Source organism: Dendrobates tinctorius, unplaced genomic scaffold (genome assembly GCF_039654945.1).
Source record: "Dendrobates tinctorius isolate UK_male_01 unplaced genomic scaffold, ASM3965494v1 ptg000344l, whole genome shotgun sequence".
Classification (NCBI taxonomy): domain Eukaryota; kingdom Metazoa; phylum Chordata; class Amphibia; order Anura; family Dendrobatidae; genus Dendrobates; species Dendrobates tinctorius.
The window spans coordinates 10,143-154,321 of record NW_027362010.1 but is presented as its reverse complement, the minus strand read 5'-3'; the positions used below and the strand labels follow the sequence as shown (position 1 = coordinate 154,321).

Genomic DNA, 144,179 nt, shown 5'->3' with positions numbered 1-144,179 from the left:
AGAAAAGGATGTCGTCGATGTACCTCATCCAGTTAGGCCTCTTTCACACTTCAGTTTTTTGCATCAGTTCAAATCCGCCAAAAAGGCAGACAAGCAGATCCGTTGTGAACTGATGTGAACGGATGGCACAGGATCTGTTTTCAGACGGATCCTGAAAATGAGGAGATGCTGGCCGGGAAGGAGAGAGAGAGAGAGAGAGAGAGAGAGAGAATTTTGGGTTAAATGAGTGTCTGGAGGATCCGCCAGAGAAAAAAATATTACAAGCTCCGTTTTGAAATCTTTGAGGATGGTGACGGACAGCAACTTTTGGCGGATCCTCACAAAAAATGGATGCAACGGACAGCAATCCGTCACAATCTGCCATTAATGCAAGTCAATGGGGGAAAAAACGGATCCTCCAAAAAAAATTGAGCATCCGTTTTTTTCAAAACTTGGCGGATTGTGACTGATTGTAAAAAACTGAAGTGTGAAAGAGGCCTTATGGACATGGTCCATTTCCTGGATGAGGTCATCATGGAATATACTCCTCTCCCAGGCCCCCAGAAACAGGTTAGCGTATGAGGGGGCACAAGAGGCCCCCATCGCAGTACCCTGTAACTGGAGGAATATTTTATTATTGAAAATGAAAACATTATGAGTTAAAAGGTATTCCAAAAGAGTCAAAATCAACTCAACTAGGGAACCATCTAAAGTGCTAGAACTCAAAAAGAGTCGAACTGCCTTCAAACCGTCCTGATGGTAAATAGAAGTATATAGAGACTCCACGTCAGCAGTCACAATAAGTGTATGTTCATCAAAATGCAACTGATCTAATCTCTGAAGTGCTGACGTGGTGTCCCTAATATACGAGGGTAAATCTTTAACCAAAGGTTTTAGGAAGTAATCTACTATGTCTCCTATGAGTTCACAAGGACCATCGTTACCTGAAACAATTGGACGACCCGGTGGATCCAGTGAATTTTTGTGAATCTTTCAAATCAGGTAAAACGTAGGGAGCTTCGGATGATGATTTTTAATCTGATCTAATAATTTTTTTGAAATCAATCCTTGTAAGAAAGCCTTATCCAAAATATCCACTAAAAGAGTTTGAAAAGATGTTAGTGGATTAAATTGTAATTTGCGATAACATTTATCATCATTCAACAATTTATTCGCTTGTCTTTCATATTGATGAATAGGCCAAATTACGAGATTCCCCCTTTATCCGCCGGTTTGAAAACGACGTCATTCCACGATTTCAATTCCTCAAGGGCTATTGAAGTTGAAGCCCCTTTGTCTCTCACTGCATGGAGTTTTTTAAGAATCAGTTTCCTTGATAATAGGTGAACATCTTTTACCGATGTGAACGTGTCTAAATTATTAGAAGGAGAGAAGGTCAAACCACGTTGTAAAATTGTTTGTTGAGCCGGCGTCAAAGCATGATCCGAAAGATTAATTACCTGATATTGGCCTCTCGAATGAGGGCCTCTCTGTGCTTTTTGGAACATCTCAGGGAATTTCCTCCTTTTCTTATCATTATTCCTAAAAGAGGAATCATGGGAATTGTCCACATCACTTGTGGAAGCACTACTTTCCAATTCTGATGCATACGATACGTCCGATTGTGTTCTATGCCGATTTTTATTCTTCTGTCCATTTAATTGCCAACGATAGATTTTATCAGACTCATAATCCTCAACATCCCTTTGATATTTTTTACGTTTTTCTTGACTTTATCCTCTAATTTTGCAATATCTGTTTCCAGATCCTTCAACCATTTCGAGAATTGATCACTGGATATATTTTTATTTAAGGCATTCGATAAGCTTTCCAGTCCTTTATCAATAGAGGATAAGGACGTAGTATTATCGTCTATCAGAATTTGTATAAATTCAAACGAGCATTTAAATGCTGCTGACATCCGTTTTTAACCAAATCTTGCTCTCCCAATTCATATGTCGGATAGAGTTGTACTCTCAAGCCTCTTGGAATTATTTTTTTATCTAAATAATTGTCAAGTGAGGACCTGTTCCACCATAATCTTGTTTTTTTCTGCATTGCATTTCTATATTTATGCATTAAATCTTTAATTTCAAGAGAGGTATCCTGCGAAACAATAGGGGTATTGCTTGAAAAAATGTCTGTGGCCTTCGAACGCCAGGCGCTTTCCCTGGCTCTTAAATCCATAACACGGACAATCTGTTATAAAACAGCAAAAGATAAAGTATTTCAACAATGTGTCCAAAATATACAGAATGGCACCTCAAAACAAGGCAGAAAACACACCATGATGGCCACAAAGTGAGCTCACCATAAAGAAGCGAACCATTAGATTAAAAATTATTTTATTAGAAAAATTATATACATTAAAAGGGCCACACACCCATAATTACAAAAATACCCCAAAAAGGGGACTGCAGCACCATCTTATTAACATATTGCACAGGTAAGAAAATTAATATCCTACAAGTATGTCCCCTATCAATCTATAGCGTAACAACATACATCCATATGTAAGGTGAAAATCTCACTAGTGCATAATTAGCGTCTATTAGAAATAATGTTAATTAGCTTAGACAGCGGACTCTCTCTAAGGAATCACCGTACATCATGCCACATATGATCTCTAATGACTCCTTCCTCAAGGCTTCATAACACAAGGTACATGACGTCATATATTGAATCGGCATTAATCCCATAAGCCTCTCCCAACACCGAACAACCTGTTTATACCTTATAAAACAGTATAGAATATAACTACTATATCTGATTATTAAATAGTACCCACAATGGGGAATTTAAAAAAGATTTAATCAGTGCTAGGTGAAGCATATAGCATCAGCCCCTGCACTCCACTATGCAATATACGAGTGGAGCGACCAGTGTATTCATAACATCCCCAATAACGGCCTTCAAGTAGATAGAGACATATTATTAATACCTTATTATGTGCTTATGCAGTTCAGCCGCTGTCCCCTGCGCCCTGACGCGCGTTTCGCCCTGTTGCTTCTTCCGGGGGCGTGGCTTACTGGCGTCAGTAAAGGGTTTAAATGTATATTGAAATCCAATTAAAAAGCCCCTTCCCTATCATGTGACTCGGAGGGGAGTGTCTTACATCGCATTACCGGCAGACACTGTAGGAGGAGAAATACTTGGATTTCTGGACCTCCAGGGAGGATGCAGCTCTGGAATATAACAGTGTAGGTTCCAAGCTACTTGCCATGTTTCTACACCCAGTTCCAATGTTTTCCTGCACAGTTGAGCCTCTTCCTCATGTTTCCTTGTAGCAGGTTTTGGGTTTTTGGCCTCAATTCTTCCATGATGACGATTTCTGACCAGACGTCTCCACAGCAGATGGTGCAGCTGGTCCCACTGGTCGCTGCCAGTCCTGAGCTGATGGCACTGCTGGCTGCTGGACATCTGCTGATTTCAGAGGGCAGTGGCATGCTGTGTTTTTCATCAGTTTCCTTGGTCGACTGCTGCGTCTCCGGTACTCCTCACTGCCATCTCTTGGTGCTTCTTCCTCTTCATGAGCAGCATCAGGACTCCATGGTACCGGTGAAATCTTTACCTGGGCCACACCTTGCTGATGCAGTATAACTACCTGGTGTATTGTTGCTGTGCTCAGTCTCGCCATGGTGTGTGACCTGTGACAAGAAACTGTCTTCCACATCCTCACCTTTGTAGCAGAGTTTGGCTGCTCCTCTCCCAGTTTCCTACACGGCTGTTTCTGTGTCAGTTTAATGATTGAGTTTTCACCTCCATATGAAGATGCTCATGAAATCCTGTCTGGTATAAATGGCTCCTCATATACACGACAGTGATCCTGCTCCACCCCCGACTGTGCAAGTGATGAGAAGAAATAACGGAGGCGATGGGCGCCCAGCATCTATTGACGATGGATGTGACGGGCGGTCACCAGATACTGACGATGGAGGCGACGGGTGCTCAGCATATACTGACGATGGAGGCGATGGGGGCATAACAGATACTGACGAAGGAGGTGACGGGCGGTCACCAGATACTGACGATGGAGGCGATGGGTGGTCACCAGATACTGATGATGGAGGGGACGAGTGGTTACCAGATACTGATGATGGAGGCTACGGGCGGTCACCAGATACTGACGATGGAGGTGACGGGCGGTCACCAGATACTGATGATGGAGGGGACAGGCTGTCACCAGATACTGATGATGGAGATGACGGCCAGTCATCAGATACTAATGATGGAGGGGACGGGCGGTCACCAGATACTGATGATGGAGGTGACAGGCAGTCACCAGATACTGATGATGGAGGGGACGGGCTGTCACCAGATACTGACGATGGAGGGGATGGGCAGTCACCAGATACTGATGATGGAGGAGACGGGCGGTCACCATATACTGAGCTAACCTAAATGAATTCAAGTCTCCAGGTCCAGATGAATTACACCCTAGAGTACTGAAGGAGATAGCAGAAGAAATTTTTGAACCCCTCTCCATAATCTTTGAAAATTCTTGGAGAACAGGAGAAGTGCCAGAAGACTGGAGAAGAGCAAATGTTCCTATCTCCCCCTTTTTGAAGAAGGTGGACCCGGGCATCAAATAGGCCGGTGAGTCTGACTTCTATACCAGGAAAGATCTTTGAACAAATTATTAAACAACATGTATGCCAGTACCTGGATAAGAATGAAGTGATCAAACAGAGTCAGCATGGGTTTGTAACTAATAAGTCATGTCAGACTAACTTAATTTCCTTCTATGGCGGAATCACTGATTGGGTGGATCAAGGAAATGCTGTAGATATCGTATATCTTGACTTCAGCAAAGCATTTGACAAAGTATCTCACACAATCCTTATTGAAAAAATGGCTAAGTATGGAATGGACAAGGCAACTGTTAGGTGGATTCATAACTGGATTAGTGATCGGACCCAAAGAGTGGTCGTAAATGGCTGCACATCCAGTTGGGAGAATGTCTCAAGTGGGGTACCACAGGGCTCTGTCCTGGGCCCTGTATTGTTCAACATCTTTATCAACGATTTAGAGGAAGGAATTGAGGGTAAACTGATTAAATTTGCTGATGACACAAAGCTAGGAGGGATAGCTAATACTAGAGAAGAGAGAGAGAGGATTCAAAAAGATATAAATAAACTGGAGAAGTGGGCAGCAACTAACAGAATGGTTTTTAACAGGGAAAAATGCAAAGTACTACATCTGGGCAATAAAAGTGAAAAAAGCATATATAGAATGGGAGGAATAGGGCTAAGTGACAGCACATGTGAAAAAGACTTGGGTATACTAATAGATCACAGACTGAATGTGAGTCAACAGTGTGATGCAGCAGCAAAAAAGGCAAATGCAATTCTAGGATGTATTAACAGAAGCATACAGTCTAGATCACGTGAAGTCATTATTTCCCTCTACTCCTCTTTGGTCAGACCTCATCTGGAATACTGTGTCCAGTTTTGGGCGCCATGTTTTAAAAAAGACATCAACAAACTGGAGCAAGTTCAGAAAAGAGCGACCAGAATGGTGACCGGTCTGCAAACCCTGTCTTATGAGGAAAGGTTGCAGGATTTGGGAATGTTTAGCTTGCAGAAGAGAAGACTGAGAGGAGACTTAATAGCTGTCTACAAATATCTCAAGGGCTGTCACATTGTAGAAGGATCAACTTTATTCTCATTTGCACAAGGAAAGACTAGAAGCAATGGGATGAAACTGAATGGGAGGAGACACAGATTAGATATTAGAAAAAACTTTTTGACAGTTAGTGATCAATGAGTGGAACAGGCTGCCACGAGAGGTAGTGAGTTCTCCTTCAATGGAAGTCTTCAAACAGAGGCTGGACAGACATCTGACTGGAATGATTTAGCGAATCCTGCTTTGAGCAGGGGGTTGGACCAGATGGCCCAGGAGGTCCCTTCCAACTCTACGATTCTATGATGATGGAGGTGATGAGTGGTCACCAGATACTGATGATGGAGGTGATGGGCAGTCACCAGATACTGATGATGGAGGGGATGGGCGGTCACCAGATACTGATGACGGAGGAGACAGGTGGTCACCAGATACTGATGATGGAGGGGACGGGCGGTCACCAGATACTGATGATGGAGGGGACGGGTGGTCACCAGATACTGATGATGGAGGGGATGGGCGGTCACCAGATACTGATGATGGAGGGGATGGGCGGTCGCCAGATACTGATGATGGAGGGGACGGGCGGTCACCAGATACTGATGATGGAGGTGACAGGTGGTCACCAGATACTGATAATGGATGAGACAGGCGGTCACCAGATACTGATGATGGAGGGGACGGGCGGTCACCAGATACTGATGATGGAGGGGATGGACGGTCACCAGATACTCAGAAAGGCAGATTTTAAGGGATTCAGAAAGAGAATTGGAGGGATCCAATGGCTGGATATCCTTAAAGACAAAAATGTCCAGGAAGGATGGGAAATCTTGAAAAATGAAATTCTCAAAGCACAGTTGTTAACAATTCCGAAAAGAGGGAAGAATAGGAAGCATTTAAGGAAACCAGGATGGATGAACACAGAACTTAAGCACATGCTAAAAATGAAGGAAAAAATGTTTATAAAATGGAAAGAGGGAGGCATATCTAAAGAAGAATATAATGCTGTCTGCAGAACCTGCAGGGCACAAATCAGATTAACTAAAGCTGAAAATGAATTGAGGCTTGCAAGAGATGTCAAAAGCAATAATAAAGGATTTTGGGGATATGTCAAAAGTAAAAGAAAAGTCAAAGATGCTATAGGATTTTTACAGGATGAAAATGATGAAATGGTAAGACAGGGTGTTGAGAAGGCTGAACTTTTAAATTCCTATTTTGCATCTGTTTTCTCTCAGAAAGGAAATGTAACATCCACTGTTCTTCACTGTCCTATTAAGGGAATCGAAGAATCCAGGATATCTATAAACAGAAAGATAGTGAGGAAACACTTAGCTAACCTAAATGAATTCAAGTCTCCAGGACCAGATGAATTACACCCCAGAGTACTGAAGGAGATAGCAGAAGAAATTTTTGAACCCCTCTCCATAATCTTTGAAAATTCTTGGAGTACAGGAGCAGAAGAACAGAAGACTGGAGAAGAGCAAATGTTGTTCCTATCTTCAAAAAGGGGAAGAAGGTGGACCCAGGCAACTATAGGCCGGTGAGTCTGACTTCTATACCAGGAAAGATCTTTGAACAAATTATTAAACAACATGTATGTCAATACCTGGATAAGAATGAAGTGATTAAACAGAGTCAGCATGGGTTTGTAACTAATAAGTCATGTCAGACTAATTTGATTTCCTTCTATGACGGAATCACTGATTGGGTGGATCAAGGAAATGCTGTAGATATAGTATATCTTGACTTCAGCAAAGCATTTGACAAAGTCTCTCATACAATCCTTATTGAAAAAATGACTAAGTATGGAATGGACAAGGCAACTGTTAGGTGGATTCATAACTGGCTTAGTGATCGGACCCAAAGAGTGGTCGTAAATGGCTACACATCCAGTTGGAAGAATGTCTCAAGTGGGGTACCACAGGGCTCTGTCCTGGACCCTGTATTGTTCAACATCTTTATCAACGATTTAGATGAAGGAATTGACGGTAAACTGATTAAATTTGCTGATGACACAAAGCTAGGAGGGATAGCTAATACTAGAGAAGAGAGAGAGAGGATTCAAAAAGATATAAATAAACTGGAGCAGTGGGCAGCAACTAACAGAATGGTTTTTAACAGGGAGAAATGCAAAGTACTACATCTGGGCAATAAAAATGAAAAAAGCATATACAGAATGGGAGGAATAGGCCTAAGCAACAGCACATGTGAAAAAGACTTGGGTATACTAACAGATCACAGACTGAATATGAGTCAACAGTGTGATGCAGCAGCAAAAAAGGCAAATGCAATTCTAGGATGTATTAACAGAAGCATACAGTCTAGATCACGTGAAGTCATTATCTCCCTCTACTCCTCTTTGGTCAGACCTCATCTGGAATATTGTGTCCAGTTTTGGGCGCCACATTATAAAAAAGACATCAACAAACTGGAGCAAGTTCAGAAAAGAGCGACCAGAATGGTGACCGGTCTGCAAACCCTGTCTTATGAGGAAAGGTTGCAGGATTTGGGAATGTTTAGTTTGCAAAAGAGAAGACTGAGAGGAGACTTAATAGCTGTCTACAAATATCTAAAGGGCTGTCACATTGTAGAAGGATCATCTTTATTCTCATTTGCACAAGTAAAGACTAGAAGCAATGGGATGAAACTGAATGGGAGGAGACACAGATTAGATATTAGAAAAAACTTTTTGACAGTTAGAGTGATCAATGAGTGGAACAGGCTGCCACGAGAAGTGGTGAGTTCTTCTTCAATGGAAGTCTTCAAACAGAGGCCCAGGAGGTCCCTTCCAACTCTATGATTCTATGATGATGGAGGTGACGGGCGGTCACCAGATACTGATGATGGAGGGGACGGGCGGTCACCAGATACTGATGATGGAGGAGACAGGTGGTCACCAGACACTGATGATAGAGGAGACAGGCTGTCAACAGATACTGATGATGGAGGAGACAGGTGGTCGCCAGATACTGATGATGGACGAGACAGGTGGTCACCAGATACTGATGATGGAGATGACGGGCAGTCACCAGATACTGATGATGGAGGGGATGGGCGGTCACCAGATACTGATGATGGAGGGGACAGGTGGTCACCAGATACTGATGATGGAGGAGACAGGCGGTCACCAGATACTGATGATGGAGGGGACGGGCGATCACCAGATACTGATGATGGAGGGGACGGGCAATCATCATCTACTGATGATGGAGGGGACGGGCGGTCACCAGATACTGATGATGGAGGAGACGGGCGATCACCAGATACAGATGATGGAGGGGATGGGCAGTCATCAGATACTGATGATGGAGGCGACGGGTGGTCACCAGATACTGATGATGGAGGTGACGGGCGGTCACCAAATACTGATGATGGAGGGGACGGGCGATCACCAGATACTGATGATGGAGGGGACGGGCGATCACCAGATACTGATGATGGAGGTGACGGGCGGTCACCAGATACTGATGATGGAGGGGACGGGCGGTCACCAGATACTGATGATGGAGGAGACAGGTGGTCACCAGACACTGATGATGGAGGAGACAGGCTGTCAACAGATACTGATGATGGAGGGGACGGGCGGTCACCAGATACTGATGATGGAGGAGACAGGTGGTCACCAGACACTGATGATGGAGGGGACGGGCGGTCACCAGATACTGATGATGGAGGAGACAGGTGGTCGCCAGATACTGATGATGGAGGAGACAGGTGGTCACCAGATACTGATGATGGAGGGGACGGGCGACCAGATACTGATGAGATTTCCAGTTGTCTTCACTTTGTAGCTTGGTGATCGATACAGATGATCTGTTAACCCTTCCATGTGTGGATGTTTTGTTCCGCTGCCTCGGGCTTTTGCTGCTGTGTTTCCGCCTCGTCCTCATCATTTTCTTCATTCTCCTTTTCTTGTAGTCGGAGGAATTTTCACCGTCCTCCAGACGAAGGCGAAGATCACAGCGGACGAGTGGGGAGACAACTACTTCTTGATGGGTCCGTACTACGAACAGAATGTCAGGACGCAGGTGGAGATCTGCGACCCTCCGCTGCCGGCGATCAGGAGGGCGGTGGACGCGCTGCAGGCTCAGGGCTGTCAGGTAATCCGCAGCGATTACACCCGACACTGCGACCTTTATATTACAGGAGATCAATTAGCGGCTGCAGATCCCATTACTGATGAGGCGTCCAATTACCCCCAAAGCCGAGACGTGCGCTCCGCGGGGGGCAACGCCGTGTCACCCACGTTCAGGGCGACGCCGGGTCTTCACATTCATGGTGACACCGTGTCACCCATGTTCAAGGTCAAGTTTTCAGATCTCTGCTTGGTTTTAATGAACAGAAACCTTCTCATGGACACATTCATAGTCACACAGCTGCGTGTCCGTCACAATGTGTCAGACGTCAGTTACCCCATCACCCAGCAGGAGACAGACGTCAGTTACCCCATCACCCAGCGGGGGGCAGACGTCAGTTACCCCATCACCCAGCGGGGGGCAGACGTCAGTTACCCCATCACCCTGCGGGGGCAGACGTCAGTTACCCCATCACCCTGCGGGGGGCAGACGTCAGTTACCCCATCACCCTGCGGGGGGCAGACGTCAGTTACCCCATCACCCTGCGGGGGGCAGACGTCAGTTACTCCATCATCCTGCGGGGGGCAGACGTCAGTTACCCCATCACCCAGCGGGGGACAGACGTCAGTTACCCCATCACCCTGCGGGGGGCAGACGTCAGTTACCCCATCACCCAGCAGGAGACAGACGTCAGTTACCCCATCACCCAGCGGGGGCAGACGTCAGTTACCCCATCACCCAGCGGGGGGCAGACGTCAGTTACCCCATCACCCAGCAGGAGACAGACGTCAGTTACTCCATCATCCTGCGGGGGGCAGACGTCAGTTACCCCATCACCCAGCGGGGGACAGACGTCAGTTACCCCATCACCCAGCGGGGGACAGACGTCAGTTACCCCATCACCCTGCGGGGGGCAGACGTCAGTTACCCCATCACCCAGCAGGAGACAGACGTCAGTTACTCCATCATCCTGCGGGGGGCAGACGTCAGTTACCCCATCACCCAGCGGGGGACAGACGTCAGTTACCCCATCACCCTGCGGGGGGCAGACGTCAGTTACCCCATCACCCAGCAGGAGACTGACGTCAGTTACCCCATCACCCAGCAGGAGACAGACGTCAGTTACCCCATCACCCAGCGGGGGCAGACGTCAGTTACCCCATCACCCAGCGGGGATCAGACGTCAGTTACCCCATCACCCAGCGGGGGACAGACGTCAGTTACCCCATCACCCAGCGGGGGACAGACGTCAGTTACCCCATCACTCAGCGGGGGGCAGACGTCAGTTACCCCATCACCCCGCGGGGGTCAGACCTCAGTTACCCCATCACCCAGCGGAGGACAGACGTCAGTTACCCCATCACCCAGCGGGGGCAGACGTCAGTTACCCCATCACCCAGCGGGGATCAGACGTCAGTTACCCCATCACCCAGCAGGGGACAGACGTCAGTTACTCCATCACCCTGCGGGGGGCAGACGTCAGTTACCCCATCACTCAGCGGGGGGCAGACGTCAGTTACCCCATCACCCCGTGGGGGTCAGACCTCAGTTACCCCATCACCCAGAGGGGGGGCTGACGTCAGTTACCCCGTCACCCAGCGGGGGTCAGACGTCAGTTACCCCATCACCCAGCGGGGGTCAGACGGCAGTTACCCCATCACCCAGCAGGAGACAGACGGCAGTTACCCCATCACCCTGCGGGGGCAGACGTCAGTTACCCCATCACCCAGCAGGGGGGCAGACGTCAGTTACCCCATCACCTGCAGGGGCAGTCATAGTTATCCCATCACCCTGCGGTGGCAGCCATAGTTACCCCATCACCCTGCGGGGGGCAGACGTCAGTTACCCCATCACCCAGCGGGGGGGCAGACGTCAGTTACCCCATCACCTGCAGGGGCAGTCATAGTTATCCCATCACCCTGCGGTGGCAGCCATAGTTACCCCATCACCCTGCGGGGGGGCAGACGTCAGTTACCCCATCACCCAGTGGGGGGCAGACGTCAGTTACCCCATCACCCAGCGGGGGACAGACGTCAGTTACCCCATCACCCTGCGGGGGGGTCAGACGTCAGTTACCCCATCACCCAGCGGGGGTCAGACGTCAGTTACCCCATCACCCAGCGGGGGGATGAATTCAGTTACCCCATCACCCAGCGGGGGGCAGCCATAGTTACCCCATCACCTAGCGGGAGGCAGACGTCAGTTACCCCATCACCCAGCGGGGGGCAGACGTCAGTTACCCCATCACCCCGCGGGGGCAGCCATAGTTACCCCATCACCTAGCGGGAGGCAGACGTCAGTTACCCCATCACCCAGCGGGGGGCAGACATCAGTTACCCCATCACCCCGCGGGGGCAGCCATAGTTACCCCATCACCTAGCGGGAGGCAGACGTCAGTTACCCCATCACCCCGCGGGGGCAGCCATAGTTACCCCATCACCCAGCAGGAGGCAGACGTCAGTTACACCATCACCCAGCGGGGGCAGATGTCAGTTACCCCATCACCCTGCGGGGGCAGCCATAGTTACCCCATCACCCAGCAGGAGGCAGACGTCAGTTACACCATCACCCAGCGGGGGGCAGATGTCAGTTACCCCATCACCCAGCGGGGGAAGACGTCAGTTACCCAATCATCCAGCGGGGCAGACGTCAGTTACCCCATCACCCAGCGGGGCAGACGTCAGTTACCCCATCATCCAGCGGGGGCAGACGTCAGTTACCCAATCATCCAGCGGGGGCAGACGTCAGTTACCCCATCATCCAGCGGGGGCAGACGTCAGTTACCCCGTCACCCCGCGGGGGCAGAGCTCCGCAGCCACGCCCCAGCACTGAGAAAGTGACAGGCGCTGTGATTGGCTCTGCAGCTGTACTTCGGCCGCTGGCTCATCGAGGGCAGTCCGTACGTCCTGCTGTTTGACATCGGCTCCGCGGCCTGGAACCTGGACAGATGGAAGGGAGAATTCTGGGAGGCCTGCAACGTGGGGATCCCCTACCACGACCGGGAGGCCAACGATGCGCTGCTGCTCGGGTCACTGTCAGCATGGTTCCTGAAAGAGGTGAGTACTGACGTCAGCTGCAGTACCACCACCCCCAACATCCCAGTACCACCACCCCCAACATTCCAGTACCACACCCGCCATCCTAGTACCACCACCCCAACATCCCAGAGCCACCACCCCCAACATCCCAGTACCACCACCCCCAACATTCAAGTACCACACCCGCCATCCTAGTACCACCACTCCAACATCCCAGAGCCACCACCCCCAACATTCCAGAGCCACTAACACCGACATCCCAGTACCATCCCCAACATCCCAGTACCACCACCCCCAACATCCCAGTACCACCACCCCCAACATCCCAGTACCACACTCGCCATCCTAGTACCACCACCCCAACATCCCAGTACCACCACTCCCAACATCCCAGTACCACCACCCCCAACATCCCAGTACCACCACCCCCAACATCCCAGTACCACCACCCCCAACATCCCAGTACCACACTCACCATCCCAGTGCCACTACCACTGACATCCCAGTACCACCACCCCCAACATCCCAGTACCACCACCCCCAACATTCCAGTACCACACCCGCCTTCCTAGTACCACCACCCCAACATCCCAGAGCCACCACCCCCAACATCCCAGTGTCACCACCCCCAACATCCCAGTGCCACTAACACCGACATCCCAGTACCACCACTCCCAACATCCCAGTACCACCACCCCCAACATCCCAGTACCACACTCACCATCCCAGTGCCACTACCACTGACATCCCAGTACCACCACCCCCACCATCCCAATGCAACCACCCCCACCATCCTAGTACCACCACCTTTCCAGAGCCACCACCCCCACCATCCCAGTACCACCACCATTCCAGAGCCACCACCCCCACCATCCCAGTACCACCACCATTCCAGAGCCACCACCCCCACCATCCCAATACCACCACCATCCCAGAGCCACCACCCCCACCATCCTAGTACCACCACCAACCCAGAGCCACCACCCCCACCATCCTAGTACCATCACCTCCAATATCCCAGTACCACCATCCCCACCATCCCAGTATCACCATCCCAGTACCCCCACCATCAAAGTACCCCCACCATCCCAGTACCACCACCATCCCAATGCCACCACCCCCACCATCCTAGTACCCCCACCATCCCAGTAGCCCCACCATCCCAGTAGCCCCACCATTCCAGTAGCCCCACCATTCCAGTATCACCACCATCCCAGTACCACCACCCCGGGGTCACGTCTATGCTGTTTCTTTCAGCTGACCGCGCAGCTCCAGGACCGACTGAATGTCATCGCTCACTTCCATGAGTGGCAGGCCGGCACCGGGCTCATCCTATGCCGATTTCACAAACTGCCTGTGGCTACAATCTTCACCACCCATGCCACCCTGCTGGGGCGATACCTGTGCGCCGCCAACGTGGACTTCTACAACAGACTGGACCAGGTGAGGGGGCGATCCTGAGACACCGCTCCGGCTCCCACGATGCAACACAGCCTCGGTGCGCAGCCTGAGAGCTAACAGGGAAGCAGCAGAGTGTCAGGGCCTGTACGGAGCATGCTCAGACCGCCAGACACACGGCTAATGGGGTCCTCCCAGACCAAAGGCAAATGCAGCCACTCAGCTCAGACAGGGGTTACCACACGCCAGCTGTGCGCAGCGCTGCTATCATCTGCCATCATTATTATTGCCTGCCTTGTGGCCCCGTCATGGGGCGACGAGTGGTATCGGACGTGGGGGGAGGGCGACGAGCGGGAGCGGATGAAGGGGGTAATGAGCGGGATCAGAAGTGGGGGGCGATGAGCAGGATCGGACGAAGGGGCCGACGAGCGGGAACGGACGAGGGGGCCAACGAGCAGGATCGGAAGAGGGGGCCGATGAGTGAGATTGGACGCGGGGGGCGATGAGCGGGATCGGATGCGGGGGGAGGGCGATGAGCGGGATCGGACGCGGGGGGCAACGAGCGGGATTGGATGCGGGGAGTCGACGAGCAGGATTGGACGCGGGGGGCCGACGAGCGGGATCGGACGCGGGGGGAGGGCGACGAGAGGGATCGGATGCGGGGGGCAACAAGCGGGATCGGATGCGGGGGGAGGGCGACGAGAAGGATCGGACGGGGGGGGCGACGAGCGGGATCGGACGCGGGGGGCCGATGAGTGAGATTGGACACGGGGGGCGACGAGCGGGATCGGATGCAGGGGGAGGGTGATGAGCGGGATCAGATGCGGGGGGCAACGAGCGGGATCGGATGCGGGGGAGGGTGAAGGGAAGGATCGGACGAGGGGGCCGATGAGTGAGATTGGACGCGGGCGGACGACGAGCGGGATTGGATGCGAGGGGAGGGCGATGAGCGGGATCGGATGCGGGGGCCAACGAGCGGGATTGGACGCGGAGGGCCGACGAGCGGGATCAGACGCGGGGGGAGGGCGACGAGAGGGATCGGACGCGGGGGGGCAACGAGCGGGATCGGATGCGGGGGGAGGGCGACGAGAAGGATCAGACGGGGGGGTGACAAGCAGGATCGGGCGCGGGGGGCCGACGAGTGGGATTGGACGCGGGGGGCCGACGAGCGGGATCAGATGCGGGGGGAGGGCGACGAGAGGGATCGGACGCGGGGGGCGACGAGTGGGATCAGATGCAGGGGGGAGGGTGACGAGTGGGATCAGACGCGAGGGGCGACGAGTGGAATCGGACGCGTGGGGAGGGCGACGAGAAGGATCAGACGGGGGGGCGACGAGCGGGATCGGACGCAGGGGGCCGATGAGTGAGATTGGACACGGGGGGGGGTGACGAGCGGGATCGGATGCGGAGGAGGGCGATAAGCAGGATCGGACGCGGGGGGCAACGAGCGGGATCGGATGCGGGGGAGAGCGACGAGAAGGATTGGACGGGGGGGCGACGGGAAGGATCGGACACGGGGGCAACGAGCGGGATCGGACGAGGAGGCCGATGAGTGAGATTGGATGCGAGGGGAGGGCGATGAGCGGGATCAGACGCGGGGGGCAACGAGCGGAATTGGACGCGGGGGGCCGACGAGCTGGATTGGACGCAGGGGGGAGGGCGACTAGAGGGATCGGACGCGGGGGGCAACAAGCGGGATCGGATGCGGGGGGAGGGCGACGAGAGGGATCGGACGCGGGGGGGTGATGAGCGGGATCGGATGCGGGGGGAGGGCGACGAGCGGGATCGGATGCGGGGGAGGGCGACGAGCGGGATCGGATGCGGGGGAGGGCGACGAGTGGGATCGGATGCTGGGGGCGGGCGAGGAGAGGGATCGGACGCGAGGGGTGACGAGCGGGATCGGATGCGGGGGGAGGGCGACGAGTGGGATCGGATGCTGGGGGCGACAAGTGGGATCGGTTGCGGGGGGAGGGCGACGAGCGTGATCGGATGCTGGGGGCTGCCCTTTGTGAGATCTCAGCCTATAAAGGTTAGGTGCTCTGCAGTCGGTGTGGCGGAGCGCGGCTGTACGGCGATGACGCGTCTGACCTTCGCATGTGGCGGGGCAGCTCCGGCCGCAGCGCTCGCCCCCTCCATGGCCTTTGGGCCTCGCTGACCTTTCGTCGGCCGCGGACGTCTCTCGTTTGGAGTCGGATCACATACAAACATTACCGTCTGTCAGAAAGTTACCTGACAAATGACGGCAGAGCGGAGCGTCTGAGCACCGCACGACTCACCGCAGCGCAAATGTCAGCGGCGAGGAGAAATCCGAGAGCTGCGGCCCCGAGCGCCGGGTGATTGACAGGTCGGAGCCTCGCGCCTCGTTTTCTGTCTCTTAGTTTGATATCGATAAAGAAGCCGGAGAGCGACAGATCTATCACCGGTACTGCATGGAGCGCGCCGCCTCCCACTGCGCCCACGTCTTCACCACCGTGTCCCAGATCACCGGCATCGAGGCCGAGCACATGTTGAAGAGGAAAGCAGGTAATGGGCAGCGAGGGAGCGAGACGGCAAAGCCTCACCGACCGCCGGCAACAATGTCCGCCTGCTCTGCACCCACAGATGTCATCACCCCCAACGGCCTCAACATCAAGAAGTTCTCCGCCATGCACGAATTCCAGAACCTGCACTCCCTGTACAAGGCCCGGATCCAGGAGTTCATCCGCGGACACTTCTACGGGTACGGGGTCCGAAGCGACCACCGCAATAGTCACATGTGCTCCAGTCACCTCCAGAGCTGCACTCACTATTCTGCTGTTACATTGTGTCTTATCCTCCAACTCTTTTATTTTACAAAATTATCAAAATTACACTCAGAAACAAACCACAATACATAAACTAAAGAAAACCAACATAGACATAAAATGTGCAAAACATGCGCAAACAACTGAAAGTCCAAATCCTTTCCTTGTCCTCCACTGAGCTCGGCAGCTTAGGGTCCCCCAGCAGGAATCCACTGAAAAGAGAATACAAAGAAACATAAACCCCTCTCCCCACTCTCACTCCATTCACCCCCATTCACCCCCATTCACACCTCACCGATTTTACTAGTTTACTATTTACAATTTTACTATTTACAAAAACCAAACGAAAATAACCCTTTCCTGGCCCTCTGCCTTGAAAAAAAACAAGAACTCTGCCACTTTGGCCGACAAACCTTACCTCCTATTACACAGCAAAGATTTTTTTTCTTTTCCCTCTCCCACACATGGCAACAAGTTCGCAGCCTTTTTTCCCACCACCTTGCACCGCAGGTCCTACAAGTTTGTAGCCTTGTCACTGCAAAATCTGGTCCACGAAAGTTTATGGCCTTTTGATTCCACACGAAAACTCTTTCCAGGGTCCGCAGAGTCTACTTCTCCTGCCCTGCTCCTCTGCTCCTTCATGTTGCTCTTGGCATCCGGTCATCCATCCACCACCCCCCATGCACCCCCCTCCCAACCTGACTACACCCCATCCACACATTCTAACTAAAAAAACAAAAAAAACGTGTGTTATATGTTTTTCCTTTTACCAAAGCACAACCAAAAGACATTTTCCAAAACTCTCAATACCATCCCATCTACTTACGCATTAATATACAAACTAAACACAGCATTTACATACCCAAGGCCCAAGTTTGGCACCTGTAAGCCCAATATCCATTATATGTCCTGTTTTTAAAACAAAAAGCTAAGGTGGCATGCACCAGCCCACCACCAGGAAAAGGGGTTCTAGAGGCTCCATCCCTCACTAACACATTCATCCTATCCCTCAGGAACTAAGACTGTCCCTACTTCTGTCCCTAAAAAAAGAAACCTGTCCCTATCTGTCCCTACCTGCCCCTACTCTACCTAACTTATCATAACTAACTCTCTATCTGTCCCTCAGTGCCTGTCCCTCCCTCTCCCTATCTGCCCCTACTTCTGTCCCTAACACACCCAGTGAAACTTATGCTATCCCTACCCTCATTCACACGGAACTAGCTCTCCCTTGAGTGCGTTTTTAAAAGGAGAGGCCTCTCCAAAGCCAAGAGGCCTTCCTCACACCCAACCTTTCGAACTCCAAAGAACGGACCTTCACCAGGTCACCCAAGATGTTTCCTACCACCTCATCCCTTGGGAGGGTTTTTTTCCGCGTCGAAACTAGGCACCATGCATTCCAAGTGTGCAACCTAACCGCTGCACTGACTAGGAATAAAGTGCACGGGTCCCGGCCACCCAGGGATCTGAACGCTCCATAGGCCCATTCAGCGTAGGAGAGGGACGCCAGCCGCGGCCAACGTGTGGAAGCACCCACCCTGTTGTAAACCTCTGCATTAAAGGGACAATGAAGCAGGAAGTGCTCCATGCTTTCCAGCACGTCGCCACACTCCTCACGAGGGCAACCCCGGTCATCGGAGTTCCTGCACTTCAAGTTGTCCCTTACATACAGCCTCCCGTGGAAGCAACGCCAGGTCAAGTCCCAAAACTTCATGGGGATCCGCTTAGAATTTAAAAGCCCCAGCCCGACCTCCAGATCCCGGCCTGGGCAATCCTTAAGGGCCAGGGGCTTCTGGAAATGGGTCAACAGGACCCTCCTGTCAAGGCACTGCCTCGACATGGTCCTGATTTCCCACATTCCCAGACCCCACCGGCGGATCACCTTCAGAACCGGGGTAGCATAAGCCGGGAGATGCCCATGAGGTGTTCGTAGGTCCTTCACCCGCCCTCCTGTCTCCCATTCCTGGAAGAAAGGCCAAAGCCAACCCTTGCAGGAGACTACCCACGGAGGAGCCCTCTCTAACCAGAGGTTGGAGATGTTAGTCTTAAGAAAGGTGTTTACTAGAAACACCACCGGGTTGACCATACCCAACCCGCCTAGTCTCCTCGTACGGTATGTAACCTCCCTCTTGATTAGGTTAAGCCTATTCCCCCATAACAATTGGAAGAACAGGCTATAGACCCGTGTCCAGAGAGGTTCCGGCAAGATGCACACACTGCCCAGGTATATCAATAAAGGTAGCAGATAGCCTTTAGCCAGGGCAACCCTTTCCCTCAGGGTTAAAGACCAACCCTTCCATTGGTCCACCTTTTGGGCGGCGATCTTAAGTCTGCCCTCCCAATTTTGCTGGGGGTAGTCCCCGGGGCCAAATTCGATGCCTAGAATTTTGGCGGTGGCCTGGGGCCCTGGAAGGGTGTCCGGGAGATCAAAACTAGGATCTCCCCCTCCCAGCCAGAGACTTTCACACTTATCCCGGTTGATCATGGACCCGGATGCCTCCGAGTAGCGCACTACCTCCGACATGACCCAGTCCGCCTCCCCTCTCGAGGATACGAACAGGGAAACATCATCGGCGTACGCCACCACCCTCAGAGAGGAGCCAGAGCCCGCCTGGTCCATCCCGACTCCCACCAACGGTCCACGATCTACCCTCCTTAAGAAGGGATCGATCGCGAACACGTATAAAAGCGGGCTCAGCGGACAGCCCTGACGGACCCCAGAACCCACCTCAAAAGGACGACCTGACCAACCGTTAACCAGCGGAAAAGTCTCAGCCCCTTGGTACAAGATCTCTAACCATTTTACAAACCTCCCAGGCAGACCATACCTCAAAAGGACGGACCAGAGGTACTCGTGGTTGACCCGGTCAAAGGCTTTCGCTTGATCTAATGACAGCAAGTACCCCTTCCAGTGACCTGCCCTACCCTGCTCCACTGCCTCTCGGACACCGAGCACAGCACTAAAAGTACTGCGGCCTGGAACAGAGCAATGCTGGGCCCCTGAAAGGAGCCGGGGTGCAAACTTCACCAGCCGATTAAACAGCACCTTGGCCAGAACCTTCCAGTCCGTATCGAGAAGCGCTATGGGACGCCAATTCTCGATACGGGACGGATCCTTACCCTTTGACAGAATAATGAGGGCTGACTTCCTCATTGAGCCGGGAAGAGTGCCCGAGGAGAGACACTCATTAAATACCCCTGTCAAGAGGGGGACCAAGGAGTCCCTAAAAGTCTTATAGAACTCGGATGTTAAGCCATCCGGACCTGGCGATTTCTTGAGCCGAAGCCCATCAATGGCCAGTCTCACTTCCTCTTCCCTGATTTCTTCTGCCAAAACACCAAGAGAGGGGTCACCCCCTGGCTCAGGGACGGCTTCAGCCAGGAAAGCCGACATCCTATCCCGATCCAGATCCTTCTTTTCCAAGAGGTGTGAGTAGAAGGATCTGACTACCTCCAGGATCCCTGATTTGGATCTGTTCAGGGACCCCGTACTGTCGATCAGTCCTGTCACCATCTTACAATTCACTGACATCTTACAGTTTCTGTAAGGGTCGGGCGAGCGGTACTTCCCGAAGTCCCTCTCAAAAACCAAAGATGCGTGCCTATCATACTGACAACTCTTGAGCAAAGATTTCACTCTGGAGATTTCCTCTCGGTCACCTCCAGTCGAGACAAGCTGCTCGAGTTTCCTCCCCAGAGCCTGGTACAAGCGGTGCCTGTTCAGACTCCTGAGGCTCGAGAGCTGACGGAAGAACCCCGCCACCCGCTTTTTGAAGATCTCCCACCACTCTGACTTACTACTACAGAGATCCAACAGCGGTACCTGGCTCTGAAGAAAATCCTCGAAGGATTGTCTCACCTCCGCTTCTTCCAGCAGGGACGAATTGAGCTTCCACAGCCCTCTTCCCATCCGAGGAGTCTCTGCAACATTCAGAGAAAAGAAAATTAGACAGTGATCGGAGAACTCCACCTCAACGGCGGACACAGCAGAAAAGATGGCGTCCTCCTTCAAAAAAAACCTGTCTATTCTAGACCTACTGCTACCCCTATGGTAGGTGAAACCCCCGTGACCTGGGGTGTGCCGGATGTGGACATCCACCAGGCGAGCTTCACTGGCTATGCTATTCAACGCGACGCTATCATAAGCCAGGCGATCTCCGGGACCCCCCCGGTCACGGGACCTCGTAATGGTGTTGAAGTCCCCACCGAAGACCACCTGTCGGCTCGTAAAAAGAAAGGGCTTGATCCTCAGGAAGAGACATTTGCGGTCCCACTTGGACTGTGGGCCGTAGATGTTGATGAGCCGGAGCTCTTGTCCCCTCATGAAGACATCTAGGATCAGGCACCTCCCCATTTCCAACTCAGTAACCCGTCGGCATTCAACTGCTGCAGTCTTAAAAAGGACTGCCACCCCGCTATACGGCTCAGCCGCAAGAGACCAGTATGAGGGCCCACACCTCCACTCCCTCCGTGCTTTATAGATGGCCCCCATGTCTTTTAGTCTGGTCTCTTGCAAGAATAAAATTTCTGCCTCAATCCGGGAGAAAAAATCAAAGGCCGTGAAGCGAGCCGCATCTGACTTAATGCTGGCGACATTAATAGACGCCAGCGTCAACGGGGCGAGTTCAGCCATCCTGGGTGATCGAGTTGGATGGCCAATTTCTTCCCTACCCCGCTATCACCTCCACCTGGGGAGGGGTCAGACACCTTCCTTTTCAGGGAAGCTCCCGACGTGTCCATCCCACCCCCCCCCCCCCGGTGTCCTCACCCCCGGGTTCCAGGTCTGTCCCCCCTCAGGAGGAACAATGCCCCCTGAGGGACGGACTCCGCCATCCCCTGAAGGACCCTCCGGTGTTGCCCCCGGCCCAGTACCCTCGTCTTGCGGTTCATCATCTGAACCTCCAAGGGCGCTGAACCGGTTGGAGAGTCTGTTCAGAGGGGGGTCAGCGGGCCCTTCCGTATGCACCCTTGTGGTCAGGGGTGGGGGGGACTTTGAAGGCTTGTCAGCCTTCCTCCCCACCGCTTTGCGCTGGGCACGCCTGGTTTTGCCACCTGGTGCTGTAGGCTGGTTCTTGGACATCCTCACTTTCATACTGAGAGGAATTGTCCAAGTCAGCCGCTTTCTCCTCTCTCTCCATCCTCCTGATCTCCTCACTCACCGCACTCTCCCCCAGGGCCTCAGAGGCTTTGGCCACGGGCCTAGAGGGAGGAGCAGGCATCACCCCGGTTGCCTGAGGCTCCACCTGTCCCTTACCTCCCTGGCGCTTTTCCTGCCTCCGCTGGTACGCGGGGCCCCTTGCAGCATTGCCCTTCCTCACTGGCCCCTCAGCCATTCCCCCTCCGCCACCACCTGCCACAGCAGAAGAAGCGCCACAGGGGGTTGCCCCCCCGCGGTCTCCCCCCACTGGGCCTGTGGTGGCATTAGAGAAAGAGCGAGGGCAGCGGCTGAGAGGGTGACCCAGGTCACCACACAGGTGGCACCGAATGTCTTTGCACAAGGCAGCCAGGTGACCTACCCTGTTATGATTGAGTCACCGTAGGAGGCCAAAATAGAAATGCTACTAAGTCCAGAAAACCAGAGAAGTTGGCAGCTATCGGATTGCAGACCCCTGAACCTATCAACACAACTAGCAGTAACCGTGGGGGGCTCCTACGATGCCCTAGGCCCCTCGATCACAGCCAGAGGACTACATAGCCTAAAGACAGAAAGGGAAATCTAAACTGCCCCAGAGCAGACCCCAAAGCAAAAGGCAGCCCCCCACATATAATGACGGTGAAGCAAGAAGAAAGAACAAAGCACAGACAGAAAGATAGACTGAGCAAAGATGGGGCCCAAGCTAGCTTAGATAGGAAAGGACAGGAAGGCTGCTGTCTGCAATCCGTGAAAAAACCCTATGAAAATAAGAGCCAACAAACTGACAGTAAAAAAGACTCTGAAGACGCTAGGCTTCAAAAAAGGCTATGTCAGCACTCAGGAATATTCTGAAGACAGAGCAACAGGCAAAAGGAGATTCAGCTCACCCCAGCAGGGAATGGCAGAATCCAGAAAAGCAGGGAAAACAAAACACTAATGCAAAAAGGCAAAGCAGAAATCTTAGCTTTAGATGAGCAGGAATCAGACTGGTTTCCTAGAAGTCCACAGAGAAATCACTCGCAGGCCAGAAGGGCGTCGGCAGCCTTATATCCAGTCATTAACTCCACTCAGCCAGTCATCCTCATCAGACCCAGGTGTTTGACAATCAGGCTCACTACCTTTCTTTACCAGAAGAGGGAGTTCCTCGGGCCTCAGTAGTGAAGGGGAAAATGAACTCACAACACTACCCCACCACACAACGCGCACTTCTGCACCTTGCAGTTGGCGCTGAAGTGGGTGGGGTCGCCGCACTTGTGGCAGACCTTCGGTTGCCCCTGGTAGAAGACCCTGGTCCCTTCCCAGGAACGCCGAGGAAGGGATGTGCGTGACCGTGCCACCGGAAACCTTCAATTTGACCATGAAGGTCCAGCCCCCCGACCAGATGCCAAACCTGTCCCTGTTCTTTTTTGGGACCTCGGTGACCTCCCCGTAACGGGAAAGCCACGTCATGATGTCCACGCCTGCGAGTGACTCGTTACATGTAACCACGGTCACTCGCTTGACGGAATTTTGGCGAGACACCGCTTGAGCCACGAAGTCTCGACATCCGGGCTCTTCTCGCACCAGCTCGTAGTTCGACCAGAAGAGCTCAAGCCCCTCTGGCCGCACGAAGCTGACGTCAAAGAAGCGGGACGCCGAAGGATGTATCAGGGCAAAGATGTCATTCGCCCCGAAGCCCATCTTAAGGAGGAGCTCCACCACCTTGCTCCTAGGTGAGTCGCTTCACTGCCCCCCCACCTAAGACGGACCACATTCCTTCTTGGCGGCCCTTGCCCGGCTGTGGGGAGAGACCAAACAGTCCCTCCCTCCCTTTGATTTTCCAAGGCTGCTAGGCCATGTCTCTCTATCCAGAAAGACAAGTCCACTGTCCTCCCCTCTACCATGATCGATCTTTCTCCCCTTTGGAGGGCCTCCAGAAAACGGCGGTGCAAACCGCCGTCCCCGGAGCCCGGAGGCGAGGAGACCCCCCCGGAACCACCCCGACCCCCAGCCGCGGCCCCCGCATAATTACGTTGGGGCCTCGCGGCTGGGGGGGCAGACGGGCCAGCCCTCCCTCCACCACCACCACTCGTGCCAGCACCCTCATTCACTCTCCCGTTCACTCTTTTATTATTTCCACTCGCTCCGGCACTCACTCCAGCATTTACTGCCACATTCACACTCGCACTCACTCCCTCATCCATATCGCTCACATCACCATTTATGTCCTCAAACAGCTCTTCAAAAATATCTCCTATCTCACTCCCACTCTCACTTCCAGATAGACCACTATTTACATTAGCAGACTTGGTGTTGCAGTACCCCTGCCTGCCTGCTGGGGGCCCTGACTGGCCAGTGCTCTGCTCCTTGGAGCTGCTGGCACTGCTCCACCTCTTGTCCAGGAGTGCCGCTGCCCCTTTAAATACCTCCGAGCAGAGCGCACTCAGTACGCCCTGCCCGAGCCTGGGAGCAGCAGCAGCTCCTGGGTTCTCTGGCTCCACATTTTTTTCTTTTTGCGGTGTCTTTGCACTGAGGGCAGGGACGGCCACTGCCACCGCACCCTGCCCTCTGCTGTTCGCCCCCGCCGGCTTCCCAAGGAGCGCCAGAGCCCCCGCACCACCAGATGGAGGTAAGCGGGCTGGGGACCCCGACAACTCCCTACCGACTTTTGGGGGCACTATGCTGCTTGAGGGGGTAGGCGGGACAGGAGGCAGTGGGCCCGCCAAGGCCACGCCCCCCCGCCGGCCGCAGCCACCCTGGGCAGAGCAGTGACCCCTTGCGAGGCCACGCCCCCCAGGTGACGCGGGCACAGCGGGCGGGACAGCGGCCGAGGAGGACATGCCCCCCCGCATGCCGCAGCCTTTGCAGGCTGGGCAACACTCGGGGAGGCCACGCCCCCCTCACGGACCGTCACTGCGCCCCTGAACCCACCACTTGATGCTGGAAGGCCTGGCCACTCCCCCTCGTCGCCCAGCGGCGGCGGTGCCCCCAGCACGGACCCCTTTTTGGGTCTACGCGCCGGGGACCCCGCTGTTGCCACGGGCGCCGTCAGAGGAGCTACCAGCCCCTTGCATTTTTTTAGCTGCTGCTTCACAGCAGCCTCCACGCCCTTTCTAGGTCTCTGGACCCCCATAAGTGGACCAGACTTAACGGACCCGTGCGTGGGGGATCCAGAGACCCCAGCAATCACCGCCGGAGGTGCGGTCCTGGCTGTACCCGTGCTTGGCGCCAGGCCAGCCCCCCCTGCCACCGGGGACTGAGCCCGGACACCACTACTGCCAATACCGCCAGCGGCTGTTACACCACTGGCACCAGCACCGACCTCCATGTCGCTGCCTGAACCCTCACCACCAGATGTGACGGTAAGGTCCAGGCACACATCACTCTGCCCGCGCCCCCGCTGCGGACCCACCACAGGGCCCGAGCCGGGGTGGGCAGCGGGTTCCATACAGCGGGACAGAGGGGCCCCGGAAAGAGGGACAAACATAAGTTTGTCAGCCACGGTGTTTTTTGGCTTGCGCTTGTTTTTTTTCTTTTTCCTCTTTCCGGTTGCCCCGTCCTCAGGGCAGACCTCATCCCCAAAGAGCAGTGTGCCAAACCGCTCTGGGGACTCGATCTGCCTCACCTGTTGTAGGACGAGGCAGCCCCCCTCACTACTACTGTCCCCACTCCCACCAGCCTCCCCCTCGCCCCCACTTTCCTCCGAGTAACTGGAGTCCGGTGGGAGAGCCACTTGCTCAGGGGCAACCCCGCTGCATGTTACCTGGGTGTTGTTGCTCACCAGGCCTTCAGGTGGGGCAGGCGTAGATGTTCCGCCATCCTCCTCCTCCTCTTGGCCCTCCACCTGGCAGGGGCCTCCCGACCCCCCAGGAGACCCTCCGGTCATGGCTCTAAACCGGTCATCGTTTTTCAGTTTCTCTGCAAAGGGGCCGCTCCCACTCAGGATAGCCGCCCGTATCTCCTCCAAGGCCCTGATAGCCCCCTTCAGCCTCTCCACCGTGGCGGAGACCTCAGCTCGTCTCGAGGCGGGGAGCCGGTTCTTAGCCACCGCTCGTGCTCCCCTTAACTCCTCCCGGAGTTTTCTCAGCTGTTTGGCGGCCTCCTCATATTCGCAGAGGTGCGCATGGATACGGGAGGCGTAGATGGTGGATGGCTCTCCCTCAGCTCTGGAGCCCCAGATGTTGGGGGGCTCTGCCACTGCACCTCTGCTCTGGGCCGCCACTCCTCCGGGAGGAGGAGCCGCCACGGTACCAGCTTCGGGGGGCCCGGTGTCCCGGGCTCCTGGGTCCTGCGACCCCCTCTCTCCTGGCTCCGTCTCTTCCCCATCTCCCTGGGACTGGCTGGCTGCACCCTGGCCTCTGGATGGTGCTGAGGCCCCCCGCCCCCAGCTGGCTTGCCGGGGGATGGGAGCCAGGGGCACAGCCCCGGCGCTCAGTCCCAGGGAAAGTCCTCTTTCCTGGGAAGGGGGCAGATGGAAAGTCCTTGCAGGAAAAAACCTCCCTTCCCAGGAGCTTAGCAAGACCCTAGCAGGACCCTAGCCTACAGATGCTCCTCCTCTTCCTGGGCGTGCTCTATCCTCCAGTCACCTCCAGAGCTGCACTCACTATTCTGCCTTTACATCATATCTTAGCCTCCAGTCACCTCCAGAGCTGCACTCACTATTCTGCGGTTACATCATGTCTTATCCTCCAAGGCTGCACTCACTATTCTGCGGTTACATCATGTCTTATCCTCCAGTCACCTCCAGAGCTGCACTCACTATTCTGCTGTTACATCAGGTCTTATCCTCCAGTCACCTCCAGAGCTGCACTCACTATTCTGCTGTTACATCAGGTCTTATCCTCCAACTCTTTTATTTTACAAAATTATCAAAATTACACTCAGAAACAAACCACAATACATAAACTAAAGAAAACCAACATAGACAGACATAAAATGTGCAAAACATGCGCAAACAACTGAAAGTCCAAATCCTTTCCTTGTCCTCCACTAAGCTTGGCAGCTTAGGGTCCCCCAGCAGGAATCCACTTAAAAGAAAATACAAAGAAACATAAACCCCTCTCCCCACTCTCACTCCATTCACCCCCATTCACCCCCATTCACACCTCACCGATTTTACTAGTTTACTATTTACAATTTTACTATTTACAAAAACCAAACGAAAATAACCCTTTCCTGGCCCTCCGCCTTGAAAAAAACAAGAACTCTGCCACTTTGGCCGACAAACCTTACCTCCTATTACACAGCAAAGATTTTTTTTTTTTTTTTTTTTTTTTTTTTTTTTTTTTTTTTTTTTTTTTTTTTTTTTTTTCCTCTCCCACACATGGCAACAAGTTCGCAGCCTTTTTTCCCACCACCTTGCACCGCAGGTCCTACAAGTTTGTAGCCTTGTCACTGCAAAATCTGGTCCACGAAAGTTTATGGCCTTTTGATTCCACACGAAAACTCTTTCCAGGGTCCGCAGAGTCTACTTCTCCTGCCCTGCTCCTCTGCTCCTTCATGTTGCTCTTGGCATCCGGTCATCCATCCACCACCCCCCATGCACCCCCCTCCCAACCTGACTACACCCCATCCACACATTCTAACTAAAAAAACAAAAAAAACGTGTGTTATATGTTTTTCCTTTTACCAAAGCACAACCAAAAGACATTTTCCAAAACTCTCAATACCATCCCATCTACTTACGCATTAATATACAAACTAAACACAGCATTTACATACCCAAGGCCCAAGTTTGGCACCTGTAAGCCCAATATCCATTATATGTCCTGTTTTTAAAACAAAAAGCTAAGGTGGCATGCACCAGCCCACCACCAGGAAAACGGGGTTCTAGAGGCTCCATCCCTCACTAACACATTCATCCTATCCCTCAAGAACTAAGACTGTCCCTACTTCTGTCCCTATAGAAACTGTCCCTGTCTGTCCCTTCCTGGCCCTACTCTACCTAACTTATCATAACTAACTCTCTATCTGTCCCTCAGTGCCTGTCCCTCCCTGTCCCTATCTGCCCCTACTTCTGTCCCTAACACACCCAGTGAAACTTATGCTATCCCTACCCTCATTCACACGGAGCTAGCTCTCCCTTGAGTGCGTTTTTAAAAGGAGAGGCCTCTCCAAAGCCAAGAGGCCTTCCTCACACCCAACCTTTCGAACTCCAAAGAACGGACCTTCACCAGGTCACCCAAGATGTTTCCTACCACCTCATCCCTTGGGAGGGTTTTTTTCCGCGTCGTAACTAGGCACCGTGCATTCCAAGCGTGGAACCTAACCGCTGCACTGACTAGGAATAAAGTGCACGGGTCCCGGCCACCCAGGGATCTGAACGCTCCATAGGCCCATTCAGTGTAGGAGAGGGACGCCAGCCGCGGCCAACGTATGGAGGCACCCACCCTGTTGTAAACCTCTGCATTAAAGGGACAATGAAGCAGGAAGTGCTCCATGCTTTCCAGCACGTCGCCACACTCCTCACGAGGGCAACCCCGGTCATCGGAGTTCCTGCACTTCAAGTTGTCCCTTACATACAGCCTCCCGTGGAAGCAACGCCAGGTCAAGTCCCAAAACTTCATGGGGATCCGCTTAGAATTTAAAAGCCCCAGCCCGACCTCCAGATCCCGGCCTGGGCAATCCTTAAGGGCCAGGGGCTTCTGGAAATGGGTCAACAGGACCCTCCTGTCAAGGCACTGCCTCGACATGGTCCTGATTTCCCACATTCCCAGACCCCACCGGCGGATCACCTTCAGAACCGGGGTAGCGTAAGCCGGAAGATGCCCATGAGGTGTGCGTAGGTCCTTCACCCGCCCTCCTGTCTCCCATTCCTGGAAGAAAGGCCAAAGCCAACCCTTGCAGGAGACTACCCACGGAGGAGCCCTCTCTAGCCAGAGGTTAGAGATGTTAGTCTTAAGAAAGGTGTTTACTAGAAACACCACCGGGTTGACCATACCCAACCCGCCTAGTCTCCTCGTACGGTATGTAACCTCCCTCTTGATTAGGTTAAGCCTATTCCCCCATAACAATTGGAAGAACAGGCTATAGACCCGCGTCCAGAGAGGTTCCGGCAAGATGCACACACTGCCCAGGTATATCAATAAAGGTAGCAGATAGCCTTTAGCCAGGGCAACCCTTTCCCTCAGGGTTAAAGACCAACCCTTCCATTGGTCCACCTTTTGGGCGGCGATCTTAAGTCTGCCCTCCCAATTTTGCTGGGGGTAGTCCCCGGGGCCAAATTCGATGCCTAGAATTTTGGCGGTGGCCTGGGGCCCTGGAAGGGTGTCCGGGAGATCAAAACTAGGATCTCCCCCTCCCAGCCAGAGACTTTCACACTTATCCCGGTTGATCATGGACCCGGATGCCTCCGAGTAGCGCACTACCTCCGACATGACCCAGTCCGCCTCCCCTCTCGAGGATACGAACAGGGAAACATCATCGGCGTACGCCACCACCCTCAGAGAGGAGCCAGAGCCCGCCCGGTCCATCCCGACTCCCGCCAACGGTCCACGATCTACCCTCCTTAAGAAGGGATCGATCGCGAACACGTATAAAAGCGGGCTCAGCGGACAGCCCTGACGGACCCCAGAACCCACCTCAAAAGGACGACCTGACCAACCATTCACCAGCGGAAAAGTCTCAGCCCCTTGGTACAAGATCTCTAACCATTTTACAAACCTCCCAGGCAGACCATACCTCAAAAGGACGGACCAGAGGTACTCGTGGTTGACCCGGTCAAAGGCTTTCGCTTGATCTAATGACAGCAAGTACCCCTTCCAGTGACCTGCCCTACCCTGCTCCACTGCCTCTCGGACACCGAGCACAGCACTAAAAGTACTGCGGCCTGGAACAGAGCAATGCTGGGCCCCTGAAAGGAGCCGGGGTGCAAACTTCACCAGCCGATTAAACAGCACCTTGGCCAGAACCTTCCGGTCCGTATCGAGAAGCGCTATGGGACGCCAGTTCTCGATTCGGGACGGATCCTTACCCTTTGACAGAATAATGAGGGCTGACTTCCTCATTGAGCCGGGAAGAGTGCCCGAGGAGAGACACTCATTAAAGACCCCTGTCAAGAGGGGGACCAAGGAGTCCCTAAAAGTCTTATAGAACTCAGATGTTAAGCCATCCGGACCTGGCGATTTCTTGAGCCGAAGCCCATCAATGGCCAGTCTCACTTCCTCTTCCCTGATTTCTTCTGCCAAAACACCAAGAGAGGGGTCACCCCCTGGCTCAGGGATGGCTTCAGCCAGGAAAGCCGACATCCTGTCCCGATCCAGATCCTTCTTTTCCAAGAGGTGTGAGTAGAAGGATCTGACCACCTCCAGGATCCCTGATTTGGATCTGTTCAGGGACCCCGTACTGTCGATCAGTCCTGTCACCATCTTACAATTCACTGACATCTTACAGTTTCTGTAAGGGTCGGGCGAGCGGTACTTCCCGAAGTCCCTCTCAAAAACCAAGGATGTGTGCCTATCATACTGACACCTCTTGAGCAAAGATTTCACTCTGGAGATTTCCTCTCGGTCACCTCCAGTCGAGACAAGCTGCTCGAGTTTCCTCCCCAGAGCCTGGTACAAGCGGTGCCTGTTCAGACTCCTGAGGCTCGAGAGCTGACGGAAGAACCCCGCCACCCGCTTTTTGAAGATCTCCCACCACTCTGACTTACTACTACAGAGATCCAACAGCGGTACCTGGCTCTGAAGAAAATCCTCGAAGGATTGTCTCACCTCCGCTTCTTCCAGCAGGGACGAATTGAGCTTCCACAGCCCTCTTCCCATCCGAGGAGTCTCTGCAACATTCAGAGAAAAGAAAATTAGACAGTGATCGGAGAACTCCACCTCAACGGCGGACACAGCAGAAAAGATGGCGTCCTCCTTCAAAAAAAACCTGTCTATTCTAGACCTACAGCTACCCCTATGGTAGGTGAAACCTCCGTGACCTGGAGTGTGCCGGATGTGGGCATCCACCAGGCGAGCTTCACTGGCTATGCTATTCAACGCGACGCTATCATAAGCCAGGCGATCTCCGGGACCCCCCCGGTCACGGGACCTCGTAATGGTGTTGAAGTCCCCACCGAAGACCACCTGTCGGCTCGTAAAAAGAAAGGGCTTGATCCTCAGGAAGAGACATTTGCGGTCCCACTTGGACTGCGGGCCGTAGATGTTGATGAGCCGGAGCTCTTGTCCCCTCATGAAGACATCTAGGATCAGGCACCTCCCCATTTCCAACTCAGTAACCCGTCGGCATTCAACTGCTGCAGTCTTAAAAAGGACTGCCACCCCGCTATACGGCTCGGCCGCAAGAGACCAGTATGAGGGCCCGCACCTCCACTCCCTCCGTGCTTTATAGATGGCCCCCATGTCTGTTAGTCTGGTCTCTTGCAAGAATAAAATTTCTGCCTCAATCCGGGAGAAAAAATCAAAGGCCGTGAAGCGAGCCGCATCTGACTTAATGCTGGCGACATTAATAGACGCCAGCGTCAACGGGGCGAGTTCAGCCATCATGGGTGATCGAGTTGGATGGCCAATTTCTTCCCTACCCCGCTATTACCTCCTCCTGGGGAGGGGTCAGACACCTTCCTTTTCAGGGAAGCTCCCGACGTGTCCATCCCACCCCCCCCGGTGTCCTCGCCCCCGGGTTCCAGGTCTGTCCCCCCCTCAGGAGGAGCAATGCCCCCTGAGGGACGGACTCCGCCATCCCCTGAAGGACCCTCCGGTGTTGCCCCCGGCCCAGTACCCTCGTCTTGCGGTTCATCATCTGAACCCCCGAGGGCGCTGAACCGGTTGGAGAGTCTGATCAGAGGGGGGTCAGCGGGCCCTTCCGTATGCACCCTTGTGGTCGGGGGTGGGGGGGACTTTGAAGGCTTGTCAGCCTTCCTCCCCACCGCTTTGCGCTTGGCACGCCTGGTTTTGCCACCTGGTGCTGTAGGCTGCTCTTGGACATCCTCATCAACACTTTCATACTGAGAGGAATTGTCCGAGTCAGCCGCTTTCTCCTCTCTCTCCATCCTCCTGATCTCCTCACTCACCGCACTCTCCCCCAGGGCCTCAGAGGCTTTGGCCACGGGCCTGGAGGGAGGAGCAGGCATCACCCCGGTTGCCCGAGGCTCCACCTGTCCCTTACCTCCCTGGCGTTTTTCCTGCCTCCGCTGGTACGCGGGGCCCCTTGCAGCATTGCCCTTCCTCACTGGCCCCTCAGCCCTTCCCCCTTCGCCACCACCTGCCACAGCAGAAGCAGCGCCACCGGGGGTTGCCCCCCCGCGGTCTCCCCCCACCGGGCCTGTGGCGGCATTAGAGAAAGAGCGAGGGCAGCGGCTGAGAGGGTGACCCAGGTCACCACACAGGTGGCACCGAATGTCTTTGCACAAGGCAGCCAGGTGACCTACCCCACCACACAACGCGCACTTCTGCACCTTGCAGTTGGCGCTGAAGTGAGTGGGGTCGCCGCACTTGTGGCAGACCTTCGGTTGCCCCTGGTAGAAGACCAGGATCCTGTCCCTTCCCAGGAACGCCGAGGAAGGGATGTGGGTGACCGTGCCGCCGGAAACCTTCAATTTGACCATGAAGGTCCAGCCCCCCGACCAGATGCCAAACTCGTCCCTGTTCTTTTTTGGGACCTCGGTGACCTCCCCGTAACGGGAAAGCCACGTCATGATGTCCACGCCTGCGAGTGACTCGTTACATGTAACCACGGTCACTCGCTTGACGGAATTTTGGCGAGACACCGCTTGAGCCACGAAGTCTCGCCATCCGGGCTCTTCTCGCACCAGCTCGTAGTTTGACCAGAAGAGCTCAAGCCCCTCTGGCCGCACGAAGCTGACGTCGAAGAAGCGGGACGCCGAAGGGTGTATCAGGGCAAAGATGTCATTCGCCCCGAAGCCCATCTTAAGGAGGAGCTCCACCACCTTGCTCCTAGGTGGACAAGCTTCACTGCCCCCCCACCTAAGACGGACCACATTCCTTCTTGGCGGCCCCTGCCCGGCTGTGGGGAGAGACCAAACAGTCCCTCCCTCCCTTTGATTTTGGAAGGCTGCTAGGCCATGTCTCTCTATCCAGAAAGACAGGTCCACTGTCCTCCCCTCTACCATGATCGATCTTTCTCCCCTTTGGAGGGCCTCCAGGAAACGGCGGTGCAAACCGCCGTCCCCGGAGCCCGGAGGCGAGGAGACCCCCCCGGAACCACCCCGACCCCCAGCCGCGACCCCCGCATAATTACGTTGGGGCCTCGCGGATGGGGGGGCAGACGGGCCAGCCCTCCCACCACTACCACCACTTGTGCCAGCACCCTCATTCATTCTCCCGTTCACTCTTTTATTATTTCCACTCGCTCCGGCACTCACTCCAGCATTTACTGCCACATTCACACTCGCACTCACTCCCTCATCCATATCGCTCACATCACCATTTATGTCCTCAAACAGCTCTTCAAAAATATCTCCTATCTCACTCCCACTCTCACTTCCAGATAGACCACTATTTACATTAGCAGACTTGGTGTTGCAGTACCCCTGCCTGCCTGCTGGGGGCCCTGACTGGCCAGTGCTCTGCTCCTTGGAGCTGCTGGCACTGCTCCAACTCTTGTCCAAGAGTGCCGCTGCCCCTTTAAATACCTCCGAGCAGAGCGCACTCAGTACGCCCTGCCCGAGCCTGGGAGCAGCAGCAGCTCCTGGGTTCTCTGGCTCCACTTTTTTTTCTTTTTGCGGTGTCTTTGCACTGAGGACAGGGACGGCCACTGCCACCGCACCCTGCCCTCTGCTGTTCGCCCCCGCCGGCTTCCCAAGGAGCGCCAGAGCCCCCGCACCACCAGATGGAGGTAAGCGGGCTGGGGACCCCGACAACTCCCTACCGACTTTTGGGGGCACTATGCTGCTTGAGGGGGTAGGCGGGACAGGAGGCAGTGGGCCCGCCAAGGCCACGCCCCCCCCGCCGGCCGCAGCCACCCCGGGCAGAGCAGTGACCCCTTGCGAGGCCACGCCCTCCCCAGGTGACGCGGGCACAGCGGGCGGGACAGCGGCCGAGGAGGACACGCCCCCCCCGCATGCCGCAGCCTTTGCAGGCTGGGCAACACTCGGGGAGGCCACGCCCCCCTCACGGACCGTCACTGCGCCCCTGAACCCACCACTTGATGTTGGCAGGGCTGGCCACTCCCCCTCGTCGCCCAGCGGCGGCGGTGCCCCCAGCACGGACCCCTTTTTGGGTCTACGCGCCGGGGACCCCGCTCTTGCCACGGGCGCCGTCAGAGGAGCTACCAGCCCCTTGCATTTTTTTAGCTGCTGCTTCACAGCAGCCTCCACGCCCTTTCTAGGTCTCTGGACCCCCATAAGTGGACCAGACTTAACGGACCCGTGCGTGGGGGATCCAGAGACCCCAGCACTCACCGCCGGAGGTGCGGTCCTGGCTGTACCCGTGCTGAGCGCCAGGCCAGCCCCCCCTGCCACCGGGGACTGAGCCCGGACACCACTACTGCCAATACCGCCAGCGGCTGTTACACCACTGGCACCAGCACCGACCTCCATGTCGCTGCCTGAACCCTCACCGCCACCACCAGATGTGACGGTAAGGTCCAGGCACACATCACTCTCCCCGCGCCCCCGCTGCGGACCCACCACAGGGCCCGAGCCGGGGTGGGCAGCGGGTTCCATACAGCGGGACAGAGGGGCCCCGGAAAGAGGGACAAACATAAGTTTGTCAGCCACGGTGTTCTTTGGCTTGCGCTTGTTTTTTTTCTTTTTCCTCTTTCCGGTTGCCTCGTCCTCAGGGCAGACCTCATCCCCAAAGAGCAGTGTGCCAAACCGCTCTGGGGACTCGATCTGCCTCACCTGTTGTAGGACGAGGCAGCCCCCCTCACTACTACTGTCCCCACTCCCACCAGCCTCCCCCTCGCCCCCACTTTCCTCCGAGTAACTGGAGTCCGGTGGGAGAGCCACTTGCTCAGGGGCCACCCCGCTGCATGTTACCTGGGTGTTGTTGCTCACCAGGCCTTCAGGTGGGGCAGGCGTAGATGTTCCGCCATCCTCCTCTTCGTGCTCCACCTGGCAGGGGCCTCCCGACCCCCCAGGAGACCCTCCGGTCATGGCTCTAAACCGGTCATCATTTTTCAGTTTCTCTGCAAAGGGGCCGCTCCCACTCAGGATAGCCGCCCGTATCTCCTCCAAGGCCCTGATAGCCCCCTTCAGCCTCTCCACCGTGGCGGAGACCTCAGCTCGTCTCGAGGCGGGGAGCCGGTTCTTAGCCACCGCTCGTGCTCCCCTTAACTCCTCCCGGAGTTTTCCCAGCTGTTTGGCGGCCTCCTCATATTCGCAGAGGTGCGCATGGATGCGGGAGGCGTAGATGGTGGATGGCTCTCCCTCAGCTCTGGAGCCCCAGATGTTGGGGGGCTCTGCCACTGCACCTCTGCTCTGGGCCGCCACTCCTCCGGGAGGAGGAGCCGCCACGGTACCAGCTTCGGGGGGCCCGGTGTCCCGGGGCTCCTGGGTCCTGCGACCCCCTCTCTCTTGGCTCCGTCTCTTCCCCATCTCCCTGGGACTGGCTGGCTGCACCCTGGCCTCTGGATGGTGCTGAGGCCCCCCACCCCCAGCTGGCTTGCCGGAGGGTGGGAGCCAGGGGCACAGCCCCGGCGCTCAGTCCCAGGGAAAGTCCTCTTTCCTGGGAAGGGGGCAGATGGAAAGTCCTTGCAGGAAAAAACCTCCCTTCCCAGGAGCTTAGCAAGGCCCTAGCCTGCAGATGCTCAGCACAGATGCTCCTCCTCTTCCTGGGCGTGCTCTATCCTCCAGTCACCTCCAGAGCTGCACTCACTATTCTGCTGTTACATCAGGTCTTATCCTCCAGTCACCTCCAGAGCTGCACTCACTATTCTGCTGTTACATCATGTCTTATCCTCCAGTCACCTCCAGAGCTGCGGTCACTCTTACTGTAATGATATCTGCTTGCTGTCAGTTAGATCTGCAGAGTGAGTTCTTGCTGGCACTTGTCACAGCTGAGGTTTTGGCACATTAGCTTCCAGTGTAGATGATGATGAGGGTTTGTGAGCAGTCGGCAGATCTCTCTTGGTGAATCTTTCTTGACAAATCTCTCATGGTAGATCTCTCCTGGTGGATCCTGACAGATCTCTCCCGGTGGATAGGTCCTGGCAGATCTCTCCCAGTGGCTCTCTCTCGGTGGATCTTTCCTGACAGATCTCTCATGGTAGATCTCTCATGGTGGATCTTTCCCAGTGGATCTCTCATGGTAGATCTCTCCTGGTGGATCTATCCTGGCTGATGTCTCCTGGTGGATCTATCCTGGCTGATCTTTCCCGGTGGATCTCTCCCGTGTGATCTATGGGGGGGTGGATTTTTCTCCCCGTTAACCCTTCGTGTCTCCCTGCAGACACCTGGACTTCACTCTGGAGAAGACGCTGTTTTTCTTCATTGCCGGACGGTACGAATATTCCAATAAAGGAGCCGACATTTTCCTGGAGTCTCTGTCCAGACTGAACTTCCTGCTCCGGGTACGAGGCGTCTTATAATGGTCACTGCATCGTTATAACATCCAGGGGCGGGGCTGACAACCTATCACCCCTTGTACAGGCGGGTTGTCGGCAGTAGTCCTGTGGTATGGGCATCTCCGGTGAGTACGTCCCTGCGTGGGTTATTACCACCTGTCCTTTGTCACCCTCTTCTCGGATCAGGTGCACCGCAGTGACGTCACGGTCGTGGTCTTCTTCATTATGCCGACTAAGACGAATAACTTCAATGTGGAGACACTGAAGGGTCAGGCGGTGAGGAAGCAGCTGTGGTGAGTCCGTCTCTGCACGGGGGTCTGGGTGAGTGGGTGGCGGTACGTTATTTCGCAGTATAAGCCGTGTGTTGGTTTCAGGGACACCGCTCACACCATAAAGGAGAAGTTTGGAAAGAAACTGTATGAGGCGCTGCTGAGGTACGAGCCGCCAACTATGGCAGATGAGTGCCCCTCGGGGTGTAACCTACTGACTTATACTACCTCTCTGATCAGGGGAGAAATACCCGACATGAGCAAGATCCTGGACCGCGACGATCTGACCATCATGAAGAGGGCGATATTCTCCACACAGGTATATGGCGGCAGTGTATAATGCTGAACACGTGATTATAGCACAGCTGATTACACACATGACTATTACACAGGTGTGATAGATCCAGATGCTGATTACACACATGATTATTACCCAGGTGTGATAGATCCAGATGCTGATTACACACATGACTATTACCCAGGTGTGATAGATCCAGATGCCGATTACACACATGACTATTATACAGGTGTGATAGATCCAGATGCTGATTGCACACATGATTATTACACAGGTGTGATAGAGCCAGATACTGATGACACACATGACTATTACACAGGTGTGATAGATCCAGATGCTGATTACACACATGATTATTACCCAGGTGTGATAGATCCAGATGCTGATTACACACATGATTATTACACAGGTGTGATAGATCCAGATACTGATGACACACATGACTATTACACAGGTGTGATAGATCCAGATGCTGATTACACACATGATTATTATACAGGTGTGATAGATCCAGATGCTGATTGCACACATGATTATTACCCAGGTGTGATAGATCCAGATGCTGATTACACACATGATTATTGCACAGGTGTGATAGAGCCAGATGCTGATTACACACATGATTATTATACAGGTGTGATAGATCCAGATGCTGATTGCACACATGACTATTACACAGGTGTGATAGATCCAGATGCTGATTACACACATGACTATTACACAGGTGTGATAGATCCAGATACTGATTACACACATGATTATTGAACAGGTGGGACAGATACAGATACTGATTACACACATGACTATTACACAGGTGTGACAGATCCAGATGCTGATTACACACATGACTATTACACAGGTGTGACAGATCCAGATGCTGATTACACACATGACTATTACACAGGTGTGACAGATCCAGATGCTGATTACACACATGACTATTACACAGGTGTGATAGATCCAGATACTGATTACACACATGATTATTGAACAGGTGGGACAGATACAGATACTGATTACACACATGACTATTACACAGGTGTGACAGATCCAGATGCTGATTACACACATGACTATTACACAGGTGTGATAGATCCAGATACTGATTACACACATGATTATTGAACAGGTGGGACAGATACAGATACTGATTACACACATGACTATTACACAGGCGTGATAGATCCAGATGTTGATTACACACATGACTATTACACAGGTGTGATAGATCCAGATGCTGATTACACACATGATTATTACCCAGGTGTGATAGATCCAGATGCTGATTACACACATGATTATTACACAGGTGTGACAGATCCAGATGCTGATTACACACATGATTATTACACAGGTGTGATAGATCCAGATGCTGATTACACACATGATTATTGAACAGGTGGGACAGATACAGATACTGATTACACACATGATTATTGCACAGGTGTGACAGATCCAGATACTGATTACACACATGATTATTGAACAGGTGGGACAGATACAGATACTGATTGCACACATGACTATTACACAGGTGTGACAGATCCAGATGCTGATTACACACATGACTATTACACAGGTGTGATAGATCCAGATACTGATTACACACATGATTATTGAACAGGTGGGACAGATACAGATACTGATTGCACACATGACTATTACACAGGTGTGACAGATATAGATACTGATTACACACATGACTATTACACAGGCGTGATAGATCCAGATGTTGATTACACACATGACTATTACACAGGTGTGATAGATCCAGATGCTGATTACACACATGATTATTACCCAGGTGTGATAGATCCAGATGCTGATTACACACATGATTATTACACAGGTGTGACAGATCCAGATGCTGATTACACACATGATTATTACACAGGTGTGATAGATCCAGATGCTGATTACACACATGATTATTGAACAGGTGTGACAGATCCAGATATTGATTACACACATGATTATTACACAGGTGAGTTAGATCCAGATGCTGATTACACACATGATTATTACACAGGTGTGATAGATCCAGATGATGATTACACACATGATTATTACACAGGCGTGATAGATCAAGATGATTAATACACACATGATTATTACACAGGTGTGGCAGATCCAGGTACTGATTACACACATGATTATTACACAGGTGTGATAGATCCAGATTATGATTACACACATGATTATTACACAGGTGTGATAGATCAAGATGATTAATACACACATGATTATTACACAGGTGTGGCAGATCCAGGTACTGATTACACACATGATTATTACACAGGTGTGATAAATCCAGATGCTGATTACACACATGATTATTACACAGGTGTGACAGATCCAGATGTTGATTACACACATGATTATTGAACAGGAGTGATAGATCCAGACACTGATTACACACATGATTATTAGACAGGTGTGACAGATCCAGATGCTGATTACACACATGATTATTACACAGGTGTGACAGATCCAGATGCTGATTACACACATGATTATTACACAGGTGTGATAGATCCAGATGCTGATTACACACATGATTATTGAACAGGTGGGACAGATACAGATACTGATTACACACATGATTATTGCACAGGTGTGACAGATACAGATATTGATTACACACATGATTATTACACAGGTGAGTTAGATCCAGATGCTGATTACACACATGATTATTACACAGGTGTGATAGATCCAGATGATGATTACACACATGATTATTACACAGGCGTGATAGATCAAGATGATTAATACACACATGATTATTACACAGGTGTGGCAGATCCAGGTACTGATTACACACATGATTATTTCACAGGTGTGATAAATCCTGAGACAGATTACACACATGATTATTACACAGGTGTGATAGATCCAGATGCTGATTACACACATGATTATTAGACAGGTGTGATAGATCCAGATGCTGATTACACACATGATTATTACACAGGTGTGATAGATCCAGATGCTGATTACACACATGATTATTAGACAGGTGTGATAGATCCAGATGCTGATTACACACATGATTATTACACAGGTGTGATAGATCCAGATGCTGATTACAAACATGATTATTACACAGGTGTGATAGATCCAGATGATGATTACACACATGATTATTACACAAGTGTGATAGATCCAGATGATTAATACACACATGATTATTACACAGGTGTGATAGATCCAGATGCTGATTACACACATGATTATTACACAGGTGTGATAGATCCAGATACTGATTACACACATGATTATTACACAGGTGTGATAGATCCAGATGCTGATTACACACATGATTATTACACAGGTGTGACAGATCCAGATACTGATTACACACATGATTATTACACAGGTGTGATAGATCCAGATGATGATTACACACATGATTATTACACAGGTGTGATAGATCCAGATGATGATTACACACATGATTATTACACAGGTGTGATAGATCCAGATGCTGATTACACACATGATTATTAGACAGGTGTGATAGATCCAGATGCCGATTGCACACATGATTATTACACAGGTGTGATAGATCCAGAGACTGATTACACACATGATTATTACACAGGTGTGACAGATCCAGATGATGATTACACACATGATTATTACACAGGTGTGATAGATCCAGATGCTGATTACACACATGATTATTACACAGGTGTGATAGATCCAGATGCCGATTGCACACATGATTATTACACAGGTGTGATAGATCCAGATGCTGATCAGACACATGATTATTACACAGGTGTGACAGATCCAGATGATGATTACACACATGATTATTACACAGGTGTGACAGATCCAGACACTGATTACACACATGATTATTACACAGGTGTGATAGATCCAGATACTGATTACACACATGATTATTACACAGGTGTGATAGATCCAGATACTGATTACACACATGATTATTACACAGGTGTGATAGATCCAGATGATGATTACACACATGATTATTACACAGGTGTGATAGATCCAGATGCCGATTGCACACATGATTATTACACAAGGTGTGATAGATCCAGATACTGATTACACACATGATTATTACACAGGTGTGATAGATCCAGATACTGATTACACACATGATTATTACACAGGTGTGATAGATCCAGATGATGATTACACACATGATTATTACACAGGTGTGATAGATCCAGATACTGATTACACACATGATTATTACACAGGTGTGATAGATCCAGATGCTGATCAGACACATGATTATTACACAGGTGTGATAGATCCAGATACTGATTACACACATGATTATTACACAGGTGTGATAGATCCAGATGTTGATTACACACATGATTATTACACAGGTGTGACAGATCCAGATACTGATTACACACATGATTATTACACAGGTGTGATAGATCCAGATGATGATTACACACATGATTATTACACAGGTGTGATAGATCCAGATGATGATTACACACATGATTATTACACAGGTGTGATAGATCCAGATGCTGATTACACACATGATTATTAGACAGGTGTGATAGATCCAGATGCCGATTGCACACATGATTATTACACAGGTGTGATAGATCCAGACACTGATTACACACATGATTATTACACAGGTGTGACAGATCCAGATGATGATTACACACATGATTATTACACAGGTGTGATAGATCCAGATGCTGATTACACACATGATTATTACACAGGTGTGATAGATCCAGATGCCGATTGCACACATGATTATTACACAGGTGTGATAGATCCAGATGCTGATCAGACACATGATTATTACACAGGTGTGACAGATCCAGATGATGATTACACACATGATTATTACACAGGTGTGACAGATCCAGACACTGATTACACACATGATTATTACACAGGTGTGATAGATCCAGATACTGATTACACACATGATTATTACACAGGTGTGATAGATCCAGATACTGATTACACACATGATTATTACACAGGTGTGATAGATCCAGATGATGATTACACACATGATTATTACACAGGTGTGATAGATCCAGATGCCGATTGCACACATGATTATTACACAAGGTGTGATAGATCCAGATACTGATTACACACATGATTATTACACAGGTGTGATAGATCCAGATACTGATTACACACATGATTATTACACAGGTGTGATAGATCCAGATGATGATTACACACATGATTATTACACAGGTGTGATAGATCCAGATACTGATTACACACATGATTATTACACAGGTGTGATAGATCCAGATGCTGATTACACACATGATTATTACACAGGTGTGATAGATCCAGATACTGATTACACACATGATTATTACACAGGTGTGATAGATCCAGATACTGATTACACACATGATTATTACACAGGTGTGATAGATCCAGATGCTGATTACGCACATGATTATTACACAGGTGTGATAGATCCAGATGCTGATTACGCACATATTACACAGGTGTGACAGATTGACAGATCCAGTTTCCATGATGCTGGTTGATCCCTGATGTTCTCACACAAACCTCTGAGGCCTTCACAGAACAGCTGTCCTTATACTGAGGAGAAATCACACCGTCGGGACGCAGTGTACTAATGATGTGACTTCTGGGGGCGATCGGTCACTCAGGATGTTATTTAGGGGCATCAGACTACAGGGGGCTGAATACTAATGCACAATGATCAGATTTATATTTGTATAATAGTTAGTATACCCCGTATCATTTCCTTTTCTTATCACAAATACTTGTTACTTTGTGTCACAGAAAATCCCAAAAACAAACATGGAAGTCTGTGGCTGTAACGCGAAAAAATGTGGAAAAGTTCACGGGGTGTGAAGAGTTTTTCAAGGCTCTGTATATAGTAGTGCTTTGCACAGCGTGGCCCCATCCTGCAGACCAGTGTAGCGCAGCCCTTGTTTGCGGCTTCTCTCGCTCCTTATTGCGGTATTATTGGCGCTCGTTCACACTTCTCCTTTTCTCCCCATTTAGCGCCAGTCTCTTCCTCCAGTCACCACACACAACATGCTGGACGACTCCGCGGATCCCATCCTCAGCACAGTCAGACGCATCGGCCTCTTCAACAGCCGGGCGGACAGAGTGAAAGTCGGTGACTTGTGTTAGCAGGACCCCACCATTGTCTCATCCTCTCCTCATATTGGGGTCCTAGAGCACTGATACTCCTGATAACGTGACCTATGTGTGATGATGGGGGTCCGTGGGGGTCCGCTGCAGTGATCTGTTGTGTCTCACAGGTGATTGTGCACCCAGAGTTCCTGTCCTCAACGAGCCCCCTCCTTCCACTCGACTATGAGGAGTTTGTACGAGGCTGTCACCTGGGGGTCTTCCCATCATACTATGAACCCTGGGGCTACACACCTGGTGAGTGATGGTCTGGGGTATATACTCTTCGATAGTGGCGGTCCGGGGTATATACTCCAATAGTGGCGCTCCAGGGTATATACTCTTTGATAGTGGCAGTCTGGGGTATATGCTCTTTGATAGTGTTGGTCCGGGGTATATACTTGAAACGGGGACTTCTGTGCTGTAATACCTCTTACATTACCACCCCGTGTTTCAGGAGGTCCATTCTGCTGTTCCTCACTTCTGGATGAAGGACGCTGGCTTGAAAGGCTTTGTAACATGGGAACATATAAAAGATCACTGTTTTCTCCACGTATTTCCAGTGTGACAACATTTTACTCACCGGTCTCAGAATATATACTGTATACATTCAGAGGGCAGGACAATCAATGTGTGTCATGCCAGTAGATAACAGGCTCCAATTAAGACGCTAGACGTACATTACAATAGCCGCAGGTGGCCGGCGACCCCCCGATCATTTACCGTGGGATTTACAAAGGTGGGGGGAGGTCAGAAGTGGGATATCTCGTTTACCTCTGCCCAGGGGTCGCAGCCGGTCGGTTGCTGCATTAGGGGTATGCTTCTCACATTACACCTATCATACATGCATCTCCTATTTGGGGTGCTGGGGGGTTCTGTAACACGGCTCCCCCTTTTCAGCGATGCGATCGGCATACACAGTCTGATCCTTAACGGATCGGCTTTGGGGATGACCGAAGTCTATGGGGTTGGTACAAGTTCCGTTTGTCGACTTAGTCCATCGGCGTTACCATTTTGTTTGCCGGGTCTTTAGTGGATGGTGAAGTCTAGAGGTCTAGGGCTAAACTCCACCGCAGTAATCTGGCGTTGTCTCCCGATTAAGCCAGACTAGGGGATTATGGTCCGTTAGGAGGGAAAACTGTCGTCCATACGATGGCCGCATAGCTTACTTCGCGGGGCAGTAGTTTCCGACTCAGGTAAGCTACCGGGTGGTCTTGACCATCCGGCCCGACTTGGCTCAGCACTGCCCCCAGTCCAAACATAGAAGCGTCTGTGTGAACCAGGAAATGTTTAGTTGGATCGGGTGCGGCCAATACAGGGGTATTGGTGAGGGCGTCCTTTAGTTGGCGGAAGGCTTCCTCACACTCTGAGGTCCAGGTTACCTGGCGGGGTTGGTTCTTACGGGTCAGATCAGTGAGGGGCTTGGCTACGCTGCTGTAATTGGGAACGAATTTCCTGTAATATCCCGCTGTCCCTAGAAACGCCATGACCTGGGTTTTAGTGCGTGGGGTGGGCCATTTGGCTATGGCCTCAATCTTGGCTGGTTCTGGTCGCTGTTTCCCACTTCCCACCCAATGCCCTAAATGCTGAACCTCTGCTTTGCCCAAGTGACACTTGTTTGGGTTCAGGGTGATTCCGGCCTGGTGGATCCTGTCCAATACTCTCTCTAGGTGATTTAGATGCTCTTCCCATGTCGCACTGTAGATGGGATGTCGACAAGGTAGGCACAAGCATAGTCCTGGAGACCATCCAGAAGCCGGTCAGCCAGCCTTTGGAATGTCGCCGGGGCATTCTTCATCCCGAATGGCATAACTCGAAACTGGAATAAGCCGAATGGGGTGACAAATGCCGACTTGGAAATAGCGTCAGGACTAAGGGGAATCTGCCAGTAGCCTTTGCATAGATCGATGGTGGTCAAATACTTTGCCCCCGCCAGCCGGTCTAACAACTCATCCACACGCGGCATGGGGTATGCATCCGTCACTGTTTTCTCATTGAGCCTAGTCTACACAAAACCGTGTAGTCCCATCCTTCTTGGGCACTAACACTACGGGGGATGCCCAGGGACTATCTGACTCTTCAATGACCCCTAAACGCAGCATCTCTTGTGCCTCTTGTCGCATCCCCTCTCGACAGACTCAGGGACACGGAAGGGGTTTTGTCGCAGGGGGGTCTGATCCTGGGTCTCAACCTTGTGTTGCGCCAGGCGAGTGTACCCCGGTCTCTCTGAAAACATCCTCTGTCGCAGCCTCAACAACGCCTCCGCCACCTGTCTCTCCCGGGGGCCTAGGTCTTCACCCAAGTGTACCTGGTCCCATGTTTTAGACTGAGTCCTCTCCCCTAAGACATCAGGCAAGGGGAGTCCGGCTAAATCCTCTGCTTCAGGTGCACAGATGGCCACTACCTCTTCAGGGCGCTCCCGGTAGGGCTTCAGCATATTCTCGTGGAACATGCGGATAACCCTGGGGTCGTCACAATCGGCTACATTATAGGTTGTGTCGGCTATTTTCCCCACTACCTGGTAGGGCCCCTGCCATGCAGCTTGGAACTTGTTCTGCCTAGTTGGTTCTAACACCAGGACCTTCTGTCCTATCTCAAAGGTGCGCTCTCTGGCCCTCCGATCGTACCATACGCGCTGGCGCCGCTGGGTCGCCTGCATGTTCTCACGTACAGCCTGGGTCAGCTCCTGTAGGCGGTCCCGGAATTCCAGCACATAGGGTACAATAGGTACCCCTTCTATGAGGCCCTCCCCTTCCCAGTGTTCCAGCACTAAGTCTAGGGGTCCCCTTACCCGTCTGCCGTATACCAGCTCGAACGGGGAGAACCCCGTGGATTCTTGGGGAACCTCCCGATAGGCAGACAGGAGGTGTGGCAAGAATTTCTCCCAGTCCCTGTAGGTCCTGGTAAAAGTCCTAATGAGCTGTTTCAATGTCCCGTTAAAGCGTTCACACAACCCATTGGTTTGCGGGTGGTACGGGGCGCTTCTAATGGACTTTACGCCGCACAGCTTCCACAGTTGGTTGGTCACCTCTGCTGTAAACTGGGTACCCTGGTCCGAGATAATCTCCCGGGGAAATCCAACCCGTGAGAACACCTGGAGCAGGGCGGCCGCCACCGTCTCTGCCAGTATGTTAGGTAACGCAACCGCCTCTGGATACCGTGTGGCATAATCTACCACTGTCAATATATACTTTTTCCCTGACGGACTGGGTTTGGCTAACGGCCCTATCAGATCGACCGCTACTCGGCTAACTGGTTCCTCCACAATGGGGAGGGGGCGTAATTTGGCCTTGCATCGATCCCCCCTCTTGCCAATGCGGACAACTGTCACAGGTCTGGCAGTACTGACGAACATCATAGGTTACCCCCGGCCAAAAGAAGTTTTGTGTCAGACGATGCCTGGTGCGACTGACGCCGAAGTGCCCGGCCAAGGGTAGATCATGAGAGATTCGCAGTAGCTCCTGCCTATACTACTTGGGAACTATCAGCTGTCGTTTTATAGTGGGGCTCGTCCCTGTGTGGTGCTGCTCTGTGATCCGGTAGAGGAGTCCCTGCTTCCATACAAACTGTTCCCCTTCCAGTACTCCTCTCCCCTCCTGTGCCTTCCCACGATATCCCTCTAATGAAGGATCCTCAAGTAACTCCCTCTTAAATTCATCTGGGGTGGCCCAAGAAATGTGTCTGGCTATGGGAATACGTGCAGGGCTGGGATGTCTTACCTGGGCCTCATCTGAGTGTGATTCCGCCTCCGCAGCTCGAGCTTGTCTCCGGGTGGTAACAGGATAGGTCTCAGCCAGAGGGGCCACCTCTGGGAGAAATGCAAAGTACTACATCTGGGCAATAAAAATGAAAAAAGCATATATAGAATGGGAGGAATAGGGCTAAGTGACAGCACATGTGAAAAAGACTTGGGTATACTAATAGATCACAGACTGAATATGAGTCAACAGTGTGATGCAGCAGCAAAAAAGGCAATTGCAATTCTAGGATGTATTAACAGAAGCATACAGTCTAGATCACGTGAAGTCATTATTTCCCTCTACTCCTCTTTGGTCAGACCTCATCTGGAATATTGTGTCCAGTTTTGGGCACCACATTTTAAAAAAGACATCAACAAACTGGAGCAAGTTCAGAAAAGAGCGACCAGAATGGTGACCGGTCTGCAAACCCTGTCTTATGAGGAAAGGTTGCAGGATTTGGGAATGTTTAGTTTGCAAAAGAGAAGACTGAGAGGAGACTTAATAGCTGTCTACAAATATCTAAAGGGCTGTCACATTGTAGAAGGATCAACTTTATTCTCATTTGCACAAGGAAAGACTAGAAGCAATGGGATGAAACTGAATGGGAAGAGACACAGATTAGATATTAGAAAAAACTTTTTGACAGTTAGAGTGATCAATGAGTGGAACAGGCTGCCACGAGAAGTGGTGAGTTCTCCTTCAATGGAAGTCTTCAAACAGAGGCTGGACAGACATCTGACTGGGATGATTTAGCGAATCCTGCTTTGAGCAGGGGGTTGGACCAGATGGCCCAGGAGGTCCCTTCCAACTCTACGATTCTATGATTCTATGATTCTAATGCAGACAACATGGGCCCCAAGTCATTTCCCAGCAAGACGTCTGCAGGCAAATCCTCCATCAAGCCGACCTCAACAAGGCCATCCCCGACTCCCCAGTTCAGGTGAATCCTGGCAGTGGGTAGTCGATGTATAGCTCCCCCTGCTACACGGACTGCCACTGTCCGGTCCGTTTTCTCTTGGTCCCGGACGAGATGAGGCTTCACAAGGGTCAAAGTTGCTCCGGAATCTCTTAGTCCCTGCATACATTTCCCATTAACCCACACGACCTGTCGATGCTGTTGTCGATTATCTGCCCGGGCTGCCTGCACGGGGTCTACTTCATGCAGCACGTCCTCCCATCTCTTCCACCCCTTGGTTAGTCGTAGCCCCCAATGCCGGGTCAGCTTCGCCCTGGTAGTAGTGTACAGCGGCCCGGTTGACGGTAGCCGTTCCCGCCTTTGGCCACTGGGTACGCTGAGTCCGGTTGGGACATTGTCTTTGCAGGTGGCCCAGCTGACGGCAGGTGTGGCATCGCGCCCCAGGGGGACGCTGGTAAGCCGGGGTTTTAGCTGGTCCCCTGACAATCTTCTGTGGTTTAGGGGCCTCCAGACCCATGGGAGGGCCCCTAGTGACAGTCTTTGATCCTGGCAACTGAGACCTCCAGGCATCATGATGTTCATCGGCCAGACGAGCGGCTTCCTCAAGAGTCGTTGGCCTCCTGTCCCGAAGCCATTCCTGTGTCTCGGGGGTTAGTCCATTAAAGAATTGTTCTAACAGGAAGAGCTGGAGGACGTCCTCCTTAGTGGTTGCTTGGCTCCCTTGTACCCACTGTAGCAGTGACCGCCGTAATTTACAGGCCCATTCAGCGTGGGTATCGGTTACGCGTTTTATAAGTCCACGGAACTTTTGGCGGTAGGCCTCTGGTGTCAGCGCATACCGGGCCAAGATCACTTCTTTGACCTGCTCATAGTCCATACAGTCCTCATCAGGTACCGTGCGATAGGCGTCCGCTGCCCGGCCTGTCAACTTGCTGGCCAGAATCTGAACCCGTTCCTCCGGCTTCACTTGATGAAGGGCACGCTGCCGCTCAAAGTCCTGCAGAAAGCCATCAATGTCTTCCTCTGCCTCCCCCAACTGTCGGAAGGCATTGTACTGGATCTTTTTGTGGCTTACTGTTGAAGGTACCTGGTCGAAGGCCAGAGCTCCCTCTGCTCGCTGGCTCTCCTCTCTCCGCTCTGCCATCTCCATGTTGGCTAGCTCTATCCTGGTCCGCTCGGCCATCTTTTCCTTCAGATCAGTACGCACATCAGCCATCACCTCTCGTACGATCTCTACTGCAGGGTTTGGGCCATAGAACGCCAGTCTGTTCTTTATCTCCCTCTGGAATTCGGTCTCCTCCACGTTCACATTGGGGGGCGCTGCACTGTCGTGTTCCATGATGGCTGCTATCAAATCCGCTATTGTTTTGTTTCTGGCGATTAACCCTCGAGCTTCCACCAGATCTTTTAATGTAGTCCTCTTTAACTTCTGGTAGTTATTTTCCATTCATTCCTTTACTCCTATAGAAGGGGTATCAAATCTCGCTGTCTGCCACCAGTGTAACGGGGTCTTCTGTGCTGTAATACCTCTTACATTACCACCCCGTTTCTCAGGCGGTCCACTCTGCTTTTCCTCACTTCTGAATGAAGAGCGCTGTCTCGAAAGGCTTTGTAACATGGGAACATATAAAAGATCACTGCTTCTCCATGTATTTCCAGTATGACAACATTTTACTCATCGGTCTCAGAATATATATACATACAGAGGGCAGGGCAATCAATGTGTGTCGGGCCAGTAGATAACGGGCTCCAATTAAGACGCCAGATGTACATTACAATAGCCGTGGGATTTACAAAGGTGGGGGGAGGTCAGAAGTAGGATATCTCGTTTACCTCTGCCCAGGGGGTCGCAGCTGGTCGGTTGCTGCATTAAGGGCATACATCTCACATTGCACCTATCATACATGCATCTCCGGGGTGCTAGGGGGGTTCTGTAACACTGAGGTCACCAGATACTGATGATGGAGGTGACGGGCGGTCACCAGATACTGATGAAGGAGGTGACAGGCGGTCACCAGATACTGATGATGGAGGGGACGGGCGGTCACCAGATACTGATGATGGAGGGGACGGGCGGTCACCAGATACTGATGGAGGGGACGGGCGGTCACCAGATACTGATAATGGAGGGGACGGGCGGTCACCAGATACTGATGATGGAGGTGACGGGCGGTCACCAGATACTGATGATGAAGGGGATGTGAATCACCAGATACTGATGATGGTGGGGACGGGTGCTTACTAGATACTGATTCTCAGGGAAACCCAACTTTTGTTTCCACTTTCAGTTCTTGTTAGGACTTTGCAGCTCTCTGGCACCCCCTTTACCCTCAGGTCAGTCGGGGAACTGCACCTAGGATAAGTAGTCGCTGGAAAGGCTGCCTTGTCACGCACTGGTTATCGGGCACTCTTCAGTGAGGGCGGTAGGTATATCATCAGTCCCAGGCCAGGAATATATATATATAAACCTCCGATCCGTCACTGTCAGGGTTCCCCAATAACACCAGGATGCTAAGCTGCCACCAGTTCCTTCTTTGATACCAAAGCCTTTATCGGGTCAGGAACCAACCCATGGTAGCAGGAATTTGCGTGGAGAAACATGTTGGTTCAATCATAGAGTAAAAAGAACAAAACTAGTAAATTTATAAGTTTAGTCCAGAAAATATCGGCAGTGTTTACAAAATATGAATCTTACTCTCAGTCACAGGTATGACGTGTTGATAAAGGGGAGGAGAGGAGTCCCAAAGCAGTGGATCAGCAGCACAGTCTGTTGTCTAGCTGGCCCTCCGGCGTCTGACGCCTTCCACAATGGTCCTTTCAGAAACTCCTCCCTTGTTGACCTCAATGGTCGGCTGTGTTCAAGGCGGTACACCTCTTTTTGGGAGAATATCAAAGCATTTCTCTTTTCATATCTTTGGCTGGAAAGCTCACAGGGTGATGATAGGCGCATTATATTTTCCCCTGTGAATTTATCTTTCTTTTGAGACCAAAGATGACATGACTGCGTGTTACTGGGGGGTAGAAACTAATTTCCCAGGTTTCTGATGGCCCTAAAGGCCGCAAAACATTGCCACGCGTAGCCCCAATTCCCCTCACCCTGGAAATCTATTTTTCCTGTCTCTAGGATTATTGTGTTATGGAACTCGACCTGGAATATCATGCCTGATAGACAAAGGAACTATTTTGGGAGGGAAAAAACCCACACTTAACTCAGCCAGAGCAATAAAATGACCATTTGCTGAAGGGAGGGGGGATTGGATAGAATTTCACTGAGGGGGTCGCAGCCGCGCGGCTGCGTGTGAAGATCAGTGTTACAATGCACAAACCAAATGGGGGGCAGCAGGAGCTCTGTATGGGTACCTAGGACAATAGGAAATAATTCATATTTTCCTGACACTGATGATGGAGGAGACAGGCGGTCACAGATACTGATGATGGAGGTGACGGGCACTCACTAGATACTGATGATGGAGGAGACGGACGGTCACAGATACTGATGATGGAGGTGACTGGCACTCACTAGATACTGATGATGGAGGTGACGGGCACTCACTAGATACTGATGATGGAGGAGACAGGCGGTCACAGATACTGATGATGGAGGAGACGGGCGGTCACAGATATTGATGATGGAGGTGACAGGCAGTCACCAGATACTGATGATGGAGGGGACGGGTGGTCACCAGATACTGATGATGGAGGTGACTGGCACTCACAAGATACTGATGATGGAGGTGACGGGCACTCACTAGATACTGATGATGGAGGTGACGGGCGCTCACTATATACTGATGATGGACGAGACAGGCGGTCACAGATACTGATGATGGAGGAGACGGGCGGTCACAGATATTGATGATGGAGGTGACTGGCACTCACTATATACTGATGATGGAGGTGACGGGCACTCACTAGATACTGATGATGGAGGTGACGGGTGGTCACAGATACTGATGATGGAGGTGATGGGTGGTCACAGATACTGATGATGGAGGAGACAGGCGGTCTTCTTTCCTCACTCGCACGGTGCTATATACAGTACTATACATCGTCCCTCTCCGGCCGCTCTCATTAGTCACGTATAGCAGTGAAGGTTTGATAGGTGCCGGGTGAAGGACTGACGACAGGCGGCTAATCTCTGGATGCGCTGTTACTTATTACGGGGCCTGCTAATGGCTTGCATTGATTCCTTCCAGCTGAGTGCACAGTGATGGGCATCCCCAGCGTCAGCACCAACCTCTCCGGATTTGGCTGCTTCATGCAGGAACATGTGGCCGATCCGGCTGCTTATGGTAAATGACCGAGGCATAAATCCTCTGTGCTGCTGTGAATGGCTGAGACGTGTTCTGGGTTTATGGAATTGATCTTCTTTTGTAGGGATTTACATATTGGATCGTAGGTTCCGCTCTCCGGACGAGTCCTGTAACCAACTGACGCAGTTCCTGTACTCGTTCTGCCAGCAGTCACGGCGCCAAAGGATCATCCAGCGGAACCGAACCGAACGGCTGTCAGACCTGCTGGACTGGAGATACCTGGGCCGCGTAAGACAGCGCACAATGCCACTCCTCTTGTATATACTGCACCGTGCCGCTCCTCCTGTATATACTGCACCGTGCCGCTCCTCCTGTATATACCGCACAGTGCCGCTCCTCCTGTATATACCGCACAGTGCCCTCCTCCTGTATATACCGCACAGTGCCCTCCTCCTGTATATACCGCACCGTGCCACTCCTCCTGTATATACCGCACCGTGCCGCTCCTCCTGTATATACCGCACCGTGCCGCTCCTCCTGTATATACCGCACAGTGCCGCTCCTCCTGTATATACCGCACAGTGCCCTCCTCCTGTATATACCGCACAGTGCCCTCCTCCTGTATATACCGCACAGTGCCCTCCTCCTGTATATACCGCACAGTGCCCTCCTCCTGTATATACCGCACAGTGCCCTCCTCCTGTATATACCGCACAGTGCCGCTCCTCCTGTATATACCGCACAGTGCCGCTCCTCCTGTATATACCGCACAGTGCCCTCCTCCTGTATATACCGCACAATGCCCTCCTCCTGTATATACCGCACAGTGCCCTCCTCCTGTATATACCGCACAGTGCCCTCCTCCTGTATATACCGCACAGTGTCCTCCTCCTGTATATACCGCACAGTGCCCTCCTCCTGTATATACCGCACAGTGCCCTCCTCCTGTATATACCGCACAGTGCCCTCCTCCTGTATATACCGCACAGTGCCCTCCTCCTGTATATACCGCACAGTGCCCTCCTCCTGTATATACCGCACAGTGCCCTCCTCCTGTATATACCGCACAGTGCCGCTCCTCCTGTATATACCGCACAGTGCCGCTCCTCCTGTATATACCGCACAGTGCCGCTCCTCCTGTATATACCGCACAGTGCCGCTCCTCCTGTATATACCGCACAGTGCCGCTCCTCCTGTATATACCGCACAGTGCCCTCCTCCTGTATATACCGCACAGTGCCGCTCCTCCTGTATATACCGCACAGTGCCGCTCCTCCTGTATATACCGCACAGTGCCCTCCTCCTGTATATACCGCACAGTGCCCTCCTCCTGTATATACCGCACAGTGTCCTCCTCCTGTATATACCGCACAGTGCCCTCCTCCTGTATATACCGCACAGTGCCCTCCTCCTGTATATACCGCACAGTGCCCTCCTCCTGTATATACCGCACAGTGCCGCTCCTCCTGTATATACCGCACAGTGCCCTCCTCCTGTATATACCGCACAGTGCCCTCCTCCTGTATATACCGCACAGTGCCGCTCCTCCTGTATATACCGCAGTGCCGCTCCTACTGTATATACCGCACAGTGCCGCTCCTCCTGTATATACCGCAGTGCCGCTCCTCCTGTATATACCGCACAGTTCCCCCTCCCCTTCCCTGTGTATATACAGCTCTGGCAAAAATTAAGAGCGCACTGCACAGTTGTATAAGAATCCGCTTCTCTCCATGTCTGACAGCCATTCCATTCCAGTGTCAGCTGAATTCCATCCAGAGTCCACCTCATCCTACTTAATGTGCTTCTGATTAGTGATCACCTGAACCAAATCTTATCTAATGAACGAAAGTATAGAACCCTGCTGTGGTGTTCACAATCCTCCTGCAATAGGACAAGCTGGACGGCAAAACAAGTGCTAGTAATATCCCAAAAGTAATAGGAATGAAAAAATAACTGTTAACCGTGCCAAAGGAGCTGAAAAGAAAAGTCTTGAGTGAAAAAAAGAAGGGCTCAGTTCTGACTTTACTAGCAGAGGGATACAGTGAGCGCCATGTTGCCTCCATCCTTAAAATTTCTAAGACAGCAGTCCATTACAACAAGGTCAAGCAGCAGACATTGGGGACAACAAAGCTACAGACCATCAGAGGTCAAAAATGACTCTCTACTGACCGGGATGACCGTCATCTTATTCGACTGTCACTCAGCAACTGCAGGATGACATCAGGTGATCTACAAAAGGAATGGCAAATGGCAGCTGGAGTGAAGTGCACGGCAAGAACAGTTGGTAACAGGCTCCTAGAGGCAGGGCTCATGTCATGTAAAGCTAGAGAAAAGCCTTTCATCAATGAGAAGCAGAGGAGAGCCAGGCTGAAGTTCACCAGAGACCATAAGGATTGGACCATAGAGGACTGGAGTAAGGTAATCTTCTCTGATGAGTCTAATTTTCAGCTTTGCCCAACACCTGGTCGTCTAATGGTTAGACGGAGACCTGGAGAGGCGTACAAGCCGCAGTGTCTTGCACCCACTGTGAAATTTGTGGAGGATCGGTGATGATTCGGGGAGGCTTCAGCACGGCTGGAATTGGGCAGGTTAATCTTTGTGAAGGACGTATGAATCACCCGCATACAAGGTTATCCTGGAAAAACAGCAGATTCCTTCTGCTCAGGCAATGTTCCCCAACTCTGAGGACAATGCGCCATGCCACACAGCTAGGTCACTCAATGTGTGGATGAAGGACCACCACATCCAATCCCTGTCATGGCCGCCCAATCTCCAGAGCTGAACCCCACTGAGAACCATGCCGTTTCTAAGTGATTATGACCTTGCTTCCTTAGCATTATTTGAGGTCTACAAGCACTCCGCATTTTTTATTTTGATCATTTTTTATTTTCTGAAAACATAAAATCTATTGCTTGGAAATTCAGAGACAAGTTGTCAGAAGTTTATAGAATAAAAGAGAAACTTACATTTCACTCAGAAATATAAAGAGGAAAATCAGACAAACTGAACATTGTGCAGCGGGCTCTTCATTTTTCCCAGAGCTGTGTATATATTACACTGCACAGTTCCCCCTCCCCTGTATATATATATATATATATATATATATACACACTATTCCAGCGCTCAGTTCCCCCTCCCCTGTATATATACTCTTCCAGCACTCACGTCCCCCTCCCCTGTATATATATATACTCTTCCAGCGCTCACGTCCCCCTCCCCTGTATATATATATATATATATATATATATACTCTTCCAGCGCTCACTTCCCCCTCCCCTGTATATATATATATACTCTTCCAGCGCTCACTTCCCCCTCCCCTGTATATATATATATACTCTTCCAGCGCTCACTTCCCCCTTCCCTGTGTATATATATATATACTCTTCCAGCACTCACGTCCCCCTCCCCTGTATATATATACTCTTCCAGCGCTCACGTCCCCCTCCCCTGTATATATATATATATATATATACTCTTCCAGCGCTCACTTCCCCCTCCCCTGTATATATATATATATATATACTCTTCCAGCGCTCACGTCCCCCTCCCCTGTATATATATATATATATATATATATATATACTCTTCCAGCGCTCACTTCCCCCTCCCCTGTATATATATATATATATATATACTCTTCCAGCGCTCACTTCCCCCTCCCCTGTATATATATATATATACTCTTCCAGCGCTCACGTCCCCCTCCCCTGTATATATATATATATATATATATATATATACTCTTCCAGCGCTCACTTCCCACTCCCCTGTATATATATATATATTCTCTTCCAGCGCTCACGTCCCCCTCCCCTGTATATATACTCTTCCAGCGCTCACGTCCCCCTCCCCTGTATATATATATATATATATATATATATATATACTCTTCCAGCGCTCACTTCCCACTCCCCTGTATATATATATATATTCTCTTCCAGCGCTCACGTCCCCCTCCCCTGTATATATACTCTTCCAGCGCTCACGTCCCCCTCCCCTGTATATATACTCTTCCAGTGCTCACTTCCCCCTCCCCTGTATATATATATATACTCTTCCAGCGCTCACTTCCCCCTCCCCTGTATATATATATATATACTCTTCCAGCGCTCACGTCCCCCTCCCCTGTATATATATATATTCTCTTCCAGCGCTCACGTCCCCCTCCCCTGTGTATATACTCTTCCAGCGCTCACGTCCCCCTCCCCTGTATATATTCTCTTCCAGCGCTCACGTCCCCCTCCCCTGTATATATTCTCTTCCAGCGCTCACGTCCCCCTCCCCTGTGTATATATATATACTATTCCAGCGCTCACTTCCCCCTTCCCTGTGTATATATATATATATATTTACTATTCCAGTGCTCACTTCCCCCTTCCCTGTGTATATATATATTTACTATTCCAGCGCTCACTTCCCCCTTCCCTGTATATATATATATATATATACTCTTCCGGCGCTCACTTCCCCCTTCCCTGTGTGTGTATATATATATATATATATACTATTCCAGTGCTCACTTCCCCCTCCCCTGTATATATATATATATATATATATATATATACTCTTCCAGCGCTCAGTTACCCCTTCCCTGTGTATATATATATACATACTATTCCAGCGCTCACTTCCCCTTCCCTGTGTATATATATATATATTCTCTTCCAGCGCTCACGTCCCCCTCCCCTGTATATATACTCTTCCAGCGCTCACGTCCCCCTCCCCTGTATATATTCTCTTCCAGCGCTCACGTCCCCCTCCCCTGTGTATATATATATACTATTCCAGCGCTCACTTCCCCCTTCCCTGTGTATATATATATATATACTATTCCAGTGCTCACTTCCCCCTTCCCTGTGTATATATATATTTACTATTCCAGCGCTCACTTCCCCCTTCCCTGTATATATATATATATATATACTCTTCCGGCGCTCACTTCCCCCTTCCCTGTGTGTGTATATATATATATATATACTATTCCAGTGCTCACTTCCCCCTCCCCTGTATATATATATATATATATATATATATATATATATACTCTTCCAGCGCTCAGTTACCCCTTCCCTGTGTATATATATATACATACTATTCCAGCGCTCACTTCCCCTTCCCTGTGTATATGTATATATATATATATATATATATATATACTATTCCAGCGCTCACTTCCCCCTCCCCTGTATATATATATATACTCTTCCGGCGCTCACTTCCCCCTCCCCTGTATATATATATATATATATACAGTCATGGCCAAAAGTATTGACACCCCTGCAATTCTGTCAGATAATACTCAGTTTCTTCCTGAAGATGATTGCAAACACAAATTCTTTGGTATTATTATCTTCAATTAATTTGCCTTAAATGAAAAAACACAAAAAGAATTGTCCTAAAGCCAAATTGGATATAATTCCACAACAAACATAACAAAGAGGGTGGACAAAAGTATTGGCACCGTTGGAAAAATCCTGTGATGCTTCTCTAATTTGTGTAATTAACAGCACCTGTAACTTACCTGTGGCACCTAACAGGTGTTGGCAATAACTAAATCACACTTGCAGCCAGTTGACATGGAGTAAAGTTGACTCAACCTCTGTCCTGTGTCCTTGTGTGTACCACATTGAGCATGGAGAAAAGAAAGACCAAAGAACTGTCTGAGGACTTGAGAAACCAAATTGTGAGGAAGCATGAGCAATCTCAAGGCTACAAGTCCATCTCCAAAGACCTGAATGTTCCTGTGTCTACCGTGCGCAGTGTCATCAAGAAGTGTAAAGCCCATGGCACTGTGGCTAACCTCCCTAGATGTGGACGGAAAAGAAAAACTGACAAGAGATTTCAATACAAGATTGTGCGGATGTTGGATAAAGAACCTCGAGTAACATCCAAACAAGTTCAAGCTGCCCTGCAGTCCGAGGGTACAACAGTGTCAACCCGTACTATCCGTCGGCATCTGAATGAAAAGGGACTGTATGGTAGGAGACCCAGGAAGACTCCACTTCTTACCCCGAGACATAAAAAAGCCAGGCTGGAGTTTGCCAAAACTTACCTGAAAAAGCCTAAAACGTTTTGGAAGAATGTTCTCTGGTCAGATGAGACAAAAGTAGAGCTTTTTGGGCAAAGGCATCAACATAGAGTTTACAGGAGAAAAAAAGAGGCATTCAAAGAAAAGAACACGGTCCCTACAGTCAAACATGGCGGAGGTTCCCTGATGTTTTGGGGTTGCTTTGCTGCCTCTGGCACTGGACTGCTTGACCGTGTGCATGGCTTTATGAAGTCAGAAGACTACCAACAAATTTTGCAGCATAATGTAGGGCCCAGTGTGAGAAAGCTGGGTCTCCCTCAGAGGTCATGGGTCTTCCAGCAGGACAATGACCCAAAACACACTTCAAAAAGCACTAGAAAATGGTTTGAGAGAAAGCACTGGAGACTTCTAAGGTGGCCAGCAATGAGTCCAGACCTGAATCCCATAGAACACCTGTGGAGAGATCTAAAAATGGCAGTTTGGAGAAGGCACCCTTCTAATATCAGGGACCTGGAGCAGTTTGCCAAAGAAGAATGGTCTAAAATTCCAGCAGAGCATTGTAAGAAACTCATTGATGGTTACCGGAAGCGGTTGGTCGCAGTTATTTTGGCTAAAGGTTGTGCAACCAAGTATTAGGCTGAGGGTGCCAGTACTTTTGTCTGGCCCATTTTTGGTGTTTTGTGTGAAATGATCAATATTTTGCTTTTTGCTTCATTCTCTTTTGTGTTTTTTCATTTAAGACAAATTAAATGAAGATGATACCAAAGAATTTGTGTTTGCAATCATTTTCAGGAAGAAACTGAATATTATATGACAGAATTGCAGGGGTGTCAATACTTTTGGCCATGACTGTATATATATATATATAGATATATATTCTCTTCCAGCGCTCACTTCCCCCTTCCCTGTGTATATATATATATATACTCTTCCAGAGCTCACTTCCCCCTTCCCTGTATATATATATATATATATATATACACTCTTCCAGCGCTCACTTCCCCCTCCCCTGTATGTATATATATATATATATATATTCTCTTCCAGCGCTCACTTCCCCCTTCCCTGTATATATATATATATATATATATATATATATTTTCTCTTCCAGCGCTCACTTCCCCCTTCCCTGTATATATATATTCTCTTCCAGCGCTCACTTCCCCCTTCCCTGTATATATATATATATATTCTCTTCCAGCGCTCACTCCCCCCTTCCCTGTATGTGTATATATATATATATATATATATATATATTCTCTTCCAGCGCTCACTTCCCCCTTCCCTGTGTATATATATATTCTCTTCCAGCGCTCACTTCCCCCTTCCCTGTGTATATATATATATATATATATATATTCTCTTCCAGCGCTCACTTCCCCCTTCCCTGTATATATATATATATAAATATTCTCTTCCAGCGCTCACTTCCCCCTTCCCTGTGTATATATACTCTTCCAACGCTCACTTCCCCCTCCCCTGTGTATATATATATTCTCTTCCAGCGCTCACTTCCCCCTTCCCTGTATATATATATATATATATATACTCTTCCAGCGCTCACTTCCCCCTCCCCTGTATATATATATATTCTCTTCCAGCGCTCACTTCCCCCTTCCCTGTGTATATATATATATATATATATATATATACTCTTCCAGCGCTCACGTCCCCCTCCCCTGTATATATATATATTCTCTTCCAGCGCTCACTTCCCCCTTTCCTGTATATATATATATATATATTCTCTTCCAGCGCTCACTTCCCCCTTCCCTGTATATATATATATATATATATATACTCTTCCATTGCTCACTTCCCCCTTCCCTGTGTGTATATATATATATATACTCTTCCAGCGCTCAGTTCCCCCTCCCCTGTATATATATATACTCTTCCAGCGCTCACTTCCCCCTCCCCTGTATGTATATATATATATATATATATATTCTCTTCCAGCGCTCACTTCCCCCTTCCCTGTATATATATATATTCTCTTCCAGCGCTCACTTCCCCCTTCCCTGTATATATATATATATTCTCTTCCAGCGCTCACTTCCCCCTTCCCTGTATATATATATATATACTCTTCCGGCGCTCACTTCCCCCTTCCCTGTGTATATATATATATATATATATACTCTTCCAGCGCTCACTTCCCCCTCCCCTGTATATATATATATATTCTCTTCCAGCGCTCACTTCCCCCTTCCCTGTGTATATATATATATATATATATATATATATTCTCTTCCAGCGCTCACTTCCCCCTTCCCTGTGTATATATATATATATACTCTTCCAGCGCTCACTTCCCCCTCCCCTGTATATATATATATTCTCTTCCAGCGCTCACTTCCCCCTCCCCTGTATATATATATATTCTCTTCCAGCGCTCACTTCCCCCTTCCCTGTATATATATATATATTCTCTTCCAGCGCTCACTTCCCCCTTCCCTGTATATATATATATACTCTTCCGGTGCTCACTTCCCCCTTCCCTGTGTATATATATATATACTATTCCAGCGCTCACTTCCCCTTCCCTGTATATATATATATATACTATTCCAGCGCTCAGTTCCCCCTTCCCTGTATATATATATATACTCTTCTGGCGCTCACTTCCCCCTTCCCTGTGTATATATATATATGCTATTCCAGCGCTCACTTCCCCTTCCCTGTATATATATATATATATATACTATTCCAGCGCTCACTTCCCCCTCCCCTGTATATATATATATATATACTCTTCCAGCGCTCAGTTCCCCCTTCCCTGTGTATATATATATATATATATACTCTTCCAGCGCTCACTTCCCCCTTCCCTGTGTATATATATATATATATATACACTCTTCCAGCGCTCAGTTCCCCCTCCCCTGTATATATATATATATACACTCTTCCAGCGCTCACTTCCCCTTCCCTGTGTATATATATATATATATATATATATATATATATATATATATATATATATATATACTCTTCCAGCGCTCACTTCCCCCTTCCCTGTGTATATATATATATACTCTTCCAGCGCTCAGTTCCCCCTTCCCTGTGTATATATATTTACTATTCCAGTGCTCAGTTCCCCTTCCCTGTGTATATATATATATATACTATTCCAGCGCTCACTTCCCCCTCCCCTGTATATATATATATATACACTCTTCCAGCGCTCACTTCCCCTTCCCTGTGTATATATATATATATATATATACTCTTCCAGCGCTCAGTTCCCCCTTCCCTGTGTATATATATATATTTACTATTCCAGTGCTCAGTTCCCCTTCCCTGTGTATATATATATATTTACTATTCCAGTGCTCAGTTCCCCTTCCCTGTGTATATATATATACTATTCCAGCGCTCACTTCCCCCTTCCCTGTGTATATATATATATTTACTATTCCAGTGCTCAGTTCCCCTTCCCTGTGTATATATATATATTTACTATTCCAGTGCTCAGTTCCCCTTCCCTGTGTATATATATATATACTATTCCAGCGCTCACTTCCCCCTTCCCTGTGTATATATATATATTTACTATTCCAGTGCTCACTTCCCCTTCCCTGTATATATATATATACTATTCCAGCGCTCACTTCCCCCTCCCCTGTATATATATATATACTATTCCAGCGCTCACTTCCCCCTTCCCTGTGTATATATATATATACTATTCCAGCGCTCACTTCCCCTTCCCTGTATATATATATATATATATATATATACTATTCCAGCGCTCACTTCCCCCTCCCCTGTATATATATATATATATACTCTTCCAGCGCTCAGTTCCCCCTCCCCTGTATATATATATATATATATACACTCTTCCAGCGCTCACTTCCCCTTCCCTGTGTATATATATATATATATACTCTTCCAGCGCTCACTTCCCCCTTCCCTGTGTATATATATATATACTCTTCCAGCGCTCAGTTCCCCCTTCCCTGTGTATATATATATATATACTATTCCAGCGCTCACTTCCCCTTCCCTGTATATATATATATATATATATACTATTCCAGCGCTCACTTCCCCCTCCCCTGTATATATATATATATATACTCTTCCAGCGCTCAGTTCCCCCTCCCCTGTATATATATATATATATACACTCTTCCAGCGCTCACTTCCCCTTCCCTGTATATATATATATATATATACTCTTCCAGCGCTCACTTCCCCCTTCCCTGTGTATATATATATATACTCTTCCAGCGCTCAGTTCCCCCTTCCCTGTGTATATATATATATTTACTATTCCAGTGCTCAGTTCCCCTTCCCTGTGTATATATATATATACTATTCCAGCGCTCACTTCCCCCTCCCCTGTATATATATATATATATACACTCTTCCAGCGCTCACTTCCCCTTCCCTGTGTATATATATATATATATACTCTTCCAGCGCTCACTTCCCCCTTCCCTGTGTATATATATATATTTACTATTCCAGTGCTCAGTTCCCCTTCCCTGTGTATATATATATATATATACTATTCCAGCGCTCACTTCCCCCTTCCCTGTGTATATATATATATTTACTATTCCAGTGCTCACTTCCCCTTCCCTGTATATATATATATACTATTCCAGCGCTCACTTCCCCCTCCCCTGTATATATATATATACTATTCCAGCGCTCACTTCCCCCTTCCCTGTGTATATATATATATACTATTCCAGCGCTCACTTCCCCCTCCCCTGTATATATATATATATATATATATACTCTTCCAGCGCTCAGTTCCCCCTCCCCTGTATATATATATATATATACACTCTTCCAGCGCTCACTTCCCCTTCCCTGTGTATATATATATATATATACTCTTCCAGCGCTCACTTCCCCCTTCCCTGTGTATATATATATATACTCTTCCAGCGCTCAGTTCCCCCTTCCCTGTGTATATATATATATACTATTCCAGCGCTCACTTCCCCTTCCCTGTATATATATATATATATATATATACTATTCCAGCGCTCACTTCCCCCTCCCCTGTATATATATATATATATACTCTTCCAGCGCTCAGTTCCCCCTCCCCTGTATATATATATATATATACACTCTTCCAGCGCTCACTTCCCCTTCCCTGTATATATATATATATATATATACACTTCCAGCGCTCACTTCCCCCTTCCCTGTGTATATATATATATACTATTCCAGCGCTCACGTCCCCCTTCCCTGTGTATATATATATATATATACTCTTCCAGCGCTCACTTCCCCCTTCCCTGTGTATATATATATATACTCTTCCAGCGCTCAGTTCCCCCTTCCCTGTGTATATATATATATTTACTATTCCAGTGCTCAGTTCCCCTTCCCTGTGTATATATATATATACTATTCCAGCGCTCACTTCCCCCTCCCCTGTATATATATATATATACACTCTTCCAGCGCTCACTTCCCCTTCCCTGTGTATATATATATATATATATATATATACTCTTCCAGCGCTCAGTTCCCCCTTCCCTGTGTATATATACATACACTCTTCCAGCGCTCACTTCCCCTTCCCTGTATATATATATATATATATATATATATATATACATACTCTTCCAGCGCTCACTTCCCCCTTCCCTGTGTATATATATATATATATACTATTCCAGCGCTCACTTCCCCCTTCCCTGTGTATATATATATATTTACTATTCCAGTGCTCACGTCCCCCTTCCCTGTATATATATATATATACTCTTCCAGCGCTCAGTTCCCCCTCCCCTGTATATATATATATATACACTCTTCCAGCGCTCACTTCCCCTTCCCTGTATATATATATATATATATATATATATATATATACTCTTCCAGCGCTCACTTCCCCCTTCCCTGTGTATATATATATATACTATTCCAGCGCTCACTTCCCCCTTCCCTGTGTATATATATATATTTACTATTCCAGTGCTCACGTCCCCCTTCCCTGTGTATATATATATACACTCTTCCAGCGCTCAGTTCCCCCTCCCCTGTATATATATATATATACACTCTTCCAGCGCTCACTTCCCCTTCCCTGTATATATATATATATATATATATATATACTCTTCCAGCGCTCACTTCCCCCTTCCCTGTGTATATATATATATACTCTTCCAGCGCTCACTTCCCCCTTCCCTGTGTATATATATATATATACTATTCCAGCGCTCACTTCCCCCTTCCCTGTGTATATATATATACACTCTTCCAGCGCTCACTTCCCCCTTCCCTGTGTATATATATATATACTATTCCAGCGCTCAGTTCCCCCTTCCCTGTGTATATATATATATTTACTATTCCAGTGCTCACGTCCCCCTTCCCTGTATATATATATATATACTCTTCCAGCGCTCACTTCCCCCTTCCCTGTGTATATATATTTAAAATTCCAGCGCTCAGTTCCCCTTCCCTGTGTATATATATATACTCTTCCAGCGCTCAGTTCCCCCTTCCCTGTGTATATACAGTGGGGAAAAAAGTATTTAGTCAGTCAGCAATAGTGCAAGTTCCACCACTTAAAAAGATGAGAGGCGTCTGTAATTTACATCATAGGTAGACCTCAACTATGGGAGACAAACTGAGAAAAAAAAATCCAGAAAATCACATTGTCTGTTTTTTTTTCATTTTATTTGCATATTATGGTGGAAAATAAGTATTTGGTCAGAAACAAGCAATCAAGATTTCTGGCTCTCACAGACCTGTAACTTCTTCTTTAAGAGTCTCCTCTTTCCTCCACTCATTACCTGTAGTAATGGCACCTGTTTAAACTTGTTATCAGTATAAAAAGACACCTGTGCACACCCTCCAACAGTCTGACTCCAAACTCCACTATGGTGAAGACCAAAGAGCTGTCAAAGGACACCAGAAACAAAATTGTAGCCCTGCACTAGGCTGGGAAGACTGAATCTGCAATAGCCAACCAGCTTGGAGTGAAGAAATCAACTGTGGGAGCAATAATTAGAAAATGGAAGACATACAAGACTACTGATAATCTCCCTCGATCTGGTGCTCCACGCAAAATCCCACCCCGTGGGGTCAGAATGATCACAAGAACAGTGAGCAAAAATCCCAGAACCACGCGGGGGGACCTAGTGAATGAACTGCAGAGAGCTGGGACCAATGTAACAAGACCTACCATAAGTAACACACTACGCCACCATGGACTCAGATCCTGCAGTGCCAGACGTGTCCCACTGCTTAAGCCTGTACATGTCCGGGCCCGTCTGAAGTTTGCTAGAGAGCATTTGGGTGATCCAGAGGAGTTTTGGGAGAATGTCCTATGGTCTGATGAAACCAAACTGGAACTGTTTGGTAGAAACACAACTTGTCGTGTTTGGAGGAAAAAGAATACTGAGTTGCATCCATCAAACACCATACCTACTGTAAAGCATGGTGGTGGAAACATCATGCTTTGGGGCTGTTTCTCTGCAAAGGGGCCAGGACGACTGATCCGGGTACATGAAAGAATGAATGGGGCCATGTATCGTGAGATTTTGAGTGCAAACCTCCTTCCATCAGCAAGGGCATTGAAGATGAAACGTGGCTGGGTCTTTCAACATGACAATGATCCAAAGCACACCGCCAGGGCAACGAAGGAGTGGCTTCGTAAGAAGCATTTCAAGGTCCTGAGTGGCCTAGCCAGTCTCCAGATCTCAACCCTATAGAAAACCTTTGGAGGGAGTTGAAAGTCCGTGTTGCCAAGCGAAAAGCCAAAAACATCACTGCTCTAGAGGAGATCTGCATGGAGGAATGGGCCAACATACCAACAACAGTGTGTGGCAACCTTGTGAAGACTTACAGAAAGCGTTTGACCTCTGTCATTGCCAACAAAGGATATATCACAAAGTATTGAGATGAAATTTTGTTTCTGACCAAATACTTATTTTCCACCATAATATGCAAATAAAATGAAAAAAAAACAGACAATGTGATTTTCTGGATTTTTTTTTCTCAGTTTGTCTCCCATAGTTGAGGTCTACCTATGATGTAAATTACAGACGCCTCTCATCTTTTTAAGTGGTGGAACTTGCACTATTGCTGACTGACTAAATACTTTTTTTCCCCACTGTATATTTACTATTCCAGCGCTCACTTCCCCCTCCCCTGTATATATATATATACTATTCCGGCGCTCACTTCCCCCTTCCCTGTATATATATATTCTCTTCCAGCGCTCACTTCCCCCTCCCCTGTATATATATATATATATATATATATACTCTTCCAGTGCTCACTTCCCCCTTCCCTGTGTATATATATATATATACTCTTCCAGTGCTCACATCCCCCTCCCCTGTATATATATATATATATACTCTTCCAGCGCTCACTTCCCCCTCCCCTGTATGTATATATATATATATATATATATATACTCTTCCAGTGCTCAGTTCCCCATTCCCTGTATATATATATATTTACTATTCCAGTGCTCACTTCCCCCTTCCCTGTGTGTATATATATATATATATATATATATATTCTCTTCCAGCGCGCACTTCCCCCTTCCCTGTATCTATATATACTCTTCTGGCGCTCACTTCCCCCTTCCCTGTGTGTATATATATATATATACTCTTCCAGCGCTCACTTCCCCCTTCCCTGTGTATATATATATTTACTATTCCAGCGCTCACTTCCCCCTTCCCTGTGTGTATATATATATATATATATATATATATATATATATACACTCTTCCAGCGCTCACTTCCCCCTTCCCTGTGTATATATATATTTACTATTCCAGTGCTCACGTCCCGCTTCCCTGTATATATATATATATACTCTTCCAGCGCTCACTTCCCCCTTCCCTGTGTATATATATATTTACTATTCCAGTGCTCACGTCCCCCTTCCCTGTATATAAATATATACTCTTCCAGCGCTCACTTCCCCCTTCCCTGTGTGTGTATATATATATATATATACTCTTCCAGCGCTCACTTCCCCCTTCCCTGTGTATATATATATTTACTATTCCAGCGCTCACTTCCCCCTTCCCTGTGTATATATATATTCTCTTCCAGCGCTCACTTCCCCCTTCCCTGTGTATATATATATATATATATACTCTTACAGCGCTCACTTCCCCCTTCCCTGTATATATATATATTCTCTTCCAGCGCTCACTTCCCCCTTCCCTGTGTGTATATATATATATATACTCTTCCAGCGCTCACGTCCCCCTCCCCTGTATATATATATATTCTCTTCCAGCGCTCACTTCCCCCTTCCCTGTGTATATATATATTTACTATTCCAGCGCTCACTTCCCCCTTCCCTGTGTATATATATATATATATATATACACTCTTCCAGCGCTCACTTCCCCCTTCCCTGTGTATATATATATTTACTATTCCAGCGCTCACTTCCCCCTTCCCTGTGTATATATATATATATATATATATACACTATTCCAGCGCTCACTTCCCCCTTCCCTGTGTATATATATATATACTCTTCCAGCGCTCACTTCCCCCTTCCCTGTGTATATATATATTTACTATTCCAGTGCTCACTTCCCCCTTCCCTGTGTATATATATATTTACTATTCCAGCGCTCACGTCCCCCTTCCATGTGTATATATATATATATATACTCTTCCAGCGCTCACTTCCCCCTTCCCTGTGTATATATATATATATACTCTTCCAGCGCTCACTTCCCCCTTCCCTGTGTATATATATATATTTACTATTCCAGTGCTCACTTCCCCCTCCCCTGTGTATATATATATATATACACACTTCCAGCGCTCACTTCCCCCTTCCCTGTGTATATATATATATATATATTTACTATTCCAGTGCTCAGTTCCCCCTCCCCTGTATATATATATATATACTCTTCCAGCGCTCACTTCCCCCTTCCCTGTGTATATATATATATTTACTATTCCAGTGCTCACTTCCCCCTCCCCTGTGTATATATATATATATACACACTTCCAGCGCTCACTTCCCCCTTCCCTGTGTAAATATATATATATATATTTACTATTCCAGTGCTCAGTTCCCCCTCCCCTGTATATATATATATATTTACTATTCCAGTGCTCACTTCCCCCTTCCCTGTGTATATATATATATATACTCTTCCAGCGCTCACTTCCCCCTTCCCTGTGTATATATATATATATATATTTACTATTCCAGTGCTCACTTCCCCCTCCCCTGTGTATATATATATATATATACACTCTTCCAGCGCTCACTTCCCCCTTCCCTGTATATATATATATTTACTATTCCAGTGCTCACTTCCCCCTCCCCTGTGTATATATATATATATACACTTCCAGCGCTCACTTCCCCCTTCCCTGTGTATATATATATATATATATTTACTATTCCAGTGCTCACTTCCCCCTCCCCTGTGTATATATATATATATATACACTCTTCCAGCGCTCACTTCCCCCTTCCCTGTATATATATATATTTACTATTCCAGCGCTCACTTCCCCCTCCCCTGTATATATATATATATATATACACTTCCAGCGCTCACTTCCCCCTTCCCTGTGTGTATATATATATATATATTTACTATTCCAGTGCTCAGTTCCCCCTTCCCTGTGTATATATATATTTACTATTCCAGCGCTCACGTCCCCCTTCCCTGTGTATATATATATATACTCTTCCAGCGCTCACTTCCCCCTTCCCTGTGTATATATATATATACTCTTCCAGCGCTCACTTCCCCCTTCCCTGTGTATATATATATATTTACTATTCCAGTGCTCACTTCCCCCTCCCCTGTGTATATATATATATATACACTTCCAGCGCTCACTTCCCCCTTCCCTGTGTATATATATATTTACTATTCCAGCGCTCACGTCCCCCTTCCCTGTGTATATATATATATACTCTTCCAGCGCTCAGTTCCCCCTTCCCTGTATATATATATATTTACTATTCCAGTGCTCAGTTCCCCTTCCCTGTGTATATATATATTTACTATTCCAGCGCTCACTTCCCCCTTCCCTGTGTATATATATATTTACTATTCCAGTGCTCACGTCCCCCTTCCCTGTATATATATATATATATACTCTTCCAGTGCTCAGTTCCCCCTTCCCTGTGTATATATATATTTACTATTCCGGCGCTCACTTCCCCCTTCCCTGTGTATATATATATATACTCTTCCAGTGCTCACTTCCCCCTTCCCTGTATATATATATATATATATATACTCTTCCAGCGCTCAGTTCCCCATTCCCTGTATATATATATATTTACTATTCCAGCGCTCACTTCCCCCTTCCCTGTGTGTATATATATATATATATATATATATATACTCTTCCAGCGCTCACTTCCCCCTTCCCTGTGTATATATATATTTACTATTCCAGTGCTCACGTCCCCCTTCCCTGTATATATATATATATATATATACTCTTCCAGCGCTCAGTTCCCCCTTCCCTGTGTATATATATATATTCTCTTCCAGCGCTCACTTCCCCCTTCCCTGTGTATATATATATTTACTATTCCAGCGCTCACTTCCCCCTTCCCTGTGTATATATATATATACTCTTCCAGCGCTCACTTCCTCCTTCCCTGTGTGTATATATATATATACTCTTCCAGCGCTCACTTCCCCCTTCCCTGTGTATATATATATTTACTATTCCAGTGCTCACTTCCCCCTTCCCTGTGTATATATATATTTACTATTCCAGCGCTCACGTCCCCCTTCCCTGTGTATATATATATATACTCTTCCAGCGCTCACTTCCCCCTTCCCTGTGTATATATATATATATATACTCTTCCAGCGCTCACTTCCCCCTTCCCTGTGTATATATATATATATACTATTCCAGCGCTCACTTCCCCCTTCCCTGTGTATATATATATATACTCTTCCAGCGCTCACTTCCCCCTTCCCTGTGTATATATATATATATTTACTATTCCAGTGCTCACTTCCCCCTTCCCTGTGTATATATACTGTATATTTACTATTCCAGCGCTCACGTCCCCCTTCCCTGTGTATATATATATATATACTCTTCCAGCGCTCACTTCCCCCTTCCCTGTGTATATATATATATTTACTATTCCAGCGCTCACTTCCCCCTCCCCTGTGTATATATATATATATATATACACTTCCAGCGCTCACTTCCCCCTTCCCTGTGTATATATATATATATATTTACTATTCCAGTGCTCAGTTCCCCCTTCCCTGTGTATATATATATACACTCTTCCAGTGCTCACGTCCCCCTTCCCTGTGTATATATATATTTACTATTCCAGTGCTCAGTCCCCCTCCCCTGTGTATATATATATTTACTATTCCAGCGCTCACTTCCCCCTTCCCTGTGTATATATATATTTACTATTCCAGTGCTCACTTCCCCCTTCCCTGTGTATATATATATTTACTATTCCAGTGCTCACGTCCCCCTTCCCTGTATATATATATATACTCTTCCAGCGCTCACTTCCCCCTCCCCTGTATATATATATATATATATACTCTTCCAGTGCTCAGTTCCCCCTTCCCTGTGTATATATATATTTACTATTCCGGCACTCACTTCCCCCTTCCCTGTGTATATATATATATTTACTCTTCCAGTGCTCACGTCCCCCTCCCCTGTATATATATATATATACTCTTCCAGCGCTCAGTTCCCCATTCCCTGTATATATATTTACTATTCCAGTGCTCACTTCCCCCTTCCCTGTGTGTATATATATATATACTCTTCCAGCGCGCACTTCCCCCTTCCCTGTATCTATATATACTCTTCTGGCGCTCACTTCCCCCTTCCCTGTGTGTATATATATATATATATACTCTTCCAGCGCTCACTTCCCCCTTCCCTGTGTATATATATATTTACTATTCCAGTGCTCACGTCCCCCTTCCCTGTATATATATATATATATACTCTTCCAGCGCTCACTTCCCCCTTCCCTGTGTGTATATATATATATATATTTACTATTCCAGTGCTCACGTCCCCCTTCCCTGTATATATATATATACTCTTCCAGCGCTCACTTCCCCCTTCCCTGTGTGTATATATATATATATATATATATATATATTTACTATTCCAGTGCTCACGTCCCCCTTCCCTGTATATATATATATATATATATACTCTTCCAGCGCTCACTTCCCCCTTCCCTGTGTGTATATATATATATATATATATATACTCTTCCAGCGCTCACTTCCCCCTTCCCTGTGTATATATATATTTACTATTCCAGTGCTCACGTCCCCCTTCCCTGTATATATATATATACTCTTCCAGCGCTCACTTCCCCCTTCCCTGTGTGTATATATATATATATATATATATTTACTATTCCAGTGCTCACGTCCCCCTTCCCTGTATATATATATATATATACTATTCCAGTGCTCACTTCCCCCTTCCCTGTGTATATATATATACTCTTCCAGCGCTCACTTCCCCCTTCCCTGTGTATATATATATTTACTATTCCAGTGCTCACGTCCCCCTTCCCTGTATATATATATATATATATATATATACTCTTCCAGCGCTCACTTCCCCCTTCCCTGTGTGTATATATATATATATACTATTCCAGTGCTCACTTCCCCCTTCCCTGTGTATATATATATTTACAATTCCAGTGCTCACGTCCCCCTTCCCTGTGTATATATATATATATACTCTTCCAGCGCTCACTTCCCCCTTCCCTGTGTGTATATATATATACTATTCCAGTGCTCACTTCCCCCTTCTCTGTGTATATATATATTTACTATTCCAGCGCTCACTTCCCCCTTCCCTGTGTATATATATATTTACTATTCCAGTGCTCACTTCCCCCTTCCCTGTGTATATATATATATACTATTCCAGCGCTCACTTCCCCCTTCCCTGTGTATATATATATATACTATTCCAGTGCTCACTTCCCCCTTCTCTGTGTATATATATATTTACTATTCCAGCGCTCACTTCCCCCTTCCCTGTGTATATATATATTTACTATTCCAGTGCTCACTTCCCCCTTCCCTGTGTATATATATATATACTATTCCAGCGCTCACTTCCCCCTTCCCTGTGTATATATATATATACTATTCCAGTGCTCACTTCCCCCTTCTCTGTGTATATATATATATACTATTCCAGCGCTCACTTCCCCCTTCCCTGTGTATATATATATATACTATTCCAGCGCTCACTTCCCCCTTCCCTGTGTATATATATATTTACTATTCCAGCGCTCACTTCCCCCTTCCCTGTGTATATATATATATACTATTCCAGTGCTCACTTCCCCCTTCTCTGTGTATATATATATTTACTATTCCAGCGCTCACTTCCCCCTTCCCTGTGTATATATATATTTACTATTCCAGTGCTCACGTCCCCCTTCCCTGTGTGTATATATATATATATATACTCTTCCAGCGCTCACTTCCCCCTTCCCTGTGTGTATATATGTATATATATATATATATATATATACACACTCTTCCAGCGCTCACTTCCCCCTTCCCTGTGTGTATATACACTCACTGGCCACTTTATTAGGTACACCATGCTAGTAAGGGGTTGGACCCCCTTTTGCCTTCAGAACTGCCTCAATTCTTCGTGGCAGAGATTCAACAAGGTGCTGGAAGCATTCCTCAGAGATTTTGGACCATATTGACATGATGGCATCACACAGTTGGCGCAGATTTGTCGGCTGCACATCCCTGATGCGAATCTCCCGTTCCACCACATCCCAAAGATGCTCTATTGGATTGAGATCTGGTGACTGAGGAGGCCATTTGAGTACAGTGAACTCATTGTCATGTTCAAGAAACCAATCTGAGATGACTCGAGCTTTATGACATGGCGCATTATCCTGCTGAAAGTAGCCATCAGATGTTGGGTACATTGTGGTCATAAAGGGATGGACATGGTCAGCAACAATACTCAGGTAGGCTGTGGCGTTGCAACGATGCTCAATTGGTACCAAGGGGCCCAAAGAGTGCCAAGAAAAAATTCCCCACACCATGACACCACCACCACCAGCCTGAACCGTTGATACAAGGCAGGATGGATCCATGCTTTCATGTTGTTTACGCCAAATTCTGACCCTACCATCCGAATGTCGCAGCAGAAATCGAGACTCATCAGACCAGGCAACGTTTTTCCAATCTTCTACTGTCCAATTTCGATGAGCTTGTGCAAATTGTAGCCTCAGTTTCCTGTTCTTAGCTGAGAGGAGTGGTACCCAGTGTGGTCTTCTGCTGCTGTAGCCCATCTGCCTCAAAGTTCGACGCACTGTGCGTTCAGAGATGCTCTTCTGCCTACCTTGGTTGTAACGGGTGGCAATTTGAGTCACTGTTGCCTTTCTATCAGCTCGAACCAGTCTGCCCATTCTCCTCTGACCTCTGGCATCAACAAGGCATTTCCGGCCACAGAACTGCCGCTCACTGGATTTTTTTTCTTTTTCGGACCATTCTCTGTAAACCCTAGAGATGGTTGTGCGTGAAAATCCCAGTAGATCAGCAGTTTCTGAAATACTCAGACCAGCCCTTCTGGCACCAACAATCATGCCACGTTCAAAGGCACTCAAATCACCTTTCTTCCCCATACTGATGCTCGGTTTGAACTGCAGGAGATTGTCTTGACCATGTCTACATGCCTAAATGCTCTGAGTTGCCGCCATGTGATTGGCTGATTGGAAATTAAGTCTTAACACACAGTTGGACAGGTGTACCTAATAAAGTGGCCAGTGAGTGTATATACACAGGGAAGGGGGACGTGAGCGCTGGAATAGTAAATATATATATACACAGGGAAGGGGGAAGTGAGCACTGGAATAGTAAATATATATATATACACAGGGAAGGGGGAAGTGAGCGCTGGAAGAGTATATATATATATATACACAGGGAAGGGGGAAGTGAGCGCTGGAATAGTATATATATATATATATATATATACACAGGGAAGGGGGAAGTGAGCGCTGGAATAGTAAATATATATATACACAGGGAAGGGGGAAGTGAGCGCTGGAAGAGTGTATATATATATATATATATACACAGGGAAGGGGGAAGTGAGCGCTGGAATAGTAAATATATATATACACAGGGAAGGGGGAAGTGAGCGCTGGAAGAGTATATATATATATATATATATATATATATATACAGGGAAGGGGAAGTGAGCGCTGGAAGAGTATATACAGTATATATATACTCTTCCAGCGCTCACTTCCCCCTTCCCTGTGTATATATATATATACTCTTCCAGCGCTCACTTCCCCCTCCCCTGTATATATATATATATATACACTTCCAGCGCTCACTTCCCCCTTCCCTGTATATATATATATATATATATATATATATATATATATATATATACACACTCTTCCAGCGCTCACTTCCCCCTCCCCTGTATATATATATATATATATATATTCTCTTCCAGCGCTCACTTCCCCCTTCCCTGTGTGTATATATATATATACTCTTCCAGCGCTCACTTCCCCCTTCCCTGTATATATATATATATATATATATATATATATATATATATATATACTATTCCAGTGCTCAGTTCCCCCTTCCCTGTATATATATATATATATATATATATATACTATTCCTGCGCTCACTTCCCCCTTCCCTGTATATATATATACTATTCCAGTGCTCAGTTCCCCCTTCCCTGTATATATATATATATATATATATATATATATATATACTATTCCAGTGCTCAGTTCCCCCTTCCCTGTATATATATATATATATATATATATATATATATACTATTCCTGCGCTCACTTCCCCCTTCCCTGTATATATATATACTATTCCAGTGCTCAGTTCCCCCTTCCCTGTATATATATATATATATATATATACACACTCTTCCGGCGCTCACGTGCCCCTTTCCTCCGCAGTTCTATAGGCACAGCAGACATTTGGCTTTGTGCAGAATGTTCCCGGAGAAGTTTGAGATGGAGCCGAGCGCGCCCCCGAAGGTGAGGTGTCTGCCCCCTGTTGGTGTAAACCTGTGGACAATGCTGAGCATCGTGCTAACAGGATGCAAGGTGGGAGCCAAGGAAGCCCCGAGCGGCCTGACCCTCCAGGGTGACCTGTGTCCAGACAGTAGAAGCCCGTCGGCCCACGTTGTGTTTTTTAAGTGTTTTTGTCACTTTTTTTCCGCAGTGGAAACGCTAATAAAGCGCCTCCCCTGCAATCCTATGGGGTTCCGCAGTTGCTGCGCCCGTGCTGTGGAATCGCATTGCGGTAAAATCTGCAGCATGTTCATTATTTCTGCGGAATGACGGCGATTCCGCCGCCATAGGATTGCATTGAAACGCTGACTTTCCGCATGTGGCTGTGCCCACCAAGTGAGCGCTCCATGTGCGGATGGTACCCAGCGTCTGGGGGAGGGAGACTGTCCGCCAGGCCCCTGGGTACCATATCCCTGTAGGGATATACTCACCCTCTGTCGGCCCCTGGAGCCCTCCCGGCCCTCACCACACTCCCTCCGGCCCCAGGGAGGCATTGCGCGAATCACCTGAGATGACGTCGCGGTCTCGCGAGTGTGACGTCACAAGGGTCCTTTGCACAAAGCATCCCTGGGAACGGAACGTAGCGGGAGCATCGCTGAGGAGATCGGGGGCCGGCGGGAGGTGAGAAGAACAATATGGTTTATTTTACATTCTCGCTGTTGATGATGCACAGGCCACCTCAGTAGTAAGAAGCTGCTCACACTCGTCAAGCGCTGCGCTTGTGACCAACCTGTCAATCACTTTTTCAAGCGAGGCTTCAAATCGCTTGGAAAGCGCGAGCATTCTGCAAACCAACAACGCTTGTGTTTTGCGGGAAAACGCGTGGATGCGTTTTACCTGTGGCAGGGAGTTGCGGAAATGCTGCGGACATTTGCACAGCATTTCTGCACAGTGGGCACTTGGCCTAATGGCAACCTCAGCCAAGTAAAGAAACCCGGTAAGGCTGTAGTAGGAACGCAGGATGCAGTGAGGAGCAGGAGGCAGAGCAGGAGGTAACGGGCTGTTTACAAAGAGTTACGCGGGGAGAGCGGGGGTGAGGGAATACAGGTGAACAAGGCGCATACAGCAAGAGGGCAACAGCAGAAGTTCAAATAAAGGTTAACTTATCAGTCTGTAGTTCCCGGACGGAGGAGGCGGGAAAATCCCACGATGGCGTGGTAAGTGACGCATGAAGTTCCCGAACTGGTTCCGGAGAAAGGTGAAGGAGACGGAGGCGACGCCTCCCGGCCTTCCCGCGCGTCGTCTTGTGGTCCTGCTTGAGTGGGTATCTGCGGTGGGTGAACTCAGTCCCGGCGTGGAGGCCGTGGTCACGCCACCTGCTTCAGTGTGCACTGTCTGGTGAGTCCCGTGTCGGCAGAAGTCACCGGTAAAGGACGGTTTGTCTTAGTCATGTCAGCGACAACAGGAGTGATGGTCTCTGGAGGTCCACAGTCTGTATGCGCGGGGATGAAAGAGCGCAAAGCGGGCCGGCTCGTTGGCATCGGTCTGCAGAGAGGGAGTCAGCTTTCTTCTGTAACACACGCCATCTTCCCACCAAAGGCCCTGTTCTGGCGCACCCCGTCCCTTCTATCTCAGACCCGCCCCCTACAGTCAGGTGCAAAGGTCTCTTCCAGTCAGAAGGTCTTTCCCCCCGGGAACAATGGTTGCAGTCCCAACAGTTCCGGCCCTGACACGAGAGAGATACCACCAGCCTGGTACAATATGTAAGTACATGTAGTGTCAAACAAAGTGCTGAAGCCGCAGGACATAGGGACTGCTCAGTAATACATTACTACCTAAGGAATGCAAACATTTCTTACCTAACCATGCAATGGTGCCACTTCCCCGACGCGCGTTCCGGCGGTGTGCCATCGTCAGGGAGAGGGGCATCATAGCAAAATCACGCTCCTTAAAAACACTCATCAATCAATCAGCCAATCGCTGTGCGTCTCTCAATATTCTCCCCACATAGGCGGCCGTGGATTGGTGCATGGCGCCCCGACGCATCCGTACCATATGACATTGCCAAGGGCATCACGGTGGGCGGAGCCAGATGTGAAATTCCAGGCCACAGCACTGGTGGATCACGTGGGCGGAAGCGAGGGTCCGCGAGCCGCTCGTCCCCGTGTACACCGCCCACTGAGGTTGCCTTTATACTTTCTGGACACACTGAATGTAACCCTGAATTGACTGGATGCTTTTCCTGGACTGCTGTTTATCCAGTGATGTTGCAGTGTATTTGGCCTCCTTACCTGCCTGTTGGTGAGGCCGCTCGGGGTTTTCTCGGCTCCCACCATGCACACTCGGTGCTTTCTCGGCTCCCACCATGCATGCTGTGTTTTTTCGACTCCCCACCATGCATTCTCGGTGCTTTCTCGGATCCCCACCATGCATGCCCGGTGTTTTCTCAACTCCCCACCATGCATGCTCGGTGCTTTCTCAGCTCCCCACCATGCACGCTCGGTGTTTTCTCGACTCCCCACCATGCACGGTCGGTGCTTTCTCGTCTCCCACCATGCATGCTCGGAGCTTTCTCGGCTCCCCACCATGCATGCTCGGTGCTTTCTCGGCTCCCCACCATGCATGCTCAGTGCTTTCTTTGCTCCCACCATGCATGCTCAGTGCTTTCTTTGCTCCCACCATGCATGCTCGGTGCTTTCTCGGCTCTCACCATGCATGCTCGGTGCTTTCTCGGCTCTCACTATGCATGCTCGGGGCTTTCTCGGCTCTCACTATGCATGCTCGGTGCTTTCTCGGCTCTCACTATGCATGCTCGGGGCTTTCTTGGCTTCCACCATGCTTCCTATTAGCACTATGTTGAGCATCGTCTATATTTTAACTTTCAACCTTTAATAACCTGTTACTGTCCCAGTAAGTAATATGTCTGTCCCTTGTAGACGGATGGATTCCGCTACCCCCGGCCTTCCTCGGTGCCCCCTTCCCCATCGGTGTCGCAGCCTTCCAGCCCACATGAAAGTGACGAAGACGAGGAGGAGGCTGATGAGCGCTACAATGAGGACGAGGAGGCAGAGCGGGATCGCCACAACATCAAGTCCACATTTGCTCTTGGTCCGGTGTCTCGTGGAAAAAAGAAACATGGCGAATATAGAAACTGACGTCTTCCGTGTTGTGGAGCGAGGCTGCCCCCCTGTGGCAGGGCTGATAGTGTCTCTTCTAGGATACAGATCATGGCTGATGTGTATGTGGTAGTGAAATAGTTAAACCTTCTTCGCTTTCGTCATGTGTCTGTTATTCCAGATACAATATGGCAGCACAAAGGACTCCATATTGTTTGCTCCAGTCACACCCAAAGCTGCTGTGACAAAGGTCCCAAGTCATAACGTGATAGGAGGGATCACTACTCCCAGTAGGGAAGAGGGGGTCCTGACCTGTCCCCTGGAGCGAGGAGGGGGTCCTGATCTGTCCCCTGGAGTGAGGAGGGGGTCCTGACCTGTCACCTGGAGTGAGGAGGGGGTCCTGACCTGTCCCCAGAAGCAAGGAGGTGGTCCTGACCTGTCCCCTGGAGGGAAGAAGGGGTCCTGACCTGTCACCTGGAGTGAGGAGGGGGTCCTGACCTGTCACCTGGAGCGAGGAGAGGGTCCTGACCAGTCACCTGGAGGGAAGAGGGGGTCCTGACCTGTCACCTGGAGGGAGAAGGGGGTCCTGACCTCTCGCCTGGAGCGAGGAGGGGGTCCTGACCTGTCCCCAGAAGCGAGGAGGTGGTCCTGACCTGTCCCCAGAAGCGAGGAGGTGGTCCTGACCTGTCCCCAGAAGCGAGGAGGTGGTCCTGACCTGTCCCCAGAAGCGAGGAGGTGGTCCTGACCTGTCCCCTGAAGTGAGGAGGGGGTCCTGATCTGTCCCCTTGAGGGAAGACGGGGTCCTGACCTGTCCCCTGGAGCGAGGAGGGGGTCCTGATCTGTCCCCTGGAGCGAGGAGGGGGTCCTGATCTGTCCCCTGGAGCGGGTCCTATCCTGTCCTCTGGAGTGAGGAGGGGGTCCTGACCTGTCCCCTGGAGGGAAGAGGGGGTCCTGACCTGTCACCTGGAGCGAGGAGGGGGTCCTGATCTGTCCCCTGGAGCGGGTCCTGTCCTGTCCTCTGGAGTGAGAAGGGGGTCCTGATCTGTCCCCTGGTGGGAAGAGGGGGTCCTGACCTGTCACCTGGAGCGAGGAGGGGGTCCTGACCTCTACCCAGGAGTGAGGAGAGGGTCCGGACCTGTCACCTGGAGCGAGGAGAGGGTCCTGACCTGTCCCCTGGAAGGAAGTGAGGGTCCTGACCTGTCCCCAGGAGTGAGGAGGGGGTCCTGACCTGTCCTCATGAGCGAAGAGGTGGTCCTGACCTGGAGCGATGAGGGGGTCCTGACCTGTCCTCAGGAGCGAGGAGAGGGTCCTGTCCAGTCCCCTGGAGCGAGGAGGGGGTCCTGACCAGTCACGTGGAGCGAGGAGGGGGTCCTGACCAGTCACGTGGAGCGAGAGGCCATGACCTGTCCCCAGGAGTGAAGAGAGGGTCGTGACCTGTCCCGTGAAGTGAAGAGGGGGTCCCTGACCTGTCTTCTGGAGTAAGGAGGGGTTCATGATCTGTCCCCTGGAGTGAGAAGGTCATGATCTGTCCCCAGGAGTGGAGAGGGTCGTGACCTGTCCTCTGGAGCGAAGAGGGGGTCCTAACCTGTCCTCTGACGTGAAGAGGGGGTCCTGACCTGTCCCCTGGAGGGAAGAAGGGGTCCTGACCTGTCCTCTGGAGTGAAGAGGGGGTCCTGACCTGTCTCCTGGAGGGAAGAGAGGGTCCTGACCTGTCCCAAGGAGTGAGGAGAGGGTCATGATCTGTACCCAGGAGCGAGGAGGGGGTCCTGACCTGTCCTCATGAGCGAAGAGGGGGTCCTGACCTGGAGCGAGGAGGGAATCCTGACCTGTTCTCAGGAGCGAGGAGAGGGTCCTAATCTGTCCCCTGGAGTGAGGAGGGGGTCCTGACCTGTCACGTGGAGCGAGAGGTCATGACCTGTCCCCAGGAGTGAAGAGAGGGTCGTGACCTGTCCTCTGAAGTGAAGAGGGGGTCCTGACCTGTCCCATGGACTGAGGAGGGGGTCCTCACCTGTCCCCTGGAGTACGGAGGGGGTCATGATCTGTCCCCTGGAGGGAAGAGGGGGTCCTTACCTGTCACCTGGAGTGAGGAGGGGGTCCTGACCTGTCCCCAGGAGTGAGGAGAGGGTCATGATCTGTCCCCTGGAGGGAAAAGGGGGACCTGACCTGTCACCTGGAGCGAAGAGAGGGTCCTGACCTGTCCTCTGGAGCGAAGAGGGGATCCTGACCTGTCACCTGGAGGGAAGAGGGGGTCATGATCTGTCCCCTGGAGGGAAGAGGGGGTCCTGACCTGTCACCTGGAGCGAGGAGGGGGTCCTGACCTGTCCCCAGGAGTGAGGAGAGGGTCATAATCTGTCCCCTGGAGGGAAAAGGGGGTCCTGACCTGTCCTCTGGAGCAAAGAGGGGATCCTGACCTGTCATCTGGAGCGAAGAGGGGGTCCTGACCTGTCACCTGGAGGGAAGAGGGGGTCCTGACCTGTCCCCTGGAGGGAAGAGGGGGTCCTGACCTGTCACCTGGAGCGAGGAGGGGGTCGTGACCTGTCCTCTGGAGCGAAGAGGGGGTCCTGACCTGTCCCAAGGGTGTGAGGATGTGGTCTCCAGTGAGAGGAGGAGGTTCTCTATACAGGTGGTCACACATTAACGCTCAGAGACCCCCGGACGTCACTTGAATATTTCACATAATCTTTATTGTCTGAGATCCGTCAATAGAAAATCGGACCCTTTCTCCATTGTTCTTGTTACATTGTTGCTCGTTACTAATTATCAGAGGAAACAAAGGAAGCGAAGTGTCAGTGAGACAGGAGGAGACACGGCAGAGTCCGGTCACGTGACAACAGCGGAGCTGGAATGTCGCCTCGGCCCCGACGTGTGAGGTCCGCGATCCAACCAATAACACACGGGAACTCCAGAGGCATCACCAGCTGAATAACGGGTCCGGGAGGTACCCCGCCTGCTCCAGAGCGCCATCATCAGCTGCAGAGAAGCAAGGGCAAGAATCACGGCCAGATACACAATCCTCAACTGTCACTACTCAGTCTGTCCGAAAAACAGCAGAATAGTGAGTGCAGCTCTGGGGTATAGTACAGGAGGTAACTCAGGATCAGTAATGTATGTACACAGTGACTGCACCAGCAGAATAGTGAGTGCAGCTCTGGAGTATAATACAGGATGTAACTCAGGATCAGTAATGTAATGTATGTACACAGTGACTGCACCAGCAGAATAGTGAGTGCAGCTCTGGAGTATAATACAGGATGTAACTCAGGATCAGTAATGTAATGTATGTACACAGTGACTGCACCAGCAGAATAGTGAGTGCAGCTCTGGAGTATAATACAGGATGTAACTCAGGATCAGTAATGTAATGTATGTACACAGTGACTGCACCAGCAGAATAGTGAGTGCAGCTCTGGGGTATAATACAGGATATAACTCAGGATCAGTAATGTATTTACACAGGGAATGCACCAGCAGAATAGTGAGTGCAGCTCTGGAGGATAATACAGGGCGTAACTCAGGATCAGTAATGTAATGTATGTACACAGTGACTGCACCAGCAGAATAGTGAGTGCAGCTCTGGGGTATAATACAGGATGTAACTCAGGATCAGTAATGTAATGTATGTACACAGTGACTGCACCAGCAGAATAGTGAGTGCAGCTCTGGGGTATAATACAGGAGGTAACTCAGGATCAGTAATGTATGTACACAGTGACTGAACCAGCAGAAAAGTGAGTGCAGCCCTGGGGTATAATACAGGAGGTAACTCAGGATCAGTAATGTATGTACACAGTGACTGCACCAGCAGAATAGTGAGTGCAGCTCTGGAGTATAATACAGGAAGTAACTCAGGATCGGTAATGTATGTACACAGTGACTGCACCAGCAGAATAGTGAGTGCAGCTCTGGAGGATAATACAGGATGTAACTCAGGATCAGTAATGTATGTACACAGTGACTGCACCAGCAGAATAGTGAGTGCAGCTCTGGAGGATAATACAGGATGTAACTCAGGATCAGTAATGTAATGTATGTACACAGTGACTGCACCAGCAGAATAGTGAGTGCAGCTCTGGAGTATAATACAGGATGTAACTCAGGATCAGTAATGTAATGTATGTACACAGTGACTGCACCAGCAGAATAGTGAATGCAGCTCTGGAGGATAATACAGGAGGTAACTCAGGATCAGTAATGTATGTACACAGTGACTGCACCAGCAGAATAGTGAGTCCAGCTCTGGAGTATAATACAGGATGTAACTCAGGATCAGTAATGTAATGTATGTACACAGTGACTGCACCAGCAGAATAGTGAGTGCAGCTCTGGAGTATAATACAGGATGTAACTCAGGATCAGTAATGTAATGTATGTACACAGTGACTGCACCAGCAGAATAGTGAGTGCAGCTCTGGAGTTTAATACAGGATATAACTCAGAATCAGTAATGTATTTACACAGGGACTGCACCAGCAGAATAGTGAGTGCAGCTCTGGAGGATAATACAGGGCGTAACTCAGGATCAGTAATGTAATGTATGTACACAGTGACTGCACCAGCAGAATAGTGAGTGCAGCTCTGGGGTATAATACAGGATGTAACTCAGGATCAGTAATGTAATGTATGTACACAGTGACTGCACCAGCAGAATAGTGAGTGCAGCTCTGGGGTATAATACAGGAGGTAACTCAGGATCAGTAATGTATGTACACAGTGACTGAACCAGCAGAAAAGTGAGTGCAGCTCTGGGGTATAATACAGGAGGTAACTCAGGATCAGTAATGTATGTACACAGTGACTGCACCAGCAGAATAGTGAGTGCAGCTCTGGAGTATAATACAGGATGTAACTCAGGATCAGTAATGTAATGTATGTACACAGTGACTGCACCAGCAGAATAGTGAGTGCAGCTCTGGAGGATAATACAGGAGGTAACTCAGGATCAATAATGTAATGTATGTACACAGTGACTGCACCAGCAGAATAGTGAGTGCAGCTCTGGAGTATAATACAGGATGTAACTCAGGATCAGTAATGTAATGTATGTACACAGTGACTGCACCAGCAGAATAGTGAGTGCAGCTCTGGGGTATAATACAGGATATAACTCAGGATCAGTAATGTATGTACACAGGGACTGCACCAGCAGAATAGTGAGTGCAGCTCTGGAGGATAATACAGGGCGTAACTCAGGATCAGTAATGTAATGTATGTACACAGTGACTGCACCAGCAGAATAGTGAGTGCAGCTCTGGGGTATAATACAGGAAGTAACTCATGATCAGTAATGTAATGTATGTACACAGTGACTGCACCAGCAGAATAGTGAGTGCAGCTCTGGAGTATAATACAGGATGTAACTCAGGATCAGTAATGTAATGTATGTACACAGTGACTGCACCAGCAGAATAGTGAGTGCAGCTCTGGGGTATAATACAGGATATAACTCAGGATCAGTAATGTATGTACACAGGGACTGCACCAGCAGAATAGTGAGTGCAGCTCTGGAGGATAATACAGGGCGTAACTCAGGATCAGTAATGTAATGTATGTACACAGTGACTGCACCAGCAGAATAGTGAGTGCAGCTCTGGGGTATAATACAGGAAGTAACTCATGATCAGTAATGTAATGTATGTACACAGTGACTGCACCAGCAGAATAGTGAGTGCAGCTCTGGAGGATAATACAGGAGGTAACTCAGGGTCAGTAATGTAATGTATGTACACAGTGACTGCACCAGCAGAATAGTGAGTGCAGCTCTGGAGTATAATACAGGATGTAACTCAGGATCAGTAATGTAATGTATGTACACAGTGACTGCACCAGCAGAATAGTGAGTGCAGCTCTGGAGTTTAATACAGGATATAACTCAGAATCAGTAATGTATTTACACAGGGACTGCACCAGCAGAATAGTGAGTGCAGCTCTGGAGGATAATACAGGGCGTAACTCAGGATCAGTAATGTAATGTATGTACACAGTGACTGCACCAGCAGAATAGTGAGTGCAGCTCTGGGGTATAATACAGGATGTAACTCAGGATCAGTAATGTAATGTATGTACACAGTGACTGCACCAGCAGAATAGTGAGTGCAGCTCTGGGGTATAATACAGGAGGTAACTCAGGATCAGTAATGTATGTACACAGTGACTGAACCAGCAGAAAAGTGAGTGCAGCTCTGGGGTATAATACAGGAGGTAACTCAGGATCAGTAATGTATGTACACAGTGACTGCACCAGCAGAATAGTGAGTGCAGCTCTGGAGTATAATACAGGATGTAACTCAGGATCAGTAATGTAATGTATGTACACAGTGACTGCACCAGCAGAATAGTGAGTGCAGCTCTGGAGGATAATACAGGAGGTAACTCAGGATCAATAATGTAATGTATGTACACAGTGACTGCACCAGCAGAATAGTGAGTGCAGCTCTGGAGTATAATACAGGATGTAACTCAGGATCAGTAATGTAATGTATGTACACAGTGACTGCACCAGCAGAATAGTGAGTGCAGCGCTGGGGTATAATACAGGATATAACTCAGGATCAGTAATGTATGTACACAGGGACTGCACCAGCAGAATAGTGAGTGCAGCTCTGGAGGATAATACAGGGCGTAACTCAGGATCAGTAATGTAATGTATGTACACAGTGACTGCACCAGCAGAATAGTGAGTGCAGCTCTGGGGTATAATACAGGAAGTAACTCATGATCAGTAATGTAATGTATGTACACAGTGACTGCACCAGCAGAATAGTGAGTGCAGCTCTGGAGGATAATACAGGATGTAACTCAGGATCAGTAATGTAATGTATGTACACAGTGACTGCTCCAGCAGAATAGTGAGTGCAGCTCTGGAGTATAATACAGGATGTAACTCAGGATCAGTAATGTAATGTATGTACACAGTGACGGCACCAGCTGAATAGTGAGTACAGCTCTGGAGTATAATGCAGGATGTAACTCAGGATCAGTAATGTAATGTATGCACACAGTGACTGCACCAGCAGAATAGTGAGTGCAGCTCTGGAGTATAATACAGGATGTAACTCAGGATCAGTAATGTAATGTATGTACACAGTGACTGCTCCAGCAGAATAGTGAGTGCAGCTCTGGAGTATAATACAGGATGTAACTCAGGATCAGTAATGTAATGTATGTACACAGTGACTGCTCCAGCAGAATAGTGAGTGCAGCTCTGGAGTATAATGCAGGAGGTAATGCAGGATCAGTAATGTAATGTATGTACACAGTGACTGAACCAGCAGAAAAGTGAGTGCAGCTCTGGGGTATAATACAGGATATAACTCAGGATCAGTAATGTATGTACACAGTGACTGCACCAGCAGAATAGTGAGTGCAGCTCTGGGGTATAATACAGGATGTAACTCAGGATCAGTAATGTATGTACACAGTGACTGCACCAGCAGAATAGTGAGTGCAGCTCTGGAGTTTAATACAGGATGTAACTCAGGATCAGTAATGTAATGTATGTACACAGTGACTGAACCAGCAGAAAAGTGAGTGCAGCTCTGGGGTATAATACAGGATGTAACTCAGGATCAGTAATGTATGTACACAGTGACTGCACCAGCAGAATAGTGAGTGCAGCTCTGGAGTATAATACAGGAGGTAACTCAGGATCAGTAATGTAATGTATGTACACAGTGACTGCACCAGCAGAATAGTGAGTGCAGCTCTGGGGTATAATACAGGATATAACTCAGGATCAGTAATGTATGTACACAGGGACTGCACCAACAGAATAGTGAGTGCAGCTCTGGAGGATAATACAGGGCGTAACTCAGGATCAGTAATGTAATGTATGTACACAGTGACTGCACCAGCAGAATAGTGAGTGCAGCTCTGGGGTATAATACAGGATATAACTCAGGATCAGTAATGTATGTACACAGGGACTGCACCAGCAGAATAGTGAGTGCAGCTCTGGAGGATAATACAGGGCGTAACTCAGGATCAGTAATGTAATGTATGTACACAGTGACTGCACCAGCAGAATAGTGAGTGCAGCTCTGGAGTATAATACAGGAAGTAACTCAGGATCGGTAATGTATGTACACAGTGACTGCACCAGCAGAATAGTGAGTGCAGCTCTGGAGTATAATACAGGAAGTAACTCATGATCAGTAATGTAATGTATGTACACAGTGACTGCACCAGCAGAATAGTGAGTGCAGCTCTGGAGGATAATACAGGGCGTAACTCAGGATCAGTAATGTAATGTATGTACACAGTGACTGCACCAGCAGAATAGTGAGTGCAGCTCTGGGGTATAATACAGGAAGTAACTCAGGATCGGTAATGTATGTACACAGTGACTGCACCAGCAGAATAGTGAGTGCAGCTCTGGAGTATAATACAGGAGGTAACTCAGGATCAGTAATGTAATGTATGTACACAGTGACTGCACCAGCAGAATAGTGAGTGCAGCTCTGGAGTATAATACAGGATGTAACTCAGGATCAGTAATGTAATGTATGTACACAGTGACTGCACCAGCAGAATAGTGAGTGCAGCTCTGGGGTATAATACAGGATGAAACTCAGGATCAGTAATGTAATGTATGTACACAGTGACTGCACCAGCAGAATAGTGAGTGCAGCTCTGGAGTATAATACAGGATGTAACTCAGGATCAGTAATGTAATGTATGTACACAGTGACTGCACCAGCAGAATAGTGAGTGCAGCTCTGGAGTATAATACAGGATGTAACTCAGGATCAGTAATGTAATGTATGTACACAGTGACTGCACCAGCAGAATAGTGAGTGCAGCTCTGGGGTATAATACAGGATGAAACTCAGGATCAGTAATGTAATGTATGTACACAGTGACTGCACCAGCAGAATACTGAGTGCAGCTCTGGAGTATAGTGCAGGATGTAACTCAGGATCAGTAATGTAATGTATGTACACAGTGACTGCACCAGCAGAATAGTGAGTGCAGCTCTGGGGTATAATACAGGATGAAACTCAGGATCAGTAATGTAATGTATGTACACAGTGACTGCACCAGCAGAATAGTGAGTGCAGCTCTGGAGTATAATACAGGATGTAACTCAGGATCAGTAATGTAATGTATGTACACAGTGACTGCACCAGCAGAATAGTGAATGCAGCTCTGGAGGATAATACAGGAGGTAACTCAGGATCAGTAATGTAATGTATGTACACAGTGACTGCACCAGCAGAATAGTGAGTGCAGCTCTGGAGGATAATACAGGATGTAACTCATGATCAGTAATGTAATGTATGTACACAGTGACTGCACCAGCAGAATAGTGAATGCAGCTCTGGAGGATAATACAGGATGTAACTCAGGATCAGTAATGTATGTACACAGTGACTGCACCAGCAGAATAGTGAGTGCTGCTCTGGAGTATAATACAGGATGTAACTCATGATCAGTAATGTAATGTATGTACACAGTGACTGCACCAGCAGAATAGTGAATGCAGCTCTGGAGGATAATACAGGATGTAACTCAGGATCAGTAATGTATGTACACAGTGACTGCACCAGCAGAATAGTGAGTGCTGCTCTGGAGTATAATACAGGATGTAACTCAGGATCAGTAATGTAATGTATGTACACAGTGACTGCACCAGCCAAATAGTGAGTGCTGCTCTGGAGTATAATACAGGATGTAACTCAGGATCAGTAATGTAATGTATGTACACAGTGACTGCACTAGCAGAATAGTGAGTGCAGCTCTGGAGTATAATACAGGATGTAACTCAGGATCAGTAATGTAATGTGTGTACACAGTGACTGCACCAGCAGAATAGTGAGTGCAGCTCTGGAGGATAATACAGGATGTAACTCAGGATCAGTAATATAATGTATGTACACAGTGACTGCACCAGCAGAATAGTGAGTGCAGCTCTGGAGTATAATACAGGATGTAACTCAGGATCAGTAATGTAATGTGTGTACACAGTGACTGCACTAGCAGAATAGTGAGTGCAGCTCTGGAGGATAATACAGGATGTAACTCAGGATCAGTAATATAATGTATGTACACAGTGACTGCACCAGCAGAATAGTGAGTGCAGCTCTGGAGTATAATACAGGATGTAACTCAGGATCAGTAATGTATTGTATGTACACAGTGACTGCACTAGCAGAATAGTGAGTGCAGCTCTGCAGTATAATACAGGATGTAACTCAGGATCAGTAATGTAATGTATGTACACAGTGACTGCGCCAGCAAAATAGTGAGTGCAGCTCTGGAGGATAATACAGGGTGTAACGCTGGGTCCTGTGATAGCTGACATCCTGCCCCCCTATCCCCCCTCTGCTGGACCCCCACCCATTACTTGCAGTAATGATATGACAGGTGAGGAGGTCTCTGTACCTTCCTCCTGAGCTTTCTGTAGGGAGCTGAGGAACATGGCGGCTGCCTCGGAGATGGTGATGGGGTTGGTGTTTCGGCTCCGGGTCTCTGGAAACAATTTAGGATATGAATTAAATGTACTGAGAATCTGGAATAAAAAATCATTCCTGAATGTCGCCATCTAATGCTGAACATCCGCCATTATCAGAGGAGGGCGGACATTACCGAGCTGCAGGCGATCGTATAGGTCCTTCCTCTGACTCTCATCCGAGATGAAGCGCCGACCTTCTGCGGGAAACAGAGAGGAGATCGATATAATAATGCTGCCATATAGTGCAAATAGGTCTATATTCAAGTACAGACAGATATAAACCAGCACTGTGTGACGCTATGTGGCGGCGTTGGGGGATTTCCGTGTGATGCTATATGGTGGTGTTACGGGATCTGTGTGATGCTATATGGCGGTGTTACTGGATCTGTGTGATACTATATGGCAGTGTTACGGGATCTGTGTGATGCTATATGGCGGTGTTACGGGATCTGTGTGATGCTATATGGCAGTGTTACGGGATCTGTGTGAAACTATATGGCGGTGTTACGGGATCTGTGTGATGCTATATGATGGTGTTAGGGGATCTATGTAATGCCATATGGCGGTGTTTCTGGATCTGTCTGATGCTATATGGCGGTGTTACGGGATCTGTGTGATGCTATATGGCGGTGTTACGGGATCTGTGTGATGCTATATGGCGGTGTTACGGGATCTGTGTGATGCTATATGGCAGTGTTACGGGATCTGTGTGAAACTATATGGCGGTGTTACGGGATCTGTGTGATGCTATATGGCGGTGTTACGGGATCTGTGTGATGCTATATGGCGGTGTTATGGGATCTGTATGATGCTATATGGTGGTGTTACGGGATCTATGTAATGCCATATGGCGGTGTTTCTGGATCTGTCTGATGCTATATGGCGGTGTTACGGGATCTGTGTGATGCTATATGGCGGTGTTACTGGATCTGTGTGATGCTATATGGCGGTGTTACTGGATCTGTGTGATGCTATATGGCGGTGTTACGGGATCTGTGTGACGCTATATGGCGGTGTTACTGGATCTGTGTGATGCTATATGGCGGTGTTACGGGATCTGTGTGACGCTATATGGCAGTGTTACAGGATCTGTGTGATGCTATATGGCGGTGTTAGGGGATCTATGTAATGCTATATGGCGGTGTTACGGGATCTGTGGGATGCTTTATGGCGGTGTTACTGGATCTGTGTGATGCTATATGGCGGTGTTACGGGATCTGTGTGACGCTATATGGCAGTGTTACGGGATCTGTGTGATGCTATATGGCGGTGTTAGGGGATCTATGTAATGCTATATGGCGGTGTTAGGGGATCTGTGTAATGCTATATGGCGGTTACGGGATCTGTGTTATGCTATATGGTGGTGTTACGGGATCTGTGTGATGCTATATGGTGGTGTTACGGGATCTATGTAATGCTATATGGCGGTGTTAGGGGATCTATGTAATGCTATATGGCGGTGTTACGGGATCTGTGTGATGCTATATGGCGGTGTTATGGGATCTATGTAATGCTATATGGCGGTGTTAGGGGATCTGTGTAATGCTATATGGCGGTTACGGGATCTGTGTTATGCTATATGGTGGTGTTACGGGATCTATGTAATGCTATATTGCTGTGTTAGAGGATCTGTGTGATGCTATATGGCGGTGTTATGGGATCTATGTAATGCTATATGGCTGTGTTAGGGGATCTGTGGGATGCTATATGGCGGTGTTACGGGATCTGTGTGATGCTATATGGCGGTGTTATGGGATCTATGTAATGCTATATGGCTGTGTTATGGGATCTATGTAATGCTATACGGTGGTGTTAGGGGATCTATGTAATGCTATATTGCTGTGTTAGAGGATCTGTGTGATGCTATATGGCGGTGTTATGGGATCTATGTAATGCTATATGGCTGTGTTAGGGGATCTGTGGGATGCTATATGGCGGTTACGGGATCTGTGTTATGCTATATGGCGGTGTTACGGGATTTGTGTGATGCTTTATGGCGATGTTACGGGATCTATGTAATGCTATATGGCGGTGTTAGGGGATCTATGTAATGCTATATGGCGGTGTTACGGATCTGTGTTATGCTATATGGCAGTGTTATGGGATCTATGTAATGCTATATGGCTGTGTTATGGGATCTATGTAATACTATACGGTGGTGTTAGGGGATCTATGTAATGCTATATGGCGGTGTTACGGGATCTGTGTGATGCTATATGGCGGTGTTACGGGATCTGTGTTATGCTATATGGCGGTGTTACGGGATCTGTGTTATGCTATATGGTGTTACGGGATCTGTGTTATGCTATATGGTGTTACGGGATCTGTGTTATGCTATATGGTGGTACTGGATCTGTGTTATGCTATATGGCGGTGTTACGGGATCTGTGTGATGCTATATGGCGGTGTTAGGGGATCTATGTAATGCTATATTGCTGTGTTAGGGGATCTGTGTGATGCTATATGGCGGTGTTATGGGATCTATGTAATGCTATATGGCGGTGTTACGGGATTTGTGTGATGCTTTATGGCGGTGTTATGGGATCTATGTAATGCTATATGGCTGTGTTAGGGGATCTGTGGGATGCTATATGGCGGTTACGGGATCTGTGTTATGCTATATGGCGATGTTACAGGATCTATGTAATGCTATATGGCGGTGTTACGGGATCTGTGTGATGCTATATGGCGGTGTTACGGGATCTGTGTGATGCTATATGGCGGTGTTACGGGATCTGTGTGATGCTATATGGCGGTGTTACGGGATCTGTGCTATGCTATATGGAGGTGTTATGGGATCTATGTAATGCTATATGGATGTGTTACGGGATCTGTGTAATGCTATATGGCGGTGTTATGGGATCTTTTTAATGCTATATGGCGGTGTTACGGGATCTGTGTGATGCTATATGGAGGTGTTATGGGATCTATGTAATGCTATATGGATGTGTTATGGGATCTATGTAATGCTATATGGCAGTGTTATGGGATCTATGTAATGCTATATGGCGGTGTTATGGGATCTTTGTAATGCTATATGGCGGTGTTACGGGATCTGTGCTATGCTATATGGAGGTGTTATGGGATCTATGTAATGCTATATGGATGTGTTATGGGATCTATGTAATGCTATATGGCAGTGTTATGGGATCTATGTAATGCTATATTGCTGTGTTAGAGGATCTGTGTGATGCTATATGGCGGTGTTATGGGATCTATGTAATGCTATATGGCTGTGTTAGGGGATCTGTGGGATGCTATATGGCGGTTACGGGATCTGTGTTATGCTATATGGCGGTGTTACGGGATTTGTGTGATGCTTTATGGCGATGTTACGGGATCTATGTAATGCTATATGGCGGTGTTAGGGGATCTATGTAATGCTATATGGCGGTGTTACGGATCTGTGTTATGCTATATGGCAGTGTTATGGGATCTATGTAATGCTATATGGCTGTGTTATGGGATCTATGTAATACTATACGGTGGTGTTAGGGGATCTATGTAATGCTATATGGCGGTGTTACGGGATCTGTGTGATGCTATATGGCGGTGTTACGGGATCTGTGTTATGCTATATGGCGGTGTTACGGGATCTGTGTTATGCTATATGGTGTTACGGGATCTGTGTTATGCTATATGGTGGTACTGGATCTGTGTTATGCTATATGGCGGTGTTACGGGATCTGTGTGATGCTATATGGCGGTGTTAGGGGATCTATGTAATGCTATATTGCTGTGTTAGGGGATCTGTGTGATGCTATATGGCGGTGTTATGGGATCTATGTAATGCTATATGGCGGTGTTACGGGATTTGTGTGATGCTTTATGGCGGTGTAATGGGATCTATGTAATGCTACATGGCTGTGTTAGGGGATCTGTGGGATGCTATATGGCGGTTACGGGATCTGTGTTATGCTATATGGCGGTGTTACGGGATTTGTGTGATGCTTTATGGCGATGTTACAGGATCTATGTAATGCTATATGGCGGTGTTACGGGATCTGTGTGATGCTATATGGCGGTGTTACGGGATCTGTGTGATGCTATATGGCGGTGTTACGGGATCTGTGTGATGCTATATGGCGGTGTTACGGGATCTGTGCTATGCTATATGGAGGTGTTATGGGATCTATGTAATGCTATATGGATGTGTTACGGGATCTGTGTAATGCTATATGGCGGTGTTATGGGATCTTTTTAATGCTATATGGCGGTGTTACGGGATCTGTGTGATGCTATATGGAGGTGTTATGGGATCTATGTAATGCTATATGGATGTGTTATGGGATCTATGTAATGCTATATGGCAGTGTTATGGGATCTATGTAATGCTATATGGCGGTGTTATGGGATCTTTGTAATGCTATATGGCGGTGTTACGGGATCTGTGCTATGCTATATGGAGGTGTTATGGGATCTATGTAATGCTATATGGATGTGTTATGGGATCTATGTAATGCTATATGGCAGTGTTATGGGATCTATGTAATGCTATATGGCGGTGTTACGGGATCTGTGTGATGCTACATGGTGGTGTTACGGGATCTGTGTGATGCTATATGGCGGTGTTACGGGATCTGTATGATGCTATATGGTGGAGTTACGGGATCTGTGTGATGCTATATGGTGGTGTTACGGGATCTGTGTTATGCTATATGGTGGTACGGGATCTGTGTGACGCTACATGGTGGTGTTACGGGATCTGTGTAATGCTATATGGTGGAGTTACGGGATCTGTGTGATGCTATATGGTGGTGTTACGGGATCTGTGTGACGCAATATGGCAGTGTTATGGGATCTATGTAATGCTATATGGTGGAGTTACGGGATCTGTGTGATGCTATATGGTGGTGTTACGGGATCTGTGGGATGCTATATGGTGGTACGGGATCTGTGTGACGCTACATGGTGGTACTGGATCTGTATGATGCTATATGGTGGTGTTATGGGATCTGTGTGATGCTATATGGCGGTGTTAGGGGATCTGTGGGATGCTATATGGCGGTGTTACGGGATCTGTGGGATGCTATATGGTGGTACGGGATCTGTGTGACGCTACATGGTGGTACTGGATCTGTATGATGCTATATGGTGGTGTTATGGGATCTGTATGATGCTACATGGCTGTGTTAGGGGATCTGTGGGATGCTATATGGCGGTGTTACGGGATCTGTGTTATGCTATATGGCGGTGTTACGGGATTTGTGTGATGCTTTATGGTGATGTTACGGGATCTGTATGATGCTATATGGTGGTGCTACTGGATCTGTGTGATGGTATATGGCGGTGTTACGGGATCTGTGTGATGCTATATGGCGGTGTTACGGGATCTGTGTGATGCTATATGGTGGTGTTACGGGATCTGTATGATGCTATATGGTGGTGTTACAGGATCTATGTAATGCTATATGGCGGTGTTACGGGATCTGTATGATGCTATACGGTGGTGTTAGGGGATCTGTATGATGCTATATGGCTGTGTTAGGGGATCTGTGTGATGCTATATGGCGGTGTTAGGGGATCTGTGTGATGCTATATGGCGGTGTTAGGGGATCTGTGTGATGCTATATGGCGGTGTTAGGGGATCTGTATGATGCTATATGGCGGTGTTATGGGATCTATGTAATGCTATATGGTCGTGTTACGGGATCTGTGTGATGCTATATGGCGGTGTTAGGGGATCTGTGTGATGCTATATGGCGGTGTTATGGGATCTGTGTGATGCTATATGGTCGTGTTACGGGATCTGTGTGATGCTATATGGCGGTGTTAGGGGATCTGTGTGATGCTATATGGCGGTGTTATGGGATCTATGTAATGCTATATGGCGGTGTTACGGGATCTGTGTGATGCTATATGGCGGTGTTATGGGATCTGTGTGATGCTATATGGCGGTGTTCCGGATGGTGATGACGATTAGGGCTGCAGACCATCCATGCACCTGCTCTACTTCCCATACATCACTGTCTCCCTGAGGGCCCGGGGCCCCTGTTATCTATTTCCTGTCTGCTGGTGATAGGTCGCTGCGTCACTCACGTGCCCCCTTCAGGTACAGCATCGCCTGCGGGGTCCAATTTCGTCTCTGGAAATGACTCTTGTCGCAGAGAAGAGAAAGATGAGAAGAGATTAAGAAGTGGCAGAGAGAAGGCAGAGGTGGACGAGAGCGATGGATGAGACCAGCGGCGTCCTACCTGCGGGAGACCCCCAGATCCGGGGAAGACGGAGCTGCTCATCAGCAGGATCAGGGTGCAGGCGGCAACCGGAGCGGAGTCCTGGAAGACAAGAAGCATCACTCCCATCATCCCTGAGCCCGAGGATCACGGGCTATTCTCTATTACTCCCCGTTATCAGCCATTACTGGGGGAGGAGACTGTAGGACAGGAGACTACAATCTATTACTCCCCGTTATCAGCCATTACTGGGGGAGGAGACTGTAGGACAGGAGACTACAATCTATTACTCCCCGTTATCAGCCATTACTGGGGGAGGAGACTGTAGGACAGGAGACTACAATCTATTACTCCCCGTTATCAGCCATTACTGGGGGAGGAGACTGTAGGACAGGAGACTACAATCTATTACTCCCCGTTATCAGCCATTACTGGGGGAGGAGACTGTAGGACAGGAGACTACAATCTATTACTCCCCGTTATCAGCCATTACTGGGGAGGAGACTGTAGGACAGGAGACTACAATCTATTACTCCCCGTTATCGGCCATTACTGGGGAGGAGACTGTAGGACAGGAGACTACAATCTATTATTCCCCGTTATCGGCCATTACTGGGGAGGAGACTGTAGGACAGGAGACTACAATCTATTACTCCCCGTTATCGGCCATTACTGGGGAGGAGACTGTAGGACAGGAGACTACAATCTATTACTCCCCGTTATCAGCCATTACTGGGGGAGGAGACTGTAGGACAGGAGACTACAATCTATTACTCCCCGTTATCGGCCATTACTGGGGGAGGAGACTGTAGGACAGGAGACTACAATCTATTACTCCCCGTTATCAGCCATTACTGGAGGAGGAGACTGTAGGACAGGAGACTACAATCTATTACTCCCCGTTATCGGCCATTACTGGGGGAGGAGACTGTAGGACAGGAGACTACAATCTATTACTCCCCGTTATCAGTCATTACTGGGGGAGGAGACTGTAGGACAGGAGACTACAATCTATTACTCCCCGTTATCAGCCATTACTGGGGGAGGAGACTGTAGGACAGGAGACTACAATCTATTACTCCCCGTTATCAGCCATTACTGGGGGAGGAGACTGTAGGACAGGAGACTACAATCTATTACTCCCCGTTATCAGCCATTACTGGGGGAGGAGACTGTAGGACAGGAGACTACAATCTATTACTCCCCGTTATCAGCCATTACTGGGGGAGGAGACTGTAGGACAGGAGACTACAATCTATTACTCCCCGTTATCAGCCATTACTGGGGGAGGAGACTGTAGGACAGGAGACTACAATCTATTACTCCCCGTTATCGGCCATTACTGGGGGAGGAGACTGTAGGACAGGAGACTACAATCTATTACTCCCCGTTATCAGCCATTACTGGGGGAGGAGACTGTAGGACAGGAGACTACAATCTATTACTCCCCGTTATCGGCCATTACTGGGGGAGGAGACTGTAGGACAGGAGACTACAATCTATTACTCCCTGTTATCAGCCATTACTGGGGAGGAGACTGTAGGACAGGAGACTACAATCTATTACTCCCCGTTATCAGCCATTACTGGGGGAGGAGACTGTAGGACAGGAGACTACAATCTATTACTCCCCGTTATCGGCCATTACTGGGGGAGGAGACTGTAGGACAGGAGACTACAATCTATTACTCCCCGTTATCGGCCATTACTGGGGGAGGAGACTGTAGGACAGGAGACTACAATCTATTACTCCCCGTTATCAGCCATTACTGGGGGAGGAGACTGTAGGACAGGAGACTACAATCTATTACTCCCCGTTATCGGCCATTACTGGGGGAGGAGACTGTAGGACAGGAGACTACAATCTATTACTCCCCGTTATCAGCCATTACTGGGGAGGAGACTGTAGGACAGGAGACTACAATCTATTACTCCCCGTTATCAGCCATTACTGGGGAGGAGACTGTAGGACAGGAGACTACAATCTATTACTCCTTGTTATCAGCCATTACTGGGGGAGGAGACTGTAGGACAGGAGACTACAATCTATTACTCCCCGTTATCAGCCATTACTGGGGAGGAGACTGTAGGACAGGAGACTACAATCTATTACTCCCCGTTATCAGCCATTACTGGGGGAGGAGACTGTAGGACAGGAGACTACAATCTATTACTCCCCGTTATCGGCCATTACTGGGGGAGGAGACTGTAGGACAGGAGACTACAATCTATTACTCCCCGTTATCAGCCATTACTGGGGGAGGAGACTGTAGGACAGGAGACTACAATCTATTACTCCCTGTTATCAGCCATTACTGGGGGAGGAGACTGTAGGACAGGAGACTACAATCTATTACTCCCTGTTATCAGCCATTACTGGGGGAGGAGACTGTAGGACAGGAGACTACAATCTATTACTCCCTGTTATCAGCCATTACTGGGGGAGGAGACTGTAGGACAGGAGACTACAATCTATTACTCCCTGTTATCAGCCATTACTGGGGGAGGAGACTGTAGGACAGGAGACTACAATCTATTACTCCCTGTTATCAGCCATTACTGGGGGAGGAGACTGTAGGACAGGAGACTACAATCTATTACTCCCCGTTATCAGCCATTACTGGGGGAGGAGACTGTAGGACAGGAGACTACAATCTATTACTCCCTGTTATCAGCCATTACTGGGGGAGAAGACTGTAGGACAGGAGACTACAATCTATTACTCCCTGTTATCAGCCATTACTGGGGGAGGAGACTGTAGGACAGGAGACTACAATCTATTACTCCCCGTTATCAGCCATTACTGGGGGAGGAGACTGTAGGACAGGAGACTACAATCTATTACTCCCTGTTATCAGCCATTACTGGGGGAGGAGACTGTAGGACAGGAGACTACAATCTATTACTCCCCGTTATCAGCCATTACTGGGGGAGGAGACTGTAGGACAGGAGACAACAATCTATTACTCCCTGTTATCAGCCATTACTGGGGGAGGAGACTGTAGGACAGGAGACTACAATCTATTACTCCCCGTTATCAGCCATTACTGGGGGAGGAGACTGTAGGACAGGAGACTACAATCTATTACTCCCCGTTATCAGCCATTACTGGGGGAGGAGACTGTAGGACAGGAGACTACAATCTATTACTCCCCGTTATCAGCCATTACTGGGGGAGGAGACTGTAGGACAGGAGACTACAATCTATTACTCCCCGTTATCAGCCATTACTGGGGGAGGAGACTGTAGGACAGGAGACTACAATCTATTACTCCCCGTTATCAGCCATTACTGGGGAGGAGACTGTAGGACAGGAGACTACAATCTATTACTCCCCGTTATCAGCCATTACTGGGGGAGGAGACTGTAGGACAGGAGACTACAATCTATTACTCCCCGTTATCAGCCATTACTGGGGGAGGAGACTGTAGGACAGGAGACTACAATCTATTACTCCCCATTATCAGCCATTACTGGGGAGGAGACTGTAGGACAGGAGACTACAATCTATTACTCCCCGTTATCAGCCATTACTGGGGGAGGAGACTGTAGGACAGGAGACTACAATCTATTACTCCCCGTTATCAGCCATTACTGGGGGAGGAGACTGTAGGACAGGAGACCACAATCTATTACTCCCCGTTATCAGCCATTACTGGGGAGGAGACAGTAGGACAGGAGACTACAATCTATTACTCCCCGTTATCAGCCATTACTGGGGAGGAGACTGTAGGACAGGAGACTACAATCTATTACTCCCCGTTATCAGCCATTACTGGGGAGGAGACTGTAGGACAGGAGACTACAATCTATTACTCCCCGTTATCAGCCATTACTGGGGAGGAGACTGTAGGACAGGAGACTACAATCTATTACTCCCTGTTATCAGCCATTACTGGGGGAGGAGACTGTAGGACAGGAGACTACAATCTATTACTCCCCGTTATCAGCCATTACTGGGGAGGAGACTGTAGGACAGGAGACTACAATTACTCCCCGTTATCAGCCATTACTGGGGGTGGAGACTGTAGGACAGGAGACTACAATCTATTACTCCCCGTTATCAGCCATTACTGGGGAGGAGACTGTAGGACAGGAGACTACAATCTATTACTCCCCGTTATCAGCCATTACTGGGGGAGGAGACTGTAGGACAGGAGACTACAATCTATTACTCCCCGTTATCAGCCATTACTGGGGAGGAGACTGTAGGACAGGAGACTACAATCTATTACTCCCCGTTATCAGCCATTACTGGGGAGGAGACTGTAGGACAGGAGACTACAATCTATTACTCCCCGTTATCAGCCATTACTGGGGGAGGAGACTGTAGGACAGGAGACTACAATCTATTACTCCCTGTTATCGGCCATTACTGGGGAGGAGACTGTAGGACAGGAGACTACAATCTATTACTCCCCGTTATCAGCCATTACTGGGGAGGAGACTGTAGGACAGGAGACTACAATCTATTACTCCCCGTTATCAGCCATTACTGGGGGTGGAGACTGTAGGACAGGAGACTACAATCTATTACTCCCCGTTATCAGCCATTACTGGGGAGGAGACTGTAGGACAGGAGACTACAATCTATTACTCCCCGTTATCAGCCATTACTGGGGAGGAGACTGTAGGACAGGAGACTACAATCTATTACTCCCCGTTATCAGCCATTACTGGAGGAGGAGACTGTAGGACAGGAGACTACAATCTATTACTCCCCGTTATCAGCCATTACTGGGGGAGGAGACTGTAGGACAGGAGACTACAATCTATTACTCCCCGTTATCAGCCATTACTGGGGAGGAGACTGTAGGACAGGAGACTACAATCTATTACTCCCCGTTATCAGCCATTTCTGGGGGAGGAGACTGTAGGACAGGAGACTACAATCTATTACTCCCTGTTATCAGCCATTACTGGGGAGGAGACTGTAGGACAGGAGACTACAATCTATTACTCCCTGTTATCAGCCATTACTGGGGAGGAGACTGTAGGACAGGAGACTACAATCTATTACTCCCTGTTATCAGCCATTACTGGGGAGGAGACTGTAGGACAGGAGACTACAATCTATTACTCCCTGTTATCAGCCATTACTGGGGGAGGAGACTGTAGGACAGGAGACTACAATCTATTACTCCCTGTTATCAGCCATTACTGGGGGAGGAGACTGTAGGGCAGGAGACTACAATCTATTACTCCCCGTTATCAGCCATTACTGGGGGAGGAGACTGTAGGACAGGAGACTACAATCTATTACTCCCCGTTATCAGCCATTACTGGGGAGGAGACTGTAGGACAGGAGACTACAATCTATTACTCCCTGTTATCAGCCATTACTGGGGGAGGAGACTGTAGGACAGGAGACTACAATCTATTACTCCCCGTTATCAGCCATTACTGGGGGAGGAGACTGTAGGACAGGAGACTACAATCTATTACTCCCCGTTATCAGCCATTACTGGGGAGGAGACTGTAGGACAGGAGACTACAATCTATTACTCCCCGTTATCAGCCATTACTGGGGGAGGAGACTGTAGGACAGGAGACTACAATCTATTACTCCCTGTTATCAGCCATTACTGGGGGAGGAGACTGTAGGACAGGAGACTACAATCTATTACTCCCTGTTATCAGCCATTACTGGGGGAGGAGACTGCAGAGTATTTTTGCAAATTTGTCATTTTGTGTTCTCTTGTTGTGTCTGATCTGGAATTCTGTGTCCAGTTTTGGGCACCACATTTTAAAAAAGACATCAACAAACTGGAGCAAGTTCAGAGAAGAGCGACCAGAATTGTGACTGGTCTGTAAACCCTGTCCTATGAGGAAAGGTTACAGGATTTGGGAATGTTTCGTTTGCAAAAGAGAAGACTGAGAGGAGACTTAATAGCTGTCTACAAATATCTAAAGGGCTGTCACATTGTAGAAGGATCAACTTTATTCTCATTTGCACAAGGAAAGACTAGAAGCAATGGGATGAAACTGAATGGGAGGAGACACAGATTAGATATTAGAAAAAACTTTTTCACAGTGAGGGTGATCAATGAGTGGAGCAGGCTGCCACGAGAGGTGGTGAGTTCTCCTTCAATGGAAGTCTTCACACAGAGGCTGTGTCAGGAACACCACACTGCACTTGCTCACTGAGCCAGTGCGCGTGTCCTGAGTAAGACAAACTGTGCTCAAAGATACCTGTGGAGCGAGGCAGCAGCGGTGAAGATGCGTGCTTCAGACAAACAGGGCCTGACTGCCAAGGGGCAGAGTCAGCCAAAGGTCTCCCAGAGGATGCAGGAGCAGAGAGAGATAGGACCTGAAGCACCTGACTTCTGGAGGCGTGGCCAAAGCTCCGGAGAGCTAGGAGCTGAAGGAAACCTCCTAGAAAGGTAACTACGGGACGAAGTTACCAAGGGGCATAGACAGGGACGTAAACCAGATCAGGCCGGGGTCAAAGGACGAGATAGTAAGACAGTACCAAAGGATTAGACAGAACGGATAGTTAGGACGTAGGAAAAGATCAGTAAACCAGAAAGGGCAAATGCACAGTACCAAGATAGTAGACAAACACAACGAAGAGACGGGCCAGGTCAAAACCAAACAATCAACAAGATATCAGGCACAAGGCACGCAAGGGGTCAATTAACTCAGCCGAGGGCAGGAGTATAACTGACACCAGACCTAGGTCAATTGGCAACTAAATGGCCGCCCTCTGCCAGAGAGAGGCAGAAACAATTAACCCCTGTCTGACCAGGACGGGACAAAGACAAAACCCCATCCTGGAAAATGACAGTAACCCCTCTCAATTGGGGGCCCCTAGACCCCCCGTGTTTCTCATGATACCTGGAATGAGAGGCCTGGAACAACAGATCCGCATGAACCGATCGGGCAGGAACCCATGACTGGTCCTCCGGTCCATAGCCTTTCCAATGTACAAGATACTGAAGAGCACGACGGACCAACCTAGAGTCAACAATTCATTCCACCTCGTACTCAGACTGTCCATCTACCAAAACCGGTGGTGGGGATGACAACGATCTCTCCCCACAGGACCCCACAAGTTTCAAAAGGGCCCTATGGAAAACGTTGGGGATCCGTAGAGACGCGGGAGACGCAACCGAAAAGTCATCGGGTTAACTGCTTCTGTAATTTCATAAGGACAAATAAATTTAGGTCCAAGTTTCACAGAGGAGACCTTGAGCCTTATGTTCTTAGTAGACAACCATACCTTATTCTCCACCTAGAAGACCGACCCCACGGACCGTTTCTTGACTGCAAAAAAATTATATTTAGTCTGAACCTTCGTAATGTTCCTTTGGACCTCCCGCCATAACTCCCCCAACCGCTGGATTGTCCCATCCGCCCCAAGACATCCAGAGTCCAAAAGGGAGAACTCCCCAAAATGTGGATGAAACCCATAGTTACAGAAAAAGGGGGATGTGCCCGTAGACTGGTTAATGCAGTTGTTAAATGTGAACTCGGCCAAAGATAACGCAGTACACCAATCATCCTGTCGGGCTGAGGTCAGGCAACACAGAATTTGCTCCAGAGACTGATTGGTCTGCTCCATCTGCCCATTAGTCTCCGGATGATAAGCGGATGAAAAAGACAGACCAATACCCTACCTCTTACAAAACGCCCTCCAAAATCTGGAAACAAACTGTACCCCCTATCAGACACCACATTCAAGGGTACCCCATGTAACCGCACCACATGCTCAACAAACAACCTGGACAACGTTTCCGCATTAGGTAAAGCCGCCAAGGGTACAAAATGTGCCTGCTTACTAAACCTGTCCACCACTATCCAAATTACGGTATTACCCTTGGAAGGAGGAATACTGGTGATAAAATCTTTGGACAAATGAGTCCATGGTCTATCAGGAATTGGCAGTGGCACCAATTCCCCGGCCGGCCGGTTATGGGGGGGGTTTTGCACGGACACATACCCCACAAAGCAGACACAAATTCCTCAACATCAGAGGCTAAAGAAGACCACTAGAATATCCTAGTGATGGCCCTCCGGGTAGCCAAGATCCCTGGATGTCCACCCAGAACTGAGTTGTGGAACTCCCGAAGGACCCTGAGACGAAATTGAACTGGTACAAAAAGTTTATCCACCGGCTTAGCCGGAGGGGCAAGAGACTGAGCTTCAATGACCTCCCGCTCCAACACAGTGGAAACACCCGCCACCACCACCTCAGGCTGAAGAATGGAGGATGGAGGTTCGGGGGGAGACACCGGATCCAGACTTCGTGACAAGGTATCAGCCCTGACATTTTTGGATCCTTGCCGAAAAGTGAAGGAGAACTCGAATCGGGAAAAAAAAGCGACCATCGAAGTTCTCGATTCCCAACATCACAGTTTCTCTACGCAGGAGAGAACTTAGAGAAAAAGGCACAGGGTCTAAAATTAGTCAAAGTGGCGGGTCCCTGGGACAACACCGCCCCCACTCCCACCTGCGAGGCGTCCACCTCAACAATAAATGGTTCAGACGGGTCCGGTTGAATAAGAATCGAAGCAAACATGAAACATTTCTTTAAAAACTGAAACGCCGCCACTGCTGCGGCTGACCAATTCTTGACATCAGCCCCCTTTTGAGTCAGATCTGTGAGAGGTTTAACTACCTGCGAGAACCCCCTTATAAACTTGAGATAATAATTAGCGAATCCTAGGAAACGCTGCAGAGCCTTCAAATCACAAGGTTGAACCCAATCAACAATGGCCTGCACCTTATTAGGATCCATGCGAAACCCCTCAGCAGACACAATGAACTGCCCAAAAATGACCAATGTGAGCCTGTTTATCAGATGAGTAGATCAGAATGTCATCCAAATACACAACCATAAAACGCCCAAAAAAGTCAGAGAAAACATGATTGATGAAATTTTAGAAGACTGCTGGTGCATTGGTCAGACCAAAAGGCATGACCAAGTTCTCAAACAACCCTTCAGTAGTGAGAAAAGCAGTTTTCCACTCATCCCCCTCCCAGACCCGGATAAGGTTATATGGCCCGCGCAGATCCAATTTCGAAAACCACTTAGTCCCAGACAACTGGTTGTACAAATCAGGAATAAGTGGAAGGGGATACGTATTCCTCACAGTTATCTTATTTAACTCTGAAAAATCGAGGCATGGGAGCAAACCACCGTCTTTTTTCTTTACGAAAAAGAACCCCGCTGCTACTGGAGAGACAGAAGGACGAATGTGTCCTTTACGAAGACTCTCAGAAATGTATTCTTTCATAGCAGCCCACTCGGGACCCGAGAGGTTATACAAGCAGGCCTTAGGTAATTTAGCGCCTGGAACCAGGTCAATGGCACAATCAAATGGGCGGTGTGGTGGTAAAACTTCAGCCTCTTTTTTGGAGAAAACGTCCGCATAGTCCTTCAGGTACTCCAGAATACCTTCCAGACCAACGGACGACACTGACACAGGAGCAAGACATCTTTCAGAACAATTAGATCCCCATTTAACAATATCCCGGGAACCCCAGAATAATTGGGTTATGCCATTGCCACCAGGGAAACCCTAACACCAGGCCAGCAGGGAGGTTATCCAAAACAAAGCATGACATACGCACCTGGTGAAGGGCCCCCACCCTGAGAGTGAGTTCTTCAGAAACAAAATGGAGACAGTCCTTTGTGAGAGGTGTAGAATCAATGGCCATTATTTTTATAGGAGTCTCCAACCTAACTGTCCCTAATCCACAGCTGGCCACCAGCTTAGAGTCAATCAGGTTCAAGGATGACCCACAGTCCACAAAAGCTGAAGTAGGGAAAAAGCAGTTCTAAACACCAAGTTCCACCTTTAACAGTATCTTAGAAAATGAAAAAAGGGGTACCTGAGAGTCTGAGTGACCTCCAAGATGATCACCCAGACTCAGCCACTTGTTAGTCGGTGGGCAGGAGGGACAGTCCTTTCTCCAATGTCCAGGATCACCACAGTAAAAACACAGCTTTCCTAAGTGCCGCCGTCTTTCTTTGTCTTTGAGGTCGATGGTTCCCATCTCTATGGACTCCAATGTAGGACTGGCCCCCCTTCCACTGGAGAATAACGGGGTCTCCATCTGCATCAACCCTCTCGCCCATAGCCTGCGATTCATTCGGATGGCCTGCATCATAGCGTCCTCCAGAGAATCAGGCGGAGGGTGAAGTGCCAAGGCATCTTTCACATGTTCAGACAGGCCTCTACGGAACAAGCGCCCAAAACACCTCAGCAGCCCAGCATCTGAACTCGGCTGAGTGCTTCCCCTGACACACACCATGTCCTCAGCCATACGCACCCGATCAGGCTCATCATAAATATGCCCCAGAGCCTCAAAAAACGCATTCACAGTCATTCGCTCAGGGGCAGTGGTAGGAAGGGAAAAAGCCCGAGCCTGGGGGGCTCCCCTTACCAGAGACATAATGACCCCCACCGTCTGACTCTCATCCCCAGAAGAGTGCGGTCTTAATGAGAAGAAAAGCTTACAGCCCTCCTTGAAAACTTTACATTCCTTTTTATCTCCAGAAAAGGTATTCAGTAATTTAACCGGGGACTCAGGGGAAACTAATGTAACATCTCGAGCCCCTGTCCTGTGAGCGCCAGATGATGAAGCCCCCTGCACAGTGTCAGCTGCTGAGACAGAGCCAGAACTCACTGTTCCTCATTGAGTTTCTGAGACATCTGAGTCAGGAGCTTTACCTGCTCCATCACACCCAGGTCAGTTATAATGTCAGGGACACCGCACCGCACTTGCTCACTGAGCCAGTGCGCATGTCCTGAGTCAGACAAACTGTGCTCAGAGATACCTGTGGAGCGGGTGGCAGCGGTGAAGAGGCGTGCTTCAGACAAACAGGACCTGAAGCACCTGACTGCTGGGGGTGGAGCCGGCCACAGGTCCCCCAGAGGAAGCAGGAGCAGAGAGAGATTGCTTCAGGCCAGATAGGACCTGAGTCACCTGCCTGCTGGGGGCGGAGCCGGCCACAGGTCTCCCAGAGAAAGCAGGAGCAGAGAGAGATTGCTTCAGAAAAACAGGACCTGAAGCACCTGACTGCTGGGGCGGAGCCAGCCACAGGTCTCCCAGAGGAAGCAGGAGCAGAGAGATTGCTTCAGACAAACAGGACCTGAAGCACCTGACTGCCTGGGCGGAGCCAGCCACAGGTCTCCCAGAGGAAGCAGGAGCAGAGAGATTGCTTCAGACAAACAGGACCTGAAGCACCTGACTGCTGGGGACATGGCCTAAACTCCAGAGAGCTAGGAGCTGAAGGAAAACTCCTAGAAGGGTAATTACGGGATAAAGTTACCAAGGGGCATAGACAGGGATATAAACCAGATCAGGCCTGGGTCAAAGCACGAGATAGCACGACAGCACCAAAGGATTAGACAGAACAGATAGGCAGGACGCAGCGAGAGATCAGTAAACCAGAACACGGCAAATACACAGTACCAAGACAGTAGACAAACTCACAACGAAGAGAAGGACCGGGTCAGAACCAAACAAGCAACAAGATAACAGGCACAAGGCACGCAAGGGCCACCCTCTGCCAGAGAGAGGCAGAAACAATTAACCCCTGTCTGACCAGGATGGGACAAAAACAAAACCCGGTCCTGGATGATGACAGGTTGGACAGACATCCGTCTGGGATGGTTTAGTGGATCCGACTTTGAGCCGGGGGTTAGTCCCTTCCATCTCTACCATTCTAGGAGTCTGTGACTCTACTGCTCTCTGTTATCAGCTGTCTGCTCTATGTCATGCCGTCTGGGTTCTTTCCATAATTATGAAGTACATTAGAGTGAACGGGAAGAACAGAAGACGAGGGGTTAACCTATCTATTCCAGGTGATAGATCTGATTCCCTGTGACCTGAGCCCCCCTCGGCAGGGTCCGCCAGTCCCAGGTAGCACAGTCGCCGGTGACACAGACCGCCAGTCCCAGGTAGCACGGTCGCCGGTGACACAGACCGCCAGTCCCAGGTAGCACGGTCGCCGGTGACACAGACCGCCAGTCCCAGGTAGCACCAGGGTCTTATTATCAACACCTTTATCACCTGTAATAAATGGAGCTATAATAATTCCATCCCTCAGCCGGTAACTACCACTCCCAGCAGGCGACCAGCACACGGCAGGGGCAGGTCACCTTCATCTGCCGGATTTCTCTATTTTCCCAATTTATCAAAATGAAAATGTGGAGCAAGTTTAGAAACCGCTGATGATAGCAGTGCTGCCGTTTACGGTATACAGCTCCCATGCAGAACTATGAAGTCACCGCAACCTCAAAAAAGCAACATGTTAGGAGTAGAGCAGCGACACCTACATGATGGGGAGGATGATGATAATGGGGATGAGGATGATGATGGGGATCATGAGAATGATTGCGCATAATGAGGATGATGTGGATGAGGAGGATGAAAACGATGGGGGATGATGAGAATGATGGGGATGCTGAGAATGATGGGGATCATGAGAATGATGGGGATGATGAGAATGATGGGGATGATGGGAATGATGGGGATGATGAGAATGATGGGGATGATGGGAATGATGGGGATGATGGGAATGATGGGGATGATGAGGATGATGGGGGATGATGAAAATGATGGGGATGATGATGAGGAGGAGGATGATGTGGATGAGGATGAAGGGGATGATGAGAATGATGGGGATGATGAAAATAATGGGAGATGATGAGAATGATGGGGATGATGACAATGATGGGGATGATGAGAATGATGGGGGATGATGACAATGATGGGGATGATGAGAATGATGGGGATGATAGAATGATGGGGCATGATGGAAATGATGGGGGATGATGGAAATGATGGTGATGATGAGAATGATGGGGATGAAGAGGATGATAGAATGATGGGGGATGATGAGGATGGTGGGGGATGATGGAAATGATGGGGATGATGAGAATGATAGAATGATGGGGATGAAGGGGGAGGATGAGAATGATGGGGGAGGATGGGGCATGATGAGAATGATGGGGATGATTAAAATGATGGGGGATGAGAATGATGGGGATGATGATGGGGATGATGAGGATAATGGGGGATGATGAGAATGATGTGGATGATGGCATGATGGGGGATGATGAGAATGATGGGGGATGATGAGAATGATGAGGATAATGAGAATGATGGGGGATGATGAGGGATGATGAGAATGATGGGGATGATGAGGATGGGATTATGAGGATGATGGGGGATGATGAGAATGATGTGGATGATGGCATGATGAGAATGATGGGGGATGGTGAGAATGGTGATGATGATGGGGGATGATGAGAATGATGGGGGATGATGAGGATGACGGGGATGATGAGTATGACGAGGATGATGAGTATGACGGGGGATGATGAGAATGATGGGGATGATGAGGATGGGGAAGATGGGGGGATGATGAGAATGATGGGGGATGATGAGAATGATGGGGGATGATGAGAATGATGGGGGATGATGAGAATGATGGGGGATGATGGGGGATGATGAGGATGACGGGGGATGATGAGAATGATGGGGGATGATGAGGATGACGGGGGATGATGAGAATGACGGGGGATGATGAGAATGACGGGGGATGATGAGAATGATGGGGGAGGATGGGGCATGATGAGAATGATGGGGATGATTAAAATGATGGGGGATGAGAATGATGGGGATGATGATGGGGAGGATGGGGCATGATGAGAATGATGGGGATGATTAAAATGATGGGGGATGAGAATGATGGGGATGATGATGGGGATGATGAGGATAATGGGGGATGATGAGAATGATGTGGATGATGGCATGATGGGGGATGATGAGAATGATGGGGGATGATGAGAATGATGAGGAGAATGAGAATGATGGGGGATGATGAGGGATGATGAGAATGATGGGGATGATGAGGATGGGATTATGAGGATGATGGGGGATGATGAGAATGATGTGGATGATGGCATGATGAGAATGATGGGGGATGGTGAGAATGGTGATGATGATGGGGGATGATGAGAATGATGGGGGATGATGAGGATGACGGGGATGATGAGTATGACGGGGATGATGAGTATGACGGGGGATGATGAGAATGATGGGGATGATGAGGATGGGGAAGATGGGGGGATGATGAGAATGATGGGGGATGATGAGAATGATGGGGGATGATGAGAATGATGGGGGATGATGAGAATGATGGGGGATGATGGGGGATGATGAGGATGACGGGGGATGATGAGAATGATGGGGGATGATGAGGATGACGGGGGATGATGAGAATGACGGGGGATGATGAGAATGATGGCGATGAGAATGATGGCGATGAGAATGATGGCGATGAGAATGATGGGGGATGATGAGAATGATGAGGGATGATGAAAATGATGGGGGATGATGAGAATGATGGAGGATGATGAGAAAGAGGGGGGATGATGAGAATGATGGGGGATGATGAGAATGATGGGGCATGATGAGAATAATGGGGCATGATGAGAATAATGGGGCATGATGAGAATGATGGGGCATGATGAGGATAATGGGGAATGATGAGAATGATGGGGCATGATGAGGATAATGGGGAATGATGGGGCATGATGAAGGTGATGGGGCATGATGAGGATGATGGAGCATGATGAAGATGATGAGGATGATGGGTCATGATGAGGATGGTAGGTCATGATGGAGCATGATGAGAATGATGGGGGATGATGAGGATGATGAGAATGATGGGGATGAGGATGATGGAGGATAATGAGGATGACGGGGGATGATGAGAATGATGGGGATGATGATGATGATGGGGGATGATGAGAATGATGGGGGATGATGAGAATGATGAGGATGGGGGATGATGAGGAAGACGGGGGATGATGAGAATGATGGGGGATGATGAGGATGAGAATGATGGGGAGGATGAGAATGATGGGGAGGATGAGGGTGATGGGGATGATGAGGGTGATGATGAGAATGATGGGGGATGATGAGAATTATGGGGGATGATGAGAATTATGGGGGATGATGAGAATGATGGGGGATGATGAGAATGATGGGGCATGATGAGAATAATGGGGCATGATGAGAATAATGGGGCATGATGGGGAATGATGAGAATGATGGGGCATGATGAGGATGATGGAGCATGATGAAGATGATGAGGATGATGGAGCATGATGAGGATGGTGGGTGATGATGGAGCATGATGAGGATGATGAGGTAGGATGAGAATGATGGGGGATGATGAGAAATGATGACAATGATGGGGATGATGAGAATGATGGGGATGATGGGTGATGATGGAACATGATGAGGATGAAGGGGCATGATGGGGGATGATGAGAATGATGGGGATAATGATGAGGATGAGGATGATGGGGCATGATGACAATGATGGGGCATGATGATGATGATGATGGGCATGATGATGAGTAGGTGGATGAGGATTATGAGAATGATGAAGATGATCTCTCCTGCTTCTCTTTCCCATCTGGATAAAACTTTTGTAAAGTGAGATATTGCAGAGTCTGAGTGAGAAACTGAGAAATGATAAAATGTCACAATAAATCAGTCTCCCGGGGTCTGTTCTCCGAGGTCTGTCCTCCGCGGTCTGCGCCCGGTATCAGAAGACTAAGGGTGGCGGTGCGTGTGTGCAGGTGGAGCGGACTCTGGGGTGACACTCACCTTCATCCTCCCTGGCCGCGGCCGCTTGTTCTGGTGACTCGGCTCCCGGGTCGGGGTTATAAATGCTGTGCAGGAGGGGTCGAGGACTGATCAGGTCAGCGCTAGTGATGGACGCAGGGACGGCGCCACCTCCGGGGATCAGACCACGCTGCAACAGGAGAAAGCTTCATATTCTGAAGAGATCAAACTGTCAGCGAGCGCAGGATCAATATCCACCGCTGGAAGCCAAAGGTGACGGCGGTAATGGAGGTGGTCAGCGGCTGTCCATCAAGATGTCACGGTGATGAGCAGAAACGAGGAGTTTGCACTGAACAGTACACACCCGCGAGTGAATGAGAAGCCGGACACCTGTCACGAGAACAGACCGCCGATAATGGCGACACACAGACCGCCAGTCCCAGGTACCACGGTCACCGATGACAGACTGCCAGTCCCAGGTAGCACGGTCACCGGTGATACAGACCGGCAGTCCCAGGTACCACGGCCGCCGATGACACACAGACCACCAGTCCCAGGTACCACGGCCGCTGATGACACACAGACCACCAGTCCCAGGTACCACGGCCGCTGATGACACACAGACCGCGAGTCCCAGGTACCACGGTCGCCGGTGACACAGACAGCCAGTCCCAGGTACCACGGTCGCCGAAGATACAGACCACCAGTCCCAGGTACCACGGTCGCCGATGACACACAGAACGCGAGTCCCAGGTACCATGGTCGCCGGTGACACAGACCGCGTCCCAGGTACCACGGTCGCCGGTGACACACAGAACGCGAGTCCCAGGTACCACGGTCGCCGATGACACAGACCACCAGTCCCAGGTACCACGGTCGCTGATGGCACACAGAACGCGAGTCCCAGGTACCATGGTCGCCGGTGACACAGACCGCCAGTCCCAGGTACCACGGTCGCCGATGACACACAGAACGCGAGTCCCAGGTACCACGGTCGCCGATGACACAGACCGCCAGTCCCAGGTACCACGGTCGCCGATGACACACAGAACGCGAGTCCCAGGTACCATGGTCGCCGGTGACACAGACCGCCAGTCCCAGGTACCACAGTCGCCGATGACACAGACCGCCAGTCTCAGGTACCACGGTCGCCGATGACACAAACGCGAGTCCCAGGTACCACGGTCGCCGGGGACACAGCCAGTCCCAGGTACCACGGTCGCTGATGACACAGACCGCCAGTCCCAGGTACCACGGTCGCCGATGACACACAGAACGCGAGTCCCAGGTACCACGGTAGCCGGTGGCACAGACAGCCAGTCCCAGGTACCACGGTCGCCGATGACACAGACCGCCAGTCCCAGGTACCACGGTTGCCCATGACACACAGAACGTGAGTCCCAGGTGTGATGTACAATGTCTGTGAGGTATGGGGTTTTGTCTACAAAATATGATGTTTTCTGTTGTAACTTTCCAGAAAGATCCGGCACATATGACAATCCAGGCTGCTAGCTCTGCAGCTTCACCCCTCCTCCCTTCACACACACACAGAGCAGTGCCACCCCCCTCCTCTACAGCCTGTGTTCGCACTAGTAATAGGAGACCCCCTGCTGTTACAACCATTTGTTTCCTCTCCACAGCTGAGAGAAAAAAGTGCGGGATGGTTCTTTGTTTGAAACAAAGAGGTTTGAATAAAACTATAAGAGCCTGCCCTGCGAAAACCGTACCAAGCAGAGATATAAAAATCATATTTCTGCGATCCGAGCAGACCCAGCTTCGCTGTGGTGCCTGTTGCAAAACTCTCGGATGTCCAGAACCTGAGATATGATTTGCGCCCAAATGGACGGTCATATCGCATAGATGTTTGATGTTTTCTTGATGGGCTCATTACGCTGGGAAACATGATACCACTGATGAGTCCATACCAGCTTCTCCCATAAAGTTATAGCTAATCTAAGTTTTGTAGCCAAAACATAACTTGGATAAGAGAGGTGGGATCAACCCAGAATGCACCTCTCTGTGATGTCACATAGGAAAGTCTATAAGGCATTTCCTGGGCAAACCAGCTCAGAACAGCTGCAGAATCCGTGCTGACAAGAACTCCAGATGAGTGGAGACGTGTGGCTCCTCCCCCCTTAAAGCCGCATGGTCTGCCTAAGGAACAATATGGAACTGTGAGTGTAATATCTTTGTTTTCTCCACTTTTATTTTATACCTGTACTGTACATATTTTATGTCTCAATTTTATAGCAACTTTTATCTGTAATCACTGTCCTCTTTCGGAAAATAAATGAAATTATTTAGATCTGTCTCCATGCTCTAAGAATCGAACTATACGCCTTTGATAGATAATCGCTACTAATTCAAAGGGTTTGCCACGGACCCTCTTAATTTAACACTGTGAATTAAGTAACCGTGACTGGTGGCAGCGCGTTGTGTACGGCTATTACGGCTTGCTGGCAGTACAGAAGGGTCTTATATTGCTGAATAAGGGTCTGCAGCCACAGCATTGATAATTCCCTTACTGCAGAAGCCTAATTGCCGGTTCACAACAGGCAGCCCGTCCGGCGACCAATTATCCTAGGTGCAGTTCCCTGACTGACCTGAGGGTAAGGGGGGCGCCGGAGAGCTGTGAGTTCCAAAGTGGAACTGGGAAAGTGGGATATACATAAATCCCCGCAGTACTTGGAAGATTGATAGCAGTGGTGGGGCATCCAAATTAAACTCCCCCTGCGGCAAATTGTAGAGCGAGATTAGCTTGCTGGATATTTTTGGTCACATGGTGCCAGTGTTGGGATAACTAAGATAAGCCCCACTGCGCCTGTGATAGCCGTGTGCCGGCATTGTGTCACGCCCCTCCGTCCGCTGATACACCCGTGTCAGTGGTGGGACTGTGACATAGTGGTGACACAGGGTCCGCTGTCCGTCGCGTTTTGGTGGCAGCGGGACTCCCGTTAGTGTCGCCCGTAAGTAGACGAACGGCGGTGGGCTGTTCGTCACATATTGGTGGCAGAGCGGTGGGATAATCCTAGAGCATTAGTGATTTGGTTTGAGCAATCATTCCTCTCACTAAAAACCTGCACGGTTCCTGCGGGAATCCTGCATCATAGGTTTTGGAGAACAGACTCAGTGGTTACTAGTTCTGAGACATTTGTGTGTACATACAAGTATTCCCTCCCATTTCTTCGTTTTTCTTTTTCTATCTTTTATTTGGCAACCATGGCGGCAAAAGGAGAACCTTGGTACAACCGGCAGACAAAGGAAGTTCTTGCTGGGTTATGCACGTACCAAGGCCTTGACGCCACGAACAAAAACAGAGCTCAAATGATCGCGGCTCTAGTGCAGCTGGACAACGACCAGAATCCAGCGAGCGCAGAAGTTGGCCCAAGTGGCAATGGGGCTGCAGCAGAGGCTCCACTCCTGAGCGCTGGCCCCACATTCAACCAGGACGGGGTGGACCCCTATCTGCAAATGGCCTTGGACGCACTCCCCGCCGAAGACAGTGATGGGCGGGTGAGGCTGATCCAGCAATATCGGCAGGAGGCCCAAGCCGAGCGTCAAGCCCAGGCTGAGAGAGCTGAGCGCCGAGCGGAGGCTGAGAGAGCAGAGCAGCGAGCCGAGAGGGAGGCGCAGAGGGCCCATGAACTGGAGGTACTCCAGCGGGGTGGGAATGCCCCCACAGCCCGAAGCAGTGAGCCCAGCAGCGTCCAGACTCCTAAACCCCGGCCAGAGCATTTTCCCGTGATGGAAAAGGATGGGGACTTGGACACATTTCTGCGAGCCTTTGAGAAAGCCTGCAGACAGTACCAGCTGCCTAGAGACCAATGGGCAAGGTACTTGACCCCAGGGCTAAAAGGCAAAGCCCTGGAGGCATTTGCTTCTCTTCCGCCAGAAGCCGATGACGACTATGACGCCATAAAGCAGGCGCTGATCGCCAAATACCGGCTGACACCTGAGGTATACCGAAAGAAGTTCCGACACCTCCAACGTGGCCCACACGATAGCTACAGTGATGTGGTGCAAGGACTCAGGACCCACTTTGACCAGTGGATCCATGGACTGTCCGTTGAAACCTTTGAGCAGCTACGGGACCTGATGATCAAAGACCAGTTCCTGCATCTCTGCCCAGCTGAGGTCCGACAGTTCATCCTGGACCGCGAACCAACGAACGCGGACAAAGCGGCGCAGATCGCCGACAACCACGAGGCCAACCGGAAGCCCGAGACGCGGAGGCCAGTCGCCACCAGCTGGAAAGGGGGTAAGCCAGCAACCAACCCCAATGCCCCAGCTAGCCGTCCCTCCGGAGGCCCTGTCCCTGTTGCCAACAACAGGCCGGCTACTGACAGTCGCCTGTGTCACCACTGCAAGCGGCCTGGTCACTTCTCTTACACCTGTCCGGATAGGCCGAAGAACCCCCCAGCCAAGGCCCCCGGGCCCAACGCCTCTGTTCTTTTGGTGGGAGGTGTGGTTGGGAGGGCTGACGACAACGTTCAACCTGTTCAGGTGGGGGCCCGTCTTGCTACAGGCCTCAAGGACACCGGGGCTGAACGAACCCTCATCCGTCCTGGACTGGCGGCCCCTGAAGAGTTTGTTGAGGGGAAAACCCTGACTGTCACCGGGATTGGAGGCACCCGTTGTCCCTTGCCAGTGGCACGAGTTTTTCTTGATTGGGGTGCCGGGAGCGGGTTGAGGGAGGTGGGAGTGTCTGAAAACCTGCCCACTGATGTTTTATTGGGGACTGACTTGGGGAGGATGGTTGCATACTATGTCCCTGACACCCTTCCCCAAACTGATAATAAGGGTAACGTTAACCCTGATGATGTTGATGATGGGAAACTGAATGTGTTACCTGCTAATGCCTTGATGAGTAATGATGCAACTAACAACCATTCTTTCCCAAGGTATGATGCTGATGCTGATGTGAATGTACCAAAGCAAACTGATAACCATTCTTTTCCTAGGAATGATGATGTTGATGTATCTGTGCCGACTGAACCCGTTAACCCTTTCTTTGAAACGGTAGATGTGTCCACAGGTACCGAGGTGCTCAGCCCCGTCACTCTGCGGAGTGAGACGGCTGAGGAACCCCTGGCAGGAGCAAGCAACGGTGCTCAAGAGAATGGGGAGGTGCATGGGGACCATGAGGAAGGTAATGCCATGCAGCTGACCAGTGCCACCGAGGAAGGTAACTGGCCCATAAGTAGCACTGCTCCTGAAGTGTTGGGGGTGGATGGGGAGGTAGAGCCCAGGGCAGCACCAGCTGGTGGGTCTGCAGAAATCCCCAGGGAGACAGCATACATAGCAGCTGTCACACGCAGTCAGAGTGCCCAGATCGCAGGTAACGCACTGTCTTCTGGACCCTCTGCTGCTACAGGAGAGACTGAACCAGAGGTGAACCCAGAGCCGGTTCCAGAGGGTCCCAGTAAAGAGGGGACCCTGACGTCACTTCTGGCAGCCTCCAGCATGGAGTTCCAGGCTGCTCTGCACTCAGATGCCAGCCTGGAGAAATTGAGAGGTCTCGCCGAGACGCCCACCTCCAAGTCTGATAAGGAGAGGGTGTTCTGGGAACGAGGAAGGTTGTACCGGGAGACAGTACCCGGAGATCCTAAAAAGGAGTGGTTGAGGGAAAGACAGCTGGTCGTCCCCTATCAGTTCAGAACTGAGTTGTTGCGGATTGCCCATGAGATTCCACTCGCTGGACACTTGGGGATCAGCAAAACAAAGGCACGGCTGTCTCAACACTTCTATTGGCCCAAGATGGGGACAGATGTAACACACTACTGCCGCTCCTGTGCCACCTGTCAAAAAGTGGGTAAGGCGGGGCCTGCTCTTAAGGCTCCCCTTATTCCTTTGCCGGTGATAGAGGAGCCTTTCCAGAGAATCGCGGTGGACATTGTAGGACCGCTGTCCGTCCCCAGCAGCTCCGGAAAGCGATACATTCTCACCGTGGTAGACTACGCTACCCGGTACCCAGAGGCAGTAGCTCTGTCTTCAACCAGGGCAGATAAGGTGGCTGACGCACTGGTGACCATCTTTTCAAGAGTAGGATTTCCCAGGGAGATGCTTACCGATCAAGGGCCCCAATTCATGTCTCGCCTAATGGAGGCTCTCTGTGAGAAAATGCAGGTGACGCAGCTGGTATCGAGTCCGTATCACCCACAGACTAATGGTTTGTGTGAACGTTTCAACGGTACCCTCAAACAGATGCTCCGCATACTGGTTGAGACCCAAGGGCGCGACTGGGAGCGGTACCTCCCACACCTGCTGTTCGCTTACAGAGAAGTTCCGCAGGCCTCGACCGGGTTCTCCCCCTTCGAGCTCCTGTATGGCAGGCGAGTCCGGGGACCCCTTGGGTTGATAAGAGAATCCTGGGAAGATGAGCCAAACCCCACAGAAGTGTCCATCGTGGATTATGTCATGCGCTTCCGTGACAAGATGCAGACCTTGACGCAGTTGGTGCATGACAACATGACGCAGGCTCAGGCTGACCAGAAGCGCTGGTACGACCAGAACGCCCGGGAGCGGACCTACCAGGTGGGTCAAAAGGTGTGGGCGCTGGTCCCCGTACCAACGGATAAGCTTCAGGCAGCCTGGGAAGGCCCATACGTCGTCCACCAACAGCTCAACCCGGTCACCTACGTGGTCACGCTTGACCATGCTCGGGGTAGGCGCAAGGCCTTTCACGTCAACATGCTGAAGGCGCACTACGAACGTGAAGCTTGCGTCCTACCGGTCTGCAATCTGCCAGAGGATGGGGAGGAAGATTCCCTCCTGGACATGCTGGCCCAGGCCAAGGCCAATGGGTCCATTGAGGACATGGAGATAAGTGGTTCGCTCACCGTGTCCCAGCGGTTGCAGTTGATGGCCACCCTGGAACTCTTCCGGCCCGTGTTCACCAACCGTCCTGGGAGGACGGAGTTAGCGGTTCATGAGGTGGACACCGGGAATCATGCCCCATTACGGCGAACACCTTATCGGATCTCTGAAACGGTGCAACAAGTCATGCGCCAAGAGATCGATGAGATGTTAAGGCTGGGGGTGATTCGACGGTCAAAAGGTGCGTGGGCTTCACCTGTAGTCCTCGTGCCTAAAAAGGATCGAACCACCCGGTTCTGCGTGGACTACAGGGGGCTCAACGCCATCACAACCTCTGATGCCCACCCGATGCCGCGCATCGAGGATCTGCTCGAGCGGTTGACAAACGCCAACTACATATCCATCATGGATTTGAGTCGGGGATACTGGCAGATTCCCCTGAGCCCTGAGGCGCAGGAGAAATCCGCCTTTATCACCCCCTTTGGACTGTACGAGTCCACGGTCATGCCCTTCGGCATGAAGAATGCCCCTGCCACTTTCCAGCGGATGGTCCACCACCTGCTTCGGGGACTGGAGGAGTACGCCGTGGCGTACTTAGACGATATTGCCGTCTTCAGTTCCACCTGGGAGGAACACCTTCAGCACCTCCAGGAGGTGCTCAAGCGTCTTCACCAGGCAGGCCTGACCATCAAGCCGGGGAAGTGCCAGATAGGCATGCGCAAGGTCCACTACCTGGGGCACCGGGTAGGCGGGGGTTCCATGAGTCCGGAGCCAGGAAAAGTGGACGCAATCGTGTCCTGGCCCACCCCCAGGACCAAGAAACAGGTGAAGTCCTTCTTGGGCACTGCAGGGTACTATAGGCGGTTCGTACAGGACTATAGCGCCCTTGCCAAACCCTTGACTGACCTCACCAAGCAGAGGCTACCCCAAACAGTCAACTGGACAGATGACTGTGAGGCGGCTTTCCAAGCTTTGAAAGCAGCCCTGTGCAACTCTCCAGTGTTGAGAGCAGTCGACAGCAGTCGCCCGTTTCTGGTACAGACCGACGCCAGCGAGTTTGGCCTCGGTGCTGTGCTTAGCCAGGTCGACTCGGGGGACCAAGAGCACCCCGTGTTGTACCTGAGCCGGAAACTTTTGCCGAGGGAAGTGGCATACTCGACCATCGAGAAGGAGTGTCTGGCCATGGTGTGGGCACTGCAGCGTTTGCAGCCCTACCTGTATGGGCGCGCCTTCACGGTGGTAACCGACCACAACCCACTGAGCTGGTTGCACACCGTGTCGGGAACCAATGGAAGATTGCTCCGCTGGAGCCTTGCCCTTCAACAGTACGATTTTACTGTAAAACACAGGAAGGGCAGTGAAAACGGCAATGCCGATGGGTTGTCCCGCCGGGGCGAACCCGCTGAGGTGCGCATGGCCGATTACCGAGAGGTAATGCCTCCTTAGCGCCCTCTTAAGGGGGGAGGTGTGATGTACAATGTCTGTGAGGTATGGGGTTTTGTCTACAAAATATGATGTTTTCTGTTGTAACTTTCCAGAAAGATCCGGCACATATGACAATCCAGGCTGCTAGCTCTGCAGCTTCACCCCTCCTCCCTTCACACACACACAGAGCAGTGCCACCCCCCTCCTCTACAGCCTGTGTTCGCACTAGTAATAGGAGACCCCCTGCTGTTACAACCATTTGTTTCCTCTCCACAGCTGAGAGAAAAAAGTGCGGGATGGTTCTTTGTTTGAAACAAAGAGGTTTGAATAAAACTATAAGAGCCTGCCCTGCGAAAACCGTACCAAGCAGAGATATAAAAATCATATTTCTGCGATCCGAGCAGACCCAGCTTCGCTGTGGTGCCTGTTGCAAAACTCTCGGATGTCCAGAACCTGAGATATGATTTGCGCCCAAATGGACGGTCATATCGCATAGATGTTTGATGTTTTCTTGATGGGCTCATTACGCTGGGAAACATGATACCACTGATGAGTCCATACCAGCTTCTCCCATAAAGTTATAGCTAATCTAAGTTTTGTAGCCAAAACATAACTTGGATAAGAGAGGTGGGATCAACCCAGAATGCACCTCTCTGTGATGTCACATAGGAAAGTCTATAAGGCATTTCCTGGGCAAACCAGCTCAGAACAGCTGCAGAATCCGTGCTGACAAGAACTCCAGATGAGTGGAGACGTGTGGCTCCTCCCCCCTTAAAGCCGCATGGTCTGCCTAAGGAACAATATGGAACTGTGAGTGTAATATCTTTGTTTTCTCCACTTTTATTTTATACCTGTACTGTACATATTTTATGTCTCAATTTTATAGCAACTTTTATCTGTAATCACTGTCCTCTTTCGGAAAATAAATGAAATTATTTAGATCTGTCTCCATGCTCTAAGAATCGAACTATACGCCTTTGATAGATAATCGCTACTAATTCAAAGGGTTTGCCACGGACCCTCTTAATTTAACACTGTGAATTAAGTAACCGTGACTGGTGGCAGCGCGTTGTGTACGGCTATTACGGCTTGCTGGCAGTACAGAAGGGTCTTATATTGCTGAATAAGGGTCTGCAGCCACAGCATTGATAATTCCCTTACTGCAGAAGCCTAATTGCCGGTTCACAACAGGCAGCCCGTCCGGCGACCAATTATCCTAGGTGCAGTTCCCTGACTGACCTGAGGGTAAGGGGGGCGCCGGAGAGCTGTGAGTTCCAAAGTGGAACTGGGAAAGTGGGATATACATAAATCCCCGCAGTACTTGGAAGATTGATAGCAGTGGTGGGGCATCCAAATTAAACTCCCCCTGCGGCAAATTGTAGAGCGAGATTAGCTTGCTGGATATTTTTGGTCACATGGTGCCAGTGTTGGGATAACTAAGATAAGCCCCACTGCGCCTGTGATAGCCGTGTGCCGGCATTGTGTCACGCCCCTCCGTCCGCTGATACACCCGTGTCAGTGGTGGGACTGTGACATAGTGGTGACACAGGGTCCGCTGTCCGTCGCGTTTTGGTGGCAGCGGGACTCCCGTTAGTGTCGCCCGTAAGTGGACGAACGGCGGTGGGCTGTTCGTCACACCAGGTACCATGGTCGCCGGTGACACAGACCGCCAGTCCCAGGGACCACAGTCGCCGATGACACAGACCGCCAGTCCCAGGTACCACGGTCGCCGATGACACAAAGACCGTGAGTCCCAGGTACCACGGTCGCCGATGACACAAAGACCGTGAGTCCCAGGTACCACGGTCGCCGATGACACACAGACCGCCAGTCCCAGGTACCACGGTCGCCGATGACACACAGAACGCGAGTCCCAGTGTCACGAATTGTATATATATATATATATATATATATATATATATAGTGTGAGAGAGACTGTTTCTGCCATAAGTGCAGCTGGAGAGGCAGAGTCAGAGGGGGTGAGCCAGGTGTCAGTGATGCCAAGGAATGAGGGTTAATGATAAAGAGGTCAAGGATAAACCACAGTTTGTTGCAGGCAGAGCGTGCGTTCCATAGTGCTCCAGGTAGGGGAACCGGGGGAGTGGGGGCTGGATGAATGGGGATGAGGTTATCATCATTGCGAAAAAGTGTAGAGGATCATGGCAGGGTGTTAGAAATGAGTGTGGGGTTGTGATGAGGAGGGCCAGGATTTGGGGATACGTCGCCAGCAATAAGAAGTAGTAGACAGAGCATTAGAAGGTGGGAGCAGGATAGGACATGAAGTGGCCGTGTGTGTCTGGACAAAAAGGATTGTATGTGGAGGATCAGTTCTGAGGAGGTGGTGAGATGGCTGGGAAGGATGGAGGTAGATATGAATGGTTCCTTACTAGGTGGAGGAATTACAGGAGATAGTAAGAAAAAGTAGTATGGGGGTTTTCACGTACCCACCTCTCAGTACATGACTTGGTGTTGCGCCTGCAAGGGTTAATCTATCTCCTCTCATTCAGTCCAGCATTCAACCACTGCCCTATGCTGCAATGGAAGCATAAATCACACCCCGACACAGACCCCGCACCCTGCTCATACACGCTGCCACCACTCACCGAACACACGGGCGATGAGTCCCGGAGATACTACTACTTTCCGCCAATCACCAGGAGCACACACTCTAAGGATATGGATTCTTTACAGCAACAAGGTTCAGACTTATTAAAGTTTTAAACTTGAATAGAAAAGGTGCAGTGCTTACAATAAAAGGATATAAAAATATGGAAATAAAAAGTGACATAGAAATATGCAAAACAGTGATAAAAATAAAAGGGAGAAAACTTACAGGAATATCGAACTTTGCAGTCTGGTATTCTGTCCCTGAGGGAGGGGGAAATATGAAAAGGATCACACCAGCTGATTATACTGCCCTCACATGTGAACAGCTTTCTATGTGTAAAGGCCTTATTTATAGATTTACTCTGGAGATCAGATTTCTAGATCAGCCTCTCATATTATTATTCTAATCCTTGGTTTGGGACTGGATCATGGCAACTCTACCCATGAATACATTATTTTCCTCTGAACAGTATTTGTGTGATCTTTCTCATAGATAGATAGTGTCAGGCTGTAATTGGCACCTCTGTTCAAAAGTCAGAAGGTGTGAAATGTTTCCACTTTGTGTGTTCTCAGCAAGGCCCCCTGGAAAGACTGGAGACAGCCTTCTCAGGATAACATATGTTGGGAACTTTGTGAAGAGCTGCAGTCTAAGGACAGATGATAATTACTGCTGGTCATACATCCATATATATATACATATTTCACTACACCTCCCTCATTATGAACGTGCATGGGGGTTGACTTACAGGTCAGCTCCTGAGCGTGTATCTGGTTCTGCCTCACCTTGGCGAGACAGGCCATCACATTGCCGTGATCCAGAGGCATATCTAGGGGGGGCAGCCGGGCCACCTAATGCGGCGGTCCGCAGCGTCTCCCCTGGCGGCTGCATTCTGCAGCCTCCCTGACTGGGAGTTGGCTGTTCACTGTGTTGGCTGTCAAGCTGACAGCCGGCACAGAGAAGCTTCCGTGCAGCGGCTCCCAGGGATCAATTGTACTAGCGTCTATACAGACACCAGTACAGTTGAAGTTCTGACCGCCATGTCAGAGCGACGCCAGCAGTGTGATCATGTCATGTGATCATGCTGCTGAAATCACTCGCCGGCGCCAAGAAGGGGGAACACTGGTGGTAAGTGAGCTCCACTCTGGAGCTGAAGTAACCACCGGAGATAGGAGGGGGGAACATAATGTGTGGGGGGGATTACTTTATGTGTGGGGGTATTTGGAGTGGGGATGGAGAGGATTACTTTATGTGTGGGGGTATTTGGAGTGGGGATGGGGGGATTACTTTATGTGTGGGGGTATTTGGAGTGGGGATGGGGAGGATTACTTTATGTGTGGGGGATTTGGAGTGGGGATGGGAGGATTACTTTGTGTGTGTGGGGATTTGGAGTGGGGATGGGGGATTTCTTTATGCGTGCAGGATTTGGGGTGGGGATGGGGGGATTATTTTATGCGTGGGGGATTTGGAGTGAGGATGGGGGATTACTTTATGCGTGGGGGATTACTTTATGCGTGGGGGATTTGGAGTGAGGATGGGGGATTACTTTATGCGTGGGGGATTACTTTATGCGTGGGGGATTTGGAGTGAGGATGGGGGATTACTTTATGCGTGCGGGATTTGGGGTGGAGATGGGGGAATTACTTTATGCGTGGGGGATTTGGAGTGAGGATGGGGATTACTTTATGCATGCGGGATTTGGGGTGGGGATGGGGGGATTACTTTATGCGAGGGTGATTTGGAGTGAGGATGGGGGATTACTTTATGCGTGGGGGATTTGGAGTGGGGATGGGGGATTACTTTATGTGTGGGGGGATTTGGAGTGGGGATGGGGGTTATTTAATGTGTGTGGAGGCATTTGGAGTGGGGATGGGGGTTATTTAATGTGTGTGGGGAGATTTGAGGACACAAAATGAAGAGTTTGTATGTATGAGGGCATGTATGAGGAAACAGTATGGGGGATGGGTGCAGACACAGTATGGTGAGTGGGGGGATAGGTGCAGACAGAATGAGGAGCAAACGGGTAAATGTATGTGGACACAGTATGGACAGTGAGGGTGATGGGATGTTTGCAGACACAGTATGGGGAGTCGGGTATGTGTGAGCAGACAGTATAGAGAGTGAGGGGGTAAATATATGAGGAGACAGTATGGTGAACAGGTGGGATGTGAGATGAGACAGTATGAGGAGGGAGGGGAATAGTGTGAGGCGACAGTATATTGCAGATATTTTTATTTAGGAGCATTATAATAACACTTCTATCTTTAAGGGCGTCGTGTGGAGAGTTGGTGCAGAAGACCGGAGAAGATGGAAGATGTTGTTATACTTTTATATATATGTTCTCTGTTTTAGGACAATATATTAGGAGTCTGTACTATATTATCGTTCTTTAACGCTCACATTTAATATCAGTGTTTTCTAAACAAATTTGATATAAATGTTGCAGTATGAAGGTGTATTTTTTCCATTATGCATTCATCTGCAATGTATATGATCGCTGGTATGCATTCATGTCTAGACATCAGGTCTACTTTTGTATGGACAGATATATGAATGAGACGTTTCTACACGATTGTAAATCATACTATTATTATAATTTGAACAGCGGTATGAAAATGGCATTGTATAATTAACACACTCTTCATACTGTATGCTCTATGAATATTATTGGGCGAATGCTAGGATGCTATGTAAATCAGGGCTGTGGAGTCAGTAAGCCACAGTTGCGACTCCGGCTCCGACTCCTTCATAAATGGCCAATTCATAACAACAAATTTACTGCTGTAAAATATTAAACATCGTGCTTATTCAGTTTCTCACCATCATATAAGTAATCAGACCACTTAGAGCAAAAACTACATTTATTAGAATACAATTAGAATATAGCAAATAACTTTTATAAACTTTACTAAACTGTAAGTAAATATGCAATAAACACTTTTATGCAGTTAATAAGAAGAAATCTATAAATTTGTCCTCAGAACAAGTATTGCCTCTGTCAGATCCTCCTTCATGGATGCCCTCAAATCTGATCTAATTATTCTGAGAGCAGAGAACAACCTCTCTACACTAACTTGTGTTGGTGGCAAAGCAGTAACCACTCGGGCAACATCTCTGACAATGTCAGGATACAGAGGAATCGCTTGTTGCACTGTTATTTTTGATGAACGGTCAAATTTCTCAATTTCTTTTAGTGCACATGAAAAATTCTGCTGAAATGTACTGGCTGTGTTCCTTGATGGGGATGACTCTTCTTCTATGCGGGAACGCTTTGCACGGTCCTTGTGATCCAAATATTTTTCGAAATTAAATGCTTCATCAGTTGATGATGAGGGTGAAGATGTGGCAGGACGACCAAATTCTTCTTGTTCCTCCTGACTGTTCTGCAACCCTTTCATCCTTACTGCTATTTCAAACAGAGCTTCTTTTCCTTTACTTAGCTGTTGATCATCTAGAAGAATCCGAGGCATTGGGTCTACATAAACAGCTGCCAAAAGAATGTTATTTTGTAATAGTAGCTCCTCTCTCCGTTTCATTGATGTAGCAATGCCACTTGCAATTAACCCTCCTCTTTGGGACAGGCGAAACATCAGGTTCTTCCACTCCTTTAAGAAAATACCTGGAGTTAAGTCCTCTGCTTGTAATTTTTTAGTCACTGTAAATGGGTGCTCTAGCAATTTTTCCAGCTCAGTCACCTGATTCCACTGACTTTCATTTAGCGTCAGTTGAGGGTTAGCCATGTCTACAAGAAAGGTTTTCAGTTCAACCAAGCGCTGAATCATTAAGTAAGTACTGCCCCATCGTGTGGCTTGATCAATAATTGCCCCTTTTCCAGCACGTCTCTTCAAAATTGAGTCAACTTTAGGGGTTCTGGCAACAGTAGCCAATTTTCTCACCTTGCCAATCAGTGCAGCAGCATGTCCTTCTTGCAGACTGTCTCTTATAGCCAGCTGTAGCGTATGCACAACACAGCGCATGTGATGAATGAAAGAACATATTGACACAGTTTCAACAAGATCATCTAAACTATCATGTTGCTGTTCATCTGAAGCAACTTCAGTTTGCTCCTCAGTTACAATACTGTGTTCCTCTATTTCACACATTTCTGTGTCTGTGGACCCAGAATGTTCTTCTAGCTGCTGGTCACCATCATTACTCTCATTCATTAGCTTAATAGGACTTATCATATTTGAAGCATTGTCAGTTACGACAGAAAGAACTTGCTCTTTTTTAAGTTCACAGTCTTGCAGAACCTTTTCCACCAAGACCTGGAGAAACTCACTGGTGTGATGAGCTTTGGTGTCTTTTACTGCCAAGGTCTTGGTAACTATTTCATTTTTGTCACAAACAAATCGGACATTGATGGCAAAATAGTTCACTCTGTGACGTGTGCAGGCATCCATTTTAAGAAACAGAAAGCGTCCCTTGAGAGTTTTTTTAAGTTCTTCCTTTTGTTTAAAAGCTTCTTCGATTACTAATTTTCTAATACTCTCTCTCTCCAGAGAAACACCAAGCTTGCGGGCCATTTCCCCATTCAGACACATAAAAGCTGGTCGTGAAAATAATGAAATAGGCACACTATCCTTTACAACAAGCTCTATGATCTGTTTTTTAAATGTATCTACTGTCATTGTCACAGTAACTTTGTCACTGACAAAATATCTTGCAACTGATGGCTGCAAAGTTCTCTGCTCCTTTGTTTGGCTGGAAGAGCTGGGCACTGGTTCATTGGTTTGGATGCAGTCTTTCTCATCCACTGCTTTCAGTACTTCTGGATGAAAGCGCTGTAAATGTCTCTTTAGATTAGAAGCTCTGGTAGGAGCATTTTTATCTTTGCCTGAATATGCACTCATCTTGGCTTCACAGCATTTGTTTTCGTCTGGATCATTTGTCATACACTGACAGACATAATGTTTTCTATCTTGAGTGATGGTGAAATGTTCAAATACAGCTGATTTAATGTGATGCTTCTTTGACATTCTCAGGTTTTTAATTCTGCATTCACAATCCAAATGACAATTGTTTTTCCTAAAAACAATTGTACAAAATTATTGCCAGGTCGTACAACTGATATAGTGGTCAGTAATACTGTTATTATTCCTCATGTACTCACAGTTAACTGATGCAAAGTTTGATGAAAGGATAATACTTCTTCCAGTCTTCCTCTTCTGAGTAGCAGGCAGCTGTGAGATGCTTGGAAGACGCACACCTAGTATGATCTAGTCTAGAGGAGGAGCTTTACTCCTAAGAATTTGCAACACATTTTCACTTTCAGTTTCATACATTGTAAGTAGGGGGGTTGGGGCAGCATGAGGTTAACCAAGTATAAGATTAGATAAGGGCAGTGGAGAACAGTGACACACAAGAAGTAAGAAATGTCTCTATCTCCAGCAGAACTGCTTATCACTGTTGTTCATAGTTTGATAGAACATATAGATTTGAGTAACATTTATAAAATTCATATGAAAGTTCAATTATGAAATATTAATACATTTTTTTTAAAGCTGGAGTCGGAACATTTCTACCGACTCCGACTCCAACCAAAACTAACTCCGACTCCACGACTCCGACTCCACAGCCCTGATGTAAATACGCCCTTTTGAAGATCTAGCTGGGCAGTAACTCCCTTTAATATTTGGCCTTTATATTATCAATTGAACTTCTTGCGCAGACGCGCTCTTTTGTGTGCGCTGTGCCCGCCCTGTGGTGTTGGAGGTGTGTGCGCGTTGCCGGGGTGACGGATTGTGATGACGTAAGCCCTCCTTCCTGTCAGCTCCGGCGCGCGCTAGCCCCTCTCTGCTGTGGGCGGGCACCCACACGTGGTGAGCACCGATTCGCTGAGGATCCCGATTATTCACTATAAAGACTTATGCCTCTTAAATTAGCCACGCCTCCCGACGAAGCCATAGGCGAAACGCGCGTCGAGGCTCCCGGTGTCCCACACTCGCCCCCCGTGTTAGACCTTGCTGCACCATGACTGAAGGTAATTATTATACCAATGCTTTTAGCTCTCTTCTATGATTATCCACTGATGGATGGTCGAGTGGCCACTCGACTGCTGTGGAACCTTCACTCAGGCCATGTTAGAAGTTAATAGGAAACTTTTTTCTGTGTGCCGCTGTGCAGTTACGGGCGGTGTGAGACTACCGTTTCCCTGTGTCGGCCTATTTTGTCTTGGTGGAGTATACATATCTGCTATCGGTCTTTATGTCCAGTTGTACTAGTTATATCTTCTATGGACGGCTATTGTATTACTTTGTAGCGACAACTTAACATATGTATATAACCTTTGAGAGATGTCATAGACTCCTCCTATTTGACAAAATACGACATCTAGTATTCACCCCCGTTTTTACTACCCTGTGTCTTTTTTGTAGTGCTGTGCATGCTATCACCATACTGTGGATCTTTACTCAATAACATTTCTATAGATTATTCTTAATACCTTTGTTTCGAGCCTCTATGGTGTATCAAGGCGTCTAATCAGAATATCCATAGAACATCATCGTGAATGATATCGATAATCGATAAGACATTACAAAAAGCCTTCTTTTCATTCACTTTAGGAAATCCTTTGACCCTTGATTTCTTTTGAGCTCTTTCCGTTTTTATGGTTTTGGTCTAGAGGCTCTTTTCCACTTGGCCATGTGGAGTTTTGTTCAGAGAAGATGGACGTCTGCAGAGACGGCTGTGGATGAGAAAACTCATCATGGGGTCTGGACAAGAAGAAAAGGAGAACGACTCCAGAGACGACGTCATCTATAAGGTACCCGGATGTAAATGTTATCTGTGATACTGACTAATTCTCATGTTATTATTTATGTTAGGAACATTACAGGGGTTGTCCAGGTCTGTGCTGAGTCTGCAGACATTATATGTGACTGCAGACTTCTGATTCTCACTGTGCTCACTGTATTCTCTCATGCCGGTCATTTACATACATGCTGACTAGACGTGTGTGGCCTCACTCAATGATAATGCACGGAGCAGGGCCGGGCACGTCTAGTCGGAATGTGGCCAGAAGTATATAAATCACATACTTGTGCTGACATGACTGTACATCGGCAAGGGAGAATCCTAAAAGTGTGCAGGGCATTCGTTGTGAGAATTCAGAAGCTGCAATGTCAGGATTCAGCTCTGCAGGTTCCAGTAGTCATCACACGGACACTTCACTCATATGCGATTTTTATACTTATGGTCCTGTGACAACGAGCTTCTCTTCTGCTTCTCTCAGGTTTTCACTGATCGCTGAGAGCATTAGGGAGAGCAGCTCGTGGGTACAGGACTAAGTGTGCAAATTGTAGGGGGGGGAGGGCGCGCCAAACCGAATTCTTACCCGGGTGCCAGAAAGCCTAGATACACCTCTGCCGTGATCGACTCCTTTCTTATGTTGAATTCGTATTGTCCCCAACTACTCTGTTGGGCCAACCCAATGGGTTGTGATCTGTTATCACGGAGAAGTTGCACCCATAGAGGTATGGTTGCAGTTTCTGCTGAGCCCACACAATTGCCAAACATTCCTTTTCAATGGAGGCAATAATCCACCTCTCTGGGTAGAAGTTTCCTGCTTAGGTAGAGAATTGGGTGCTCCTCACCTTGCTGGTGCTCCTCACCTTGCTGGTTCACCCGGCTGAGAACCGCCCCTAGCTCATAGGTGCTGGCGTCTGTCTGCACTACAAACCCAAGAGTGAAATCTGGGGCCTGAAGGGCGGGTGAGCTAACCAATGCCGACTTTAGGGCTGAAAATGATTCCTCACACTGAGGAGCCCAGGAAACAATCTGGGGAAGCTTCCTCCTGGTCAGATCAGATAGCGGCTTGGTCAGAGCGCTGTAGTTTGGTACAAACCTCCTATAGTAGCCGGCCGTGCCCAGGAAGGACCGTGCCTGCTTCTTGGTTTGTGGGGTGGGCCAGGCTGTAATGGCTTCTACCGTCCCTGGCTCAGGTTTTAGCAGGCCTCCCCCCCGACCCGGGGTCCGAGGTATTGGACTTCCCGCATGACTACCTGACACGTCCCCGGCTTCACAGTAAGACCTGCAGTGTTAAGCCTTTCCAGCACCTAAGAAAGATGTACACGGTGTTCCTCCCGAGAATTACTGAAAATGGCTATATCATCGCGATAAGCAAAACCATCAAATCCTTCCAACAAGTGATTACCCAACCTCTGGAAGGCAGCAGGGGCATTTTTCATACCAAATGTCATCACCAGGAGCTCAAACAGCCCGAATGGCGTCATAACGGCAGACCTCTCCTGAGCTTCTGTGGTCAGGGGTATCTGCCAATATCCCTACTTAGGTCCATGGTAGTGAGGTACGATGCATCACTCAGCTGCTCCAGCAGCTCCTCTATCCTCGGCATGGGGTAGACCTCACATGTAGTCATGTTTCCTGTAGTCTGCACAGAACCGGGTAGTACGGTCCTCTTTCGGGACAAGAACCACAGGCGCCCTGGGATTTTTGTATTACCTTGAGGTTCAGCATCTCCTCTACCTGTTCCCTCCTGTGCGGCTTCACCTCTGCTGACCACCGGTATGCAGACTGTCTTACTGGGGGATTGGTACCAGGGTCTACGTGGTGGGTGGCTGAGTCCTGAACTCACTGAGCACCCCCATCAGCTCCGACCTCTGACTGTGGGATAGCTCAGGGTTACACGCTGCTGACTCCAGGGACTCCATATACTGAGTCCCAGCCCCCACATCTAGGCAGGCTACAGACAGGTAACACACAGGCCTCCCTGTCATGAGGAGCCTTCACCATATTTACATGGAATACCTTCTGACGCTTGGCATGCTCCTCTAGGGTCACCACATACACTGCACAAAAATATAACGGGAACACAAACAACAGAATATAACTCCAAGTAAACGAAACTTCTGTGAAATCAAACTGTCCACTTAGGAAGCAACACTGACTGACAATCAATTTCACATGCTGTTGTGCAAATGGAATAGACAACAGATGGAAATTATTGGCAATTATCAAGACACCCTCAATAACGGAGTGGTTCTGCAGGTGGGGGGACCACAGACCACATCTCAGCACCAATGCTTTCTTGCTCATGTTTTGGTCACTTTTGAATGTTGGTTGTGCTTTCACACTCGTGGTAGCATGAGACGGACTCTACAACCCACACAAGTGGCTCAGGTAGTGCAGCTCATCCAGGATGGCACATCAATGCGAGCTGTGGCAAGAAGGTTTGCTGTGTCTGTCAGCATAGTGTCCAGAGGCTGGAGGTGCTACCAGGAGACAGGCCAGTACACCAGGAGACGTGGAGGGGGCCTTAGGAGAGCAACAACCCAGCAGCAGGACCGCTACCTCAGCCTTTGTGCCAGGAGGAACAGGAGGAGCACTGTCAGAGCCCTGCAAAATTATCTCCAGCAGGCCACAAATGTGCATGTGTCTGCACAAACGGTTAGAAACTGACTCCATGAGGATGGTCTGAGGGCCCGACGTCCACAGATGGGGGTTGTGCTCACAGTACTCCTGCACCTGCAGACACATCATCATTATCAGGTAAAGTATGCATAGTCACATCATTATCACTAGCATTACCCTCAGTATCAGATTGGGGAGGGGTGTCAGGGAAATAATAAGCAACCATCCTCCCCAAATCAGTTCCCAACAAATGTGTGTGGGCAAGATTTCTGACACCCCCACTTTCTTCACCCCACTCCTGGCACCCCAATCTATAAAAACCCTGGCCATCGGCAAGGGACAACGGACACCTCCAATCCCGGTGACAGTCAGGGTTTTCCCCGGAATAATCTCTTCAGGGGCCACCTGTTCGGGTCGAATAAGGGTTTTTACTCGGACCCGGTGTCCTATAGGAGAGTGTGCCCCAAGGTGACTTTCAACAAATTTTCACAGGCCCTCCCAAACACCCCCACCCACAAAAAGAACGGCTGCATTTGGCCCTGAGACCTTGACTGGGGGGTGGTTCTTCTGCTTCTCTGGAAAAGTGGCGCTGAGATGTCCAGTCCGACTGCGGAAATAATGCGGGGAACGGCTGAAGGCCTGGCGTTGGCAAGGGGGACAAGGCCTCTGGTGGGGCGGCTGGCAGGGGTACTGGGTTGGGTTGATGGCTTACCCCCCGTTCCAGCTGGCGGTGACTGGCTTCTGCACCTCCGGTTTACGGTTGACCTCGTAGGTGTCGGGGATTTGCGCTGCTTTATCCTTGTCTTTTGGCTCCCAGTCCATCACAAACTGTCACACCTCAGCCAGACATAGATGCAGGAACTGGTCTTTTATCATCAGGTTCTGCAGCTGCTCAAAGGTAATCACTGACAGTCCTTGGACCCACTGGTCAAATGGGTTCTGAGTCCATGCACCACATCACTGTAACTGTTGTGTGGACCACGTTTGAGGTTCCGGAACTTTTTACAGTATACCTCAGGGTATAACTTCTGTATCAGGAACTTCTGTATCAGGGCCTGCTTGATGGCCTCAGTCTCCATCTTGGTCTTGAGGGAGAGAAGCAAATGCCTCCACAGCTTTTCCTTTGAACCCTGGGGTTAAATATCAGGCCTATTGGTCTTCGGGCAGCTGGTACTGTCTGAAGGATTTTTCAAATATCCGCAGAAAAGTGTCCAAGTCCCTGTCCTTTTCCATCACAGGAAAGGCTGGTACGGTCTCTCTTTCTGCTCCCGCTCGGCCTCTCGCCTGGCTTGGACATGCCGCCCAGCCTCTCGATGGGCTTGGACCTGCCGCTCGGCTCTCTCGTCCTTGGTATTGCTGGAGCAACTTCAGTCATCCTCAATGATCGTCTGCAGGGAGTTGTGCCAAGGCCATCCGCAGATAGTGGTCCACACTGTCCTGGCTGCGAGTAGGGCTGGCATTCAACGGTTGGGCCTTTGATCAGTTACATCCATACTTTATCTGACCCCTGCCTCCGCTGAACTCTGGGAGTGGTCTTGATCTGCTTCAAGTTGCTCCAGTTTCACGACCATTTGGTCTTACTTTTTGCCATTATGGTCAACGTCTCTGTACTTACATATTACAGCAAGAGTGACCTTTTTCTGCTGGGCGTACCAGAGCTCTCCCCTCGTAGCTGTATTTGCCAAGTAAAAGATAGGACAGAAAAAACAAGAGAAGGGGAGTGGGTAACTGCTATACACACAGTATTGTCTCACCACTAAAACAATGAGTGTGATCTCCAAAACTTTTTGTGCAGGGTCCTCATAAGAACCGTGATAGTTTTTAGTGAGAGGGATGATTGATCAAACCAGATCACTAATGCTCTATGATCCCACTGCTCTGTCACCAATATCTCATGTATTATTGATATTGAGATATATTTATATACAGCTCTGGCAAAAATTAAGAGCGCACTGCACAGTTGTATAAGAATCCTCTTCTCTCTATGTCTGGCAGCCATTCCTCCATTCCAGTGTCAGCTGAATTCCATCCAGAGTTCACCTCATCCTACTTAATGTGCTTCTGATTAGTGATCACCTGAACCAAATCTTATCTAACGAAGGAAAGTATAAAACCCTGCTGTGGTGTTCACAGTCCTCCTGCAATAGGACAAGCTGGACGGAAAAAAAAAGTGCTAGTAATATCCCAAAAGTAATAGGAGTGAAAAAATAACTTTTAACCATGCCAAAGGAGGTGAAAAGAAAAGTCTTGAGTGAGGAAATGAAGGGCTCAGTTCTGACTTTACTAGCAGAGGGATACAGTGAGCGTCATGTTGCCTCCATCCTTAAAATTTATAAGACAGTAGTTCATTACAACAAGGTCAAGCAGCAGACATTGGGGACAACAAAGCTACTGACTGGCAGAGAGCGAAAACGACTCTCCACTGACCGGGATGACCGTCATCTTATTTGAATGTCACTCAGCAACCGCAGGATGACATCAAGTGACCTACAAAAGGAACGGCAAATGGCAGCTGGGGTGAAGTGCACGGCAAGAACAGTCCGTAACAGGCCCCTAGAGGCAGGGCTCAAGTGATGTAAAGGTAGAAAAAAGCCTTTCATCAATGAGAAGCAAAGGAGAGCCAGGCTGAAGTTTGCCAAAGACCATAAGGATTGGACCATAGAGGGCTGGAGTAAGGTAATCTTCTCTGATGAGTCTAATTTTCAGCTTTGCCCAACACCTGGTCGTCTAATGGTTAGACGGAGACCTGGAGAGGCGTACAAGCCGCAGTGTCTGGCACCCACTGTGAAATTTGGTGGAGGATCGGTGATGATCTGGGGATGCTTCAGCAAGGCTGGAATTGGGCAGGTTAATCTTTGTGAAGGACGTATGAATCACCCGCATACAAGGTTATCCTGGAAAAACAGCAGATTCCTTCTGCTCAGGCAATGTTCCCCAACTCTGAGGACAATGCGCCGTGCCACACAGCTAGGTCATCAATGTGTGAGGGACCACCACATCCAATCCCTGTCATGGCCGCCCAATCTCCAGACCTGAACCCCACTGAGAACCTCTGGAATGTAATCAGGAGGAAGATGGAGAGTCACAAGCCATCAGACAAAGAACTGCTGACGTGTGTACCAGGAGCGGCATAAGGTCACCCAGAAGCCGTGTGAGAGACTGGAGGAAAGCAGCCGAGACGCAGGAAAGCTGGGGTTAACAATCATGGGGATTCCACAGAATATCGATCTCTGAACTCTTCCTGAGGTAAAACATTAGGATTGTTGTGTAAATGATTATGACCTTGCTTCCTTAGCATTATATTTGAGGTCTACAAGCACTCGGCATTTTTTGTTATTTTCACCATTTCTCATTTTCTGAAAATAAATACAAGATTTATTGCTTGGACATTCGGAGACATGATGTCAGAAGTTTATAGAATAAAAGAGCAATTTACATTTTACTCAGAAATATAAAGAGGAAAATCAGACAAAGTGAAAGAAAGAGCTGTATATAACTCAGAAACTTTTTGTTTCCACTTTCTGTTCTGGTTCGGAACTTGCAGCTCTCTGTCGCCCCCTTACCCTCAGGTCAGTCAGGGAACTGCACCTAGGAGAAGTAGTCGCCAGAAAGGCTGCCTGGTCGCGTCTTAGCTATCGGGCACTCTGCAGTGAGGGCGGTATGTAATCACCAGTCCCAGGCAGGAAATACACACATAAACCTCCGACCTGTCACTGCCAGGGTTCCCCAATACCACCAGGGACGCTTCGCTGCCACCAGTTCCTCGTTTGATACTAGCTTATATCGGGTGAGGAACCAACCCAATAGGTAGTGCGATTTGGTGCGCAGTACGCGTCGGTTCAATCATCGCACCAAAAGAACGAACTAGTAAATTTATCAGTTTACTCCAGAAAATATAGGCAATGTTTACAAAAGATAAGACGAACGGAGATAAAATACAGCACAAACAGCTATAACATAAAAGGGGTTCAAATATGAAACTTACTACATCTCAGTCACTGGTATGACGTGCTGATGAGGGGCGGGGAGTTCCCAAGGATTCAGTCCACAGCATGGATGTTCGCTGTCATCCCAAGATGTGAACACCCTACAACACGGCTGGTCCTGTTTTACAGTTTGCCCATAAACTTAGAGGCTCCTCACTTGCTTACCCCACTTGTTGGGGGTGTTAGAGGAAGTAAGCCCCTTTTATAAAATGTATTAAAAACTTCTACTTGCCATCTCTCTGGCTGGGGGGCTCACAGAGTGACAACAGGGGCATTATATTTTCTCTTACAAAATTATCTATCTTTTGAGACCAAATATGCCTTTTTGCGGGTTACTGGGGCGCAGAAAATATTTCTCCAGTTTCTGAGGACCCTGGAAGCCGCAAAACGCTGCTGTGTGTAGCTTTAATGATACCGATTCTGAAAATATATTTTTCCTGTCTCTCGCATTATTGCGTTTTATTAAATTCGATCTGGAATTGACAAAGGAAATATAAATCTTGGAGGGAAAAACCAGTCTAGACCAGTCTGGGTAAAAAAGTGACCATACTGCTGAAGGGAAGGGGGAGAGGGTACCACGGTCACTGGCGACACACAGACCGCGAGTCCCAGGTATCACGGTCGCCGGCGACACACAGACCTCGAGTCCCAGGTACCACGGTCACTGGCGACACACAGACCGCAAGCACAAGGTACCACGGTCACCGGCAACACTCAGACTGCGAGTCCCAGGTACCACGGTCGCCAGTGACACACAGACCGCGAGTCCCAGGTACCACGGTCGCTGGCGACACAGACCGCAAGCACAAGGTACCATGGTCGCCAGTGACACACAGACCGCGAGTCCCAGGTACCACAGTCGCCAGTGACACACAGACCGCGAATCCCAGGTACCACGGTCACTGGCGACACACAGACCGCAAGCACAAGGTACCACGGTCGCCAGTGACACAGACCGCGAGTCCCAGGTACCACAGTCGCCAGTGACACACAGACCGCGAAACCCAGGTACCACGGTCACTGGCGACACACAGACCGCAAGCACAAGGTACCACGGTCGCCGGCAACACTCAGACCGCGAGTCCCAGGTACCACGGTCGCCAGTGACACACAGACCGCAAATCCCAGGTACCACAGTCGCCGGTGACACTCAGACAGCGAGTCCCAGGTACCACGGTCGATGGTGACACACAGACCGCAAGTCCCAGGTACCACGGTCGATGGTGACACCACATCCGCACTCCTACGGCTTCTCCTCCATGTGATGGACGCCCAGTAACTAAAGCACTGATCAGAGGTCACAGCGCAATGACTGATTTATGCCGCGTTCACATCTAATTAACAATTAACAGAAAACCTGAGGGTGATGGATCCTGACAGATTCTACAAAAGATCACATCTGTCCAATCGATTTTAAAGATCTGATAGTTATTACTCTTCAAAGAAAACTGCAAAAAATCAATGTCCAATTATCTGGACACAATAAAGTGACACATCCCAAACTGCTCAATATATAACTATACCGCATCAACGAGGATCTGACACAGAACACCAAACCTTTTCTGCACAGACATACAACAAACTGTCCGCATCCACCACTAGGGGGAGCTCCCTATATACATAAGATCCTGTCTGCATCCACCACTAGGGGGAGCTCCCTATATACATAAGATCCTGTCTGCATCCACCACTAGGGGGAGCTCCCTATATACATAAGATCCTGTCTGCATCCACCACTAGGGGGAGCTGCCTATATACATAAGATCCTGTCTGCAGCCACAACTAGGGGGAGCTCCCTGTATACAGATACATGATAAGATCCTGTCTGCAGTCACCACTAGGGGGAGCTCCCTGTATACAGAGATACATGATAAGATCCTGTCTGCAGTCACCACTAGGGGGAGCTCCCTGTACACAGAGATACATGATAAGATCCTGTCTGCAGTCACCACTAGGGGGAGCTCCCTGTACACAGAGATACATGATAAGACCCTGTCTGCAGTCACCACTAGGGGGAGCTCCCTGTATACAGAGATACATGATAATATCCTGTCTGCAGTCACCACTAGGGGGAGCTCCCTGTATACAGAGATACATGATAAGATCCTGTCTGCAGTCACCACTAGGGGGAGCTCCCTGTATACAGAGATACATGATAAGATCCTGTCTGCAGTCACCACTAGGGGGAGCTCCCTGTACAGAGATACATGATAAGATCCTGTCTGCTGCCACCACTAGGGGGAGCTCCCTGTATACAGAGATACATAAGATCCTGTCTGCAGCCACCACTAGGGGGAGCTGCCTGTATACAGAGATACATGATAAGATCCTGTCTGCAGTCACCACTAGGGGGAGCTCCCTGTACAGAGATACATGATAAGATCCTGTCTGCTGCCACCACTAGGGGGAGCTCCCTGTATACAGAGATACATAAGATCCTGTCTGCAGCCACCACTAGGGGGAGCTCCCTGTACAGAGATACATGATAAGATCCTGTCTGCTGCCACCACTAGGGGGAGCTCCCTGTATACAGAGATACATAAGATCCTGTCTGCAGCCACCACTAGGGAGAGCTCCCTGCAAACAGAGATACATGATAAGATCCTGTCTGCAGCCACCACTAGGGGGAGCTCCCTGTTTACAGAGATACATGATAAGATCCTGTCTGCAGCCACCACTAGGGGGAGCTCCCTGCAAACAGAGATACATGATAAGATCCTGTCTGCAGCCACCACTAGGGGGAGCTCCCTGTATAGATACATGAGCCGCCGCCTCCCCACCACAGCTTGCAATGACCCTGCTAAAGATACGTAAGAGAACGTGGCTCTCGGAGTAGATAGAAATAAATAAATGATGTAATGTACAATCCAACAATAAAAGGTTCACAGACGTTTCGGGGACACTAGAGCTTCCTCAGGGACCTACTGTCCAAGTGAAAAGATATCAGATTGTGTTTTGTCCACGGGGTCACTGGAAGCGCTGAACAGCGTGTTTGACCAACCGTGGACACCACATTCAACGCTTCCCAATGACCCAGGGAATAAAACACAATCTGATATCTTTTCACTTGGACAGTAGGCCCCTGAGGAAGCTCTAGTGTCCCCGAAACGTCTGTGAACCTTTTATTGTTGGATTGTACATTACATCATTTAATTCCATCTACTCTGAGAGCCAAGAAATCTCACATATCATTGAAGGGGACAAAGCATCTGTATACTGCAACGACCCCGCTGTCACCGCATCACCGCCAGAGCTGTATCCTCATCACCGCCAGAGCTGCATCCCCATCACCCCCAGAGCTGCATCCCCATCACCGCCAGAGCTGTATCCTCATCACCGCCAGAGCTGTATCCTCATCACCGCCAGAGCTGCATCCCCATCACCGCCAGAGCTGCATCCCCATCACCCCCAGAGCTGCATCCCCATCACCCCCAGAGCTGCATCCCCATCACCCCCAGAGCTGCATCCTCATCACCCCCAGAGCTGCATCCTCATCACCCCCAGAGCTGCATCCTCATCACCCCCAGAGCTGCATCCTCATCACCCCCAGAGCTGCATCCCCATCACCCCCAGAGCTGCATCCCCATCACCGCCAGAGCTGCATCCCCATCACCCCCAGAGCTGCATCCCCATCACCCCCAGAGCTGCATCCCCATCACCCCCAGAGCTGCATCCTCATCACCGCCAGAGCTGCATCCCCATCACCCCCAGAGCTGCATCCCCATCACCCCCAGAGCTGTATCCTCATCACCGCCAGAGCTGCATCCTCATCACCCCCAGAGCTGCATCCTCATCACCGCCAGAGCTGCATCCTCATCACCGCCAGAGCTGCATCCTCATCACCCCCAGAGCTGCATCCTCATCACCGCCAGAGCTGTATCCTCATCACCCCCAGAGCTGTATCCTCATCACCGCCAGAACTGTATCCTCATCACCCCCAGAGCTGCATCCTCATCACCGCCAGAGCTGCATCCTCATCACCGCCAGAGCTGCATCCTCATCACCGCCAGAGCTGCATCCTCATCACCGCCAGAGCTGCATCCTCATCACCGCCAGAGCTGCATCCTCATCACCCCCAGAGCTGCATCCTCATCACCCCCAGAGCTGCATCCTCATCACCCCCAGAGCTGCATCCTCATCACCGCCAGAGCTGTATCCTCATCACCGCCAGAGCTGCATCCTCATCACCCCCAGAGCTGTATCCTCATCACCCCCAGAGCTGTATCATCACCCCCAGAGCTGTATCCTCATCACCCCCAGAGCTGTATCCTCATCACCCCCAGAGCTGTATCCTCATCACCCCCAGAGCTGTATCCTCATCACCCCCAGAGATGTATCCTCATTACCCCCAGAGCTGCATCCTCATCACCCCCCAGAGCTGCATCCTCATCACCCCCCAGAGCTGCATCCTCATCACCCCCAGAGCTGCATCCTCATCACCCCCAGAGCTGTATCCTCATCACCCCCAGAGCTGCATCCTCATCACCCCCAGAGCTGCATCCTCATCACCCCCAGAGCTGCATCCTTTCCTCTGAAGCAGCCGCAACTCCCCACCTACTGACTGCTTTACCCTGTAATCCCGCGGGGGTCGCTCCCCTCTGTATCCGGCCATCACTGTAACCTATACCTGTATCTTGCATGTCGCCTTCTCAAATGTGCAGAACCAGGAATCGGGGAGCTACAAATTATATCTCATCTGTCCATAGGAGATTTATCATGTGTGCAGCATTAGCGCCCCCTGCAGTCAGACAACAGGATGATTTGTAGCAAGTTTCTCTTTTGCTGTAGTAGTTCCATCACATTTTGGGGTTTTATGCTTTTATGCAGATCCTGTGACCCATCATGTCTTATCCACCAGTCACCTCCAGAGCTGCACTCACTATTCTGCTGTTACATCGTGTCTTATCCTCCAGTCACCTCCAGAGCTGCACTCACTATTCTGCTGTTACATCGTGTCTTATCCTCCAGTCACCTCCAGAGCTGCACTCACTATTCTGCTGTTACATCGTGTCTTATCCTCCAGTCACCTCCAGAGCAGAAGTCACTATTCTGCTATTACGAGTCTTATCCTCCAGTCACTATTCTGCTATTACATTGAGTCTTATTCTCCAGTCACCTCCAGAGCTGCAGTCACTATACTGCTGTTACATCGTGTCTTATCCACCAGTCACCTCCAGAGCTGCACTCACTATTCTGCTGTTACATCGTGTCTTATCCTCCAGTCACCTCCAGAGCTGCACTCACTATTCTGCTGTTACATCGTCTTATCCTCCAGTCACCTCCAGAGCGGAAGTCACTATTCTGCATTACATTGAGTCTTTCCTCCAGTCACCTCCAGAGCTGCAGTCACTATTCTGCTGTTACATCGTGTCTTATCCTCCAGTCACCTCCAGAGCTGCACTCACTATTCTGCTGTTACATCGTGTCTTATCCACCAGTCACCTCCAGAGCTGCACTCACTATTCTGCTGTTACATCGTGTCTTATCCACCAGTCACCTCCAGAGCTGCACTCACTATTCTGCTGTTACATCGTGTCTTATCCACCAGTCACCTCCAGAGCTGCACTCACTATTCTGCTGTTACATCGTGTCTTATCCTCCAGTCACCTCCAGAGCGGAAGTCACTATTCTGCTATTATACTGAGTCTTATCCTCCAGTCACCTCCAGAGCTGCACTCACTATTCTGCTGTTAGTTTCTTATCCTCCAGCGCCGCAGTCAGTAGTATGCTTGCAGCTCCGGCTGTGACTGGAGGTATGTTCATGACACTTACACTGGGTGTGCGGCTCCGGTCTTGTACTCCCACCCCCAGCGGAGCCGCCTCCTCCCCCACACATCAGAGTTGCGCCATATTTACAAAGTGGGTTTATTCGCGCAGTAATGACCTTTTGTGATTGCGGTATAAATCCGGCTCTCGCTTTGTCCCGCACGGCGTTTCCCGGAAAGTCTCGGCAGCAGCGGTCTCGGGAGTGTCGCGGCGTCTCCGCGCTCTATAAATAAAACCTCCTCCTTCCTTACTCCGCTCGCGGAGCCGCCGGCCTCAGAAACAATAAAACGCTGTCTTGTAAATAAAGTTTTGTCCGTGAAGCGCGAGGTTTGTTGCTCCGCCCACTGGACACAAGGGTGAAAAGTCCAGACAAGGCTCAGTGTGGGCGTAACAGGCTCCGCCCCAGTCAGGCTCCACCCCAGCAAAGCTCCGCCTCCGCTTACACCATGTTGTTACTCTCACCAGCTTTATCCACGAGCTGCAAGAAAAGAGAAGAAACCGATCAGAGCAGCTGCAGATCTAGGCCTGGCGCTAGGAAATGGCGCTACCGGGTCCCAGCCAGCCGCTGGAGCCTCGATCAGCTGGTGATCACTGGTACGCAGCCCCCATGCAGAGTAATGACAGAAGTGGGTACTGACCAGCGCTCAGCTCCGCGTCGCTCTATGGCGGCTTTAATAACGGAGAGAAAAAAAATAGGTTTCTTTGTAAATTCCATGGTCTCTGGGGGATCCCAATATTCGCGACTGTCCGGATAGTCAGGTGGGAGGAGTCAACCTGTGGGACTACTACTCTCATCATTGTCACATTGGTCTAGAACATTCTAATAGACACAGGGGTGGAGTAACCAATCCCGTGTCATTCTAGGACAGCAAAAATGTTCTCAAACTGCACCCACAGTGCGATGAGCCGCACCCACAGTGCGATGAGCCGCACCCACAGTGCGATGAGCCGTACCCACAGTGCGATGAGCCGCACCCACAGTGCGATGAGCCACTTGTAAGTCAAAAATTGTCGACAACACGTAAGAAATCTGGAGCATTTACCTAGAAAACCTCCTCTGCATGCTGTCTGTGAATGTCAGAGGTCCGAAAGAGCAGAAAACGGCGAGAAGAAAGGGCCAGAAGGGTAAGGAGGAGGAGGAGAAGGAGAAGAAAGGGCCAGAAGGGGGAGGAAAGAGGAGAAGAAGAAAGGGCCAGAAGAGGGAGGAGGAGGAGGAGAAGAAGAAAGGGCCAGAAGAGGGAGGAGGAGGAGGAGAAGAAGAAAGGGCCAGAAGAGGGAGGAGGAGGAGGAGAAGAAGAAAGGGCCAGAAGAGGGAGGAGGAGGAGGAGGAGGAGGAGGAGGAGGAGGAGGAGAAGAAAGGGCCAGAAGGGGGAGGAGGAGGAGGAGGAGAAGAAGAAAGGGCCAGAAGAGGGGGGAGGAGGAGGAGGAGAAGAAAGGGCCAGAAGAGGGGGGAGGAGGAGGAGGAGAAGGGGGAGGAGGAGAAGGAGGAGAAGAAAGGGCCAGAAGAGGGGGGAGGAGGAGGAGGAGGAGAAGGGGGAGGAGGAGGAGAAGGAGGAGAAGAAAGGGCCAGAAGAGGGAGGAGGAGGAGGAGGAGGAGGAGGAGGAGGAGGAGGAGAAGAAGAAGAAAGGGCCAGAAGAGGGAGGAGGAGGAGAAGAAAGGGCCAGAAGAGGGAGGAGGAGGAGGAGGAGGAGGAGGAGGAGGAGAAGAAAGGGCCAGAAGAGGGAGGAGGAGGAGGAGGAGAAGAAGAAGAAGAAAGGGCCAGAAGAGGGAGGAGGAGGAGGAGGAGGAGGAGAAGAAAGGGCCAGAAGAGGGAGGAGGAGAAGAAAGGGCCAGAAGAGGGAGGAGGAGGAGAAGAAAGGGCCAGAAGAGGGAGGAGGAGGAGGAGGAGGAGGAGGAGAAGAAGAAGAAGAAGAAAGGGCCAGAAGAGGGAGGAGGAGGAGGAGGAGGAGGAGGAGGAGGAGGAGGAGGAGGAGAAGAAAGGGCCAGAAGAGGGAGGAGGAGGAGAAGAAGAAGAAAGGGCCAGAAGAGGGAGGAGGAGAAGAAAGGGCCAGAAGAGGGAGGAGGAGGAGGAGGAGGAGGAGGAGGAGGAGAAGAAGGGTCAGAAGAGGGAGGAGGAGGAGGAGGAGGAGGAGGAGGAGGAGGAGAAGAAAGGGCCAGAAGTGGGAGGAGGAGGAGAAGGAGGAGGAGGAGAAGAAAGGGCCAGAAGTGGGAGGAGGAGGAGAAGGAGGAGGAGGAGAAGAAAGGGCCAGAAGTGGGAGGAGAAGGAGGAGGAGGAGAAGAAAGGGCCAGAAGTGGGAGGAGGAGAAGAAAGGGCCAGAAGTGGGAGGAGAAGGAGAAGAAAGGGCCAGAAGAGGGAGGAGGAGGAGAAGAAGAAGGAGGAGGAGAAGAAGAAGGGCCAGAAGAGGGAGGAGGAGGAGGAGGAGGAGGAGGAGGAAGAGGAGGAGGAGGAGGAGAAGAAGAAGGGCCAGAAGAGGGAGGAGGAGGAGGGGGAGGAGGAGGAGGAGGTGGAGGAGGAGAAGAAGAAGGGCCAGAAGAGGGAGGAGGAGGAGGAGGAGGAGGAGGAGGAGGAGAAGAAGGGCCAGAAGAGGGAGGAGGAGGAGGAGGAGGAGGAGGAGGAGGAGGAGGTGGAGGAGGAGAAGAAGGGCCAGAAGAGGGAGGAGGAGGAGGAGGAGGAGGAGGAGGAGAAGAAGGGCCAGAAGAGGGAGGAGGAGGAGGAGGAGGAGGAGGAGGAGGAGGAGGAGGAGGAGGAGAAGAAGAAGGGCCAGAAGAGGGAGGAGGAGGAGGAGGAGGAGGAGGAGAAGAAGGGCCAGAAGAGGGAGGAGGAGGAGGAGGAGGAGGAGGAGAAGAAGAAGAAGGGCCAGAAGAGGGAGGAGGAGGAGGAGGAGGAGGAGGAGGAGGAGGAGAAGAAGAAGGGCCAGAAGAGGGAGGAGGAGGAGGAGGAGGAGGAGGAGGAGGAGGAGAAGAAGGGCCAGAAGAGGGAGGAGGAGGAGGAGGAGGAGGAGGAGGAGGAGGAGGAGAAGAAGAAGGGCCAGAAGAGGGAGGAGGAGGAGGAGGAGGAGGAGGAGGAGGAGGAGGAGAAGAAGGGCCAGAAGAGGGAGGAGGAGGAGGAGGAGGAGGAGGAGGAGGAGAAGAAGGGCCAGAAGAGGGAGGAGGAGGAGGAGGAGGAGGAGGAGGAGGAGGAGAAGAAGGGCCAGAAGAGGGAGGAGGAGGAGGAGGAGGAGGAGGAGGAGGAGGAGGAGGAGAAGAAGAAGGGCCAGAAGAGGGAGGAGGAGGAGGAGGAGGAGGAGGAGGAGGAGGAGGAGGAGAAGAAGAAGGGCCAGAAGAGGGAGGAGGAGGAGGAGGAGGAGGAGGAGAAGAAGAAGGGCCAGAAGAGGGGGAAGAGGAGGAGGAGGAGGAGAAGAAGAAGGGCCAGAAGAGGGGGGAGGAGGAGGAGGAGAAGAAAGGGCCAGAAGGGGGAGGAGGAGGAGAAGGAGAAGAAGAAAGGGCCAGAAGAGGGGGGAGGGGGGAGGAGGAGGAGGAGGAGAAGAAGAAAGGGCCAGAAGAGGGGGGAGGAGGAGGAGGAGAAGGGGGAGGAGGAGGAGAAGGAGAAGAAAGGGCCAGAAGAGGGGGGAGGAGGAGGAGGAGGAGAAGAAGAAAGGGCCAGAAGAGGGAGGAGGAGGAGAAGAAAGGGCCAGAAGAGGGAGGAGGAGGAGGAGGAGGAGAAGAAGAAGAA

The 144,179-nt window shown here is 49.4% G+C and overlaps 2 protein-coding genes across 6 annotated transcripts in view; one reads left to right on the top strand and one right to left on the bottom strand.

Annotated features, from left to right (window-relative positions):
* Nucleotides 1-78,428, top strand: part of LOC141074961 (glycogen [starch] synthase, liver-like) — a 226,217-nt gene extending 147,789 nt beyond the window's left edge. For 2 of the 3 annotated variants that reach the window (XM_073562286.1, XM_073562284.1), the window contains exons 2-16: nucleotides 9,520-9,701; nucleotides 12,542-12,733; nucleotides 13,973-14,158; nucleotides 16,492-16,636; nucleotides 16,715-16,832; nucleotides 36,358-36,478; nucleotides 36,659-36,765; nucleotides 36,847-36,906; nucleotides 36,982-37,060; nucleotides 43,061-43,174; nucleotides 43,324-43,450; nucleotides 52,045-52,140; nucleotides 52,226-52,389; nucleotides 75,105-75,185; nucleotides 78,098-78,428. In XM_073562286.1, the coding sequence (XP_073418387.1) occupies nucleotides 9,594-9,701; nucleotides 12,542-12,733; nucleotides 13,973-14,158; nucleotides 16,492-16,636; nucleotides 16,715-16,832; nucleotides 36,358-36,478; nucleotides 36,659-36,765; nucleotides 36,847-36,906; nucleotides 36,982-37,060; nucleotides 43,061-43,174; nucleotides 43,324-43,450; nucleotides 52,045-52,140; nucleotides 52,226-52,389; nucleotides 75,105-75,185; nucleotides 78,098-78,316 (1,917 nt within the window). In that variant the 5' untranslated portion in view covers nucleotides 9,520-9,593 and the 3' untranslated portion in view covers nucleotides 78,317-78,428. The remainder of the gene's footprint in view (nucleotides 1-9,519; nucleotides 9,702-12,541; nucleotides 12,734-13,972; nucleotides 14,159-16,491; nucleotides 16,637-16,714; nucleotides 16,833-36,357; nucleotides 36,479-36,658; nucleotides 36,766-36,846; nucleotides 36,907-36,981; nucleotides 37,061-43,060; nucleotides 43,175-43,323; nucleotides 43,451-52,044; nucleotides 52,141-52,225; nucleotides 52,390-75,104; nucleotides 75,186-78,097) is intronic. The other variant, XM_073562285.1, reaches the window with a different exon arrangement.
* A 2,507-nt stretch (nucleotides 78,429-80,935) lies between these two features.
* SPX (spexin hormone) lies at nucleotides 80,936-140,716 on the bottom strand. 3 transcript variants are annotated; one of them, XM_073562288.1, is made up of 7 exons: nucleotides 139,980-140,403; nucleotides 139,328-139,806; nucleotides 94,922-95,002; nucleotides 94,767-94,824; nucleotides 88,862-88,924; nucleotides 88,658-88,744; nucleotides 80,936-81,247 (listed from the first exon to the last, which is right to left on the bottom strand). In XM_073562288.1, the coding sequence occupies exons 3-7, from the start codon at nucleotides 94,961-94,963 to the stop codon at nucleotides 81,189-81,191; spliced, it is 309 nt and encodes a 102-aa protein (XP_073418389.1). In that variant the 5' UTR covers nucleotides 94,964-95,002; nucleotides 139,328-139,806; nucleotides 139,980-140,403; the 3' UTR covers nucleotides 80,936-81,188. The 3 variants fall into 3 exon arrangements, with proteins under 3 accessions (XP_073418389.1, XP_073418390.1, XP_073418388.1); XM_073562289.1 differs by lacking the exons at nucleotides 139,328-139,806; nucleotides 139,980-140,403 and adding an exon at nucleotides 140,585-140,716; XM_073562287.1 differs by lacking the exons at nucleotides 139,328-139,806; nucleotides 139,980-140,403 and adding an exon at nucleotides 110,539-110,643.
* Between the last annotated feature and the right edge of the window lie 3,463 nt (nucleotides 140,717-144,179).

What these genes read in the sequence shown, in the direction of transcription:
- SPX (XM_073562287.1), bottom strand. An exon ending in GCTGTACCTGAAGGGGGCAC is followed by an intron (nt 88,925 to 94,766) that starts GTGAGTGACGCA and finishes TGTTTCCCGCAG; the next exon opens with AAGGTCGGCGCTTCATCTCG. An exon ending in ACAGAAAGCTCAGGAGGAAG is followed by an intron (nt 81,248 to 88,657) that starts GTACAGAGACCT and finishes GCTTCTCTGCAG; the next exon opens with CTGATGATGGCGCTCTGGAG.